The sequence below is a fragment of the Quercus lobata genome, chromosome 5 (assembly GCF_001633185.2).
Source record: "Quercus lobata isolate SW786 chromosome 5, ValleyOak3.0 Primary Assembly, whole genome shotgun sequence".
Lineage (NCBI taxonomy): Eukaryota > Viridiplantae > Streptophyta > Magnoliopsida > Fagales > Fagaceae > Quercus > Quercus lobata.
The window spans coordinates 45,596,751-45,740,929 of NC_044908.1; the positions used below are offsets into that span (position 1 = coordinate 45,596,751).

The window sequence follows — 144,179 nt, forward strand, 5'->3', positions numbered from 1 at the left end:
CCCCAGACTTTGGATTGTCCTTGCTAGTCTCAGCAGCATCCTTGGCAGGCTCTATTGAAGCGTCGTCCACAATGTTGATGTCTTCGGAGCTCATCTGAAACAGGGAACTCTCTACTACAGTGGGGATCTTGAAGGAGTCAAAATCTATTTCAAGATAGGCCTCCTTGGTGTCAGAGCGGAAGTCCTCATAGCTAGCAGCGTAATGATAGTCTAGATGATTAGTATAGTCGTCTGAATTCATGAAGGCTGCAATGGCTTCCTTTTGAGCATTCTTTAAAGAGGAAGTAAACCCTTGAACTTTCACCTCAAGGTGATTGATACAGCTCCTTCTCAATAGAGTTTGCCTTGAGCTTTTCCACCTCATTCTTTAGCTTCTTCTCAATCCCCTAAAGACGAGTGAGCTCCTTAGTTAGCCTAATCAGTTCCCCCTTCTTCGAAAGGACCTCATTACTCAGTTCTTTACTCTTTGCCTTAGCAACCTTAGCCTCGTCACAAAGCTCCTTGGCTTGGCTGGACGCAGTGTAGAACTTCGCCATGGCCTGAAGAATAGATGGACGAAGGAGAGTTAGAAAATTTTCCTTAAATTTCTTAGAAAATAAAATGGTGATGATGAAAAAACTACATACCTTGAAAAGATCATGGATGGTAGATCATTTAAAATCCCTCACTGACATGTCATAGCATGCGCTCACTTCTTTGTTAGTAATGAGTCCTTTGAACGTCTTCCAAGCATAATCCTCGTCTAACACCAACTTGGGAGGATGTTTGGTTTGGACTGAAGGATGAGTCCTGTGAGAAGCTTTGGTTACAGGGGGAGCAGGGTTCTCAAGCTAGACGGATGAAGGAGTGGTTTGGATAGGCACCAAGTTCACTGTCGGGTCGTCCAGGTCTACCGTCATGGTTGAAACTTTTGGAACCTTGAGAGGAGGAGTCTTGCCAGGCTTTTGCTTCTTTAAACCTCAGCGTCTTAGAAGATCACCAAGTTTAATACTTCTTGAAATACTTTTCCTCTTCCCAGCTTGGATGGCAGGCTTCTGATGGAAATAAGGATGTACACAACGGAAAATTAACGGATCTACTTCATTCGCAATTGATAACATGCACTATGTAAATTTCAGAATTCAAGAACAAGAGAGTGTACCTTGGTGTGGTGAATTTCAAATCAAAGATTGTAGGCATTTGGCAATAATTTTAATCTTCACTCCAATTCCACTAACGCCCGAGATGTGTGGTCTCTCAATTAGTTATATGAAATTTTCAAGAGAGAATTCAAGAGTGTCCAACACTCATATACAAACCATTTCACGTAATATGTTAGTTCCTAAAATTCTGTATGTTTCTCTCCTTATAACTGATTATCTAATTGGGCTAGCCTTTTGGGCCTTTCCAATTGGGCTCTAGTATGTGGCTTAGAGTGGGACCAAAAGGGACCAATAAGACACTAGCTCCAATGGGCCTTGGGCTTTTCTGTCAACTCTTGACAAGTCCAAAGTTATCATTAACTATATTTAATACCACTATATAAATATAGTTACACTTTAGGCCTTATCTATAAATTATATCCCAAGACTTTATTGTACATGTAAACCCCTTCATAAAATATTTGTGGTAATACAAAGTCATAAATGTAGATTGCCACTTTGTAGATTACTATATCTAAATCCTTGAGTACCTGGTTTAATCCTTTTAAGTTATTCATCATATATTTATGAAATCCAATTCTATAAATATATACTTTAGTAATTTCATACCAAAGTGGTTAGGCCTAACTCTTTGAATAACAAACCCATTAAACTTATCTCAAGGGAATATTTTGTATCTCCGTTAAGAGACTATAAATTCCATCTTGAGAATATATGTTCCATCAACACTAAATATGGTTGCCTAACATACTGAGGTTTTAACTGTTACTTTAGATTTCACTCCTGATATATCAGAGCAACCTACACTTCATGATTAAGTCCATTATTCTCTCAGGATTAAGAGTTCATGCAAATATAAGTCGTGAGATTTATTATTCATTTGACAGTCTTTAGGAGAATAATAAATCTCACAGCGGTCCAGTTCAATATGTCTTAACTCTTAAAACATATCAACATATCAACTAGAAGTCTCCACTTCCATAATCAAGACAAATCATCGTAGTTGATATGTTATAGTCTTCGCAGATGAAATGCGCAATTTCATCACTAACTACGAACTATAATTCTGAGTTTACAAAGAACTTGTGACGTATATCTTCTGTGATTAAATCACATAAATCACATACTATGCATCTCATGGACTATGTGATAATGTCCGAATATTCACGTTTCCATTATTTCAGATAATAATAAAACAACTTTATTAAACACAATATTAAGTCATACATAATGTTATACACAATGTCACACTTAATATCATACATAGCATTATACAATAGGATTCAAGGGCACTAATCCTAACAGCTTCTAGACAGCCAGTGGAGCTGCTTCGTCTTGAACCTGGACGTCCTCTTCACCCTCAGTGCCACTAGCAACACTTTTCCCTTTGTTTTGTTTCATAGTGGCTAACCCTGCGATGGAGAAGACATAGAGTTAATAACATATATAAAAAAAAAAATAATGATGAACGAATGGAAGATACTTACTTCGACGAGTGGTCTCTTCATGGGTAAGGTTCTCGTTAGTTGGCTTAGGACCAAGTCCCCAAATAGCAAGACGACGCAAGGTTACCAAACTATGAAAAGATCTATCAGGGTAAGCACGGGCTCTGTCAATACGATCCAAATGAAACTTGTCCAAACGTGGACGAGTAATGGCTGCACAAACACAAAATAGAGTCAGACGAGGAAAAGATCAAATAAAACAAACAAAGCAAAGGAAGAACATACCTTCAGGATGAAGATGACCTAGGGCACTAGTAAAAGGAGGGAAGGGGGCATTATTTACATCAATTGGGTCCCCAGCCCAATTTCTAGAAATAAAGAAAAATTCCTTCTTCCATAACCTATCAGAAGAACTATGACCCCTAATTAAACTAAATTGGGGACCCTTAGACAAAAACTGGTAAAAACTAGCAGATTGTGTAATTTCTGAGGATTTATAATAGTAAAGAAACTTGTCCATTATAATTGGATGGTTCCCCTCAAACACCTCACGCCATGACACTTGCATGGCTACTATCATCCTCCATCTATTAGGTTTGAGTTGGTTTGGTCCAATACCCAACCTATGGAAGAGGCCTCTATAGAAAGAATTGAGAGGAAACCTAAGGCCTACTAAGAGGTAAGAAGTATATACACCAAAACCTAAAAGAGGAGAAGACAACACCCTTCCCTCCTTTCAGGTAGACAAGGTTTAAACTCACTAGGAATTTGATACCTACCTACGAGAGTTGTCAACCTATTCACGTCCAGGGTAGACGCCACCTCAGGGGCACAATTATAAATTACATTCTCTTCCTCCTCTTTGTCTTGAGGAGGATTGGGTGACCTACTCCTTCTAGATGAGCTAGCCTCAGCCCTAGAAGCCGTCTTACGTTGCATTTCCTGGAATTCCTTTAAGAGAAAACTAGGAACCCCGGATGAATAATACTCGTCTTGGGAGCTATTATCATTACTACTACTATTACTCTCACTACTGCTCTCATAACTACCATCACTCCCAGGGACTCGTCCTAGTACTCATCAATTTCTATCTCAGTACTACCACTAGATGAAGACATGTTTAGAAGAAATGAACAGAATTTCCTAAAAAGATGAAAACCTAAGGAAGAAGGAAAGGAAGTATCTGACAAGAAACTAGAGACGAGGACGACTAGATGTAGCTCTTGGACGAGATGGCAGAAAGGAAATTATCAGAAAAGTGAAGGGTAGGAGAGAGAATGTATATATTTATAGGGCCTAAAGGTGGGTCAACGAAGTGACGCAGACCAACCAGAAGCTGACACGTGGCATTTTCCTTGAAAAATGAATCGACACAACAAGTCAACCAATGAGATTGCGACACATGACGTAATCTGAAATGACAAAATCCAACTAGGACAAGGACGACATGTGGCACAACAATTGACCATTAAAATATCGACACATGTCGAAAACAAACATTTCTACTACAGTATTCAGGACGACCCTTGGAAAAAGGGGGCAACTGATGGTGAGCCAAAAATTGAACTATCTAGCATAAGAAGGTCGTCCAAGGGGAAGAAGGTCATCCAGCATGGAAGCACCTGGAAGACCTCTCAACACTTAGAAATTTCTAGGATAAATTTATATTCAAAAACTTATAATTCGGACCACGTTCTACTATTCTGAAGTATGAGCAAAATCCTTGTTCATCACTATAACTTCCCACTAAGCTCCTAACTTCTAAAAACAGTTGTAGAAGATAAGACTGAACCTTCCAACTTCCATAGCAACTGTGGAAGTTAAGTCTGAACTTTAAGACCCATCCACATCAAATGAAGGTAAGTTTCCACCACTCCTAAAGTTGGGATTCTTGAGTTCAAAAGAGAAAACTAACTTAAGTATCAGAAGATTCTTGATCGGTTCACCCCAGTCGTCTTTGATCTTGTGTTTCTTTCTTTTCAGGCCATCTTGTGCATCATCAGTTACATTATCTTTAATTTTATATATAATCTACAAATATAAATGCCACCTGACATGGATATAGTATTGTGATTTGTAAATTTAGAATTAGATCCAATTTAAATACAGGAGCATTGATGGTGGTATTACTACCATAGTAAATTTGGTGTTCAAACTCATAACTAATCACATTAGTGAGATAATTGAAGAAAGTGAATTTTTTTATTTATTAATAATGCCAGAACATCCACTTAAATATAGGAATTATGGCGGCGCTATTACTACAGTTGCAAACCTGCTATCAAACTTGTTTGTTACCCATATCACCAAAATAATTGATGTAAATGCCACTTTTTGTTATATATTTTTTTTTATCATCGTGGTCTCCATTTGTATGATATAACTGTATCACTGTCTATATGTATTTTCCGAAACAAATTAAGATTCAATTGAGCTGCATGGACGGTGTTTAACACATAGCCCTAGAGTTTTACAGAAAACAAATAGGCACTTTTTTCTTTCTTATGATATTACTTCAAATTTAGTCGAACATTCTTTAAGTAGAAGTATGAGAATAGTGATAAGCTTATATTAATTTTTTTTTTCAAAAAGATTATATATATATATATATGTTTATATAAACATAATTAATTTTAAATAGGTTTGTGCTTAATGATATTTCATTTTTCAATTGGTGTAATCTTTTTTCATAATATGCTTAATTTATTAAAAAAATATTAATTATAACAAATCGTGTTTATTTTTCATATACCATTTTTAAAATCCTAAAGGGTTAGGAATTTAAAAATTAGGAACCATTTGTTTAAATATAATATTTAAATTTAAACATCATAAACATAAACATAAATATATACATATACATTCACATTTTTGCATAAAATTTTGGTTTAATTACTGTAGTGGGACAAATATTGGTCCTTATTATAATAGGATAAATGTTGGGCCTATTTTAAGAGTTGGCCAAATAGAGGAAACGAATCCAGCATTGGCTTGCCCATTCTGATAATAGACATAGGTCATCGAATCGTTGGTCAAGATCAATGACCTTCCACGCCCAATGGCGAGGCCATGTCCAAGGTGTGTTTGAGCTATCGAGGTAAATGCTAGAGAGGGTACACTTTTCCGAGGTAGCTTTCTGAAATTTCCTAATGATTCTGTAACAACCTTCACATTAATGAAGGTCACCTGCTAGGCACCATCACATTTAATGCAGAAGGACAAGCTTGAATGGTAAAAAAGGCCCTATAAGTCTCCGTTCATGATGAAAAACCAAGAAAGAAGAGCCCGATAAGATTAGAAGTTATCTAGGTGGACACTTGAATAGTAAGAAGAAACCCTAAAAGTCTCCATGCATGACAAAAAACCAAGTGTAATGGACATATTTTTATGTAATTGGCATATCTTTTGACAAAACGCACTTTACTTATATTTGGGTAAATCCAATTAGGTTTAAGATGATCATTACAAGTGGTTACATTGAAGACATGAAGATTACTCAAGAACCGCTCAAGAAAAGTGCAATCTACAGGTCTTGATACCTCCTCGATAGAGCTTGATCTGTCGAGATTCATTAAGTTCGACACATGTCTCGATCTATTGAGCTTATGGGATTCAAGTGGGGTTTGGATACACGTTGCGTTTACTGTGTTTTGTCTTCTTGCGTTTTCCCTTTTTTTTTTTCCTTTGCTACAGCATGCATTTTAGGGGGACAAATGGCTACTATTCATGAACAGTAGCCATATAGTTTTGACTTTCAGCCACTTTTCATCAGTTTGTGGGTCCCGTGCACTGTTCACGGGATCCACAAAATTCACTTTTCAGCAACTTTTTCATTAAAAATATGTCCCACGGCACTATTCACACATTTAAAAAATTATTTTGCTATAGTGTTTTCAGTTTTCAGTTTCAGCAAAATAAGTTCTATCCAAACGGACCTTCAGACTATAGCCAGCAACATTTTTATTCTAAAAGGCTATTTGTTTATGGGTTTATATGATCCTTATAGGATTAGGAAAACACAAGGTTTATGGGTTTGTATAATTCTTATTGGACTAGGAAAGCCCAAGGTTTGTGTAAACTTATTTGGAATAGGAAAGCCCATTAAGCTCATATTTAAAGGAGATGGAAAAAGAAAAACCTAACTCTAGAGAGCTTCATAAAGTTTTCTTTTTTTGAAACCCTAGCCTCCTCCTACATGATAGGCCATAAATTGAATGACCCCTTGTGATAGAAATTAATTAATTAATTAGCCAAGTTATTAATTAATCAATTTATCATGCAAACGTATGGTAGCACAAACAAATCACTAATAAACTAATTATGCAGCGGAAAATAAATAACACGGTGATTTGTTTACGAATGGGGAAAACCTAACAACAAAAACCCCACCGGGTGATTTTCAGGTCACCACTCCTGAAACTCCATTATTATCACAACAAGCGGTTACAAGTAAAGGAATCCCAAGTACCTTACCAACCTACAGTTGAACCCTTACCCCAATACCCTATTGGACTTGTTCTGTAGTGACAGTTCCCCTTTTCAATGAACGGCTCCCAAGTACGTGACTAACCAATTGCGCGGATCCCAGTACGTGACTTCAATCACCAACTAAGAAGATTGTTGGCTGCAAAGTTCTTCATTTCATCCACACGATGAAGATCAAGAAGATGCTTAGTTATAAAACTCTATGGTGCACATACACAACAACTTCTTCAAGAGAAAAAGATGAACTAGGGCAAAAACTTCGTCTCCGGTCACAATTTGCTTGAACAGAGTTTTCTTAATACTTGTGCAACTTATGAACTGTTTGACGGCCCCTTAAAAAATCCTTTTATATGTATAGTGTTAGGAGAAAAGAAGGCCCAAAGACACATTCACGGATCCCAAGAAAACAAATCAGAAATTCTGTTTTTGTAAACCTTGACAGATAGGACGTGTCGAGCAGCTGTCGAGCACACAGGGCTTGAACAGCTTTCTTAAGCTTGATAGATGCAGTTGTCGAGTTTTAATGAATTTGCATTATCAGCTTGTTTTCTTGGACAGACTTGAAGGTTTCAACACTTGATCTTGAAACATGGTTTCTTAAAGTATTTAAACATATCCTAAATCTACCCAATTACAAGTAACATTTGTTTTGTTATAGAATAAGCCAATTACATAAAATAGTGATATATGTTCCTAACAAGTGAATCACATATGTCCTAACACTACAGAAAAAAGAGTTCTTGCTACGTTTCTTGTACGCCTTTGGGTTCTGTAATCAAACAAAGTCTCTTGCACCAGCATTGAAGATCTTGTTGGTATTTCTATGTGAAACTACTACAAATCAACTACAACAACCAAAGGGTTACTGTGGAGTTAGTCACGTACTGGGATCCGTGCATCATTGGTTAGTCACTTATTGAGATTCGTGTATTGAATAGAAAGATTGCCATCACAATACAAGTCCAATTGAGTATTGAGGTAAATGTTCAACTGTAGATTTGTATTTTGGGAAAGGCCAATAAGTTTGGTAAGATTCTTTATACTTGTAACTACTTGTGATTGATAATAGTGAATTCTTAGGAGTGGCGATTTTAAAATCACCCGGTAAGTGATTGTTTTTCCCTTTTTTTTTTTTCTCTAGCCAGCACCAAAACATCGCCAGCTCTAGCAAGGTAACACTCTAATGTTAAATTTGTGAGGGACAATATTGACACTGATGCGTGAGTGTTTTTATTTTTTTATTTTTTTTATTTTTTTTTATTTTAGAAATATTAAAATAGCTACACTGAATGCTCTTATAGAATATAGACCACACAAAGCCAAACTTAATCTCATTGATCTTTTCGATGATCTTTCGCTTTTCCTCTACTTGCTCAGCCAACACTTTCTCCTCATTCTTTGTGGCCTAGAGAAATTTAGTGCTCTCGTTTCCTTTCCAAAACAGCAACCTCCCTCTCACTTGCTTATATTGCCGAAGTGGAGAATCAAACAGCTTTTTAATTAAACATAAATGTGCTATGACAGGGTTTACTACTATTAGAATCATCAATCGGCATACATATGATTCTTGTTAAACAATCAAACATGTGAACTTATTTTATAGGTCAAAATATGTGGAATAGGATCACATTATATAACACATAAGTAAGTATTGAATTAACTTTGATTCATTCAGCCAAAAAAAAAAAAAAAAGACTTTGATTTGATGTTGAATGGAAAGATAATAACATGTTGCATGACTCACATGATGACTATTTTTCGATCCTTATATATAACATGATTGCCTAATTTTAATTCCTCACTCCGTTCATTGAATTTTTATTTTCTTTAGTTGGTAAATAGTTAATATGGTAATAGGGTAGATAACTTGGGATTGCTTAACTCAGTCAAGACTAGTTCCTTTTCATATGAGGTTGCTTTGCTTTATCTTATTTTATTTTAGTTTTCATTATTTGAATTACTTTAATTTGATTGATTAATAAATTCTATAAAAACAATAACATAACAAAAAAATTTGAATTCTTGTAATTGTCATTTAATTTTCATAAATTTTAGAGTTAGGGTTTTCGTGAATTTAAGTTAGGATATTTGGAAATAAGGAAAGTCAAAAAATAATTAATTTGGAGAAGATTTAGTCTTCTTCTTTTTTTTTTTTTTTTTTTTTTTTTTTTTTTTTTTTTTTTTTTTTTTTTTTTGAGATAACTGATAGAATTTTATTGATAGTAAAAGTCACGTATACAACAAAGAAAACAAGGACCAAGCAAACTAAGCCTTTTTTCCCCAAAATATGACAAAACAAAAAGAACTCCCCAAACTCTCCTGTTTCCCGATAATACAAACAGAGAGTGATACGGTCACGCCGAAGCTATGTCAGACCAAAACTTGAGTAGCAGACATCCTTTGGTAATTCTCAAATGTCGCTGATGCTCCTTTCATAATTACCTTTGGGTGTGTTTGAATTTTCTCAGTGTATAGCTTATTTCTTGCACTCCAAATTGCCCACGACAGGGTCGCCCATATCTCCGTCTCTTCTCTTGACAGTTTCCTCCCCAACATCCGAAACAGATGGAAAAAATCTTGAAACTCATTACTGTACTTTTGCACCTTTCCCCTCACCATTGCCCATACATTTCTAGCAAAAGGACATTCCCACTACAAGTGGGCATATGTTTCTGGTTGTTGGCAACACAACGCACACCTCTGATCCACCTGTACCTTCCTTCGCCAAAGATTGTCCCGTGTAGGTAGTATATTCAAGCACGCCCTCCACATGAAAGATTTTACCTTTGGTGGTACATTCATTGCCCAAATCATCTTCCACCATTTTCCATCTTCTTGTGCTCATGAGTGCTCAATATCCATTTGCTGACGAAGTCGTAGAGCCACCTTGTACGCTGTTTTCACCGTGAATTCATTCTTGCTATTTTCCTTCCAAATAAGGCTGTCCTTGGAGCGGTTATGACAAAAAGGGATTGCCAGGATATCCAGTCTAGTCCTTAGTGCAAAGTTTTCCTCAATCTTCCTCCTATCCCACTGCCAGGTATCCCTGTCAATAAGATCAACCACCCTTAATGTGTGGTCCACATCCCCATTGAAGACGGGTCTGTGTGGCAGCTAGTTTGAAGATGAAACCAGATTCCGGCTTCCATCACCTACTCTGCACCTTAAGCCCCTTACAACACTTCTCTAGCTACAATTACGCTCCTCCAAACAAAGGATGGTTTATGACCCAATTTAGCCTCCAAGAATGAATAGTTTGGAAAATACCTTGCCTTATAGACTCTATATAGGGAGTGTGTGTGGTATAGCAAATGCCATGCTTGCTTAGCTAGCATAGCTAAGTTAAAAGCATGTATATCCCGGAACCCCATACCTCCCTTTTTTTTTTTTTTTTTTTTTTTTTTTTTTTTTTTTTTTTTTTTTTTTTCTTTTCTTTTGTACACAGCTTCTTCCAATTTATCCAATGTATTTTTCTTTCATCCTTTGTTTGGCTCCAATAATTTTTTGCTAAGGTTGAGTTAATTGAGTCCCCTACTGCCTTTGGAATTTTAAAAATACTCATAGAGTAGGTAGGAATGGCTTGGGCAATAGTCTTGATCAAAACCTCTCTCCCGACTTATAAGATGCAATTTTCCTTCCACCCCATAACCCTCTTGTTTATTCGTTCTTGCAGCTCTTTAAAAGTAGTTACCTTTGATTGTCCCCCCACCATTGGTAGCCCAAGGTACTTCTCACAGTCATTCATAATCCTTGCTCCCAACATATTCTTTATAGCATCCTTCACCTCCGGTTTGGTATTTCTACCAAAAAAATATAGATGTCTTCTATCTATCAATTGCTTGACCTGAGGCAGCCTCATATCTACCTAAAATGTCTAGGAGTCGCTGAAACTCCTCCACTGATGCTTCACAGAATAACAAGCAGTCATCTACAAAGAGAAAATGAGATACACGAACCCCACCTGTACAAGAAAACACTCCATGTAATTGGTTGGTTTCTGATGCCTTCCTCATCATTCCTGATAACCCTTCTGTACACAATAGGAATAAGTATGGTGAGAGTGGATCTCCTTGCTTTATACCCCTTGATGATTGAACAAAACCCTTTGGCCCCCCATTAATCAAAATTGAGTATGTGGTTGTACTCATTGTTTCCATGGCCAGTTTGACCCACCTTTCATCAAAGCACAACTTAATCATCATTTGTCAAAAAAAGTTCTACTCAACCTGGTCATATGCTTTACTGATGTCTAGCTTCACCGCCATCTGCCCCTTTTTTCCAGATCTTTTATTTTGCATCTTGTATAAGATCTCAAAAGCTACAGTTATATTATCAGTGATTTGCCTTCCAGGCACAAAGGCACTTTGATTATCATATATTATATTTGGCAAAATAAATTTTAGCCTATTCGCCATGACCTTTGAAACAATTCTAGATATTACATTTTCCAGACTTATAGGACGAAAATCAGCCATATACATAGGTTCGTTCTTTTTTGGGATTAGAACAATATGGGTATAATTCATACTACGCAAAAAGTGACCCGACTGTAAGAAAGACAACATTGCATTTGAAACATCACCCCCCACCAAATGCCAAAATTTTTGGAAAAAAAAGGGGGACATACTATCAGGTCCCCGGGACTTTGAAGGGTGCATTTGAAATACTGCTTGCTTTACCCTTCTGCTGTATGAGGTTGGAGCAATTGCTGGTTCATCACTGGTGTGACTACCCTGTCCACATCATCCACCACAGGTTCAATTGTGGACGGGTTTGATGTTTTGAATAGTTCCTGGAAATAATCTTTAGCCACTCTTGCTATACCCTATTCAGTTTCATGCCAATGCCCTCCTCCATCAAACACCTTCGAAATATTATTTTTTCTTCTCCTTTGGCTAGCTCTTTGGTGAAAGAACTTAGTGTTTTTGTCCCTAGCCTGCAACCATATGGATCTTGATTGTTGGCGCCAATGCAATTCCTCATTGTATAGCATGGAATTTATCTCCTCCACCCTTTGGATCTCATGCAAATTTTCGGCCCCATTGCGACTTGCAAGCTCTTGTAATAATTGATGTTTCTCCTTTATTATATTTTTGGAGTAACCAAATGTACTTCTCCCTTCGGCAATGCTTAATTTTCTCAAAAAGAACATGCATGGGGCTACCCGTGGCTTGCATATTTGTCCAAACTTGTTGGATTGTGTCTTCACATTATGGGTGGGTCACCCATTTCTCTTCAAATCACTTTGGGATCCTCCTAGGCCGCCTTGTGTTTCTCTCCACCTGGGTATTAAGCAAGATTGGCACATGGTCTGAGTATGAGGCAGTGAGGTGTGTTACCCTACTATGAGGAAAGAGTTCACGCCACTCCAATGTTGCACATTCTCGGTCAAGTCTTTCTTGCACAAACGCTTCTCCCTCTCATCCATTTTCCCATGTAAATATATTTCCTGTAAAACCCATATCAATTAAACCACAATACAACAATGTACTTCTGAAATTCTGCATAAGATGCTCTGGTCTATGTAGGTGGCCTTCTTTTTCCTCAGATGACAAAATCTCATTATAATCTCTGATACACAACCATGGTGATGAATTTCATGTACTTAGGCTCCGCTTGGGAGTTCATAAGGGAAGGGAATTGAATGATCATAAGAGAATGGAAAGGAATGGAATGGAATGTATTTAAGTAAGGGAAAAGAATGGAAAAGAATGGAATGGAATGAAATTAAATTAAGTAACCTTGATTAAATGTTTTAAAATAAAGGAATGGAAAGGAATGAAAATGAATAGAATGTAAGTAATCTTGTTTGGGAGTAACATGGAGGGAATGGAATGAAATCATTTTATGACAATATTACTATTAGACCCCTATTTTAAAATAAAGAATTGAATATACAAGGGGTATTTTAGGAGTTTTAGTAAAAAAATTATTAAATCTAATTTCATTTCCCTCCCATTCCTCCCAATTTCGGGAGGAATGAAAATTTGAGATTTTAAGGGAATAGAGAGGAATGAGTGTTCCCTTCTACCCATTCTATTCCCTCCTACTTAAACTTCCAAACAAGGGAAAGAGCTTTCCATTCCCTTCATTAAAACTCCCAAACAAGGGAAGGTAAGAATATTCTAAAATGATTCTTTTCATTCCTTTCCATTCCATTCCATTCCCTCCTCCCAAGCGGACCCTTAGGTGTTTTAATAAAGTTCACATTTCATGCCTGAGGTGTTCTTCTGGTTTCCCATAAAACCTCGTGATGCGCTATGAAGATGTTGCATTTGTGAGGATTAGTGCATCAATGTGATTCTATGTGTATGTTTGTATATGCAAGTCTACATCTGCCTTCCATAACATTGCCAAGCCACCCCTTCTACCTAGACATGGAACAACCAGCATAGAATCAAAGTGTAAGTCATTTTGAAAACGTCTCATTTCCTTAGCAGTTTGTTTTGTCTCCATAAGGAACAAAACTTTGGGAGCTTTTTCCCCCACCAAGTGAGAGAGGGCATTCACTGCATGTTGGTTCCCAAGCCCCGCCAGTTTCAGCTTATGATAATCATTGTTGAAAACTTGTTTGGAATGGCATCCTGCATTTGTTTCTTCTTATTTTTACTTGTCCCCGTGGTTTCTGTGTCTTGGTTATGGATTGAAAACTCCCTTTTTCCTTCCACTTTTGCTAAAGCCCTCTCTTCCCCTTTTCCTGTAACAACCTCCTTCCTCTCCCATCTTTTCCACGTTGTTGCGTTAGGTTTAGCTTTTGCCCTTTTTTTTCCTTTGTCCTCGTTAATGCATCACGTGCCTGGTTCATGGGATGAATTTCACGTGGTTTTGGATGTTGGCTGGTCCCCACTTTAATGATTGGCACACAGAATAATTGTTCCCCCAAAATCTTGAATTTTTTGTCATTAATTCCTTTTTGAATTGCCTCCCCTTCCTTATTTGTCTCCTTACCTATTGCCTCATCCGTTTGCAGAGTTTTAGCCACACTAGGGCAAGGAATGTGCCCCTCTGTAACGCCTCTCCCCCATTCATGCGATTTAATTATTTCCATATCAGTCCCTTGATTTTCGGGATTCCCAGACCTGCTACCCGAGTCTCCTGGTTGTGGCATTGATTGCGGCGTTTCCCTACTCTCATGGCGTGCTTTGTGCGCCTCCTTCCTCCCTGGTTGCTGGTTATTTCAGTTTCTTTGAAACTCTTCCAGCTTCCGAAATCCGGCCCTCAACGACTCCCCAATTGATTCTCTTGAACCTCTTCATCCCACGGCTTCTCAAAGTGTTTAGCTTCATGCCCGATCCTTCCACATTTAAAATAGAAGCTCACCATTCGTTCAAACCTAAAAGCCACCCACACGACATCTCCCTTTGGGCTCATAATTTGACTACCTCGCTGAAGCGGCTTGTCCAGAGGGATCTCGGCTCGAATTCGAAGGAATCGAGCTTGATCGGAGTTAGAACCTTTCCAGTCTACTTCCACTAACTTTCCCAGACCCTTACCAATCTCTTGCCCTACTTCCTCACTGAAAAGATCAAATGGCAGTCCCCACACCTGCACCCACAGAGGACAGTCAGTGAAAGTAACCTTGCTCGCCATCATTCCTCGCTGCCATCGCCTCAGTAATAGAAACGAGTTGTTGAAACTCCATGGCCCGTTGTTTAACACCCACTGCAATTGGCTTTTCATGGTAAACTTGAATTGGACAAGGCCTTCGCCAACATCAATAATCCTTAGGTCCGAACCAAACTTCCAAGTATTATGTAGTAGATTTTTTGCCGCTCTCTAGTTGATCGGTTTGGTAGTTAGGAACCTCCCAAAAAGACTAAGTGAACATTCTTCAATGAGTTTTTCCCTTTGGCTTGGCCCAAAAAGGCTAAGTGAACATTCCTCAATGAGTTTTTCCCTTTGGCTCGGTCTGACCTTGATGATTTCAACTTCCTCTGTTTTTAGTTTGATCCGTTGTAGTTGTTCAATGAATTCAGAATCCATATGGACCCTTCCACCGACACAGAAAATAATCTCGAAGAGAAACTACCCCGCGTACTATATCAAGCAGCGGAGTAAGGAAAAGCTCACCTTGCGTGAGAGAAAAAACAATTAGTAACCCTGAGAAGATTTTTTTATTTTTTTTTTTGAGAAACTGAGAAGATTTAGTCTTTAAAAATGAATAAAATATCACATTTCCATAAGTAAGCTAAGTCAAACGAAATTGGAATAGTTAATTTAGGACATATCTTAAGGGGCACTTAAAAATAAAATCTTTCATAAACAATGAGAATCAAATCATTTTAAAGTTATTTTCAAATTCAAAATTTGGAAAGATAATGGTTTTAAATAAATTAAATGCTAAAATATTTTTTTAATAAAAGATATAGTCAATTAGGTTTAAATTTCAAATTTGATTCTAATTCATTTTAAGTCAATTTAAGTTTTGAACTTCTCTCTCTCTCTCTGACTCTACGTAGTCTCTGACCGTAAAAGTTATGTACTCACCTTTCCTTGTGAGTTTTCAACCTCTCTAATTTGCTTTCTTCTCAGATTAGAATCTCATGAAGTAGCTGCTTCTGAACATCAGGCTCAATTTAACATTTTGTTCAGATAATTTGAAATCTTGGTTATCAAACCATTAATGTCTCATTGTGTCAATCTTTCTAAGAAAATCAAGTTCAATTCCTTCAACCGTTGCAAGGTCAATGTCTGATATCAAATGTAATGAAAAATTTGTAAAGTTGGACTCTTGGGGAAATTAGTGGTAACTAGACCGATTTCACCCTCCAAGAAAAGAGAATGAGAGAAACAAATAGTTTGAAAGGAAAGAAGAAATGTATATGACTAGTTTCTTATTGAGGTTCAATAATATTGTTACATATTTATACAGGTTGGTTTACATCGAGTTCCCTAGTTAGTTTACTCAAACTCGTGAAATTTATCGAGTGAGACAATTAGCTAACTCACTAGCCAACTAATTGTAACAAATTCTTAATAACCCTTTACAACACCCCTTACCCCTTCCAACAATTAGTAGTACACAATTAGAAGTAAATAATTTTACAACATTTGGACTCATTAAAAAAATTCATCTATAACCTACCTATCCCACTTTGTACATTCAACAAGGAGTTCTATCATCTATGACATTTCAATTTCTGAAGGTGGGGAGGTTCGAGTAATATTGTCAGGAATGTCGATAGTGTTCGTGTCTTCCCATCTTAAAGAAGTCCAACTATGTAAGTCTGGCGTAGATGAACTTGAAGCCCTCGGTGGAGTAATGATCTCTCCATTATAAAAGTATTTTGCAAGTCCAACTGCCTTGTTCCAAACTCTTATAGGGCTAGGAGTTGCATTCTCTTCGTTTGGCTCTTGATGATGTTGATAATTCTTTATTAATCGAATAAATGATAGGAGTAAACAAATAGTAGAAGTGGCAGCAGATATAAGGAAGAGACCCCAGAAGCTCTGGATGCTCAAAGGATCTGTATTACTGGATGTTTTGTCTGTTGAACACTCAGATGAGGGAATCAACCATTTTTTTTCTAGATCTGTTAGGCTACCATCTTCTGATAGTTTTAGTATGGCTTCTGAAAAATCCTTCGTTATTGGTGAGCCCTTCAGGAATACCTGGATGGAGGGTAATTAGAATTTATAAGTGATTCCTACTAGATAAAAAGATGATCCTCTTAATTTCACTTGAATTAAAGACGATCTATTTCATCGTTAAAATTTTAGTTTATGATAAAGTATAGATTGTTAGGTTAGATACAACTTTAAATTTATAATAATATTTAATCTAAAGCATGAAATTGATACAATTCAAATGGCGAGGATGCTAATACATTTGGAATGGAATTACTAAAACAAAAATCATAGCATGTATGGAAAATTTTATTAAATCAATATTTATTGAGGATTTATGTCTTTAGAAGTCAGAACCAATGTCTGAAAATAAATGAAGACTTCCTAGAAATGATGAAATAGTTTTAGCCACGAAAGCTTGTATAGAAACTCTCTACAAAATTGTTTCTTTCCATATTCAAATTGTCTGGAATTCAAATTTTCTGCAAAGATTTTATAAATACCTAAAATAATCTAAAAATGCATGAAAATTTTGAAATAAATTCTGTGATGGCCAGTGCTAATATGTAATATGCTTCTGTTTCTTTTTTGGAAAAATTCAGTATTGAGCTTTATTTGGAATGATCAACTTGAAGTTATGTGCAAACTGTAACACCTGCCTCACTTAAATTTAATTTTATTGCTTCTAAAGTGAAATTGATGAATTATTTAATTTATTGTGAAGGTAATATTATTTTATATTATGATATCTAAAAGAAAATAAATAAAAGATGTAACGTGAGAGTTATTTTGTGGATTATTCATATTAAACTTTTAGCCTCCTTATCAGTTAAGGAAAGGGATAAGAGATTTCCTATTTGGATTAGGAGTTTAAGTGTTATTGGAATTCTTTAGAGTTCTGGCCCTTCTAAACAACCTTAATATGAGTTTAGTGGGAATTAAAGTCTTGGGAAGCTTATTTTAAGTTTTTAGTGGGTTTTAAATTGGGGCCCAAGAGAAAATAGTTTTAACGTGCAAGTAAGTTAGGGTTTCCTGCTGAAAGAAAAAGAGAGAGAGAGACGACAAAATTTCAAGAAACAAATCCTGCATCCGTGTGGTCGTGTGGTCAGGTATAGCTCTCTCTCAAACCCTCCTGGAAATAACCTATGTTGCTAGAGTAGTTTAATGGTTTTGCTTTCAGGTCCCATATGAACTCTTGAATTAGGCGATAAGCTCTTGAGTGATAGTTGCTAGAGTTTACGCATGATAGAGGGGCTGGACTTTTGAATCTTGTAATCTATATCATGGTCAAGTTTCTAATCTTTTATCAATACATGCTATAGATTGCTATACGGGTAGACATTTTTATAGGTGCTATACATATATTTGGATCTTATAGAGTATTTCATGGTGGTGTTGAAATGTTGTATGAAATCTTAAAGAATATAAATCTGACACTTAAACGGTGGTATTGGTATTAACCTATTAGAACTTGACAAAAATCTTAATGAACCACCAGCATGCATATTCTCATTAGATGTTATCCTTACCGGTTGTAATTCCTCTATTAGCCTCAAGACATAATAGGCATAAGGAGAAGTAATATGTTATAGAGGATTGTGGAGATGTTTAAAGACTAGTAAATTATTAGGAAGTGTCCCTTACGTCCTTATGGTATACATCAAGGCGGATTAATTATATAATTATGTTATTCCTTTACTTTTAGGTGTGGAGGAAAAGCTCATTTGATTTTGAATCTAGACTATGAGAATTAGCAACTAGAGGTAAGTGGACTTCAGAACATGACATCTCTCAAGACGTATATATTCATATATATATATATATATATATATACATAATTGCAAAAGTAAAGTTTCCAAAAACTTATACCATTGTCCATGCTTTATACACATACTTGAATTTGATTATTTATTGTATATTATTATGAAACCGTACGTGTCAAGAATGTTTTCAAACAGTTAGTTAGACAGTCTTCAACCTTTGCTAACACAAGGTTAAGTGTTGGCCTTCGGCCGAAGTCGTGTTATTGTGGTGTGGTGCAGTGTTATTGTTTGCACTTTAGAGCCAGTGTTACCTCTTTGAGGTTAGTGTTATTGTTCCCTATGGGAATCATCCACCGAGTGTTTAGCAGCTTATGTTTTTGTCTGATTAATATTTAATATTTTCCATATCGAACTACTGTTTTATTGTCATAATATATTGTTTCTACCTATTTAATGTATGTTGGCTAACTAAAGTGATTATTATTTTATTTAATGATTACAGCTTTATAGTTAAATGTTTTATTCTTGACAGTTTTATAGAATATCTTATATTTCTGTTAAAACTATTTGTAAGTGTTTTGTAAAGACTATATTTTGTCAATGATACTAATGTTTTGTTATGAAAGACATCCTCATATTATGTAGTCTCTTATTGGGTTTCTAGCTCACCCCCCTTTCTCCACCCTTTCAGATTAGATCAGTGGAATATCTTTTGGTGGTAGATCATTGGAGACAAATTTGAAGACTTCTTTTGGAGCTATATTAGTGAGGGGCTGTTTTATTATATTTTCTTAGGATAGTGAGTTTGACATTTATGTAACTTTTTGAGATTGTATTTGGAGACTTTATTGTTAAAGTTTTAGTTTGATGGATTTTATAAGAAATACATGATGGTTTGAAGTATATTTGTGGAAATTTAATTACACTTTGTTCCATTTTATTAATGTTGATTATTCATAAGACAAGTTGTACGTGCATCTAAATCCTTGGTGTGGGTTTGGGGTGTTACACAAACTGAAAGGCCACAGTGAGTTTTTTTTTTTTTTTTTTTGTTTTTGTTTTGTGTGTGTGTGTGTGTGTGTGGAGGAAAGAGAGCATGTAGAAGGAGTAGTCATTACTTACAAAGCCAAAACTTCCAAATCTATAGGTCTGTGTGGAGGTAGTGAATCCCTTGCAATACTTGTCGATGAAAACTTTCTCATATGGAATTTCAAAAAAGGCTGCAGTTATGCTTTTGTTTCTGAATGCTCTTGATAAGCAGATTCGGTTGTAACTTGAACGATGTTCGTTAACTTAAGCACTTCCTGCAGGTAACTCATTACAAATGAATCACCATCACAACCAATTGGTGCATTGCTGCTCTTCAGCCACTCGATATACTAACTGGTTGCAGTCCTTGCACAGTGAGCATTGAAGACAGATTAGCAGTGTAGCTTGAGGTTAGGATCAACACAACAAAAAGCCAAACTACCACCACCACTCGAGTGAGGTTGCTATAAACTCTCTCCCCTGCAAATTAATAGATTCCATCATTAGAAATCTCATCTTGGCTGTGTTTAGTCTTTTCTCTGGGGGCTCCTATTGATTAGAAAGCAATTTCATTATAAGATGAACCTAATTGATCCTACAAGGGTTAATCCCTTTTTAATATTGGCATTATGTTGTCAGAAAAATCTTGCATCAAATGAAAGTTTCTAATTCACACACAAGTATATTTTCCAGTCATATATGACCTGCAATCTTTCAGATATTCTAGCATTCTAAACCTTGGACATAAACCTACCTCTTTATTTCCTTCTAACTACTAAGTGCTAGGTTTCTCAAAATTAACTAATTACACGTACAGAAATAAGAGAAGGATTTCTGCCATGGTAAATCAATTATATTACTTTACATCCTAGACAGCCATAAGTTATTATGGGTGGGTACAATGAGGCAGCCTTGAAGCTAATTAGAGTCCATAAACGGTGTTGGAGACTTGATCTTTACCTTGTGCTAACTGCCATGCGTCACAGAGTACTTATCATAATCCCAAATATTGGTGTCCATTAAAAAATAATAATAATAAAATAAAACAGATTATAGAAATTGGTACTTACTTTGAGCAAAGAACAAAGTGGAGAATGTGAACCAAAGTGTGGTACCAATTCAATGTGCCATTAAATTCTGGATTATATTGATGCTCCAAGAACCAAACTATAAGCATTGTGTACATTAAGACAACACCAGTCATTAACCACATTTTCCAGGTAAGAGGCTTCATGAACATCCATGCTGATCCTCAGTGGCGGCTCCAGGTATTTTGTTTAGGGGGGTCATTAAGAAACTTAGAGTGTGTTTGGATACTGCTTATTTTGTTGAAACTGAAAAATTATTGTTGAAAGTACTATAGATAAAAGTAAAAGTTAGTTGAAATAGTACAGTAAGGCCTATGAATAGTGCCAAAAAGTGTAGTGAGGTCCATGAATAATAGCAAAAATAAGCTGAATAGTGAAATAATTTTAATTTTTAATCCTAACCCAAACGCATACTTAAATTAAAAAAATTTTAATAAAAAGAGAACTTAAATATATCATGTTATCGACCCAAAAAAAATTTAAAAAAAAAATGAAGTTTTACAATTTTCTTCTACAAATTTTTAAATTTTTAATTGTTATATAATAGTTCATTATGAGTATTTATTGCCAATGTGGGTAGCTATGACTATTTTATTTTATTAAGTTTGTCTATCATTTTTATTTTTATGCAGTTGTTATTATCTATTAATTTGTCATTGTTTTTATAAAAATATTTTAAACTAAATGAATAAACTTAACTCATTGGCTCTGTATTATATTAATTATTGACGCACACAATCACACTCATTTATACATAAAATAATATACTACGTGTCTACTTAACCAATTAAATACTTGAACAATTACTAAATTTACAATTTTTCTTCTTGAATTTTTCTAACTTTATAACAAAAAATTATTATAACATGATAACAATACACACACATGTAATAAACCCTCCCTATTTTTTAATTATTAAATTATGTAAAGTTATATTATATTTATACTATATGCATAAATATCCACACACATCATTATTCACACAAATAACATTATAATAAAAAGTAATGCACGCAATTAATATTAGACACACTTACACACATATAATATAAATTTATAATAAAGAGTGACACTTACAGCTCAAAAACATGTACTCATTCTCCTAAAGTTGGAAATACTTGTAGTAAGGGTCTATAAATGTCACGCTTCGAACCCAAGTATAAAAATAAGCACGTGATAACTGTCGCACGCTTATAAAGTAAGCACTCTACAAGTGTGCAAGGCCTTCTTAGCAACTAGAATTTATTCTCAAAAATTAAATCAAATAAATCAAAAAATACCTCAACAATTTCTTTATGAAATAGATCTCCAATAATTTAATAGGAACAAAATCCAAACCTCATGTACATAATGCCAATTGGCCAAAAAATATAAAATTATTAGAAGACCATCCAATCCTAAAATCACTAAGCTTCTTTTCTTGCTCACAACACAATATCAAAACTCTCAAAACTTGCTATTCTTCACAATCTGAAACTGTAGGGGAAAAAGGGGGGGGGGGGTGAGTTGACATCTCAATAAGTAACCAAAATCCTAATAAGTTCTATCAAACAATAGATCTGTAAAGTAATATGATGTAATATGAGTCTTTAAAAGTTATGATATACTATGGGTTTTTCAAAAATAACTAAAGAAGTTTCATAATCTTAAAAAAAATACTTTGCAAATAGATCACATACTTTAATCTTACAATTATATCATAGATAGTTTAGAAAGTAGTCAGTTTTCCATATATCAAAAGCTAGAACTTACAATAGGTTCTAAAAATACATAAGCAGTTTTAACTACTCAAAATAGTTAAATATTCAAACGTAATTCATTTTCTTAACAATCTTTTAACTATGGTCACGCTATATCCCCGTGACTGCGCATCAAAATACCAATGAATAACCCCCATTGGTTTGGGTATCAGAGTACCAATGAATAACCCCCATTGGTTTGGGTATCAGAATACCAATGAATAATTCCCATTGGCTGGGTATCAGAGTACCAATGAATAACCCCCATTGGTTTGGGTATCAAAATCAATTCATAGTCAAATTGTCTAACAAAAATATATCTTATTCAAATACATATATATAATCATATATTCAATATTCAAATATATTTGTGATATTTCTATATTCTTACTTTAAATCAATATAGCAAAAAAACACAATTAAATAAAATAATACTTATATTCAATGCCCATATGTATTTGTGAAAATTCCTTATTCTTTACTTTGAATCAGAGTAGCTAAAAACAATTAAATAAGATACATCATATATTCAGTAATCAGATATATTGTGATAATTCTTTACTTGAAATCAGTAATACGATAGAAATAAAATTGTAACATCTGTAAAAAATTTCTAGTAGTTAAAATACGCACAATAAAACCAATTAGGATAAGGTTACTTACCTCCAAAAGCTATTCCAAAAGAAACTTTTCCTTAACAATTCCTCTAAAATCTTTAGATATCACCTCAATTGTGCAATCAAACCTTCTCTTCTGGAGTAATTTCGATAGTCTCCTCTCTCAAAATATCTCTTCATATACGTTGACATAATAAGCTTATATATAGCTAGGGTTTCAACCTTATTTTCTAAAAGCCCCTTAGAAAAATTAATTATAAAATTGACCCCATAAACAAATTTACTTAAATAACCTTACTCTTTTTTTTTTTCTTTTTTTTCCGGGTGTTACAATCTCCCCCACTTATAAGAATTCAGTCCTCTAAATTCATCATGAGCTGAACAAATTATCATGCTTCCACTGCGATACTCTAAAGCCACAATTGTATCGATCTATACAAATTTATCACCCATCACCGTAGTTCAAAACTATTTCACAACATATGCGTAAACTTTTCCTTCCCAAGATTTGTAAGATAAAAAAAAAATTCCAAAGCAAGTGGTGCCATGATGTTTCCACTGTATAATACAATACCACTATAAAATCTCTTACTCAATTACCCATAGTTTAAGAACAACCATATTACGAAAATTATAAGATTCTTTTAATATATACATATCTCTAGTCTAAATAACTCTCTAAGTTCCTTTCAATGTGAATAAAAGTTCCAAGGCCCATTCGTTTAGATTAACCCTAATAATTGATTTTCCATCGATTATTAATTTCAACAAAATTCCAAGGCCTAAGTAGTCTCCAAAAATTACAACAAGGGAAGTCCACAATTTTGAGATTCACCATAGACCATTGAATGCTAGCATCCGTTTAATTCTATACCTCAAAATTAAGTAGTGCATCCAAGGTTCCAATCATACCTAAGTTCAAAACTAATTTACAACATATGCGTGTATCACTATATCTTTTCTTCCTCAAGTTTTGTAAGAAAAAGAAATTCCAAAATCTCCATAAATAATCAATTGAGCATTGATATAAGGTTTTTCATAGAACCTCTATCTTAACCATAAATTATCTTCTCAAATAAGCAACATCTATTCACCTTTAATCTCCAAATGATACTTGGGCTGGAACTCATTGAAGAACTAGGTTCCTTATAATTACATGGCCTATTATGAAAACAAATCTCTAAGTATACATCGGCTAGAAGGGAATAATAGTCCATGAAGTATCTTAACCCCTTTTTTCTTTTTGCTTGCAAATAATAGTCCCAACAGTCTAGAACTTAAGAGTACACTACAATATATAATCACTAACCATCTGGCAATATAAAACAAAAGGTACAACAAATGACTAAAATTCAAATTGTAATAGTCTTTCAAAATAAACTCTCTTGCCATCCCAACTCCTTCAATATCCAATCAAAAATATGGTTCACTAGTCCAATTCAATACTACCACACACTTGTGTTCTATCCACTTCATTTTCTATTGGGCCAATCCATTAACTCTTCTTAGTTAAGTTTAAAGAATTACATTTCTAGCATCAAAACTTATTTCCCCAAGATATTAAACAATCCTCCAAGTCCACAGAAAGAAATTGCGGACCTCAAACTTCTAAGTAACATAATATGTCTCAAAAACATTTAGGGATGACCTCACACATAAATTAGGTTATGGTAATCCATGTAGGTCAACCCTAACAAAAACAATGATCCCAAAAAGTCGGTTCTTAACATTAGAATCTAAAGAAGTCACCGATATATTACTGAATTCTCTAAACACCCTCAGAATTTATATAATAACATATAATATAATGAGAACTACAATAACCACAAATTGATTTTCCTTCACACTACAAACTTTCCATTAATTTCCCTACTCCATATAAACTAAAATCAAGGAATCATAGCTCTAACATCAAACCTTAAGCCCTAAATAAAGTTCTGAAATTTCCAACTCCCTAAAAGCACTCCAAATTCTGAATAGGGCATATAGTAAACTATCATTCAACAATTAAACCTATGAGAATCTCCTACAGATCAAACTAACCATAAGTAGGTCGACTACATTAGGCAAGACTATCAAATGAATTTTCAAAAGATCGATCACAAAAGAGCAAGAAGATTTCCTTTGCATGTTCTTTTCTCACTCTCTTTTCCTTTTAATAAGAAGAAAAAGTTTTAATAACTAATCTGATCAATTAAAAAATTTTCAAGAATAAAATACACCCACTTAATACCTAGTATAAGACCATAGAAGTATACCAATTAAAATCCTCCCTTTTGTGTTTATAAGTTACGTATGCCTAACCACATAGACATAAATATCAAATCCTTCAAACATGACCTAACAAATCATCATATGATGGAACCTCATTTACTCTTCTCATCAAGTCATCAAAAGAACACTATCTATAACCTAATAACCTTCATAAACAATAACTAGAATTGTAATGCCTAGGGCGCAAATTTCATTCTAAATCAAAACCTAGCATAAAGTCTACAAGATCATAACCTAAGCTCTGATACCATTATAATTGTCACGCTCTGAACCCAAGTATAAAGATAAGCACGTGACAACTGCTGCACGCTTATAAAGTAAGCACTCTACAAGTGTGCAAGGCCTTCTTAGCAACTAGAATTTATTCTCAAAAATTAAATCAAATAAATCCAAAAATACCTCAACAATTTCTTTATGAAATAGATCTCCATTAATTTAATAGGAACAAAATCCAAACCTCATGTACATAATGCCAATTGGCCAAAAAATATAAAACTATTAGAAGACCATCCAATCCCAAAATCACTAAGCTTCTTTTCTTGCTCACAACACAATATCAAAACTCCCAAAACTTGCTATTCTTCACAATCTGAAACTGTAGGGGAAAAAGGGGGGTTGAGTTGACATCTCAATAAGTAACCAAAATCCTAATAAGTTCTATCAAGCAATAGATCTGTAAAGTAATATGATGTAATATGAGTCTTCAAAAGTTATGATATACTATGGGTTTTTCAAAAATAACTAAAGAAGTTTCATAATCTTAAAAAAAATACTTTGCAAATAGATCACATACTTTAATCTTACAATTATATCATAGATAGTTTAGAAAGTAGTCAGTTTTCCATATATCAAAAGCTATAACTTACAATAGGTTCTAAAAATATATAAGCAGTTTTAACTACTCAAAATAGTTAAATATTCAAACGTAATTCATTTTCTTAACAATCTTTCAACTATGGTCACGCTATATCCCCGTGACTGGGCATCAAAATACCAATGAATAACCCCCATTAGTTTGGGTATTAGAATACCAATGAATAATCCCCATTGGCTGGATATCAAAGTACCAATGAATAATCCTCATTGGTTTGGGTATCAGAGTACCAATGAATAACCCCCATTGGTTTGGGTATTAGAATCAATTCATAGTCAAATTGTCCATAATCATATATATGAAATCATAGTTTCTAATAAAAATATATCTTATTCAAATACATATATATATATATATATATATAATCATATATTCAATATTCAAATATATTTGTGATATTTCTATATTCTTACTTTAAATCAATATAGCAAAAAAACACAATTAAATAAAATAATTCTTATATTCAATGCCCATATGTATTTGTGAAAATTCCTTATTCTTTACTTTGAATCAGAATAGCTAAAAACAATTAAATAAGATACATCATATATTCAGTAATCAGATATATTGTGATAATTCTTTACTTGAAATCAATAATACTAGTCGCTAACCCGTGCGATGCACGGGAAAGTTGTTGATAATAATATGTCAATCAATTGACACAACTTCCCTAACATTAAAAAAAAAAAAAAAAAAAAAAAAAAAAAACAATATCAAGGTATAAATTATATACCAAAGTAATAAAATCTATCACATACAATGAGATATCGTGGTAACCAAATACTTGAGATCATAATTTAGAAAATATATAACTTGTATAAGTACACTCCAATACAATTAATTACAGATAAATTAAATTCCAAACAACACCAGCACTTAGGATATCAGCACAAAACAGCAAATTGTACAAAGTAAATATTCAATATATGGTGTATCATTAACAATAGTAATAAGAATCAAACACAGCTTACCTTGATTAGATCAACAATAGAGCATCACATTTCTTACCTATCTTCCTCCTTACGACTCTCCATGTATTATGGCTTCTAGAACTCATAAGAAATTTCATCAAACACCATGTGTACATGTAAAAGAAACAACACTTAATGAAAGTGAACATTACTAAAAATGTCCATACTCAACTTTAAAATAGTAGCATAATAGTCATAAATCAATCCAAAACTATAAATCAATCCAAGTACAAAGAACTTGGCCATTTCATTGTACTTGGATTCCAAGGCCAAGTTACAACCCACAGCTTGGTATTTGTTAATTAAGGGCAGGTAAAGAGGAGTATTATCCTCCTTATTTTTCTCCCTCAATGGTCCAGTAGAGTGATCTTGCAGCTGCTGGTAAGTCCATATGACCAAAAGTTTCACTATATGCAGATGGCCAGCATTTACTGCTTCATGAAGAGGAAGGTTGCCGCTGGAGTTCTTTTCTGTGACAAATTTTTGGCACAGTTGGATCCTGAGGATTGCTTGTACAAACTCTTCATCGTTTGAGCTTGCAGCAGCAAGATGAAGGATTGTATTCAATTCAGGGGTTTTGTCATAGAGAGGAGAAAGTTCCATATCATGCCTTCTTTTTTGGATTAAATCAATGTCCCTATCTGTTATAGCCTTGTACAAATCAGGATCCATGCTTGTTGCAATCATCAAAGTTCTGCCAGCTTTGTCTTCTGACTTGCTGAGAAATCCATCTCTCTCCACCTTAACTGTGCCTGAGTTCCCACGAATTCTCTGCATCTTAGAATTAGTAAATGCTGTATCCATCTGTGCTTGAATAACTCTGCCTGAGATCTTGGGAGCTCTCTGCATCGCAGCATTAATATATCCTGCTGTTGCATGAGCAGTTCGCAGTGCCTGCAATACTGTAATCAAGAGATGTTACCATTAATTTACAAAATAAGATAACCTAATCACGAAGTTTGCCCAGTATATGTATTGAGGCACAGTGAAAATGAAAAATTCACCATCAGTGGCAGTGTGAAAAGTTTATTGCCTGTCAATTAGAGAATTGTCATGGGGGAGGATAATGTTGCTTTTTTGGAGCAAAGCAATATTCTCACCTTTTTCATGCACGCACAAGCTGGAGCTACTCACACCATTTTCAGCTATCATTGAAGGGCTGTCATCAACTTTGACTGGCTTGTGGATACCTCGATTTCTCTGCAACGTGTAGCTGCTCACACTGTGTTCTTGAGCTATGTCCAATACACGATTAATGTTTGGAGCCGTACATAATAAAGGAAAGGTAAATACTTGACTGTCCATAGAAAAATGCAAGAAAAAAGAAAAATGCAAGCACCCGCAACAAAGTGAAATAAAATAGAATACCATAGAAAAATCTTAGTAGAAATAACATAAAGTAATTCACAATTGGCAAATCAACAAAGCAAATTAACAAAGGTATCTAAAAGGAACCTTCACAATTGATTGTGCTTCCATTGTTTTTTTCCTCCACACCCAAACAGATGCTCAATTTGGTTAAGTTTGTCTGATCGTGAAAATACTTTGGAAGCTTTATAACAATCAGCTACGAAATCAGAGAAAGAAATCAATTTAAAAAATAATAATAATAATTTAACAAATCCTTAGGAGTAAATTAATTGAAATCAACAATAATCAAACTGAAAGCAATTCAAACATTAACGAATTAGTAAAAATAAATAAAAGTTAAAACGTTTCACAGATATCTGATGCGATTCGTACTAACAGATTTAATCATAAAGAGAGAAAAGAATTACCTTCTTTGGAAGAGTCGGCAGTTTTAATCAAACTGAAAAGCAATTCAAACATTAACGAATTAGTAAAAATAAATAAAAGTTAAAACGTTTCACAGATATCTAATGCGATTTGTGCTAACGGATTTAATCGTAAAGAGAGAAAAGAATTACCTTCTTTGGAAGAGTCGGCAGTTTGGGCTAATACCTTAGAGGGAATTAATCTCGAAAAGAACATATTCGATACAAACAGATGCCTAGTAAACTAAAATTAAAACAAAATCAAAAAAGACAGCAACTATTTTATTTTGCTCGTGCTATACAGAATATTCAGGAATAATCGAGATACATAGAGCACAATTCGATTCAATCAATTTTTATATTTTAAATCAATAATTACTAATTAAGAATTATCACTCAGAGATGTTAATTCAATACTAATCATAACGCACAACACATACTTTAGTCTCGAATTTCTCTGATCAATTCAAAACCCTAATTAAGAGCGAATTGAATTGGGATTTGAATTCATACCTCACTCGCTCACTCACGAAGAGGAGTGTTTACCTTCGTAATCGGGGCTCTCGTCGAAGTTCTTGGAAGGGTACTTGGCGCTGACCATGCCGACCTCGAACACCAAGTCTTCGCCGGTGGATCGGATCCCGGTGGGAGAGTGATCTTGCAGTTGCGCCGAGCTCGACGGAGAAGTCGCCGGAGGTCTTGTTTATGGAGTAGCCATGGACTGAGGAGGGTAAGAGTCCGACTGGGAAGCCATAGTTGGTGAGCTCAGTGTGGGCCGCGGATAGGGATTGGGTCAGTTTCGGGTTCGGGTCGGAGATTTGGGCAGAGATGGGTATGAGGAGGATGAGAAGAGCGAGGGTGGTGGAGAAGAAGAAGAGGGATTTTGGGGTCATGGTGTTGAGTTTTGAGTTTGACTGACTGATGAGAAGAAGAACGCGGTGTTGTGTTTGTGCCTAGTAAAATTAACAGATGCCTAGTAAACTAAAATCTGGGATTAAACCCAGATTTTGAAATCCAGAGGATGAAACCCAGAGGTCTGCGTTAGGAAGGGGTGAAGTGGTTAGAGAGAAGAAGGTTTTGGATGAGTATACTTGAGGGCTGAAAGAGATAATCAAACGGTGGGGCCGACAAATATAGAACTGGAGAAGGGTGGCGCCGGAGAAGGTGGAGCTGTTGAGTCGTTGAGCTGCGATTTGCGTGTGGGGGAACGGCAAAGTGTGGTCTGCGTTTTGGAGGAAGGAGAAGGTAGAGCGTGTTAAAGGCTTAGGGTTCCTCTGATTTTGCGTTTAAGTATTTTTTTGGGTTTTAGAAAAGTTTTTTATTTTTTGGTTTATGATTTTTTTTTTTAAATGATGTGCTGATGTGGAAAAAAGTTTTTTATTTTTTGGTTTATGATTTTTTTTTTAAATGATGTGCTGACGTGGAAAATTGTGGGAGCTTCAAAAGCTTCGGTTTTATATATATATATAGATGATAGAAATAAAATTGTAACATCTGTAAACAATTTCCAGTAGTTAAAATATGCACAATAAAACCAATTAGGATAAGGTTACTTACCTCCAAAAGCTATTCGAAAAGAAACTTTTCCTTAACAATTCCTCTAAAATCTTTAGATATCACCTCAATTGTGCAGTCAAACCTTCTCTTCTGGAGTAATTTCGATAGTCTTCTCTCTCAAAATATCTCTTCATATACGTTGACATAATAAGCTTATATATAGCTAGGGTTTCAACCTTATTTTCTAAAAGCCCCTTAGAAAAATTAATTATAAAATTGACCCCATAAACAAATTTACTTAAATAACCTTACTCTTTTTTTTTTTCTTTTTTTTCCGGGTGTTACAATAAAATTTATGTTAAGGTGTGCAAAAATATTTTTTAGAATAAATTAAAATATTAAACTTACAAAAAAAAAATTAAAATATAGATATATTTTTTGGGAAGTCAGGGGGTTCATTTGAACCCCCTGAACAAAGGGTAGAGCCACCCCTGGACAACCCTGACTCGGCATATGGCTGAGTAAATTCCACATATTTTGTAAGGTTGGCTAAAATTGTCAAATCCCCAACAACAGCATCGAATGTCTTCCATTGTTTATGGTCCGTACAAAATAAGCATAGTTTTATCAGAAACGAGTTCATAACCGAGAAACTAAACAAAACAATAGACAAATGAAAAAAGTGCAGGTTATATTCAACTTATTTTAGTCATAGATTCACTGCTCTTCCAAGGGTTTTTTCTCTTTCATTCAAACTTAGACTAACTATCACCAAAGTCATTCTTGCAGTGTTTCTTGTTGTGTAAGTTAGAAATGATAAGTTTCAAAGTTATGAGAAACCATAAGAAGAAAATTCTGTACAAATTAATCTCCTCAATAGTCAAGACTCATTTTTCTTCCCATGATAGCATCGTAGAAATTTGACCTATAGAAAATTTGACTCGAAGGCTCTTTTCTTGGCAGGATCAAGACTGCAGAGAATTTACATATCTCTTTTTCTTCCTTTATAAGATAATTGAAGTTAAAAAAAAAAAAAAAGTTAGGACACATGATATACTATGATTGATAGAACATAAAGTGGAACACCTAGAGGGGGATAGAGGATTTCTATTCAAATTTGGTGGTCTATTGAATTGAATTTCATTTTACTAAATATTAATGTATCCAAAGGAACTTTTTGCTAGGTGAGTATAAAGAATGAGGAAATGTTTTGGGGAGTTCATAAATATAAGTGTAAACAAATTGAGAAATTATTGGGGGAGTTTGTTTGTTTTGTGTCATGCAAGTATGAAACACATGAAAATTAATGAAGAGATTCAAGAAACTGAATGGTAAATCTAGAGTTGTTACCTTGTTGTAGACACAATCAACCAGATCCTCATAGGTGCCATTTAGGGGTATGAATTTATAGGGTAGAGAATAAGGCAATTTTTTAAGCACCTCTTTGAAAACATCAATGCACCAACCATCAAATTTGGAATTATCTAGGTTCCCGCTGTAGTCAACCTTCACAAACTTCTGAAATGAAGTTCTACCTGGAACTCCAATTTTCAATGGATTTTCAATTTTCAATGAAGTTCTACCCGCTTCGAAATGTATTTGGTCACTTAAACCAGAGAAATTGCTTGACAATATATTTTCTAACATTATCTTTGGGCTAATTGAGTTATTAATCATTCTCTCTATGGCCTGTGAAATTGTCATAATGCTATCATATGCTCTTAGAGCATAAATTCCAGGTTCGTGATTATGTTCCTCAGGATACTTGGTTTCAAAGATTTTTGTGAACTGACCATAGAAATCTTTATAAGAATTACTACTATTAGAATAGTAGGTCTTGATTCCCAAAGCACCTTCCATATAGGAAATAACAGAGTTGTTAACAGAGTCCAGTACACTTGCAACACTCTCGGGAATTATCCAAGCTGACTCTCTCCCTACAAGTCCTACTTTCTTAGCTTCTCTGAACAAATGAGATACCATTGGTATTGATGACTGAAGAACGATAAAAACCCGAGATTGTGTTGTTAAATGTAGTTTCAAAAGCACATCAAGAACAAATCCCCCTGCATTAGGGGGAGAAGAAACCAGTGGAAGAACCAATTGGTACTCAATCTCTGAATCAACCTTCTGAAAAGCCTCAGATAGAAGACCTAATATCCCTGAGTCATTGCCATATGCATCATCTTCATATATTGCTATAACCCTTCTCCAGTTATAAGCCCGAACAATTTTTGAAATGCATTCAATTTGAGCAGAATCATTGTTAGCCATTTGAATCAAGAAAGGCCAACGTGTAGAATATGGCTTGAATTAGGAGTTTGACTCCTTGTTGGATTTGGATAAGGAATGAATTTTATTCCTTTTAGGTTACTGTTATTTGAAGTTATCAAGTTCTATTAGAAGTCTTGTCTATTACTTGATTTTGAATTCTTTTTGGAATAGGAGTGATTCTCCTTTTGTGTGTGGAAAAGAAGTCTAGTTCTTCTTGGATTTGGATATACTAGCCGACTTATGTCTCCTATATAAGCATAGTGCTGCTACAGAAAATTAGAGAGAAAAGAGATGAGAGGGTGTGAGAAAAAGAAGCTCTCTCTTGCTTTGGTTATTTGATATTTGTGGGTGGTAATTCGGAATATTGAGAGAGGTTTGTAACGGCTTGGTTTTGGTTTTGCGGTTTGGTGATTTGCTCTCTCTTGGTGCGTTGCAACTTTTGGATTTGATTTGTGGCTCTCTCTTTGGTTTGTGCGCAATTCGCATTTGGTATTTATGAACCTTTGGTTCTTTGGTTTTGTATTTGTGAGAGAGATCTATTTGGGTGTATTTGGGATTTGGGTTTGTGACAGTGCCTCTACACCAATTTGTATTATCCCAAATTTGATATAGTGAAATTTGTTCATCGTCACCCTTGGATGTAAGCTATTGCTGAACCACATAATTCTTGGTGTTTTGTATCTATTTTCTTTTGGATTAATTTTCTTTGTTCCTATTGTTAATTTGGAGATCTTTCACAAGCCTAAAACATTTTCACAATCAATCTTGGTAATTTGAGCTTCCGCTATTTTACATCAAACTGGTATTAGAGCCAAGGTTTGCTACCTAGGCATTTGGATTTGTTCTCTTTGGACATTTTGGTGATTGGTTCGTGAATATGATTATAGGGGAGAAAGATATCAGGTAATTCCTCTACAAAATATTTGGTAAATTCCTCTGGAAAAGCTTCGGCAGAGTCTTTTGCAAAACCTTTGGTGGTTAGGACGATGGTTTCTAATTCCAAATTTGAAGTAGAGAAATTTGATGAACGAATAACTTTGGCATGTGGCAATGCGAAGTTATGGATGTCTTGGTCCAACAAGAGTTGGATATTACTTTGGAAGACAAACCTGAAGGGATGCCAGACAAGGATTGGGAAAAGATTAATAGACAAGCTTGTGGCATTATTCGTTTGTGTTTGGCCAAGAATGTTAATTTTGGTGGTGACATGAGTTGGAAAAATACATGTTTGTATCGCATACAAAACATACGTAGCGGAAAATTAACAGATCTACTTCATTCACAATTGATAACATGTACTATATAAGTTTTAGAATTTAAGAACAAGAAAGCATACCTTGGTGTAGTGAAATTTAAAACAAAAGATTAGAAGTATTTGGAAACACTTTTAATCTTTACTCGAATTCCACTTAATGCCCAAGAAGTGTGGTCTCTCAATCAGTTTCCAAGAGAGAATGAGAGAGTGTCTTACACTCACATACAAACCATTTCATTTCTTATATAAACTCTTATTAGAATTCTCTTATGAAAACCTTAATGAAATTCTGTATGTTTCTCTCCTTATATATATAACTGATTATCTAATTGAGCTAGTCTTTTAGGTCATTCCAATTGGGTTTTAATATGTGGCAGAGTAGGACCAAAAGGAAACAAATAAGATTTTAGCTCCAATAGGCCTTGGACTTTTCTGTCAACTCTTGACAAGTCCAAAGTTACCATTAATTATATTCAAACCATTATATGAATATAATTGCACCCTAGGCCTTATTAATAAATTATATCCTAAGACTTTATTATACATGCAACCCCTTCATTAAAATATTCGTAGTAATGCAAAGTCAGGAATGTTGACTAACACTTTGAAGATTACTACATCTTAATCCTTGAGTACCCGATTGAATCCTTTAAGTTATTCATCATATATTTATGAAATCCAATTTCATAAATATATACTTTAGTAACTCCTTACTAAAGTGGTTGGGCCTAACATTCTGAATAACCAAACTCATTAAACTTATTTCAAGGGAATATTTTATATCTCTGTTAAGAGATTATGAATTCCATCTTAAGAATATATCTTCCATCAATATTAAATGTGACTGCCCAACATACTGAGGTTTTGATTGTGACTTATAGATCTCACTTCTGATATATCAAAGTAACTTACACCTTATGATCATGTCCATTATTCTCTCCGAATTTAGAGTTGAAGTAAATAGAAGTCGTGAGATTTATTATTCATTTGATAGTCATTAGGAGAATAATAAATCTCATAGTGGTCCAGTTCAGTATGTCTTAACTCTTAAAACATATCAACATATCAATATATCAACATATCAACTAGAAGTCTCCACTTCCATGATCAAGACAAATCATCTTAGTTGATATATTATAGTCTTCGCAGATGAAATGCCCAATTTCATCACCAACTACGAACTAAATTTCTGAGTTTACAAAGAACTTGTGATTTATATCTTTTGTGACTAAATCACATAAATACATACTATGCATCTTATGGACTAAGATAATGTCCAATTAGTTCATTTATAGATAGTCTCATACAATTTAACAATTTAATTATTTATGACGTGCAAATGAATTGGATTTTAGGGCATAAACCCCAACAATCTCCCACTTGCCCTTAAAGACAATTTACCATATATCTGACACTTATCTCCCTTTAAAGTAATTCATAGTCACTCTAAGTAGGCCTGTCCACGGGTCGGTTCGAGTCGGGTTTGTGCCCAACCCGGAACCGACCCGATCACTTCGGATCTCCTAAACCTGGACCTGTCGCCAACCCACCGAAGGTAGCGGATCGGGTGGTCAGATGTCATCGGTTTTCGGTCGAGTATCGGTCGGTTTCGAACTATGTGAATCATCGCTAGATTTTGCAGAAATCATCATCGAATTTTGCTAAAATCTCTGGTTTTTGCTGGATCTGACCGGATCTCAAAGATATCTTGGCGGATCTCAACGAGATTAGGCCGGATCTCAATGAGATCAAGCCGATTCTCAGTGTAAGTCGAAGAGATCGGGCGAGATCTTGACTGATCTTGACTAGATCAGTCCAGATCTCGACAAGATCTCACCAGATCTCGACAGATCAGACAAAATGAGGCCGGCTACCCACTCCAATCGGTGGAGAATTGAAATTCCAATGTGTTTTCCAGTCGGGTAGGTTGAAAATCGGTTTTTCATATTCAAACCCGTCAATCGACCCGCCAGTCTCGAGTTTTCTGGGCGAAGACCCACTGTCGATCGTTGCCAGTGTCGGGTCGAACGGTTTTTAGGCCGAGTAGGCCGGGTTGGGCGGGTTGGTCAGGTTCCGGGTTTGGTTGGACACCCTTAACTCTAAGGCAAGGTTTGGAAACAAGTTTCAGCCAGATTTATTGCATAAATTATCTTTTCTACTATTACTTCTCACGTACTCATATCTCTCTAATGAGATGATACTTACGCTTAATATGTATCTTCACCACCTAGGATGAACACATATCTTGAAGTCCAACTTCATGAATCACAATCAAACTACAAGTCAGTATTTGTACATCCAGTAACCATTAAAGCCTCACTTTGGTGGACAAGCCTATAATCCCCATTCTCGTAAGATATTTGAGTATATGCTTTACTCCCACTAAATCAAATGATCATTGATTCAATTGATATTCGCTTACCACGCCCACCGCAAAATAGATATTTAGCCTACTATTTAGCATAACATAAAGACTTCCTATAAATTTGGTATAAGGAACCATCTTAATATGCTCTTCCTTTTATATGTCTTAGGACTATAGTCCTATATAAAGGAACTTCAAACTTAAAAGGAAAGAATCCTTTCATGAAGTATTACATGCTATACTTGGCTAGAATCTAATCTATTTAAGCAGTATGAGATAGACCCAACATCCTAATTTATGAATTTTAACAAAGTTTAATTCTTAGGATGTCACTAGTCTTTCCCAAGTACTTTGTATCAAACTGGACTAGACAATAAAAACTCTGTTGATGACAATAACTCTACATTATCCTAAATGATTAGAATGCCATCAACATACATTAAGTGATTTATTATTCTATATAGCTTTACACACATAAGGTCTTTTAATACTTGATCAAAATCAAACAATTTGATTTCTTGATCAAAGACGAAATTTTATGATTCATATGCTTGCTTTAGTCCATAAATGGGATTTAAGCAACTTGCACACTAAACACTACTGGTTGTTTACTATGTACAAGTCTAGTTACATCATATAGATGTCTTCCTTAAAATTTCTACTAAAAGAAGCTTTCTTGATATCCATTGCCATATTTCATCCAAATGAAATATAATGGATAAGAGAATCTAGATAGAGTTAAATTTAACTATTGGTGAAAAAATCTTTTCATAGTCGAACCATTTCTTTTTGAATAAATCTTTTCGCCACTAGTCTTGACTTTGAAGGTTTGCACCTTCAAATCTATCAATCTCATTTTCTTGTAGACCTATTTGAGAACAATAGGCTTAATGCCACTAGGCACCTCTACAAGTTCTAGACTTTAAATAGAATCTAATTCTATTCACATAATCTTGATCCAGTAATCCATATTCATATCATCTATTGCCTTTACGTAGGACTGAGGATCAAATTCATATCCTTGTGGAAAAACTTCAAAAGTTTATCCCAAAAGTATGAATTTATTTGGTAATTAATAATCCTCCCATTATGATATTGTACCGGTGTACTAGCTATATATATAGAATAATGTCATGTGGGTATCTAATACAATCATCTCATTTCTTAATGTATTTTATAGTTGTCCTACAATAAATTTTGACATTTTTCTTCTAGAACAATTCTACGTTTAGCTTTAGGATTATTCACATAGTCATCATCAAGAAACTTTGTATTTGTACTTTACAAACATCTTGTCTTCTTTATGACTACCAAAATAAGCTTCCGCAATTCCTTTTGGATACCCAACATAAACACACATTTTTCTACCTTTTGATTTCAATTTGTCAGACTTTCTTTCTAGCACAAGTGCTGGATATCTCCAAAAATGGAAGTATCATATACTAGATTTCCTCCTTCATGTGTGCACTGACTTAAAGAAGTCATTGAAACTATATTCCTTTACAATAAAGGAGCCCTAGATCATATTATCCTCTAAATAGAATTCATAGACTAGGAATATAACAAAATAATGGTTCTAAAAGCCCATCTTTCACCAATCTTGAATACCATTTAGATTAATAAGATCTAGACATAAGTGCCAAAACATACAATACCAAAGGATGAGAACTTTCTCTTTAAAAAGTAAAACATGTAAATTTCCATCTGGAAAACAATCATGGACAATTCTTAGCTTTACCAAAAATGGAAACACTTTCCTTTTGGTCATACTTTTGAGTCTAATTTCCTTTTAGCTACTACTAGGGCAATTAGCTTGTCTAACTGTTTGGTGTTATAATTCCTCTTCTTACCACCCTTACCTTTCAGTCTAGGCTAAGAATTTGAATTAATTCATATTGAGTCTAGCCTTAGCTTTTAGGATGTCTTCCGTTGCGTAGAACTCACTCATCAATTCAGATAATATAAAACGAATTTACTTATTTTCAAAACAATCTGAATAAATCAAATGATTCTAACAAGAACTTATGGATCATATCCATACGAGATTAACATTTAATCTCTACATCCAAGAATTCCAATTCATTTTAAAAATAAAATATTTTCATAAAATGACATAGAATTGGAATTCCTTCAGCTTTTCTTAACACTCAATATGATTCATACCAAATATTTCATTTAGACTTAATATAAAGTCTAAGTCTTGTACTAACTCTTGCATCTCATGCTATACCACAATTGAGATAGAAGCCAATGAAACATTTTAGCATTTCAATGGAGACTATGATCATATCATAAGCTATCTTCCATCAATGCATCATGCATAGAAAATTATGACAATGCTAAATCGAAACATATTTATGTACTTCAGCTCCTTTAAGCACCATGTCCAAAATTATTTCTTAGTTAATGTGATTCAATTAAAATAGTAGTTAGAGAACAAAATTTATGACAACTTTATTTTGAGACCATGAACATAAATACCAAGACATTATCATTTTGCATCCATAAACAACAACCTAATCCCTTAATTAATATTCCTTGGAAGCAAGGTCATACCAATTACTATGATCAGGTGAGAATTATTCTCATTATAAATGCTATCATGGTAACTCTTACAAAACAAAAATAATTTGCCACTTTTACTTTAGCCTCTAAGTAATAATGACATAGCTCCTTTGGGAGGTTAACATTACACTTAGTCTAGTGTACACCATTATCTAGAACCATGTGTAGCCACACAACTCTATCCTTGTAAGGTTTAATCTTGTAGTACAATGATGCAAAACACCCTCTGCATGGAACACAAGGTTCGAGGCCAAGACGAGGTGCTTGCCCACACCACTATAAATTGGGAAGTTCAATCTTGTAGTACCATGAAATAAACACCCTTCGCATGGAACGCAAGGCTCAAGGCCAAGACAAGATGTTTACCCCACACCACTATGAATCGACAATGAAGGCTGTGAGATCCAACCCTTGTATCTCTCTCCCACTAGAAATTTTAAAACAAACGGATTGTCATGAAATCATTGTGATCTAATCACAATTTTAACCCTACACATCAGATGTGTTTAATTGTTTAAATTCGATGTGATGTAACTAAGTCACATCACAATAGCGTAACGAACATTCGTGCAATCACAAAGAAGTTTAACCTTGTAATCCATGAAGTAAATACCCTCCGCATGGAATGCAAGGCTCGAGGCCAAGACAAGGTATCTATTCACATTACAATAAACTTAACAAAAGGGTTATTTCAACACTCCCACTCATTATTTGGGTTTTTTTTATTTTTTATTTTTAAATAATTGTGATCCCATCACAACAAATAACCTTGCACTTGTTAAAGACTCTTATCTTATTAGAATCACTAACTAAAATGGAAATCCTAAACTATTTAGGATTCCTTAAACTCTAATGGATCAAAAATTAGTTATAAAACTCTATCCTTAATTTACTAAATAAAAATTTATAATCTTATTAGAAACTATGTACCTTTTAATTAAGCTTTAATCTCATTAAAAACCTCTAATTAAAATAAATTAAGGACTTTCAATCATACAACAATTCTAATCTCATTAGAATGTTTCTTAAAAGGCAAATCCCAAACTATTTAAGACTAAGAGTTCTATTTAACTAATATCTTTGATCTTATTAGGTCTTTTAGTTAGAAGCATGTGTAATCTCATCACACATAGCCTTACACTTCATCTATGTTTTACTACTTAGTGAAATTTAAAAAACAGTTCACTTCGATGGGTCGAATCTATTTCTTGATCGATTGAAATCTTCATAAAAAAATTTCCAAGTTTCTGGATGACTCGATTAGTGCCCAATTCCTATTCGATTGAACGAAAAGACAAATTCAATCGATCAAAAAGAATTCTCAATCAATCAAAATTTTAATAAATCTGGCTTAAACAATCTGCCTGACTCGATCGATTCTCGATTCTTGTTCGATTGATCGAAAAGGAACATTCGATCGATCGAAGGGAATCCTTGATCGGTCGAAAATCATGAAAACTGAATTTTTCAAAATTTCTAGTAACCTTTTTTGACGTTTTGTAAAGTTGTGATTTACAACTATTTTGTTTTGGCTTTAATTCCATGCCAAATTTGATTGTAATTATGTTCAATCTTTTGTACCCTGTATTTTATGTAGGATTTCATTGTAAGGGTTGTGTGTGAGAGAGAGTGTGAAGATTCAAGACAACATTGAAGACCAAAGAAGTTTTCGCAGGTAGCTCGCGAGTAGCCTTCCTGCAAAGTGAAGCATGTGCTCAGTAGGTGACTAGAATGCGAAGAGTCATGACAGATGGTGGTAGCTAGTTTTCACGAGTGTCTCGTAGGTAAAGCCTTCCCGTGAGATGCCCGCGAAACATTCTATTTTGCTATTTTGTCATATCTGATACACCCTATCTCTACCTACACTATATATACCCACATTACCCACATATTGAGAGGAGTGCTTTTCAGAGAGAAAACTCTAGCCATTAACCTTGAGAGTTAGAGATTGTCATACCCACAATCCTCTACACAATCCATTGTGGTTTTCCTCAACTTCTACCTTTCCATATCCAAATCCTTGAGCGGTTGATAGCCTAAACACTTACCACACCCATCTTGAGTGTAAAGTTAGGTTTTGGTGCTATTGGGAAGCATTGGAAGAAGCCATTTGTTTGGTGGATGCAATCGGGCTGAATTGCGTGATTCGGAGAGCTAGAGAAGACAAGGCTTGGCTAAGTCAGTTGGTAGTAGGAGTTTGCATTTACTCTATTCTGCACTTAGTTTAAGTTAGAGTAAAATCAACCGAGCTGTAAGTTTTAATTTGGGGGTCTAAACAACTCTTGTGTTTTCACACAATTTCAAGCTTTCAATTGGTATCAAAGCAGGTACACTTGCTGTGGTTTCATTACCTAAGTGTGATCCTAGACCCCTTGGCTTGCTATGGATTGTGCTATGGCAAAGGCCAACATGAAGCATATTTCATGTGTTTGTGATAATGACTCTATGATCATCTTTGGAGATTGTCCTAGCAATGAGCTTTTAGAGTTATTCAAATCAAAGAAACATGCTAGAATTTTTGTACACATGCGAAACCTTTAGAGCATAGAAATCATGATATTCATAATAGCTTGTGTGAGTCGAATTCCTTAATTGCTAAATATAAGAGAAGGAATAGACATTTGTGTGATAAACTTGATTCTTTGAAAAGAAAGCTTCACTCATCTATGAATGAAGTAAAGGAAGATGAGTCTTACTTTAATGGTCAAGAATGCCTATCTCATGCTTGTCTTTTCGTTCATACCACATTGAAAGTGTTTAATTCGTGCTTGTGGTATCTTGACAATGGATGTTCAAGGCACATGACAAGAGATAAATCACTATTCAAAACTCTTAAGGAGAAGGAAGATGGCTTTGTGACATTTGGAAATGGTAGTCACTACAAGTGTTGGGAAATTTAAACCCCGGTTGATAGAATTAACAAATTTTAAACCCAAGTTGTTAATTAGATTTATTGTGAATAAACATTGTTAAAACAAACTAACATCAATATCGTGCAGCAGAAAAGTAAATAGGACAAGATATGATAACCCAGGAAAACCAATGAAACAAACTAGTTTCACAGTAAAAAAACCTGGGGGGAAACCTTCCCGAAAAGCAATCCACTATAGTAAAGAGAAGTTTTAGATCTAGTACAAAACCTTTGTCCCTAAATTCTACAATCCCCGTAGATGAATGTTCGCGTAAAATAATCTGCAAGTGCACAAAATCATAACAAGTAGTCAAGTGTTTTAAGAAAACGAATGTCGAACCCACAGGGATTAACTATGTTATTGAATACCGAAATTCAATAAATTAATTACTATTTGGAAAATCGAAAATAAAAGGAAGTTCTACTATCTAAATTAAATTAAACTATTTAATAAAAATAAATCTACGAATAAAAAAAATTAACAAATTGTAAAAATCTAAAAGTGTAAAAAAAAATATGATAAGAATGGATCTAGAGCGATTGATTTCACCTAAAAAATCCCACACAATTTATTCTTCCTAATTATTAAATTCTAATAATCTCCAGTTGATGATTAAAAATTCCTCAACTATTCAATATCTTCTCTCGAATAATATCAAAAATATCTTCAACTAACAATTCCATATCTCTATGCAAATTTAATTAACTGGAGACTCATTACGAACTTTGAATTTTCAAAAAAATATCACACTAATCGTCGTAAAGCATCTCTACTTTCGCTCAATTAATGGTGTTTAATTCTAGAACTAAAATAATAAATCACCTCTTGGTCTCATTGTCATTCAATTGATCAATCAATAATTCGTAAAAAGAAATATTAAGCATTAAGAATAAGAATTAAACACTCAATCATGGAAATATTAAAAATAAAATAACTCAGAATATAAATTGTGTGTTCATTGCTAGACTACATCAACGCTCTAGAAAATAAAATTTAGTTCATAATCAAATTGAAAAGAAAGCGAATAAAAATTATCAGTTTCATCGGAATTGGTTGATCAGGCTCTCGCCTTTGTCCTCAATAAGACTCCAGAAAAAATTCTTCCATGCGGCACCCCCTCTTAAACAATTTAACCTAGAGGCTTATATATGAAAAATAGCTGCACACTATTCTTTGATCCTAATACAAGCAGCACAAGGATTTCCTATTTCAAGCCCCATACTAAGACTTCAGGTACATGTTTTGGTGAAGTAATACGGAGGCCCACAACAACAATTCAATTAGTGATTGATTTCCAAAGCCCACCACGTTGACTTGTTTTCTATTGTGACACACCTGTGCTTGATTGTAGCTTCTTTCCTAGCAAACTTCATCCATGTTGAATTGCATCTTGGGCTTCTTCTTGAATTCACGCCTGGGCTGGACGCTCTACTTCTTTGGGTTGAATCTTTACTTCATGGCAAGCTCTCTTCTCTTGAGTTGGCTTTATAATCGGCTTGGCCCACCTATCATTCAACTTGTGACTTGTTCAGCCTCTCAATCATGAATAGCAAGTTGAAGTACATTTCTTTTAGTTTGAAAGTTTAAGATGTAGATTAATCTGAAATCTTCTCATTCCTTCAAAGCACAAATGAATAGATAAATATAAATAAAAATCAAATCAAAAGAAATAAAGGAAAACTAACAATTTTAATAAATAAGAGGATAATAAAAATCATGTAAAAAATACACTTATCAATGAACTTACAAGAGAAACCTTCTATTGCTTTAGAACCTTTGAACTCTTCAATATATGAACGCCACCCTTTTTGTACGTGACTAACCAATGATTCACAGCTCCCAGTACATGACTAAGTCACCAACTTGAAGAAGATTGTTGGTTGCAAAGTTCTTCACTTCATCAATAATGAAGATCAAGAAGCACTTGGTTACAAAACCTTAAGGCGCAAAAGACGTAGTAACTTCTTTCAAAAAGAATAAGGCCTCGGTCACTTTTTGCATGTGTTCTCCTTGTATTCCCTTATGTGACAGCTTTTAAAATAAGCCTTAAATACGTCTAGGGTTGTGAGAAAAGAAACCCTACACAAATATTTCAGCATGGGCCGAAAATCAGATCTGAAAATCTGAATTTCGTAATTCTCGATAGATACCTCGATAGATAGTATCTGTCGAGAGCTGTTGAGACTCACTAAACCTCAATAGATATCTATCCATCGAGAGCTATCGGGAATCTGTCCAGCTTTAATGAACAACCCTTCTTCACTTGTTTCTTGGTCCAATCTTCATGGCTTTAATACTTGACTTGAACGACATGTTTCTTGAAGTATTAAACACATCCTACATCTACCCCATTACAGGTAAAATGCATTTTTTCAAAGGATTAGCCAATTACATAAAATATGTCCTTAACAACAAGTTCTTGGAAAGGGAACTGTTGATATTCGGGGACTTCCCTTATTGACTGATGTTTTTTACATCAAAGGATTAAAAGTGAACTTGTTGAGTATCACCCAAATATGCGATGAAGAATTCTTATTTCAATTCTCAAAGAGAGGTTGTCTAATCCTCAATGAAGAAGGTGTTCAATTATTGAAGGGACTTAGAACCATCGACAATTGCTATGGTGTTATTCCCAAACCAAGCATATCATGTCGAAGTGCTCAAGTGAATTTTTTGGAGTTATGGCACCAGCGGTTTGGGAATGCAAATTACAAACAAGTGGCAAAAGTCTCAAAGCTTGAAGCAGTGGTTAGTTTGCCAAAGTTTGGAAAAATTGAGAAGAATGTTTATGGTCCATGTCAATTAAGGAAACAAACAAAATCAACCTATCGTAAAGTAAATGTAGTTGCTACTTCTCATCCTTTGGAGTTACTTCATGTGGATCTAATGGGTTCAATTAGAACGGAAAGCATGGGTGGAAAACGTTACATCATGGTGGTGGTTGATGATTTCTCAAGGTATTCGTGGGTGGAATTTCTTAGAGAAAAGTTGGAGGCATGAGACAAGATGGAAATGTTATGTAAGAGGCTCCATAATGAAAAGGAAGTTCCCATAGTCAAAATTAGAAGTGATCATGGGAAGGAATTTGAAAATGCAAGAATTGAAGCATTTTGCAATGAGCACGGTATCAAAAAAGAATTCTTAGCTCCAAAGACTCCACAATAGAATGGGGTGGCTGAAAGAAAGAATTGAGTAATCCAAGAGATGGCGAGAGTGATGCTTCTCAACAAAAATATTCCACAAAAATTTTGGGCTAAAGCGGTAAACATGTCATGTCACATTAGGAATAGGATTTTCTTCCAAGTAGGAACAAAGAAGACATCTTATGAAATTTGGAGGGAAAAGAAGCCGAAGGTGAAATACTTCCAAGTATTTGGAAGCAAATGCTACATTCTTAATGGTAGGGAGAACCTTGGAAAATTTGATGCTAAGAGTGACGAAGGGATCTTCCTAGGATACTCCACAAATAGCCGAGCATACAGAGTGTACAATAAGCACACTAAGACAGTGATGGAATCGATAAATGTGGTCATAGATGACACCATCTTAGAAAAGGATGTTGATGAGGATGGTGAAGGACCAAGTCTTAAGAGGAATGAGGGTGATGACAACATGTCTCAAAGTGATGATGGTGAGAAAGAATCAGTGGAAAAAGAGTCTACACCTCCTACATCAAGAAGGGAGACTAGATCAACACAAGGATCTTCAAGCCCACTCACCCTTCTAGAAGTTCAACCTCCAATTTCTCATGATGGGGAAACCTCCACTTCCAAGAAACCGTCATCAAGAGTAACTCTCAATCATCCCTCAAGCAACATCATTGGTGATTTAGATTAGGGACTTTGTTTGAGAAAAGGACATGGCTATAATGTGAATCATATGACATACAATTGTTATCTCACTCAATTCGAACCCAAGAAAGTGGAAGAAGCCTTGAAAGACGAGAATTGGGTAGAATCCATGCACCAAAAGTTGCATCAATTTGTATGAAATGATGTATGGGAGTTGGTACCAAGGCCCAAGGATACACATGTAATCGGCACTAAGTGGATCTTCAAGAACAAGACTGATGAAAATGGTGAAGTTGTCCGAAACAAGTCTAGATTGGTGGCTCAAGGATATACTCAAGTTGAAGGCGTTGACTTTGATGAGTCATTTGCTCCAGTAGTAAGACTAGAACCAATTCGAATTCTTCTCTCCACGGTGTGTATCATGAAGTTCAAGTTATACCAAATAGATGTGAAGAGTGCCTTCTTGAACGGACTTTTGAACGAAGAAGTGTTCGTTAAGCAGCTAAAGGGATTTTAAGACCCACACTTTCTGGACCATGTGCTAAGACTGAAAAAGGCATTATATGGGTTAAAGCAAGCACCAAGAGCTTGGTATGATCGACACAACACATACCTTTTGGATCATGGTTTCAAGAGAGGTCAAGTCGATCGAACACTCTTCGTTAAAAGAGATGAGAAATCCCTCATTTGTTGTTCAAGTATACGTGGATGACAATCTTTGGAACCACAATCGATTAGCTTGCTCAAGAATTTTTAGAAGAGAAGAAAAAGGAGTTTGAGATGAGCATGGCGGGGGAGCTAAACTACTTCCTAGGGCTTCAAGTGAAACAACAAAAAGATGGGATATTTATATCTCAAGAGAAGTATGCCAAAAATCTTGTTAAGACTCCAAGAAACATACTTCCACTCCTATGAGTTCCTCAGTAAAACTAAGCCTTGATGCAGCCAGTGTGGAAGTAGATCCAACACTCTATCGAAGCATAATCGGTAGTCTTCTCTACCTTACTACGAGTGGACCAGATATCGCCTTTAGTGTAGGGGTATGTGCTTGATTTCAAGTAGCACCCAAAGAGTCCCACTTAACAGTAGTCAAACGAATTATTCGTTATATCAGTGGCACATCAGACTATGGAATTTGATATTCAAGAGACTCGAATGAGTGCTGAGCTAGATATTTGGATGCTAACTAGGCCAAGTACGTTGATGATAGGAAGAGCACCTTAGGTGGTTGTTTTTACCTTGGAAATAACTTGGTGTCGTGGATGAGCAAAAAGAAAAATTTAGTCTCTATATCAACAGCTGAAGTTGAATACATTGTAGTGGGAAGTTGCTGTGCACAACAATTATGGATGAAGAAGCTCCTACATGACTATGGAATCACCCAAGACACTATGTGTTTGTTCTGTGATAACACGAGTGCCATAAACCTATCGAAAAATCCAGTTCGACACACGAAATTGAAGCATATCAAGATTCGGTACCACTTCATTTTTGACTTGGTGGAGGAGAAGAGTGTGTGTCTAGAATTTATAAACACCGACAACCAGAAGGTAGACATATTTACTAAACCTCTTGATGGTCCTCGGTTTGAGTCTTTGCATAAGACCATTGGTGTCGGTATCATCCCTTGACTTCTATCTCTTGTTTGACCTTATTCTGTTCACTATTGCATACTTGCTATATAGGTCTCACTTGTTTAGTTATATCATATTTATTTTCAAGTTTGTTTTGTACTTGTTGTGAAAGTTCAAAAACGTGTACAAAAACACCTTTGAACGTTTAGACCCCCAAATAACAACTTAATCAATTCAAGCAATATGTCAAACAACTAGTGTGCGGAAACTTAACATATGCTATCAAACAAAATTGATTAAATACTACCTAAGCCATAACAGATTAATATCCACAGCAGATAAATAAAAAGGCAAAGATAGAGAGGAAGGAAGATGCAAACACAAAGACAACACGCGATGTGTTATCGAAGAGGAAACCGAAGCCCTCGGCGAAAAACCTCTCCGCCGCCCTCCAAGCGGTAACCAATCCACTCCGCCGCCCTCCAAGCGGTAATCAATCCACTAGAAAATATAGTTGGGATACAAGGACAGCAATAGACCCTCCAAGCCTAATCTACCCAGTGCACCTAAGCCCTCCAAGCTTCTTGCTCCAACGAGGTTACGCCGAACCTTTTTCTTTTCTAGCTTCCCGGATTCCGCTACTAGACCGTAGCATCAACCAATGAAGATTGGTTCCTTCCTAACTGCTTCCCAGAAATCCAAACAGCAGTCTCACAATGATGATGATGGTGAGAACCTGGTTTGGTATAAAGCCTCTCAAGGATTTGACAATGGAGAGGAAGAGAGTTGAGGAATTTGAAGAGTCTCTAAGGTATAGATTGTGTGTGAATCAATCTAGTTTTTCTCTAGGGTTTCTCTCTCAAAATTCTCTCTGGAAGCTCTCTTTCAATCGTGGGTAATAGGGGTATTTATACTGGAGTGGAGAGGAATGTGAAACGTCAGGTTTTTACAAAACAGGGGTGGCTCGCGGCTTGACCTCGCGGCTTGACTAAGTCGCGAGATCCAGTCGCGAGATAACCGTATGGCCAGTTGTCCTGTTTTGTCCTGTAGTGCTCCAGCTAGCATGACTGTTCATCTTCCAGCATGCTTGGCACGTGTGCAGCTTCTGGCGGCTTGCAGCCGCGAGTCACCCGCGAGTCACCCGCGACACTCTGTTTTCTTGCACACTCTTGAGCAAACTTCACTCTATCTCACTCACTACCCTTACATCAAACCCACCTAAATACAGGGTTACTAAATGCTGAATTACAAGCAAATTTGGCACGGAATAAAGCCAATTAGATGGTTGAATAAATTCAATCTTACAATCTCCCCCTTTAGCTATTCCGTGACAAAACCCTAAAACAGACTCTAGACTTAACATGTGAGTTGGGAACAGTTGAACAAAACTCACTCACACCTAACTCTAGAAGCTGTGAAACACTTGAATCATATGAATATAATACTCCTGAAACACAACAATACACCATGATCATTGTAAGCAGAAAATTATAAAATGCATATGAAACAGGCAATAAGTGATCAAGCAAAGATGGAGTTATGAAACAAACCATGGCTTGATCAACTAAGTGAACACCACAAGGTAGTGATCACAGTGCTCATTCACACTTGGAATGAACACAAGGACATACAAGTTAACAAGCACAAGGCAAGACACTTGTATGCTCAACACTCAACCAATGTATATCACACAAGTCATATGCATCTAGGAACAATCCTACAAGGGCACAAGAGTGACAGTACATAAACCAAAATGTATACCATTTAGATTAAAGTACTGATTTCAACATAGCATAAAGGCTGCACTAGGCAAGGTACATACCATAAAGCCTACAGACTATGCATAAAACATAAACCCTAAAAGCTTACATAAGCACATGGGTACAAAACACAAACATCCTGAATAACAGTTTACGGGTACAAAACACAAAACATCAACTTAAAGAGAAGAAGAATGTAAAGACACTCCCCCTTAGATAAAGACACTCTAAAGACACTCCCCCTTTGATCATGCCTATCTCTCCCCCTTTTTGTCATGGAATAGGCTAGTCATCCTCTTCCAGCTTTCTCTGAATTTGATCCAGTTGAGTTTGAAGAGAAGTAAACTTCATATCCCACCGAGTGTTTTGATGGTGAAGAGAAGCAGTGAGTCCAGACATCTTTGTATTCAACTCGTGGACAGAGGAGACAATGCTATCAAGTTTCTCATCCAGGGAGAGAGTGCCAAACTGAGAGTCATTGTGAGATGCAGAAGTTTCTGGTTTGGCTCTCTTCCGACTATGTCCAATGCTGGCATTGAATGTATGCATGTTGATTGGACTTGGTTTGGGCATAGGGGATTCATCAGCCATTGGATAAATTCCCTTGAGCTTCAAGATCCGGGAAATGAGACTGCAGAAAGGAACGCATATCCGAGACTCAGTTCGAAGAATCGTTTTGCGTAGAACATGAAAGACATGAGCACAGATGTCTATTTCCACATCAAAGATTAGATCATGAAGAAATAAAGCCCGTCCAAGGTTCATATACCCAGTGCTTGACAAAGGGTACAAATTGTGAAACATTACAATTGTAAGCACTCTCAGCTTTGGAGAGAGAGAGGAAACACTGATGGATTTGCCATTTGGCGAGAACTCCAAGTCTTGACCAAGACTTTCTTTAAGAAGCTCCTCATCAGGACAGAGATCATCGTAAACCGGCGAATGTCGGAAAATGGGTCTGTTGATGTGAAGAATTTCTGCCAGATATGCAGGAGATACAGAAAAGCTCTTTTTCCGAACCCAGCACTTAAGTTCATCTCCTTCCACAATAGCGTTGGCATAAAATTCTTTTACCAACTCTTCATACGCGTCATCCGGATCAGAGAGAAGGTAATTCCAATCCTTGTGAGCAAACCATTTCGGAATGTCAGTGTCATGAAGTGATGGCTGATCCAAAGCTCTTTCTAGTAGAGGTTTGGCATGAAGAAAGAAATTCTCATAAGTCTGATAGGCTGCATATGATCTGAACCTGTCGGGATCGAATCTCTTTGATGAAGAGCGAGTCCCTTTTGGTTGAGGAGAGAGATCATCAACATCTATTACCGGTTCCTTCCCTTTGGAACTACCTCCTTTTACAGCAGCCTTTTTGAATGGTGACATGACCAGTCTGCATTATGAACAGGGGAAACGACAGAACACAATCCAACAAACTTTATTAGCAGTGGGTTAGGGGAAATGTAGGGACAATGTAGAAACCCTAATAGCTGGATGAACATGGACAGAAAATAGTAATGAGGGACACAAATTGCTCAAATTGAACTACACAGAAGAAGGAGTCCAAAGAGAACCACATAATCAGCTGAAAAAGGACCCACATTCAACAACACAACAACAGGATACACACAGGATCATAGAGAAACACGACATTAACAGCAGATCAGACAAAATATTAGCTAACCCTAGCTAAGCACATGATGAAGAACAAAATCACCCAAAATAAACTAGCTCAAAAAACAGAAACACAAGCTACCAAAGGCTAAACATGGACAAAGAGTAATAGTTGAGCTAAAACCCATCACAAAATCACAATAAAATGTGAAAAATCCAGAGGGAAAACCATCACACCAAGTGAAATAGAGTTCAAGACAGAACAAACATACCTGTTAGTCGACGATTTTGAGCTGACAAGAGGCAAACAATGGAGATCGAAAATGGAGGCACGGTGAGAAAGGGTAAGAGCAAATGAGAAAGACAATGAACAGTCACAAAAAGATCGAGGGAAAAACAAAAAGTTTAAAAAAAACTGCCCCTGTATGTCTAAAACACGCGATTTTCGCGACTGAGACGAGTCGCCAAAAAGCCGCCAGATCGAGCCGCCAAAACACCCTAGGACGAAAATTTGAAAATTTTTCTAAGTGTTTTTCGCGACTGGAAGGTCTACCCGCGAGTAAGTCGCGAGCTGAGCCGCGAAAATCTCTGAGTGAACCTCGCGACTGGACCTTCCACTCGCGAACAAGTCGCCAAAAATGACCAGCGAAGATGCGACTGAGGCTCGCGACTTGACATACCCGCGACTGAGCCGCCAAAACAGGGCAAAACTGGAATTTTGAAAGTTTCAGATTTTTCAAACAAAATACTTTCCAAAATCACCTAAAACACTCAAAAATCTTTTTGTGCTTGAATAAACAAAGATTGAGCATGTGAAAACACATTTCATCAAGTACAATCACATAAATGAATATGGCATTTATTTGAACATAAACTTGTGTGTTGTGTGTGGATACCAACAATGAGATAGTCCGTCGTCTAATGTGAAGCTTCAATGATCAATTCAACCAAGGCATACACAATTAGCACTAGATCATGTGACCTATCTCAATTATAGAAGTATGTATATATGACCTCCCACAAAACTTGATAACATGATTTGGAGCTTTACATTTGACTCCACTTTCAAACATAATAATTGACCTTTTTGATCTTTTGAGTCAATCACCTCTCATTGTGAGAGTGATATAGGATATTTCACTTTAATGAATAAGCCTTTGGCTTTTTGAATGAACAATCACTTCAATATAAGGTCGCTTACCCTTTTTCCTAGTCAAATACTAGAGTGTGCGACAGGCTTTTGCAGCTCAATATCTCTTTTCATTTGGAGATTTACATTTGGAGAGCTCTTTTTAGCAAAACAAAAATAAAGAGTGGGAAGATATATAGACACAAGTCTATGCAAGTCTCAAGATCAACAGAACCATTCACTAATCATTCATGACAAGTTTGAAGATCTATTTACAACAATCACAAAGATTTCAAGATTTTTCCCACAGTGATATAAGTGCATAAAGACAAGCAATGCTCGAAAATGCACAAAGCCATTAGCACAAAGGTACAAGGCAAAACAAGTTTTGAGACAAAAGCTCAACAAAGTCAATCAAGCTTTTTGATTTTCTATTTTTTTTTTTATGTGATTTTTGGATTTTTGACATAAAATAAGAAAAATGATTTAACAATCAAAGGATTAATCAGAAGGACAAACAAACAATAAACATGTTGCACAAAAGGCTAACAAAGAAGTGTGTGCCACATCACAAGCAAACATATCAAATTATAAATATGTGAAGCACACAACACACAAGAGGATCAAGGAATTGTACCTACACCAATGGTCTTACGGAGTGATTCAAACCGTGGACCATCGAGAGGCTTGGTGAAGATGTCCGCCTTTTGATTGTCGGTGTGTATGAACTCAAGACACACAACTCTTTCCTCTACCAAATCCCGAATGAAATGATAGCGTATCTCTATGTGTTTAGACTTTGAATGCTGGACAGGATTCTTGGAGTGATTGATGGCACTGGTGTTGTCACAGAAGATACACATCGTTTCTTGAGGAATTCCATAGTCATGAAGTAATTTCTTCATCCAAAGAAGCTGAGTGCAGCAACTTCCAGCAGCGATGTATTCTGCTTCTGCAGTAGATAGAGACACTGAATTCTGCTTCTTGCTCATCCACGAGACAAGGTTGTTACCAAGATAAAAACAGCCGCCTGAAGTGCTTTTCCGATCGTCTACACTGCCAGCCCAATCAGCATCTGAATACCCAGCAAGACAATCATTTGAGTCTTTTGAATACCACAGACCATAGTTTGCAGTACCATTCACATATCGAATGATTCTCTTAGCAGCAGTCAGATGAGATTCTTTCGGATTAGCTTGGTACCTGGCAAATATGCCCACACTGAAGGCAATGTCCGGTCTACTGGCTGTAAGGTAGAGCAAACTTCCTATGATGCTCCTATACAATGTAGGACTTACTTCAACTCCCGACGAATCCACATTCAGTTTAGTGGAAGAGCTCATGGGGGTGGAGGCGTGTTTTTTGGAGTCTAGTCCAAACTTCTTGACAATGTTTCTGGCATACTTTTCTTGAGATACAAAAATACCCTCCTTCTGTTGTTTGACTTGAAGACCCAAGAAAAATGTGAGCTCCCCCACCATACTCATCTCAAACTCCTTCTTCATCTCTTCAGAAAATTCAGTAGCACGATCTTCGATGGTTGCCCCAAACACTATGTCATCAACATAGACTTATGCCACAAGGAGATAATCTTCATCATTTTTGACAAACAGAGTTCGATCTGCATACCCTCTCTTGAAACCTCTGTCTAGAAGATAATGTGTAAGACGATCGTACCAGGCTCTAGGCGCTTGTTTTAAGCCATAAAAGGCTTTCTTCAATCTTAGTACATGATCTGGAAAATGAGGATCTTCAAATCCTTTTGGTTGCTCAACAAATACTTCTTCATTTAGATATCCATTCAGGAACGTGCACTTTACATCCATTTGATAAAGTTTGAAATTCAAGGTGCACGCAATGGACATGAGGATACGAATGGATTCGAGTCTTGCCACCGGAGCAAAAGATTCATCAAAATCCACTCCTTCAACTTGAGTGTATCCTTGGGCTACTAACCGAGATTTGTTTTGAATTATTTCTCCATCTTCATCAGTTTTTTTTTTAAAAATCCATTTTGTGCCTATAACATGAACGTTCTCGGGCCGTGGAGCAAGTTCCCACACATCATTCCTCACAAACTGATTCAGCTCTTCATGCATTGACTCGACCCAATTCTCATCTTGAAGAGCCTCTTCAACCCTTTTTGGTTCAAATTGTGCAAGATAACAGTGATATGTTACATGATTGGCTAGCAGAACGTTTCCTTTCCTGAGGCGAAGACCGTCATCAAGAGATCCTATGATATTACTTTCCGGATGATTCTTGATAACTCTTGAAGATGGCCTTTTTGAAGTGAAAACTTCATCACTACGAGAGATAGGAGGATGGACTTCCGGAGGAGTAAGAGGGCTTGATGTTCTAGACATCGATCTCGTTTCCATTCTTGGGTTGATGGGAGTCGTTTCTACTTCTAGTATTGGTTCTTCTCCTTCTATATCCAAAGCTTCTACCTCAACATCGGCCTCTTTGGTGCTTGGCCCTTCTACATCATCAATCATTTCCACCTTAGGTAAGGCATCATCAATCTTGACATTTATGGACTCCATCACAGTTTTTGTTCTCTTGTTAAACACTCTATAGCATTTACTTCCAAACACCCGGAAATACTTCACTTCTCGCATCACTTCTCGCATCAAACTTCCCAAGATTCTCTCGATCATTTAGGATATAGCATTTACTTCCAAACACCCGGAAATACTTCACTTTTGGCTTCTTCCCATTCCATATCTCATAGGCAGTCTTCTTTGTACCAACTCGAAAGAAAATCCTATTGCCAATGTGACACGAGGTGTTGACAGCTTCTCCCCAAAATTTTTGAGGTATTTGCTTGTTAAGCAACATGACTCTTGCCATCTCCTGAATCACACGATTTTTTCTCTCTACCACTCCATTTTGTTGTGGAGTTTTGGGAGCTGAAAATTCTCTTTTAATTCCATTCTTCTCACAGAAGGACTCGAATCTTGCATTCTCAAATTCCCTCCCATGATCACTTCTAACTTTGGCTATCGGAATCCCTTTTTCGTTTTGTAGTTTCTTGCACAGAATCTCCAACCTCTCACAAGCCTCTGATTTTTCTCTAAGGAAATCAACCCAAGTGTATCTTGAGTAGTCGTCCACAACAACCATAATGTATCTCTTACCCCCTAGGCTTTCTGTTCTGGTAGGCCCCATAAGATCAACATGAAGTAACTCCAAGCACCGAGAGGTGGCTATCACATTCACCTTGTGATGACTTGCCTTAGTTTGCTTCCCCATTTGACACGCACCACAAACGGTCTTCTTCACTTTTCCAAACTTAGGAAGTCCCTCGACTGCTTCAAGTTTTGAAACTTTCGCTACTTGTTTGAAGTTGGCATGCCCAAATTTGTGATGCCACAACTCCAACGTATCCACACGAGCACTTCTACACGATATGGGTGCCGTGGGAACAATTCCATAGCAGTTATCAGTAGTCCGATTTCCTTCCAAAACCTGAATCCCTTCTTCATTGATGATCAAACACCCCTTCTTAGAGAATTGTACCAGAAAATCATCATCACAAATTTGAGTGATGCTCAGCAAATTCGCCTTCAGCCCTTTTATGTACAACACATCTTTCAAAAGCGGCAAACCAGGTATCTCAATGGTTCCTTTGCCTAGGACTTGAGCATGGCTTCCATCACCAAAGGTCACATAGTCACCAACCTTTTCTTTGAGTGTCTTGAACAGAGACTTATCCCCTATCATATGGCGAGAGCACCCACTGTCAAGATACCACAAACACGCATTAAACACCTTCAAAGAGGTATGCACAAATAGGTTCACATGTGATAGATATTCTTGACCTTCAAACACAAACTCATCATCAGTTTTTATGCTTCTTTCAGTTTGATTTTTCATTTTCAGATTCTCAATCATCTCACACAACATTCTGTTCTTTCTTTTATATTTCTTAATCAATGATTTTGATTCAGATATGCTACTGTGTAAGACATAATTCTGATTTTCTAGATATTCCAGCATGTGAACAAAAGCTCTAGCATGTTTCTTAGTTTTTAACAACTCTACAAACACATCAGTAAGACACCTTTCAGACATATGCATAGAGTCATTTTCACAAACACTTAAGCTACAATTCAGCATGGTATAAACCAAAACAATCAATCACAACACAGGGGTCTAGGATCACACTAAGGTAATAAAACCACAACAAGTGTACCTGCTCTGATACCAATTGAAAGTTCAAAAACGTGTACAAAAACACCTTTGAACGTTTAGACCCCCAAATAACAACTTAATCAATTCAAGCAATATGTCAAACAACTAGTGTGCGGAAACTTAACATATGCTATCAAACGAAATTGATTAAATACTACCTAAGCCATAACAGATTAATATCCACAGCAGATAAATAAAAAGGCAAAGATAGAGAGGAAGGAAGATGTAAACACAAAGACAACACGCGATGTGTTATCGAAGAGGAAACCAAAGCCCTCGGCGAAAAACCTCTCCGCCGCCCTCCAAGCGGTAATCAATCCACTAGAAAATATAGTTGGGATACAAGGACAGCAATAGACCCTCCAAGCCTAATCTACCCAGTGCACCTAAGCCCTCCAAGCTTCTTGCTCCAACGAGGTTACGCCGAACCTTTTTCTTTTCTAGCTTCCCGGATTCCGCTACTAGACCGTAGCATCAACCAATGAAGATTGGTTCCTTCCTAACTGCTTTCCAGAAATCCAAACAGCAGTCTCACAATGATGATGATGGTGAGAACCTGGTTTGGTATAAAGCCTCTCAAGGATTTGACAATGGAGAGGAAGAGAGTTGAGGAATTTGAAGAGTCTCTAAGGTATAGATTGTGTGTGAATCAATCTAGTTTTTCTCTAGGGTTTCTCTCTCAAAATTCTCTCTGGAAGCTCTCTTTCAATCGTGGGTAATAGGGGTATTTATACTGGAGTGGAGAGGAATGTGAAACGTCAGGTTTTTACAAAACAGGGGTGGCTCGCGGCTTGACCTCGCGGCTTGACTAAGTCGCGAGATCCAGTCGCGAGATAACCGTATGGCCAGTTGTCCTGTTTTTTCCTGTAGTGCTCCAGCTAGCATGACTGTTCATCTTCCAGCATGCTTGGCACGTGTGCAGCTTCTGGCGGCTTGCAACCGCGAGTCCCAGCCGCGACACTCTGTTTTCTTGCACACTCTTGAGCAAACTTCACTCTATCTCACTCACTACCCTTACATCAAACCCACCTAAATACAGGGTTACTAAATGCTGAATTACAAGCAAATTTGGCACGGAATAAAGCCAATTAGATGGTTGAATAAATTCAATCTTACATGTTGTTTTTTTTTTATCTTACTTTACATGTTCTGTTTTTGAGTGAGTTGAAAAATTCAAAAACCCATAAAAATTGAAAAATCTCTAAAAAGTTTGATCGCTTGTGTTGTGTATATCACATGTGAGTTTGGCCTTGTACCTTCGTACTAATGGCGTAGTGCATTTACGAGCTTAGCTTGTTATGTATGCACATCTATCTTTGTGGGAAAAATCTTGAAATCTATGTGTGACTTTTGTAAATTGATCTTCAAACTTGTCGTGAATGATTGATCAATAGTCTTGATGGTTTTGATACATGCATAGACTTGTGCTTATATATCTTCCCACACTTTTTATGTTTTTACTTTATAGCTCAACAAATGTCAAATCTCGAAAAGAGATAATGAGCTGTAAAAGTTGTTGCACATAGTAGTATTTGATTAGGAAAAAGGAAAAGCGACTTATATTGAAATGTATGGTGCCCAAAAAGCCAAAGGCTTACTCACAAAATGAAATATCAAAAATTTCAGGCATCGATCTCAAAATGAGATGTATTGTTCAAAAATGATCAAATGTTATGAATTGTAAAGAAGCCAAATAAAAAGCTTTAAAGATATGTAATCATTTTCTTGTAGGAGGTTATATATGCTCATTTCTATAATTGAGATAGACCACTTGACTTAGTACTAGTTATGTATGACTTGATTGAATTGATCACTGAATCTTCACTTTGGACTAATGACTATTCCACATTTGATACACACACACAACACACAAGACCTATGTTTAATGAATGCGTATCTCATTTGTGTGATTGTGCATATTCAAATGTGATGTGTATACTCAATTGTTTGTCAATCAAACCCAAAAAAGATTTTTGAGTATTTTATATGTTTTTGAAAGTGTTTTTATGCTTTCGTATTGTGAGTTTTTGTTCAAATTGCATTTTTCATGTTTTCCATAAAAATAAAAATAAAAATAAAAATATAAAAAACTTTTTCAGTGGCATTTTCGCGAGAAGGTCGCTACTAAGCTCTTCCCTTGAAAATGGGTTAGGTTAGAATATGAAAACATAAATTTCAGACAGAAACTTTCGCGACTGTCACGTGACTGTTTCACGAGTAAAGTCTACTCGCGAAAAGTTTTGTGCTTTAGAGGCATTTTTCGCGAGTAACTTTGCGAGCAGCTAACCCGCGAAAAATGCGTGTTTTTTGTTTTAAAGGGTTGATGTAGATAGTTTTTTAACTCATTTGTTTTCCCTCACTTCGCCTCTCTCAAGCCTCAAACAATCCAAAACTTATTTTCACTAAAAAACCCAACCAAATCTCAAGTGCAATCTTCTCAAAATCATCTCTAAGGTATGTTTATACAATCTTTTCTCTTTATTTCCTTAGATTATGCAAAAAATTCTAGGTTTTACTTGATTTGGGTTATTTAGAAAAAGGGTTGGGAAACTTTAAATTTTGTAAAAATTCTTTCAATTTCTTGATTAGACTTTGTCCCATTTGGTTTATTTGTTATGTGTTGGCCAATTGTGGTATTTTAACATGTATTTAGGCAAGATTCACTGATGTTCACGCCTTGCCCACATGTTAGTTTTATAAGTGCATTTCAAGTGTGAATGTTCAAATAGTGTGTAAAACACTTATGAACATTTAGAGCCCCAATTTACAAATTACCAACACAAGCTTAAAATCAAACAATGTATGTGCGGAATATGAAAATAAGCTAAAACAGAATTAGTAAAACAATCTAAACCGAAATTAATCACAACCACAACAGTAATTAAAAGGTAAAGATTAAGGGAAGAGAGATGCAAATACAAAGACAACACAACGATGTGTTATCGAAGAGGAAACCGAAGTCCTCGATGAAAAACCTTTCTGTCGCTCTCCAAGCGGTCAATAATCCACTAGAGAATAAAGTTGGGATACATGAATAGCAGAAGACCCTCTAAGCCTAATCTACCCAGTGCACCTAAGCCCTCCAAGCTTCTTGCTCTAATAGGGTTACGCCGAACCTTGTCTTCTCTAGCTTACCAAATCCCACAATCGCCTATTGCATTAACCAAAATGAATTGGTCCCTTCTAAACTGCTTCCCAAGCACCAAAACGCCTTTTCACAGATATGGGTATGGTGAGATAAGGATTTGGCTAATGTACCTCTCAAGGATATATCAATGGAAAGGGTGAGAGTAGAGGAATTTGGAGAATCAAAGGATTAAGATTGCAGATGAGTCAATCTTGTTTTTTTTTTTCAGGGTTTCTCCCTCAAAATTCTCTCTGGAAGCTCTCTACATTTCGTGGGTAGAAGGATATTTATAGTAGGGTGTATAAGGAATGCGACGAGTCAGTTACAACCAAACAAGGCATTCTGGCGACTCGAGCTCACAACTAGAACGAGCCGCAAGTTTGAGTTACGAGCTAACTGTCTGGCCAGACTGGAGGTTTTGTCCTATAGTGCAATAACTGGCATGACCCTTCAGCTCCCCCTGTATGCTTCACATGTGTGGCTCCCTTGGCAACTCGTCAGTCACGAGATCCAGTCGCGAGGCTCTTCTTGAGTGCACACTCTTGAGCTTTTCTTCACACTCTTTTACATACTACACTTACATGATTCCCATCTAAATACAGGGTTTCTAAATGCTGAATTACAAGCAAATTTGGCACGAAATAAAGCCAACAAAATGATTGAATAAATTCAACCTTACAAAGTGTATGATAAAATGCCCAAATGGTATTTTGATAGTGTTTTGGACTCAAATGAGTACCTAATTTTGGGGATTACCATGATTATACATGTTTATTATGTTTTTATCATTGGATGTGTGTTTTACACACTTTGACTCAAATGTGCTTAGTCATGCACACGCATCACATATGCACACCACATGCACACTTGATGCACACACTTGTTCACTTGTCATGTTTTGCATATCATTTATGCTATATGGTGTTACATGTTTAGCACTTTTGACATGATTGTGTGACATTTTTTTTGTACTTTTTAGGACTTTGTGCTTATTTTATGGACTAACTTGGTTCTAATCAAGTTTGTGTTCTTGTCTTTGTGTTTTTGCACTTGTCTTTTTGTACTTTGTGTCTATTTTTGCAGATGTCTCCTACTAAGCACTCTGCCACCAAGAAATCCTCAAAGCGCACGGACTCAGAGAATTTCTGAACCATTGAAGCAGACATGGCCTACAATGACTTTTACAAAAAGGAAACAATCATCATGGAAAGGGTTGTAAGAATGGAGACCCTTGAAAACACTGTCATTCCTAAGATGTTCAAGGAGAGAGCTTGGACAAAGTTGCTAAATCCTAGTGGAAATGTCTATGCTGAACTCATAAGGGAATTCTTTACTAATGCCACTATGGAAGGAGATCACATCTGTATGTTTTTAGACCCCTTAAAACACAAGTTTTTTAACCTAGTTGTTTAGCCAAGTGATTATTTAGATAAATTATTTAGATCTAGGTTAACACAAGTAAATCAAATCATGTAAATAATGCGGAAAAGTAAAGAACACAACGATATGATAACCCAGGAAAACCAAACCGGTAAAAAACCTGGGGAGGATTTAACCTAGCTATACTTAAGGTAAAACAGATACACTATGAAAGAATTGAAGTTTTGCAATAAGACTTAGACCACTAACATCCTATTGCTACCACATATAGAAAACTTACTACCATGACCACGTGACAGCTCTGAGTTCACGGACTACTTCTTTCCTTGATCCATAGCAACCATAAGTACTCCCAATTGTGTTTTCTTTAAGCTCTTGAAAAAACAATTAAAGAGATCACCAAGTTCTTGACATCAATCTTGATCTTGATAACCCTGTATATGAAGGTAAACGCATCTAGATCTCACAAGAGATTCACACACACAGCATAACAACAACTTCTAAAACGTGGCTAGGGTTTTTTCCTTTTATACTTGAAGCAATACATAAAACCCTACATGTCATATGAGCTTGGGCTGAGTTAGAAATTCTGTAGAAAAAAAAAAATTACATGAGTTTTGATCGATCGAGTCTAAATTTTGATCGATCGGGTCTTGCAGAAATTGAATAGTAATTTTCAGCAATTACTCGATTCCAACTTTATACATAACCACACTTTGAGCAGCCTAAATCTAGACTAAATGTTTTGATCATAATTTGCCAACATATATAAATTGATATTCTAATACATTAGTTCCTAAAGTCTTAGAACCTAAAAAACTCTCCCTTTGGCAATCCGTGACAAAACACATAACAAAATTGAAATACTCAAAGTTACAAAATAGCCCAATAAACATCAATCATCCCCAAAAAAAATTAAACCTAACTACTATCTATCAGTTGCTAATGTAGACAGTAGCACGACTGAATAAACCTGTATATTCCTGAAACACTCAACAAACACATAAACGCATGTGTGGAAAATACAAGTAAAACAAAATAAATTCTCGATTTCACAAAACAAAAAAAATAAAAGACATATATCATGAATAACCTCATAATATAAATCAATAGCCAATGTAGCACATGTGAAACAAGAAACAATAATAGAAATAAAAACATAAAACAAAGTATCTCCCCCTAACATATACAACCCATAGGGAAAAAAAAAAAATACATCATAAGCCAAAAAAAATAAATACATCATAAAGCACCTAGATACAATCTAAATCTCCAAAAACTCAAAATCTCCCCCTATCTCCATCAATATGTACTCCCCCTTTTTGTGAGAAATTTCCAAAGGGAAATCAAGGCTCATTATCAAAAGGAGGTGGTGGAGTAGACCTCCGAATGCTCGCCAAATTTGCACGAAATGCTTGAAGCTCCATGAGCACATCCAACAAAAGCTATCCATGCACCGCCTGAACGGTCATGACAGTATCTAACATACTTCGAATGGATGAATCACCCGAAGTAGAAGGTGGAGGATCAACTGCGGCAGTGGGATCGACAAACTCCTTAACTGTGGGGTCACCTGAAGAAGGAGGATGAGATACAGCACCTGTGAGAGTCGTGTATCTAAAAAGGGAACTATCTCTACAGAATAAGTCCAATTGGGTATTGGGGTAAGGGTTCAACTGTAGGTTGGTAAGGTACTTGGGATTCCTTTACTTGTAACCGCTTGTTGTGATAATAGTGGAGTTTCGGGAGTGGTGACCTGAAAATCACCCCGTAGGGTTTTTGCCGTTACGTTTTCCCCATTCATAAACAAATTACCATGTTATTTGTTTTTCGTTGCATTATTAGTTTATTGGTGATTTGTTTGTGCTACCATGTGTTTGCATGATAAATTGATTAATTAATAACTTGGCTAATTAATTAATTAATTTCTATCACTAGGGGTCATTCAGTTTGTGGCCTATCAAAGACTCTACACGAGGGCGTTTAGAGCTAGCATTCATATGAGCTGCTCTTTGCCTAAGAAAGGTGGCAGCTATGGGAGCTATAATATTTACAAGCTCAGACACGGGAAAATCCTCTAAACCTAGATGTAACAAAATCCTATGTATAAAAACAGGGAAGAAAAGACCATGTGCTGTAGAACTACTCCTATGAACCTCAACCAAGGAACGAATGAAAAGAGTAGGAAAACTTGTAAAAGCATCAGTCACAAAGGCATACAAAAATGCACATCTTTCAATAGGAATGGTGTGCAAGTGAGAGATGGGCCAGATAGAATGACAAGAAATCTGGAAAAACAAATAATGAATCTCAGTAAGCTCATGGGAGGTAATACAAGGATTAGTACCTTATTAAATGGAAGTACCAGTAAGATATGACATAATGTCATCAAGAGGAAGGGTCTTATCATAAGGGTAGACTGGCTGTCGTACCAAAGGTACCCCAAGAGCAGAGGCCACTACTAAAGGAGTAATGGTATACTCTTCACCCCTTATCCAACTCATCACATAGTGAGTGTTGGAATCATCAATGTAGACAGAGAGGTTCGAGTAGAACTCTCTAATCAAGGCAGCTGAAGGAGGATGAGAAATATCCAAAGAAGATAACCAACCCTTACACTCAAAGTTCCTCCTAATCTTTGGATCTAACTCATCTAAAATGACATTTCTCTTAGCCCAAATAGAGCTAAATTTGTTCAGCTTCTCAAAGGTTTCTTGGTTTTTCTCAAACCGAAACCTCTCACAATCGAAGGCTGGGGTAGAGGTGGAGGTTTTTTTCTTATTGGCTCTAGTCTTCTTAACTAGATGCTAAGGGTTGAAAAGGATAGACAGAAATAGAAACCAAAGAAAACCAAGGACAGACTGCATTAGAGAGAGTTAGAGCACAAAAATCTCAATAAATAACAATCTATATGATGAATGTAATGAGTGAACATATGATGCATGCTCTAATGCACTAAAATTTGTTCAATTTACTTTAAAAACCAACAATTGACTTGAACATAGAGTTTTAGAACAAAATCCCCAAATTTTGAAAAACCCAATTTCAAAAATTTAACCAAATTGAGTAATTAATCATCACACTAGATAGAAATCATCATATAATAACATAATCAATCAATTTCACAAGTCAATTTTACCAAATTAAGCCCAATTGAACAAAATCCCCAATTTCATGTAGTTTCAAGCCCTAGAATTTCAAATTTTTTTCCAAAACACAATTTTAATCAAATTAAAGCATGGGAATCATGTTAGAATCATCTAGAGACAAAAACCCATGAAACAAATGTGAGAGAAAACAACCCAAAAATAAAAAAATAAAAAAAAAATCCTAAAAAGATTGAGTTCAACAATTTCAACTAAAAAGCATAAATAATGCATGAAAATTGTGAATAAAATGAAAAAAGAAGTGTAAAAAGGTCTTACTGGCACTTGAAGACAAAAACCTTTAGAAAATTTTGGAAGAAAACAACAAAATTTGATGAGATTGGATTGGTCAAGCAAGAGAAGTCAAAAAACTGTTGAAAAGGTTTGGAAAGTGTGAAGAACACGTGAGAGAAAAACGTTTTTAAAAACTCACTGACCGATTTTTGATTGGTCAAAAATTAGATTCGATCAATCGAAAAGCACTTTCGATCAATCCAGCACCAATCGAGCATCGATTGAGCCAGGCAGATTGTAACCAAAGTTTTTTTCACATTTTTGACCGATCGAAAATCTAGAAGAATCAATTTTTTGATAAACATAGCATTTTAATGCAGAAACTTCTCAAAGCACATTGTTTTATGAAAAAAATTCATGAGTATGAGATGAAAAGTTTTTCAAAAACACTTAAATTCAACCCAGATCTTCTAAAAACAAGATTTTCAATCAATTTATCCTTAAAGTTCAATCATTAAACACATTTTGCATTAAAATCAAGGAACTTTTAGTGTTGGATGGCCACAGCAAGATCACACACAATATCATGTACTAAGTTTAGCAAAGAATAACTTGTATAGTGTGTGCAACTAGCAATAACTTGAGATACATGTGAGGTGATAAGTAAATAGTGATTAATTACAATTTCTACAAAATTCATCACATAAGTTTGAAAGTGACTATCACCTAAAGAGTTACATCATATAACTCTTACATTTCCTATAAAACAAGCTTGCAATAATGTAAGTTTATTGTTTTACCTCATAATGTACACATCAATTTTATTTCAATTTGAATTTATTATATCCCAATAATGTACACACCAATTTTATTATTATAAGTCGAGGCTACACCTTCTATTCTTTTTGTCCATGTGTTACACTTTCTTGAACACAAAATCATATGATATGCACTAAGTTGTTCATGATTGGCTAGTAAACAATGGTGAGATGGTTATTTATGCATTTCTCTTAGGATTTTTTAGTCCTTACAATCAAAAGCATGTGACTTCAAAATTAAGATCATGTGATTAAAAACTATAAACAATTCCCACACAACATGCACAACAAAGCTAAAACTAGTAAAGTACAGTAAAATAAGCTCATCCAAGCTAAACAAGGTGCATAGACATATTATGTAAAGATAATATGGCTAGCCTTGATAACAAATCCAAGAAAAATAATGCAAAACATATTTTTCCTTCCTTTTCCTTTTTTTTTTTTTTAAAAAAAAAATTTTATTGTATTATTAATTTTTTAATTTTTGAAAAATATAACAAAAAAAACCTATCATGAAATGCATGAATGTTATGCAATGCAAATCCTAAAAACAAAGAAAATAGAATAACAAATAAGAATGGTCACAAAGAGTAGAGAGATGAAGCACAAGGACCATGTTAGAAAGACTTAATTAGATTAAGCCTTTTGCATCCAAAACTTTTTAGATGCAACTCTTGTATTGGAGTTATTATTTATATTAGAATGATGAGTAACTCCAAGATTGGTATAAAGGTTTAATTCCTTTACCAACTCACCAATAAGTACCATAGGATCTTGTGTTTGAGGCACAGATACTTTTGGCTTATTTGCTCACTTAGCAGCTTGCAACTTGAAACAATTGGATGAATGTGTCCAGTCTTTCCACAAAAATGACAAACCCATACAGGTTTATCATGTAAATTATCCTTAGGAAGAGTAGGATTCTTAGGCTTAGACACTTTAAGATTAACCCTAATCTTCCTAGGAGGTGTAACTTCTACTGGTTTGACAATCTCACTCATGGGGGGCTCAGAAGAAGAAACAAAGTTTGTGGAATGAGTTTTAGGCATAGAGATGCTATCTTCAAAACCTAGACCAGTTTTGTCTAAGGGAGTCTTCTGAATACTCAACGTGTGTTCAAGTTTAGAATTAGCAGACCTATTTGCTTGTTCTCTAGTAGCAAATAATTTAAGTTCCAAGTTCTTAACTTTATCAAGTAACAATATGTTTTCAGTCTTCACCTTATTTAGCAATTCATTAGCATCAAACAGTCTCAAGAGCAAATTTTTCTTATCAAGTTCAAGAGAAGCAATTTTCTTTAAACCTAAATCAGCATTCATAGCATCCTTTGCAACATCCTTGCAAAACTTATTATAGGCTTCTTGCAAATCAGCATTCTCAGAGAGTTCCCCATCAGAAGGGTTCTCTTCAACCACAACACTTTCATTAACTATAGCAGTAGCTGTGAAAGCAATGAAGTTTCCATCTTCATCACTACCAGACTCATGAGCAGAAACTTCATCATCACTAAAGGTTACAGCCATAGCGTTACCTTTTGATCTCAAGAATGTGGGACATTCTGATTTCACATGACCATACCCTTGACAACCAAAATATTGTTGACTCATGGAATTATTGGAGGATTGACCTACTTTCTCTTTACGTTTATTAGTATTGTTTACTTTATTGGGTTCATTCCTCTTAAAATTCCTAGGTTCAACATTGTTTTTTCCTCTTGCCCTTCTGTTATTGTTCCTAAGAAAGTTTCTAAAGTTCTTGGTAAGATAGGTAATCTCTGTAGACAAGAGTTCATCATCAAATCCATTCCCATCAATATCATCAACTAACTTAAGAGCCATTGATTTAGATTTGTTTGTCTTGGGTAGGTCTAACTCATAGGATTGGAGGGATCTTACAAGTTCATCAACAAGGATGGAGTCCACATCCTTGCTTTTAGAAATGACAGTTACTTTGGGTCTAAAGTCTTCAGTTAGAGATCTAAGAATCTTCCTAACAATCTTAGGTTGATCATATATTTCACCCAAATTATAAGTAGAATTAACAATATCATTAAGCTTAGCATAGAATTCATCAAAACTTTCATCATCAAACATCCTAATGCTTTCAAATCTAGTTGTTAACTGCTGCAACTTATTATCTTAACTGCCTTTATGCCCTCATGCACAGTTTGGAGAATATTCCATGCAGGATGAGCAACCTCAATATTAGAGATCCTCTTGAATTCCTCTATAAAAACAGCATTACAAATAACATTCATGACTTTGCTATTAAAAGCGGCTGCTTCTTTCTAAGAAGTTTACAACTCGCTCATAAGAGTAGTTGGCTTCTCCCATCCGTATTCAACGAAATTCCAAACTTTCTCCTCAATAGATTTCAGGAATGCTTTCAGCCTTACTTTCCAATAGGCGTAGTTGTTCCTATCAAAGTGAGGTGGGATCACAAGCGAGTGATTGTGTTCCATGACAACAGGGGTCAAGGATCAACTTTTAGATAAAAGGATTTAAATACTAGAGCTAACCTACTCTGATACCACTTGTACGTTTTTAGACCCCTTAAAATACAAGTTGTTTAACCTAGTTGTTTAGCCAAGTGATTACTTAGATAAATTATTCAAATCTAGGTTAACACAAGTAAATCATGTCATATGAATAGTGCAGAAAAGTAAAGAACACAATGATATGATAACCCAAGAAAACCAAACCGGTAAAAAACCTGGGGATGATTTAACCTAACTATCCTTAAGGTAAAATAGATCCACTATGAAAGAATTGAAGTTTTACAACAAGACTTAGACCACTAACATCTTATTGCTACCACATGTAGAAAACTTACTACTACGACCATGTGACAGCTCCGAGTCCACTGACTACTTCTCTCCTTAATCCACAGCAACCACAAGTACTCCTACTTGTGTTTTCTTTAAGCTCTTGAAACAGCAACCGAAGAGATCACCAATTTCTTGACATTAATCTTGATCTTGATAACCCTAAGTGTATATGAAGGTAATCACCTCTAGTTCTCACAAGAGATTCACACACATAGCATATCAACAACCTCTAAAACGTGGCTAGGATTTTTTCTTTTATACTTAAAGCAATACCTAAAACCCTACATGTCATATAGGCTTGGGTTGTGTTGGAAATTCTGCAGAAAAAACAATCTGCATGAGCTTTGGTCGATCGAGTCTAATTTTTGATCGATCGAGCCTTGCAAAAATTGAATAGTAATTTCCTGCAATTACTCAATTCCAACTTTACACATAACCACACTTTGAGCAACCTAAATCTAGACTAAATGTTTTGATCATGATTTGCCAACATATACAAATTGAAGTTTTAATACATTAGTTCCTAAAGTCTTAGAACCTAACAACATCAACTGTTGGCTGCGACAAAAAGAATTCATTATCACAAAGGATTCCATTCAAGAGTTTTTAGAAGTTCATCCACCATCTCAACCAATCTCCATACAATATGATGATAGATTGGACTCTCTTGAGCCAATGGCAGAACTCCTCGGTGGCTCTCTCAAGGAGAAGTCAACGAATGCCATTCTTTTCAATGCGGAGATGAGGACATTGGCTTATGTTATGACCCACAACCTCTACCCGGTGACGAACTTGACAACATTGTCTAGACCAAGAACTATTTTTCCGTATGATTTCTATACACATAAGGAGATCGACATATGCGGTCACATATACTACCTCCTGACCAAGAGTATCACCAAGAGGAACTCAAGAACAATCATGCCATTCCCTAGTCTCATCATGGCACTTATAGCAAAGACAAGGCTGAAGATTCCAAGTGGTCTTACCATCATGCAAAGGGACTATCCCATTGGTGCTCATATAGTGACCCGAAGCAAAGCCCACATCATCAGATCAAGAATTGGCCTTTCTCAAATCCCAAGGGATGATGTTAAGGAAGAGATTGATAGGTTCACCTCAGGCCTGGAGGGTTCTGCATAACCATCTTCCCAAGCACAAGCACAGGGACCTGATCGTCTTGATTGTCTCATTGCCAGGGTTGAGCAGATGTATGGTATGCTAGAATCCCATGTGCAACACACCACGGATCAGTTTACCTATGTCGAAGGCCAGATTATTGTGCTATCATCTTAGATTGAAGACATGATGATGGAGTAGAGGTAACAACAAGAGGCATTCGACTCAGAATCTGAGCTATTCTAGCTCATTTGGCCATTCTGGTAAAAAGGGGGAGAAAGTTTTGAGGGGGAGTTACACAGTTTGAGGGGGAGCATATCATAGATATTGGTTCATTTTGGTGGTTTGTTTTACTTTTTTTTCATCTTTATACTTTTTATAACTCTTGAATATTTACATTACTTTCTTTTAAAGCTTTTAAAGTACTCTAGTCAAACTTTCAGTTTATATTCAGTACTCTATTTTAATATCCTTGCTTTGTAGTATTTTTTAAGTACTTTTAGATTTTGTTGCATTATCTTTAGTACTACACACTTATTCCCTTGTTGGATTTTATATCCTTGATGCAAATACTTCTTGTATTTCACATTGGTTGTGTGTGGGACATGCAATTGATTTTTGCATTGCTCTTAATTGCATTGCATGTCTGGATGATCATTTACTAGCAAAATGTTCATTGTAGTCATTCTTTTATGACTGCTCTTGTTTGATCAAGATATGCTTTAGTGTTTATATATCGTTTATTACCTTGATTGCAATTTACTTGCTTATATACGTACCGTGTATTCAACTTGTCATAAGTTTAATGAAAGTTTTGTTTGTGTGCGAGTGTTTTAGGTTATAGGTGTATACGTGCAAGTGCTTCACTACTTCTAGATTAGGTGTGAGTGAGTTTTACCACTATTCCCAAACTCACGTTTAAGTCTAGAGTCTATTTCAGGGGTTTTGTCACAAAATAGCCAGAGAGGGAGATTGTAAAGTTGTGATTTACAACTATTTTGTGTTGCCTTTAATTTCGTGCCAAATTTGATTGTAATTATGTTCAATCTTTTGTACCCTATATTTTATGTGAGATTTCATTGTAAGGGTTGTGTGTGAGAGAGAGTGTGAAGACTCAAGGCAACATTGAATACCAAAGAAGTTTTCACGGGTAGCTCACGAGTAGCCTTCTCGCGAAGTGAAGCATGTGCTCAGCACATAATTGGAATGCGAAGATTCATGACAGATGGTGACAGTTGGTTTTTGCAAGTGTCTCGTGGGTAAGGCCTTCCCGCGAGATACCCACGAAACATTCTGTTTTGCTATTTTGTCATATCTGATACACCCTATCTCTACCCACATTATATATACCCACATTACCCACATATTGAGAGGAGTGCTTTTCAGATAGAAAACCCTAGATATTACCCTTGAGAGTTAGAGATTGTCATACCCACAATCCTCTACACAATCCATTGTGGTTTTCCTCAACTCCTACATTTCCATATCCAAATCCTTGAGAGGTTGATAGCCCAAACACTTACCACTCCCATCCTGGGTGTAAAGTGAGGTTTTGGTGCTGCTGGGAAGCATTGGAAGAAGAAATTTTTTTGGTGGATGCAATCGGGATGAATTGTGTGATCTGGAGAGTTAGAGAAGAAAAAGCTTGATTAAGTCAGTTGGTAGCAGGAGCTTGAAGGGCTCAAGTACATGGGGTAGACTAGGGTTAGAGGGTCTTTCGTTATTCATGTACTCCAACTTATCCTCTAGTGAATCGATTTACTGCTTGGAAGGCGGTAGAGAGGTTTGTCGTCGAGTTCTTCGGCTTCCTCTTCGATAACACATCGGTGTGTTATCTTGTGTTTGCATTCTTCTTCCCTACTTTTTTAGCTTTCATTTTACTACTAAGTTTTGATGAATATGGCTTAGAGTAGTTTTACTGTTTGTTCGCTTGCATTTACTCTATTCTGCACTTAGTGTAAGTTAGAGTAAAATCAACAAAGCCGTAAGTTTTAATTTGGGGGTTTAAACAGCTCTTGTGTTTTCACTCAACTTCGTGCTTTCACGTTTCACTTGAACAAAACATAGTTTCTTGATCACATCAGAAAGAGATTGAGATCAAAACTAAATTCAATTGATGTTATAGCCTTAAAGTTCAATCTAACATAATTAAAATCAAACTTAAACCATATCATAACATCAATATAAATTTTCGTCAAACAATAATTTCAATAACCATGTAGAAAATTAAGTGTAGAATTTTCTAACATTATGAAATTACTATCTTTAATTCCAAAACTCACAAAACATGTTATACAAATTCAAAATTGAAGACTACGCTCTGATACCAATTGTTGGAAAAATACATGTTTGTACCGCATACAAAACATACGCAATTGATAGCATGTACTATATAAGTTTTAGAATTTAAGAACAAGAAAGTGTAACTTGTTGTAGTGAAATTCAAAACAAAAGATTAGAAGTACTCGGGAACACTTTTAATCTTCACTCCAATTCCACTTAATGCCCAAGAAGTGTGGTCTCTCAATTAGTTTCCAAGAGAGAATGAGAGAGTGTCTTACACTCACATACAAACCATTTCATTCCTTATATAAACTCTCATTAGAATTCTGTTATTAAAACCTTAATGAAATTTTGTATGTTTCTCTCCTTATATATAACTGATTATCTAATTGGGCTAGCCTTTTGGGTTATTCCAATTGGGCTTTAGTATGTAGCTTGAAGTGGGACCAAAAGGGAACAAAGAAGACTCTAGCTCCAATGGGCCTTGGGCTTTTCTGTCAACTCTTGACAAGTCCAAAGTTACCATTAATTATATTCAATACCAGTATATGAATATAATTGCATTCTAGGCCTTATTAATAAATTATATCCTAAGACTTTATTATACATGCAACCCCTTCATTAAAATATTTATAGTAATATAAAGTCATGAATGTTGACTGCCACTTTGAAGATTATTACATCTTAATCCTTGAGTACCCAGTTTAATCCTTTAAGTTATTCATCATATATATATGAAATTCAATTTCATAAATATATACTTTAGTAACTCCTTACTAAAGTGGTTAGGCTCAATACTCTGAATAACCAAACCCATTAAACTTATCTCAAGGGAATATTTTATATCTCCGTTAAGAGATTATGAATTCCATCTTGAGAATATATGTTCCATCAACATTAAATGCGGTTGCCCAACATACTGAGGTTTTGATCATGACTTATAGATCTCACTCCTGATATAACAGAGCAACCCACACCTCTTGATTAGGTCCATTATTCTCTCAAGATTTAGAGTTGATGTATATAGAAGTCGTAAGATTTATTATTCATTTAACAGTTGTTCGGAGAATAATAAATATCATAGTGGTTCAGTTCAATATATCTTAACTCTTAAAACATATCAACATATCAACTAGAAGTCTCCACTTCCATTATTAAGACAAATCATCTTACTTGATATGTTATAGTTTTCGTAGATGAAATGCCTAATTTCATCACCGTCGACGAACTAAAATTCTGAATTTACAAAGAACTTATGATTTATATCTTTTTTGACTAAATCACATAAATCACATACTGTGCATCTCATGGACTAAGATAATGTCTCATTAGTTCATTCATAGATAGTCTCATATAATTAAATAATTTAATTATTTATGACATGCCAATGAATTGGATTTTAGGGCATAAACCCCAACAACATGGTGATTAAACCTTTGCACAAGTTCAAGTGTTGCTTGGACTTGTATGGTATTTGCAATTTGAATTAGCCCGTAGGGGCTTTGGTGGTGGTGATGGAGGAGTTTCGTTTGTGTTGATATGCACTTTGTTTTGGACTCTTATTTGGATTTGGCACCATCTTTGGGTGCATTTGGCATCCATTGGCGTATTTGGAAGTAATTTTGGATAATTTGCACTTGGTTTGTTGAAAACCCTAATTTATTGTGCACTTTGAATTTGTGATTTAGGAGATGTCTTGTCAAGGTGGAGACTTGTTAAGGATTTATATTTGGTGGTTTGTAAATTTCGTTTGTGAGGCTTGATGGAATTCAAGCCAAGGTGGAGATTTGTAGAATATGGCTTGAATTAGGAGTTCCACTCCTTGTTGGATTTGGAAAAGGAATGAATTTTATTCCTTTTGGGTTACCGTTATTTGAAGTTATTAAGCTCTATTAGAAGTCTTGTCTACTACTTGATTTGGAATTCTTTTTGGAATAAGAGTGATTCTCCTTTTGTGCGTGGAAAAAAAGTCTAGTCCTTCTTGGATTTGGATATACTAGCCGACTAAAGTCTCCTATATAAACATAGTGCTACTACAAAAAATTAGAGAGAAAAGAGATGAGAGGGTGTGAGAAAAAGAGGCTCTCTCTTGGTTTGGTTATTTGATATTTGTGGGTTGCAATTTGGAATACTGAGATAGGTTTGTAACTGCTTGGTTTTGGTTCTACGGTTTGGTGATTTGCTCTCTATTGGTGCGTTGCAACTTTTGGATTTGATTTATGGCTCTCTCTTCGGTTTGTACACAATTCGCATTTGGTATTTGGTATTCGTATTTGGTATTTGTGGACCTTTGGTTCTTTGGTTTAGTATTTGTGAGAGAACTATTTGGGTGTATTTGGGATCTAGGTTTGTGAGAGTGCCTCTACACCAATTTGTATTATCCCAAATTTGATATAGTGAAATTTGCTCGTCAGTGGATGTAGGCTATTGCCGAACCATGTAATTCTTGGTGTTTTGTGTCTACTTTATTTTGGATTAATTTTCTTTGTTCCTATTGTTAGTTTGGAGATCTTTCACAAATCTAAAATATTTTCACAATCAATCTTGGTAATTTGAGCTTCCACTATTTTACAACACAATGATGTTGTAGAATTGCTAAGGTTATAGCAGGAACTGCAAATGAAAGAACCAGAACATTATCTTTGTTTTCAATAGTAGTTACTAATGTTGCTTCCTCCCACTTGTTCATGCCAACAATCACTTGCACTTTCTTTTCTTTAATAAGCTTATCAGTTGAACCAAAAAAAAAAAAAAAAAAAAAAAAGTCAAGAAAAATATAATTCTATCAAATCAAGAATCTATCATAATCATCCTAATAAGATAACTAACCAGCAACAACAACTTGAAGGGGGTCTTTCCTGGGGTGTTGGAAATAGAGAGACAGCTTGTGACTCTTTGAATGATTGTTGTTGAAGTTTTCAGCAGCAATTTCCATAGCTATTTTCTCTTCTTTCCCAATTCAGGAACTGAAATCAATGATGGCACCAATATTTGTAACTTTGTTAGTCGTATTAGCAGCTTCACCTCCATAAGAGAGTGAGAGAAGAAAGGAGATTAGTATGAGAAAGAGGAGCCAAAACTTTATCACTGTTTTATCGGTAATGAAAGGGAAAGCCATTCTGAGAATTTGATAATTACGTTCACCCAAAAAGGAAATAAAAGTGTATGTTTTTATACCCTTTAAAATCACAATTGGATTATCCTAGTTAATTAGCCAAGTTATTACTTAGTCCAAATTCCAAATCTAGGTTATCACAATCAAACAATCATATCATACAAAGCAGCAGAAATATAAATAACACAATGATATGATGACCCAGGAAACCACACCGATAAAAACCTAGGGAGAATTTAACCTAGCTATCCTCAAGATAAAGCTGAATCCACTATGAAAGAATTGAAGTTTTACAATAGCGACTTAGACCACTAACATCCTATTGCTACCCACCAGTAGAAACTTACTGACACGACCACGTGCAAGCTCCGAGACCACGGACTCCTTCTTTCTTGGATTCTCCAGCAAATACAAGCACACCCGCTTGTGTTTCTTTAAGCTCCTATGGCAGCAACTGAATGATCATCAAGTTCTTGAATGAAGCTCCTCTTGATAATCCTAAGCTTGTGTAAAGGAAAGCTCCTTACAAATCTCACAAGAGATTTACACAAACCGCATTATGAGCAACCTCTAAAACGTGGTTAGGGTTTACCTTATATACCTAGGGCAAAAACATAAAACCCTAAAATGTTTTAATGAGCTAGGGCAGAGTTGGAATTCTATAGAAAAAACGCATCTGACCTGATTTTCAATTGATTGAGCCTAAGATTCGATCGATCGAACAAGGCTGAGAAGCAATATCAATTTCTGCATCATCTTGTTCCAACTTTACATAAATGATACAACTTTGAGCAAGTCTAAACAAGACTAAACAACTTGTTTTGATCATGGTTTGCCAACAATACAAATTAGAGTTCTAAATACATTAGTTCCTAAGTCTTTAGAACCTAACAAACTCCCCATTTGGCAATCCGTGACAAAACACAACTAAAAGCTCAAAGTTTACAAAGAAAAGCCCTTTACAAAAAAAAAAAATCCTCAAAACAAACAAATCCAATCCTAACTACTATTCATCAATTGCAAGTGTAAATAGTAGCTCAATTGAATCAATCCTGTATATTTTCTAAAACACTTAAACAAAACACATAAATGCATGTGTGGAAAATAAACAAAAAAACAGGAAAACAACAAATATGCAAACTAACTCTCCCCCTATGTTAGATACATCAAAACATACTTGTATTTGCCACATATACTTGTATTTTCCACTATCATAAACAATCTCAACTCCCCCTAAACAAAAAAAATAGGATTCCCACATAACAACTATTTCTCCCCCTTTTTTGTCACGTATTGACAAAGACAACTCAATAAAAAGTAAACATAGATAAGAGAAAATAGAGAATCAAGGGAACATAAAACAATTCAACTCTATAGAAAATAGAGACAACTCCCCCTGTGAAGAGCAACAACTCCCCCTAAGAATAACAAAGGTTAAAAAAAAAACTTTTCTCCCCCTATAAAAATAGGAAAAACAAAACATGTTTTGGGAAAAACAGTTTTAGGGAAAATTTAGGAGGGGGGAGGGGAGGGAAACACACAAACCAAACTTAAAAACTAAGTTGAGGATACATATGAAGAAAAATATTCTCTCTTTCAATAAATGCAAACTTGACACTATGTGACCCATAAACAGTTGCATAAGTAGAGAAAATATTTGCACATTGATTATCCATCATATCTCTTGAGAAAAATATTTTTTGCAGTTCACACATAAAAATAGCATATACTAAAAAGTACATAGCTCAAAAAAATAATCAATCAATTTTTAAATCAAGTTAAGTATCCAATTTAGCAAAGTGTATGCATGTTATGTGTAAAAACAATGAGAAATATAACTGCAAAACTACAAGATGGATACAAAAAAAATCAATGCAATGCATGTGAATCCTAAACATAAATGATGCATGAAAAAAAATTTGGTCAAATACTTAAAAACTGAAATTTTTTAGTTTCGATCAATCGAGCATCGATCAAATGCCAATTGAGTCAGCCAGATTCAAACCAAAAATTTTTATCACAATTTAGATCAATCGAGAAATAGCTTCGATCGATCGAAAATCTAGAAAAGTGAAAATTTGAAAAACAGGGCAAGTTAATGCAAAAACTCCTCAAAGCACATTGTATTATGAAAACAATGCATGAGTATGAGATGAAAATGTTTTCAAAAACACTTGAATTCAACCTAGATCTTCCAAAAACAAAATTTTCAATCAATTTGTCCTCAAAGCTCAAACATTAAGCACATTTTGCATTAACATCAAGGAACTTTTAATCTTGGATGGCCACAATAAGATTACACACAATATAATGTACCATGTTTAGCAAATAGTAACTTGTGTAGTATGTGTAACTAGCAAAAGCTTGAAAAACATGTGAGGTGATATGTGAATAGCAATTAATCACAATTTCTACAAAATTCATCAAATAGAATTTGAAAGAGACTATCACCTAAAGAGTTACATCATATAACTTCCACATCTCCTAGAAAACAAGCTTGCAATCATGTAAGTTTCTTGATTTGCCTCATAATATACACACCAATTTTATTTGAGCAGAAACTTATTAAAATAGCTAGGATAATGTACACACCAATTTTATTTGAATGATTTAACATTAAGTCCAATAATGTACACACCAATTTTAAGCAATTTAACTGAGGCTACACCTTATTTTCTTTTTATGCATGTGCTACACTTTATCGAGCACAAAATCTTACGATATACACTAAGGTGTTCATGATTGACTAGTAAACAGTGGTGAGATGGTTATTTATGCTTTTCTCAAAAAGTTCAAGTTCGACAATCAAAGGCATGTGACTTCAAGATCAACAACTAGTGATCAAAAATTATAAACATCTCCCACACAACACGTACTACAAAGCTCAAACTAGTAAAGTGCAATAAAAGAAGCTCATCCAAGCTAAACAAGGTACATAAACATGTTATGTAAAGATAATATGACTAATCCTTGATTATAAATCCATGATGTGAAATACAAAACACAAAAATCTTTTTGGAAAAAAAATTATGACCAAAAACAAAAAGTACACATTATGCTAAATGAACAATACAAACGCAGTGCATAACAGTACTTAACTGAGCTATAGAGAGTACACAAACAAGAAATATCAATTTCTTAATTAACCCTTGAGTACATGTACAAACTAGTACATACTTACACAAAATAAAAAATAGCTTAGCACATATATAACACATTCTATTCAAGTTTCTCCACGATGTCAAGCATGTTCTAAATCAAGAGAAAGATATCATAATTCATGTAATCCTCAAGAAAAATAAAACAACCAAAAATAGAAACAAAACATGTCCACAAATAATTGAAAGAATTAAATCAGGGACAAGTCAGCAACACTCACCTTAGAGAATCTTTTCTCACCCATCTAACACGAGTCTTCACGAGTCTTCGGCTTTGTAGATAAAAATCCATGTGAAGCAGAGTATATTTGAGGGACTACACCAATCTTCTGAGAAAGACTGAAATCCTACAAGTTCCTTTTACAAGCCAACAAGCTTAAATTTTTGAAAATAATATGAAACAATTTATATGGACTTATGGTAGGGGAAATATCATCACATATCCTAGATTGAAACACTGAATGCTTAAATTTCAATTTATGATAATTAGGACAAATGTGACCACGGACACCACAAAAGTGGCAAACATGAACAAATTTAGGAACATCAATATTCCTAGTGGGGTTTCCGGTCACAGGTTTGGTTCTTGCCTCAACAAAGAACAATTTGGTCTAATATGACCAACAACACCACAAAGGTGACAAGTAGGCACATAAACAGATTTATTGAGTTCTCTAATAGTAGGTTTAGGCATAGGTTTAGAAACTTTAGCATCTACATCATAACTTTTACCTTTGTCTAACCTAGCAAAATAAGCTTTTTCTTTATTATTCCTCTTAAAAGGAGGGCTATAAACTTTCTCAGTTTTAGGCTTAAGAGAAACAAAAACACTTCTGTTATCAACAGCAGGCTTGGTACTAGTCAAATTTTCAATTTTAACTTTAAATTCAACTAACTCTTGTCCCAAGCTTTTCATCTTCTCATATTGAGAGGAAATTTGATTTCTCAAAAATTCATTCTTTTTATTAGATTCATCTAATCTAACAATCAATTCCTCTTTTTCAAGATTAGCCAATTTTAACTCTTCCTTGAATTTCTTAGCAATTTTCATAGATTTCAATAATTCCTTACAAAGAGTTTCACAGATATCAATAAAATCAACAGAAACATGAGCAGAAACATGATCAGGAAGACACTTCAAATTATCCATGAAAATAGGGGTCAAGGATCAGCTCTTAGATCAAAAGATCTAAAACAAAAGAGCTACCTGCTCTGATACTACTTGTATGTTTTTAGACCCTTTAAAACCATAATTGGATTAACCTAGTTACTTAGTTTGGATTAACCTAGTTAATTAGCCAAGTTATTACTTAGTCCAAATTCCGAATCTAGGTTATCACAATCAAACAATCATATCATGCAAAGTAGCGGAAATATAAACAACACAATGATATGATGACCCAGGAAACCACACCGGTAAAAACCTAGGGAGGATTTAACCTAACTATCCTCAAGGTAAACTTGAATCCAATATGAAAGAATCAAAGTTTTACAATAGCGACTTATACCACTAACATATTATTGCTACCCACCAGTAGAAACTTACTGACACGACCACGTGCAAGCTCCGAGACCACAGACTCCTTCTTTCTTGGATTCTCTAGCAAATACAAGCGTACTCGCTTATGTTTCTTTAAGCTCCTATGGCAGCAAGTGAATGATCATTAAGTTCTTGAATGAATCTCCTCTTGATAATCCTAAACTTGTGTAAAGGAAAACTCCTCACAAATCTCACAAGAGATTTACACAAACCGCAATATGAGAAACCTTAAAAATGTGGCTAGGGTTTGCCTTATATACCTAGGGCAAAAACATAAAACCCTATAACATTTTAATGAGCTAGGGCTGAGTTGGAATTCTGCAAAAAAAATGCATTTGACCTGATTTTCAATTGATCAAGCCTAAGTTTCGATCGATCGAACCAGGCCAAGAAGCAATATTAATTTCTGCATCATCTTGTTCTAACTTTATATAAATGATACAACTTTGAGCAAGTCTAAACAAGACTAAACAACTTGTTTTAATCATAGTTTGCCAACAATACAAATTAGAGTTCTAAATACATTAGTTCCTAAGTCTTTAGAACCTAATAAAAAGAACACAGAAACAAAAGTCTCTCTTAAATCTTAATGACCACAACTATTATACATAGTGGCGGCTCTAGGAATTTTTCCTAAGGTGTTCCTTAAGAAGCATAAATTACACAATCTAATAAAAAGAGAAATTCATATATTGACACCAACAACAATCAAAAAACACGTAAATACATAAAGTTTACAATTGCCTTCTACAAGTTTTCATATTTTGAAATCGTTGCATGATAGTCTCATTATCAATACTACAAGCTACATCTCTTTCATACACAATCAAGCAATCATTCATCCACCGATCTCCCATTTGATTGCATAGTTCATTCTTTATATATTTCATTGTTGAAAAAAAATTTTCTATTGTTGCAGTGGCGACAAGAAAGGTCAAAACTAACTTCACAAGCAAATAAGCTAATGGATAAGTCTCATGCTTCCCTATGTTCACTAACTTTTTAGCAAGTTCATTAACTTCTTGAATCTCTAAAACAAGTCAGTGTTGCGCATATCATAAATGTAATTCTAAAGTTGAGAGTCAAGTGCTAAGATATCTGTCCCAAGAAAATCAGATGGATAGAACTTTGCTAGACATATTAACTTTTCCTTATCAAAAACCACAAATGAATCACTTGTGTTAGGACATATGTGATTTGATGTTAGGAACATATGTCAATATTTTATGTAATTGGCTAATCCCATGACAAAATGCACTTTACTTGTATTGAGGTAGATCTAGGATGAGTTTAATACTTCAAGGAACAAGGTTTTAAGTTCAAGTGTTGAAGCCATGCAAGTCTGTCCAAGAAACAAGTGAGAAAGTGCTGGATTTTAAATCTCGACAGCTAGTATCTATCGAGGTTTAAAAGCTGTTTCAGCTCGTGGCTCGACAACTAGCCCGATAGATGGCTATTTATCGAGGTTTATGAAATTCAATTTTTCAAAGCTGATTTCACTCCAATCCGTGAGTATGTGTTTAGGTTTTCTTTTCTCATAACCTTAAACATATATAAGGATTATTTTGAGGGCCGTCGAAGGTTACACAAGTTGCACGAGTGTGAAACAAAGTCTTATTAATGCAAATTGTGACCGGAGACAGAATTTTCCCTAGTTCATCTTTCTTTTGAAGAAGCTACTATGTTTGTACACCGTAGGGTTTTGTGACCAAGAAAATTCTTGATCTTCATTATGTGATGAACTGAAGTACTTTGCAGCTAACATCTTTCTCAAGTTAGTGATTAAGTCACGTACTAGGATCCGTGCATCTATTGGTTAGTCACGTACTGGGAGCCGTGCATTTAAAAAGAGAGATTGTCACTACAGAACAAGTTCAATTGGGTATTGGGATAAGGGTTCAATTGTAGGTTGGTGTAAGATACTGGGATTCTTTTACTTATAACTGCTTATTTTGATAATAGTGGATACTTGAGAGTGGTGACCTTAAAATCACCCAATAGGATTTTTGCAGTGTAGGTTTTCCCCATTCAAAAACAAATCACTGTGTCAATTTAATTTCCACTGCATTTAGGTTAATTGGTGATTTTTTTGTGCTGCCATGCATATTATATGTTAATCTGATTAATTAATCAACTTGGCTAATTAATTGGTTAATCTATCACGATGGGTCAATACATTCTTGGCCTATCAAGTGGTATCAGAGCAGGCACACTCTGAATAGGTGTTAATCTTTGCTGTGTGATCCATTGACCCTTGTTTGTCATGGATAGAGGATAGTCTCTTATTATACCTATTTTATATGATGACACTAACTATGCATACTGAAAAGTACGCATGAGAGCTTTCTTGTAGTCATTAGATGAAAAAGTGTGGCAAGCTGTGGAGATAGGTTGGACCAAGCCTACGGAAGTGTTGGTCAACTGGGATGATGCCAAGATCAAGGCGGCAAACTTCAACAGTAGGGCATTGAATGCTTTATTCAGTGCAGCCACTAATGAGGAATTCAAGAAGATTTCCTCTACTGAAATTGCTACGGAAGCATGGACCATTCTCTAGACAACCTATGAAGGAATTAAGGCTATCAAGGATTCAAAGCTTTAGAGGCTTACTACGAGTTTTGAAGAGATTAAGATGGAGAATGATGAGTCATTCGATGAGTTCTATGCCAAGTTCAAGGACATAGTGAACTTAGCCTTTAATCTTGGGGAAACCATTCCTGAACCCAAGATTGTCAGAAAGGTTCTTAGATCTCTACCCGAGAGATTTAGGAATCAAAGGATATTGACAAAATTCCTATGACAGAGTTAGTTGGCAATCTGTAGACCTATGAGTTGGCTTTGATAAGGATCGGGAAATCAAGCAAGAGCAAAAGCATGGCATTAAAGGCCAAGAGCAGTATCACGAATGAGTCTTCAGACGATGAAGATTCTAAGATGAAATCTTATATCACAAGGTAGTTCAAGAAGTTTATGAAGAATGCCAACCCGAAAGGATTTGACAAGGATTGAAAGTAATCCAGTTCTTCGCAGTTCAGGAACCAAGACAAAGGGAAGAAAGATGCTAGGGATAGCGGTCAGTACACTGTTCCCTCAAGACCAAAATGCTTTGGGTGTCAAGGTTTTTGATCACATGAAACAAGAGTGCTCTACGTATCTTAAGACTATTGGGAAGAGCAAGGCACTTGCTGCTACATTGAGCAACACTGAGCCCGAGGATGATTCTAATAATAAGGATGATGGAATGCTAAATGCCTTCACTGCCACCGTAAATCCTACTGAAGGGATTGTTGAAGATGTGGATGAAGAAGAGGAATTGGTAGAGTTTAAGTTTGAAAAGATGGATGAACAAGATGACATCCACACAGCCTATGCAAAGTTATACAAGGTCTCAGAAAAGCATGAGAAGTTGTATAGTGAAAGTTCAAATAGTGTATAAAACACCAATGAACGTTTAGATCCCCAAATACAAAATAACCTATACAAGCTTATAATCAAACATTATATGTGCGGAATATGAAATATAAGCTTTATCCAAATTGGTAACACACTCTAAACCATAATTGATAACCAACATAACAGTAGTTATAATGTAAAAAGAAAGGAAAGAGTGATACAAACATAAAGATAACACGACGATGTGTTATTGAAGAGGAAACCAAAGTACTCAGCGAAAAACCTCTTTGCCGCCCTCCAAGCGGTCAATAATCCACTAGAGAATGAAGTTGGGATACATGAATAGCAAAAGACCCTCCAAGCCTAATCTACCCAGTGCACCTATGCCCTCTAAGCTTCTTGCTCCAACAGGGTTACGTTGAACCTTGTCCTCTCTAGCTTACCAGATCCCACAATCAGTCCATTGCATCAACCAAGTAAATTGGTCCCTCTCTGAACTACTTCCTAAGCACCAAAACACCTCCTCACTAATATGGGTATGGTGAGATAAGGATTTGACAAATGTAGCTCTCAAGGATATCTCAATGGAAAGGGTGAGAGTAGAGGAATTTGGAGAATCAAATGAAACAGATTGTGGATGAGTCAATCTTGTTTCCTCTAGGATTTCTCTCTCAAAATTCTCTCTAGAAGCTCTCTACATTTCATGGGTATAAGGGTATTTATAGTAGAGTGTATGAGAAATGCGAAAAGTCAATTTTCATCCAAACAAGGCAATCTTGCGACTCAACCTCACGACTGGAATGAGTCGTGAGTCTGAGTTGCGAGCTAACTGCCTGGCCAGATTGGAATTTTTGTCCTATAGTGCTCTAGCTGTCGTGACCCTTCAGATCCCCTACATGCTTCACACGTGTGCCATTTTGGTGACTCGCTAGTCGTGAGTCAGTCACGAGATCCATTCACGAGACTCCTTTGATTGCACATATCTTGAGTTTTCTTCGCACACATCTTGAGTTTTCTTCACACTCTCTCACACACAACCCTTACATAAATCCCACCTAAATATAGGGTATCTAATTGCTAAATTACAAGAAAATTTGGCACAGAATAAAGCCAACACATGATTAAATAAATTCAACAATACATATAGATTGGCCACCAAGAATCTTAGTGAAGTAGAGCTTGAATGAGAAGAAATCTCCACAAAGTTTGATGAAGCAAATCAGGCCATTGAAGCACTGAGATTTGAGAATAATTTCTTAGCTGAAAAGACCAAGAAGCTTGAGGTAGAACTGTTACAAGTCATAACCTAGTTGGAAAGGACTTCAAGTGCAAAGCTTGATGAGATGCTCAGTCTTCAGAAATCTGCTTCCGATCGAACTGGTTTGGGGTATGATTTCTCTTCTCCTAGTATTGCTTCTACTAGTACTACTGTTTTTGTTTTTCCTGCTGATAATATTGAATCTGAGAACAATGATGTTAAAAATAATTAGCTAGTGAGAAAATAGACAAGGGTAAATCTATCTTAGGAGCACCCCTTAAGCTTAATAAGAAAGAGATTAAGAACCCTAGGGTTAAGAAGGGAAATACTCAAAAGCCCAAACAAAAAAAACATCATTTCTGTCATCACTGTGGCGCTGCGGGACATACTCGACCTAATTGCTATAAGTGGTTGGCCACTCAACTGAGCAACATCATGATTGCATCAAGAAACCAGAATCAGGTTCCATCCTCCTTTGCTCCTCTTGGAGACCTTCTCAAAGCCCTTATGTTCCTTTTGAACTTGAACGATTTTAATTCTTCACCCTCACCGCCAGATCGAGGGCTTGCTAAATGAAAAGGTTCTTTCAAGGTGTGGAAGGAAAAGGGCACCAAATGATTCTGTCACTTTTTCTCTTTGTCCCCGTCTTATTTTTATTTGTGCATTACTTGTGTGTTTTCCTTTACTATTTTGAGTCAATCTATTTTTACGCATTGATTTGTTTAACTTGTTTTTGTTTGTTTTCTTTTCAGTTTTGGTTTATTTTTTTTTTCATATAAAAATTTTAAAAAAAATTGAAAAATTAGAAAAAATACAAAAACAGTGTATGTTTGTGTACATTGGTACTTGGGTATCTTAGATGGCCATTGAAACAAAGTTTTCTAGACTTTGTATTTTTATAGTTTTGATGAACATCTTTATGCACAACTAAACAAGTGATCTTTATGGCTCGTGTTTATGATGAGTAAGGTTAAGTAATCTCTTGTACTTAACACTCATATCACTCATTTTGACGGAAAGGACTAGAAAATCCTAAGAGAAAGGCATAAATAACTATCTCACCACTATTGCCTGCCAATCATGAAATGACATTTGTATGCTTCGGCATAGCAAAAGTGGCATGTCAAATGCTTAACATCAATGGGTATTTCTTTTCTATCTCTTATATGCCCATGCATAATTTGCTTAAAAGAAAAATATGCTAAGAAAAATAAAAGCAAAAAGATAAAAATGCTTTATATATGATTGCAAGCGTGTATTCTAGGAGATGTGGGAGTTATAAGATGTACCTCGAAGATGATAGTCCCCATCAAACAGTTATGATTGTGTGTGAGTTACAGTGATTTTCTCATATTTCAAATCGTCATAACATGTTGATACTTATGCAATCTTGCGATGTTTTTCACACATAACGCGCAATATTCTTTGCTACTTTTGATACACGTGCAGGTACAATATGATTTGGCCATCACAAGGAATACATGTGTAAATGTGTGCTCACTAAAATGTCTTAACTTTTTTTTGAAATATAAAATTGGTAAGACTTGTTTAGTGTGTATGTGTGTGTGTTTTGGATCTATGTGCTTAACATTTTTCTTGATTGAGAAATGATTTTAAGAGCTTAAAATGTTATTTGGATCTTTGGTTGAGTAGCATGCTTGATTGCATTCATATCTGTGTTTTTCTCTTCTTCGAAAAACTGTTTTTAAGCAATCTCAATAGCTTTTCGATACCTCTCGACAGCTATGCTATCTATCGAGAACTTTCAGCTGCTTTTTATCGTATTCTCGATAGCTCTTGATAACTACCTTGATCCATCGAGAAATCTTTTGGATGCTCAATAGCTACCTCGATCCATCGAGCTTCATTGCTGAGGAAACCTTTGGACAGCTCCTCAATAGCTAAAAGGCGCATTTTTAATTCTCGATAGCTCTCGATCCATCGAGAATTAAGTTTTCCTATTTATATGGTCAACACGATTTCAGTTTCATTTTCTCTCGATCTCTCTCGATCCATTCTGCCTCTTCACCTCCCAAAATACCTCTAAATCACTCTAAACCTCTTCCCCAAATGTTCTTCGGTCTCAATATCATTTCTTTTCTCTGGTAAGACTCTTTCTCATTCATTTCTTCATACATTTCATCTTTTGTGACCTAACTTCTGGGATTTGTTGAAAATTTTGGGTTTTTTCAAAATTAAAGAGGTTTTTCCAAAATTTTGGGATGGGTTTTGTATAATTGATTTTAAAACATCATGCGTTGCATCACATGTGCATTATAACAATGTTTCATGCATTTAGATGTGTGTTTACCTTGTCGCAATGATTGTGTGTTATTAGGTTTGGATTGGGCTGAGCCCATGATGTTTTTAAGTTTGCATGTCACATGTTCATGCATTTCCATGCATATGTACCTTCAGGTTTCTATATTCTTATATATATTATCTTGTTGGTGCTTTTTTGATTGTCTCTCTCTCTCCCTCTTTCTCTCTTTCATGTGTTAGTTGCTTCATGGCACCCAAACGCAAATCCACTCCATCCTAGAACCCTCTTCGTTTTGGGGCATCTTCTTCCTCTGACCCCACTCCATCTCACATTCAATTCTGTGATGAGAAGGCTCGTAAGGACTTCTCAAAGAACTTTTCTAGATGAGGCATTCATTTGGAACACCAAGTCATCCTATCGTATTTTTCTGATATTGACCTACCCACTATCATCTACAGTAGGGGTTAGGAGTCACTGTGTGGCATCTCGGTCACTTGCCCTTCCGTGATCATATAGGAGTTTTACTCCAATATGCACAAATTTGATTCTTCAGTTTTCTACTCGTGTTTAAGGTACATGCATTATGGTCACTTCAGAAATTGTATCTGAGGTGCTCTATGTCCCGAGGGTAGTGCATCCTGACTACCCCGGTTGTGATCTTTTGAGGACTGTGTCCAAAGACGAGCTTACGTCTCTGTTCTGTGAGACTCCGTCTTCTTGGGGTGATTGTCAGAACACCCATTGCTTGACCTTTGCTAAAGGTCTGAGATTCTTTAACATGGTGATGACATTTATCCTTCATCCTTTGTCACATTATAACACTATCACAGAGCCTCGTGCTCGCTTTTTTTTTATCCCTCATTGAGGATTTTTCTATTGACTTCCCTTCTCACTTGTTCTTTTCCTTTATAGATGTCTTTAGGGATACGATGACCCATGATAAGCTCATCTTTCCTTTAGCTATCACAAGGATTCTTCGCCATTTTTTTGTCTCCTTTCTTCCGTCCGATCACTTCTTCGTCATGGGTGCCATTGACGCAGCTACTGTTAGACAGAGTGATGCTTAGCTTCGCTCGAGGTGGACGCGGACCGAGACAGCAACTCCTGCAGCTCCATCCACCTTCGCTCCTTCGTCTTTTGCGGGTGGAGTGACACTTAAGGCCATCATGGCATAGCTTGTGGGCATGGATGCTTGCCTTGACACTCTCAGTGATGAGCTGTGTCAGGTGAACACCCATGTTGGTCGTATCGCACAATGACAGGCTGTCATGGGTGGTTTCACTGTGGCTTCCTCTCTTTCTCCCGAGGCATCTAAGGATGATGATGATGACTCCGACGACAATGATGCTGATGAGGATGATGGTGCTAGCTTACCCAGTGATGATGAGATGTCTACTTGATATACTTAACATTTGTCACTCGTGACAAAAATGGGGAGTAGTTTTGAGATGAGAGTAGTTATACTCATAGGGGGAGGGTTAGTATAGGAGATTTTTGTTAGGGGGAGGGTTAGTATAGGAGATTTTTGTTAGGGGGAGTGTCCATATTCTTTGAGGGATGTAATGAGGATTATTATGTATTTTTCTTGTCTTTATTTTACATTTACCTCATGTATATTAGTCTTGTGACCAGTTGACATACATTGTACTTATCATTGGATATATATACATGTTGATGTATGTTATTCACCTATCTTTCCATGTGTTGTTTCTTTTCTTTCTTTATATACATGTTTCTTATATAATGTATGCAATCTTATATTTTTGTTTCACACTAAGATACCTTGATGATTTTTGTTTAAAGTATTTCAGAAATACAAGTTGTCAAAGTCTACTTGCCATAAACTCTCTTCTTGCAAAATTTTTCAAGAGTTTGTATTAGGATAGATTTTATTGTATTCAACAAGTAAGTATGAATTGAGTGATTTATGACTTCTCTAATATGTTCAATTGTTTGTTGTGGTTTTGTCATGGATTGCCAAAGGGGGAGATTGTTAGGACATATGTGATTTGATGTTAGGAACATATGTCAATATTTTATGTAATTGGCTAATCCTTTGACAAAACACACTTGTATTTGGATTGATCTAGGATGAGTTTAATGCTTCAAAGAACAAGGTTTCAAGTTCAAGTGTTAAAGTCATGCAAGTCTGTCTAAGAAACAAGTGAGAAAGTGCTGGATTTTAAATCTCGACAGCTAGCATCTATCGAGGTTTAAAAGCTGTTTTAGCCCGTGGCTCGACAGCTAGCTCGATAGATGGCTATCTATCGAGATTTATGAAATTCAGTTTTTCAGAGCTGATTTCACTCCTAACCGTGAGTATGTGTTTAGGCTTTCTTTTCTTATAACCCTAAACATATATAAGGATTAATTTGAGGGTCGTCAAAAGTTACACAAGTTGCACAAGTGTGAAGCAAAATCTTGTTCATGCAAACTGTGACCGGAGACAAAATTTGCCCTAATTCATCTTTTTTTTGAAGAAACTACTGTGTTTATACACCATAGGGTTTTGTGACCAAGGAGCTTCTTGAACTTCATCGTGTGATGAACTGATGAACTTTGCAGCCAACATCTTTCTCAAGTTGGTGATTAAGTCATGTATTGGGATCCGCCCATTTATTCATTAGTCACGTACTAGGAGTTGTACATTGAAAAGGAGAGATTGTCACTATAGAACAAGTCTAATTGGGTATTGGGATAAGGGTTCAACTGTAGGTTGGTGTAAGGTACTGGAATTCATTTACTTGTAATCACTTGTTTTGATAATGGCAGATTCTCGGGAGTTGTGACCTTAAAATCACCAGGTGGGGTTTTTGCCTTATAGGTTTTCACCATTCGAAAACAAATCATTGTGTCGATTTAATTTCTGCTGCATTTAGGTTAATTGGTGATTTTTTTTTGTTCTGCCACACATATTGTATGTTAATCTGATTAATTAATCAATTTGGCTAATTAATTGATTAATCTATCACGGGGGGTCAATACATTCTTGGCTTATCACCTTGGATTCAAGCAAGCCATATAAAGTAGCAAATTCATATTCGCCTCTAAAAAATGGTTGTTAAGCTCTTGAAGTTGCATATCTATGACTGTGTAGAATAGCTCAACATGATAATGATGTAAATTTGTATTTTGTTGGGTGTTGCATCGTGGCCTCCCATTAACTACAAATATTTCATCCATGTTCAAGATAGGAATATCATGTGTGGTACAAAATGAAGACACTTCAATCAATAAAAATATCCATTCATCATCTCTCATCACTTGCAATCATTGCTTAGACACTTTAACAAGATCCATAGCAATTACTATATCTTAATTTTTCTTTTTCTTTTTTGTAATGCTATTGACAACTCTTTGTGATCACTAAAATGTTTTTCATCAAGTGTAAAGTAAAGACAAATTCAAAAGATAGAATTGACCTCATAATAGATCGAGCTTCAACTTTTTGATCAGAGAGGCCATCTTCTTCAATAATCTCAAGTAAATCAACAACAGCAAAGAAAATCAAAATTAAGTTGAGAATAGTCCCATAATATGATCCCTAATGTGTATCACTAGGACGTTTAAAATTTGTCTCTTAATTCAAACATTGCCCATTTCTACATACACCATTCTTTAAATCTTCTTTAATTTTGGCAAATTGTGCATCTTGAAGAGCATCTCATCTCTTATAAGAGCCTCCAACAACAGTTACTAAATTACTAACCACATAAAAAAATTCAGCAATGTTAATGTGATTTTTAGCAACGGCAACAAGTGTCAATTGAAGTTGATGAGCAAAACAATGGACATAAAATGCTGACTTATTCTCTTTCAAAATTAAAATTTTGAGACCAATGATAACACCTTACATATTACTAGCCCCGTTATAACCTTGCCCACGTAGTTTTGATAAACTTAAATTATGTTCACAAAGTAAACATTCAATAGCATATTTGAGTGACAAAGTGGTGGTACTTGCTACAAGTATAATACCAAGGAATCGCTCTATAATAATTCCTTTTTTGTTTACATAACGAAGAACGAGGTCCATTTGCTCTTTCACTGAGATATCACGTGACTCATCCATTAATACTGAAAAGAACCCATTGTCAAGATCCTTGATGATGGCTTTGGATGTTTCACGTGCAATTGCATTCACAGTGTCTTTTTGAATATCATGGGTAAGTTTGCAATTTTTCGGAGCTTTTTGCAACACTTCATTGATAGATTCATTGTGATCCCCCAAAAATTGTAAAAGCTTAAGGAAATTTCCTTTATCAGTTGAACCTTGAGATTCATCATGACCACGAAAAGCTAATCTTCGGCATAAAAGGAATCTTATGCAATCAACTATTGCATTTAATTGAACCAGATATTCAATTTTATCTTGATTTGATTGCTTAACCAAAACACTTTGAATGTGCTGCTTTTCCTTCATTAGATCTTCACTCTTCTTGATAGCTTGGTTATAAGCACTATTAACTCTTCCAACTTGGGAATTTAACTTCTCTTTCTGATTCCAAAGTTTGAATCCCTTCATTACAAAAGTCTCATCTCTTCCTTGCTTACCAACATCTTGCCCAAATAGGTAGCAATATAAACAAAATACTGCAACCTTGTCTATACTATATTCCAACCACTTTCTATTTACATAACATTTGGATCTAAATCGACGGGGCTTTCCAGAAAAATATGATAGAGGGTAATCATCAGGGTTTTGGAAAACAGGTTGACAAGGGCCTTTTTGTAAATAATATCTTCTTATTTCATCATGATTACTAGGATGATAAGCTGATATCTTTTCTCGTAGCCCAGGATCTGAAGGAAGATTTTCTAAGTTAAAGTCAACATGAATTCACTTAGAAGATGAAGATAAATCTTGCACAGGAGATGAATCTTGGGTACGTGGTTTTCTTATCAAATATTTGTCCATAATTCTAGCAAAAGAATAAACAATAAACTATAAGTTCATTTGAAATATTAATAAATTATAGTTCCAAAGAACCAGAAAAACACCCAGAATACCAGAATTTGCAAAAAAATAACATAGCCAAAAATATAGTGAAAACCCAGAAAAACAAACAGAACCAAAATTCCACTGCTTTAATTGTACTCAGAGCATCTCCAGTAGAATCTCCAAATTTTTGTACTATTTGGAGAATGAACAGTGACATTTACCTTTTAGCTATCCACTTTTTCAAATAAACTTCCAACAAATTCTCTATCCCATTTTCTATCTCATTTAAATATTATTTCTTCATTCATTATTTATTCTTTTTTAATAACTACACATCTTCCAACATTTTTTTATTCAACACCTAATTATTATAATAGGAAAAAAGCATTTGAAGAATGAACAGTAGCTCATCAAGTCTAATGAGCTACTGTTCATGAGCCAAAAAAAAAAAAAAAATCTATGTATAGAGAGTCCATTGGAGAGCTTTTTTTGGATTTCACTCTTTATTATAGAGAGAACTTTGGGTTTACATAGACCATTGGAGATGCTCTCAGAAACCCAAGAAAGCAGATTCAGATTCAGAGAAAAGCATAATAAAAAAAGGGGTAAATTTTTTTCTCATTCTTCAAAATAAAATCTGTTTACATGCTCATAGTTCATACATTATGGCTATGCTATATATACACTTCTCTGTACTTTTTACACAATCTCACACACTCAGAAGTAGAAAATTGCACAAAGACTCAATAATAACACTTCAACCCCATAACACAAATATCCAACACGACATTCACGCGCCAACACATAACCCTTATTTATCCTCCCTCGATTTATATAATCTTTAGAATTTCCAATCCTTGAATCCATTACCCACGCGCCATCTAGAGGCACCAGATCGAAGAGAGGGAGTGCGAGCCTTGGGGTTTGAAATTTTCGAATAGGGAGAGATAGGGGGGTTTGTACTAGGATGATTGAAGAGGAAACCACCACCTTTTGTGGTGGTGGCATTTAGAGTGGAGGAGCTTGACACATTTGGGTTTGGGTTTGAGCAAAATTGAAGTGGGTTGGTTAGAGAAAGAAAAGAAAGCACCACCATCGGTGGGGCAGTGGCGGTGGCTATGAGCGTAGGAGGCAGCACTCGAACCTTTTGGCCATGGAGTTTTGGAAGAGAGAGAGAGAGAGAGAGAGAGAGAGAGAGAGAGAGAGAGAGAGAGAGGAGTTTGAGAACGTTCAAGAAGGGTTGGAGAACCGCTTTGATAAGGAAGTAGTGGGTCGGGTTAGTCTAACCTGGTTGGCTAAGAGTATTTGAAAAGTTAAAAGCCATACGATAAGCCTAACCCAAAGTAAAAAGAAAAAAAATTCACGCCCAAATAACAAGCCCAGTCCACCAAATATGTGACTTAAGCCCATCAATCGCCAAACTTCCAAAATTTCACAGAGGCCCTTCAAGTCATAAAAATGTATATTTGGTCCCAAACTTTATCAAAATAAAAATATTTTCTTTAAACTTAATAAAATTGTTAAATGACACTATTTTTCACATTTTATTGAATTTAAGCTCTTGAGTTTCTTGTTGTTTCTTTGTCTTTTTGCATGAAAAAAATGCTTGGACAAGGCTTGCAATACTATGCAATACTATGGAATGAGGTAAGCCCCGTTAAATTTGTCGTGTAATTTGCTTTCCTAGTAAATGCAATGCAGTCGTGTGCTTAGTTATGCTTTCTAGTCTTGTTTTCCAAGAATAAATTGTTCACTTGTTCATGCATTTAGCATATGGTTGCATGCTCATGCATTTTCCATGTCATCTCCTTGGATAAATTTATGTGTTTATATAATCACTTGCTCATGCATTTTCCCATGTCATTCTCTAGGGTAGATTATACAAGGTTCACATGGTCAATAATGAACCAAAAATGCCAAATTCTTTAGTTATCCTTTAAATGTTGAATCTTTGGATTAATTTCAAACTTGATTGTAGCCTAAGACTACAATTTTACTCTATATCTTTTAATTTTATTTTTTGATAACAATTTATAGCTTTCTATTGGAAGTGAATTTTGACAAATCTATCATTGGATTACATTTTCTTCTTATACCCTTTATACTTGCAAAATTTTCAAAAGATTAAAAATCAATAATTATGTTATCAATCAATTGTTAAAATTGTAAGTTTTTGTAGTATAAAATTATGCATAAAAAAATAAGTTTATGATCATGTAATAAATAATATCTGATTAGCACAAAATTTGATATGTGTTAAAAGTGTAAAAAATATGTAATTCAATGATTAAATTTTCAAAATATATAACAATATTAACTTTTTTCAAAGGAATTTGTAGTCTTATACTACAACCAAAGTTTGTAGCCAAGTTTTGTTCATTACATATTAATATTGGTATGATGAATGATATAATTTTTTTTAAAAAAAAGATAAAAGAAAAAGAGAATAATCTAAATTAATGAATCTATAGAATTTTAATAAAATTCCAAAAAAAAAAAAAAAGATAAGCTTTATTATTAAAAATAAATAAATAAAACTAAAGTCTGGTTCTTTTGTAAATAAACTAGCATGTAGGGACATTTGCAAACTAGGAAGCTTCTTTTTCAACTCACTTTTCACCCCTTCACCCTGCCACGTGATTTTAGATCTCTGCACCCCTTTATTTGATTTTATTCTATTTTCAAATTTTTCAAAGAATCTAAACATTCTACATATAAAATTTAAACAATTTTTTTTTTTTATTGAATTTACACAATTTTGTATAATCAACATATCCATTTTTCACTGAATGTACAAAATTCTGGTACATTAACGCACTTAAATTTCTATTAAAATCCAGACAATCTCTATATCAAATGTACACAATTTTTCATTAAATTTACACAATTCTGTACATTCAACATATCTATTTTTTACTGAATGTACACAATTCTAAATGATAAATGCACTCAAATTTTTCTAAGAAACTAGACAATCGTTACAACAAATGCACACAGATTTTTTGTTGAATTTACACAATTATGTACACTTAACTCATCCATTTTACATTGAATGTACACAATTTTGTTACATTGGCGCATTCAAAGTTTTCTACAAATCTACACAATTTGTGCATCCAATGTACACAATCTATAATAGAATTTATACAATTTTATACATTTAACTTATCTATTTTTCACTGAATGTACAAAATTCTGTTACATTAACGCACTCAAATTTCTATTAGAATCCAGACAATCTCTACATTAAATGTACACAATTTTTCATTGAATTTATACAATTCTGTACATTCAATGTATCCATTTTTCATTGAATGTACACATTTCTGTACGATGAATGCATTCAAATTTTTCTAAGAATCCAGACAATCAATACATCAAATGCACACAGTTTTTTTTGTTGAATTTACACAATTATATACACTTAGTGCATCCATTTTACATTGAATGTACACAATTTCATTACATTGATGCACTCAAAGTTTTCTACAGATCCACATAATTTGTACATCAAATGTACACAATCTATAATATAATTTATACAATTCTATACATTTAACTTATCAATTTTTCCCTTAATGTACACAATTCTATGTGATCAACACACTCAAATTTTTCTAAGAATCTAGACAATTTGTACATCAAATGTACACAATTTTTTGTTATATTCACTCAATTCTGTACATTCAATGAAATTCTCGTATTCATGCTGCCCTAACTCCAAACTCGATGTTTGTTAACTAAGCGGGACATTATGCATTCTTCATTGAATGTAAAGAATTCAATTACATCAATGCACTCAAATTTTTCAATGAATCCATACAATCTTTACATGAAATATATACAATTTTTCGTTAAATTTACACAATTCTATATATTAAATGTATCCATTTTTCACTGAATGTACACAATTTTGTATCATGAATGCACTCAAAATTTTCTAAGAATCTGGACAATATTTATATCAAGTGTCCGTTTGACATGATTAATTTTCCCAACTTATTTTATTATTAAGCTTATTTTTGCTACTATTTAGCTTATTTTTGCTACTATTTATGGGTCTCATTGCACTTTTTGGTACTTTGCATGGATCCCACTATACTATTTCAACTAACTTTTACATTTATCTATAGTACTTTCAACAAAAAGTTTTTAGTTTCAGTAAAATAAGTGGATTCCTAACAGATCCTAAATGTATACAATTTTTTGTTGAATTTACATGATATTGTGCATTCAGTGTATCCATTTTTCACTAAATGTACAAAAATCTTTACGATGAAGAAACCCAAATTTTTCCAAGAATCCAAAGAATTCTGTATGAAGAAGGAACTCAAATTTTAATAAGAATCTAGACAATTTGTACATCACATGTACATGCACAACTTTTCATTGAATTTACTCAATTCTATACATTCAATGTATTCAATTTTAATTGAATCTACACAATTCTATTACATTAATGCACTCAAAATTTTCTATGAATTTAGAAAATTTGTACATCAAATATACACAATTTTTTGTTGAATTTACACAATTATGTACATTCAACGCATCCATTTTTCACAGAATGCACTCAAATTTTTCTAAGAACCCAGAAAATCTGTACATCAAATGTACACAATTTTTTTTGTGAAATTTACACAATTTTGTATATTCAACGCATCCATTTTTCACTGAATGTACACAATTTTATTACATCAACACACCTAAAATTTTCTACGAATCTAGACAATTTGTACATCAAATGTACTCAATCTATAATAGAATTTATACAATTCTATACATTCAACTTATCCATTTTTCCTGGAATGTACACAATTCTGTGTGATCAATGCACTCAAATTTCTCTAAGAATCTAGACAATTTGTACATCAAATGTACACAATTTTTGTTGAATCTACAGAATTTTGCATTTAGCGAGGCATATCCATTTTTCGCTAGATGTATACAATTTTGTATGAAGAATTCATTCATTTTATTCTAATAATCCATGAAAATTGTACATCAAATGTACAAATTTTTTTTGTTCAATTTACTCAATTATATATATATTTAAAGTATCCATTTTCACTGAATGTATACTGTACTGTATACAACTAGAGGCCCATGCCCAAGCCTGAGCAGCCTATGAACAGTATCAGCACTTGGGCCCAATATCCCTTGTGGCCAGTATTGAACGGCCCATGGACGCTTGCCCATCATTCAGGACTTCAATGGATAATAACACAGTTGAACCTCGGTACGCTATTGCTCGGTTGAACTTTGGCACACAAGTAGCGCATTAGGGAACATCAATGCCGAGAATTATTTAGCGTCTAACTCTAGTTCCAACATCTGAGCTCCTGTTTCCAAGGTGGGGGCCACCCTTTTCAGGAGTAATCAAAACAGGTCCCTCCCACACGAGTGGCATCAAAAACTAATCATTATTCACCCACTATGAAGTGGCTATAAATAACAGAAAGGAAAGAGAAAAAGGGGTTGGACAATTAAGGGTAAGGATTGGAGAAGAAAGAGAAACTGAGTGAAGAAATCTACTGTCGGTGTGCTTGGCAAAGGAGATAATCAATCTTGGTGGGCTTCGATTTACTAGAAGGAATTACCTATTGTAGGAAATCCATAAACCCACAATACTAAATAAATTGTGAGCCCAATAGCTCGGTTGGCCCATCAGACGGAATTTGGGCACACATAATTGGCACTGTCAGTGAGAATCTCCTACGAAGCCATAATTCCAACAGAAGTTAGTTGAGGAAGCATGTCTAAGCATCATTCGGGAAGCTATGCTAGTAGAGGCATAAGAGGAACGAAGACTGAAGGCATGAGTGGGGTGAGGAATGCTTTGACTCAAGAGAAGGATCGTTGCAAACATATCGGTCAGTGTCCGGGGCATTTGAGCAACAATATCATGACCGACAAGATCAAGAGCTGGAGCGCTTGTGCAGACAAGTTAGGGATTTGGAATTGGAGGTACGGGGTAGGTGTCGAAGAAGAAATTGAGGAGAATCCCCCGAGGCGACCATGAGTGTTGGAGACAGTCATGGAGAAGCATTTCATCGATCTAGCTCCTATCAGTCAAGGGAAAGATCACGGGATTTTGATGATAGGGATTCGGTTTCCCTTGAATGGCATTGGCACCAGAGTGCAGCATTGGATGCCATGAGTCATGCGTTACGTAGGGCAGCTCGGTCACCTTTCTTAGATGAGATCGAACTTGCGCAAATGCCGAGGAGATTCAATAGGCCACCGTTTATTTTGTATGATGGAAAGGCAAATCATGTTGAGCATGTTAGTGATTATATTCAAATGATGTCTCTTTACAACCAAAATGACGCGCTCATGTGTAAAGTATTTCCTTCTAGTCTCAGGCCTATTGCTTTAAGATGGTTTAACGGATTAAGGAAGGGATCAATTCACAATTTCGGGGAATTGATTCAAGAGTTTGGTGCTCAATTTATGACATGCAACTGGGTGCCACAACCAGTGGACGCATTGCTCTCTATGAAGATGGGAGTAGGGGAAACTCTTCGGAGTTATGCTAATAGGCATTGGGAGTTGTATAATGAGATCGGTGGGGGTAATGAGAAGGTGGCCGCTAGTACTTTCAAGCTGGGTTTGTCGTAGGATTCAGAGCTATGGGAGTCGTTGACGTTGAGACCCCTCAAGAATATGCGACAGCTTATGAGGGGTATTGAAGAATTTAAAAGGTTGGAAGATGATCAGCAACAAAGTATAGGAAAAGTGCCAGCCACATCGCAATATTCAAAGGAGTCTCGGATAGGGGGCCTCCAGCCAAGACTCAAGAGGGAGTTGAGAATTCAGGAGCCTAACGCTTGAACTAGGGAAATCAGTGTGGCACTCAAACCATGCACAAGATTCTAGAATGAATAAAAAATGAGCCTTACTTCTGATGGCTGAGCAAAATGGGGGGAGACCCGGCAAGAAGAAACCAAAGTCTATACTGCACTTACCATCGAGACAAGGGGCATACTACTGAACAATGCAAGGTGTTTAAGGATCATTTAGAACAACTAGTTAAATCTGGACATCTGAAAGAGTTTGTTGTGGACCCCGGGAATGGAGCTTCCAAACAAGCTTCAAGGTCACGGGGGAACACCCTTCCACCCTTGCTGGGTGTGATTGAGGTTATTCATGCAGCACTAATGGGTACCAGTGTGAGTCAGCGTAGGGGAGTGTTAACTATGGTGTTAGTAAAAAATGATGGGGAAGATGCTCGGTCCGGAAAGAAGATGAAATTTACCCGAGAACCAATTGCTTTTGGTGATGATGATCTAGAAGGAACAACCCAGCCGCATGATGATGCGCTCGTGGTTACTGCACGAATAAATGGATTTATAGTTAAAAGAGTGTTGGTAGACCAGGGAAGTGGGGCTGAGGTAATGCATCCCAATCTCTTTAAAGGATTGGGATTGAGGGCAGAAGATCTCTTTATATATGATACCCCTCTAGTGGGATTTGATGGCAGAATGGTCATTCCGAATGGGAAGATTTCATTTCCAGTGAATATGGAGGGGAAAGAGGTGATGGTGAATTTCATTGTGGTCATTTCATTTTTTCCGTACATGACGATACTCGGCAGACCATTTTGCATGTCAAGGTGAAGTTTCATACCAATCATGGTGTCATCGTGGTAAGGGGGAATCAGCAGGTAGCGAGGTAGTGTCTAGTGGTGGCTATGAACAGGGAGTTCAAGTAAAAGGAGTCTACCGAAAATGATCACTTGTAGCAATTACTGGAGCCCCTTGAAGCCAAGGGAGCTGACAACTCTGAGGATGTGATGAAAGTAAGTATGCTTCCTTCTGAGGTCAGGATTTTCTATATAGGAACTAGTTTGAAGCATGAAGATAGGGTGAATGTGTTGTTGTTGTTATTAGTACAAAATATGATGTTTTTGCATAGAGTCCCTATGACGTTCCCGGGGTGGATCCTGAATTCATTACCCACAAGCTTAATGTGGATCCGACATTTCCCTCGAAGAAGTAGAAGCTGAGGAGATCTGCCAGGCAACGTGTGGAGGCGGTAAAGCAGGGGGTTAAGAGGTTGAAGTTGGTCGGGGCGATTAAAGAAGTTTACTTCCCAGAGTGGTTATCCAATACTGTGGTGGTAAAGAAGAAGAATGGCAAATGGAGGGTATGTGTAGATTTTACTAACCTTAACTGAGCATGTCCAAAGGACCCATTTCTCGTACTGAAGATTGATTAGTTAGTAGATGCAACTTGTGGACATGTCAAGATGAGTTTCTTGGATGCTTTTCAGGGCTATCATTAGATTGCCTTGGCTGCTAAAGATTACGAGAAAATTTCATTTATATCTTCAGAAGCAAATTATCACTATATGGTAATGACTTTCGGCCTAAAGAATCTCGGAGCCACTTATCAAGGGATGATGACTAAGATGTTTAGAGAGAAGATAGGAGGTACGGTGGAAGTATATATCGATGACATGGTAGTGAAAATCAAGGAGGATTAGAAGCATATGGGTGATTTAAAGGAGATATTTGAAATAATTAGGTGACATAAGCTACGCCTTAACACCAAAAAGTGTGTTTTCGGTGTAAGGGCTAGTAAGTTTCTTGGGTACATGATTACTCATCAGGGAATAGAAATGAACCTTGATCACATAAGTGCTATAGAGCTGCTCAGGCCACTGAGCAACTCGAAGGAGGTACAAGTGTTGACTAGGATGTTAGCTGCTTTAAACCGGTTTGTCTCAAAATTCGCTGATCAGTGTCGTACTTTCTACCAGTTGCTTAAAAAATGGAGAGGTTTTTGGTGGACTAAAGAGTGTGAGGAGGCCTTTCAGGACTTAAAGAAATATCTAGCAAGTGCGCCAGTGTTGTCTTCCTTGGAGGTTGACAAAGACTTGTATATGTATCTAGCAGTATCTAAGCATGCAGTAAGCTTGGTATTGTTGAAAGATCAGGGGGGAATTCAAAGACCGGTCTATTACCTTAGTAAAACCTTGGTTAATGCGGAAACAAGTTATTTTCCCTTGGAGAATTTGGCATTAGCACTAGTGCATGCAACCAGAAAGCTGCCCCATTATTTTTAAGCTCACACTATTTTTGTGTTGACCGAATACCCGTTGCAATCCTTGTTGAAGAGATTTGATTTCACGGGTCGGATAGCCAAATGGGGAACTAGACTCGGCTTATTCGATATTCATTATAGGCCTAAAAGTTTGGTTAAAGGCCAGGTGTTGGCCGACTTTGTTGCAGAGTTTACCCCTCAGGGTAATTAGGAAGTAGTTTGTAAAGTGGAAGCCTAGCCCTAGAGGGTATTTGTGGATGGCACGTCCAGTGCAATGGGAGCAGGGGCTGGTATCATCCTTATATCGCTAGAAGGGGTGAAAGTAGAACATTCGTTTAGGCTTGGATTTAGGGCATCAAACAATGAGGCTGAATATGAGGCTCTACTTGCGAAGAGAGCCACACTTAGCCTTGGAGTGACTCACTAGGAGTTGTATTCGGACTCTTGGCTAGTAGTTAGTCAAGTTAAGGGTAGTTTTGAAGCCAAAGATGTTTGGATGATTGATTATTTGAAGATCGTAAAGCAAATGGTGAGTAAGCTCAAAAGGTGCGGTTAGTTTAAATTTTCTGAGGGCAGAACATGCATGCAGACTCCTTAGCAACTTTAGCATCATCTTTAACTGATAAGGTACCTCAGTTAATTAAGGTGGAGGTGGTGAAGGAGCCCAGTATCAGCCCAAAAGTGAATGTCTCGGCCATTACGATATCTGAGCCATGTTGGATAGACCCAATTGTTGAATTTCTAGCTAAGAATCGTTTACCAAGCAAAAGCAAAGAAGCTAATAAGGTGCGTAGAATTTCTGCTTGGTTTTGGCTATTCGAAGACCATAGATTATACTGAAGATCTTTTGGGGGACCTTACCTATTGTGCCTCCATCTTGCTAAAGTTAATGACCTTTTAACCGAGCTTCATGAAGGGGTCTGTGGCAACCATGTTGGAGGGAGGTTGTTGACCCACCGAGCAATGACAAAGGATTTTGGTGGTCCAAAATGCAAAGAGATGCTGCTGACTATGTCAAAAAGTGCAAGCAGTGTCAAAAGCACACCCCATTGATACATCAGCTAGTAGCAAGTCTAAATCCCATTAGTAATCCATGGCCTTTCAAGCAGTGGGGGCTAGACATCATTGGTCAATTTCCCCAAGCTACAAGGAATAAAAGATTCGCCCTGGTGACTGTTGATTATTTTATGAAATGGGTTGAAGCCGAAGCACTAGCCAATATTTGAGTTTGGATGTTAAAAAGTTCATTTCGAAGAACATAGTCACGAGGTTCGGGGTACTAGAATCTTTAGTGTCAGATAATGGATTGCAGTTTGATAGTAGAGCCTTTTGTAAGTATTGCAGCGACCTCGGCATAAAGAACAGGTACTCAACCCCGGCATACCCTCAGGGCTATGGCCAAGCCGAAGCTACTAACAAAAGGAAGGTGGGCCGAGGAATTGCAGAACGTGTTGTGGGCATACAGGATAACACCGCAGAGATCAACAGGTGAAACTCCTTATTCCTTGGCATACGGAGTAGAAGCAGTTATACTAGTAAAAATAAGCTTGTGTAGCATGAGGACTTTGGATTTCTCCTCGATCATGAATGAAGAATCAATGGTAAGGCAATTCGACTCATTAAAGGAGTGTCGAGAAGAAGCGATGATCCGTTTGGCAAACTACCAGTAGAAGTTGGCTTAACATTACAAATAAAGATGTGAATTTAAAAGATTATCATGCTTTAATTTAAAAGATATTGCAAAGGTGGAGATGGAGTATAAGTATGAGGACTTAGCTAAAGCCCTTGAAAACTTTGGAAAGAGTTATTATATCTTTCTTCTCTTTTTGTTTGTTTATCTAATTCTTTGATTGAATTGGAAATAAATAGTTAAGTTCTTTTGCAATCTAACATTTTAATATATTTAGATTTTTATCATTTTGGGTGTGTTATTGATAATTGATATATGAGCTGATTTGTTTGGTCTGTTGTCCGCTCATCCAGTAACACCCTTGATTATTTGGTGTAAGGTTGAATTTATTCAACCATCTAATTGGCTTTATTCCGTGCCAAATTTACTTGTAATTCAGCAATTAGTAACCCTGTATTTAGGTGGGTTTGATGTAAGGGTAGTGAGTGAGATAGAGTGAAGATTGCTCAAGAGTGTGCAAGAAAACAGAGACTCACGTTTGGGCCTCGCAGGTGACTCGCGGCTGCAAGCCGCCAGACGCAGCACACATGCCAAGTATGCTGGAAGGTGAACAGTCATGCAAGCTGGAGCACTACAGGATAAAATAGGACAACTGGCCATACGGTTATCTCATGACTAGATCTCGCAACTTAGTCAAGCTGCGAGGTCAAGCCGCGAGCCACCCCTGTTTTGTAAAACCTGACGTTTCACATTCCTCTCCCACTCCAGTATAAATACCCTTTTTACCCATGATTGTAAGAGAGCTTCCAGAGAGAATTTTGAGAGAGAAACCCTAAAGAAAAACAAGATTGATTCACCCACAATCTATACATTAGAGTCTCTTCAAATTCCTCAACTCTCTTCCTCTCCATTGTCAAATTCTTGAGAGGCATTATACCAAACCTGATTCTTACCATTATCATTACTGTGAGAGAGCTGTTTGGATTTCTGGGAAGCAATTAGGAAGGAACCAATCTTCATTGGTTGATGCTACGGTCTAGTAGCGGAATCCGGGAAGCTAGAAAAGAAAAAGGTTCGGCACAACCTCATTGGAGCAAGAAGTTTGGAGGGCTTAGGTGCACTAGGTAGATTAGGCTTGGAGGGTCTATTGCTGTCCATGTATCCTAACTGTATTTTCTAGTGGATTGTTTACCGCTTGGAAGGCGGCGGAGAGGTTTTATGCCGAGGGCTTCGGTTTCCTCTTCAATAACACATCGCGTGTTGTCTTTGTGTTTGCATCTTCCTTCCTCTCTATCTTTGCCTTTTTATTATCTGCTGTGGATTGTATTTTGTTTTGGCTTAGATAGTTTTTACCAATTCCATATTATAGCTTATGTTAAGTTTCCGCACACTAGTTGTTTGACATATTGCTTGAATTGGTTAAGTTGTAATTTGGGGGTCTAAACGTTCAAGGGTGTTTATATACGTTTTTGAACTTTCAATTGGTATCAGAGCGGGTACACTTGTTATGGTTTTATTACTTAAGTGTTATCCTAGACCCCTGTGTTGTGGTAGTTGTTATGGAAAATACCATGCTGAATTGTAGCTTAAGTATTTGTGAAAATGACTCTATGCATATGTCTGATGGGTGTTTTACTAATGATCTCGTAGAGTTGTTAGAAACTAAGAAACATGCTAGAGTATTTGTTCACATGCTAGAATATCTTGAAAATCAGAATCATGTCTTATACAGTAGCATATCTGAATCTAAATCATTGATTAAGAAATATAAAAGAAAGAATAGAATGTTGTGTGAGATGATTGAGAGTCTGAAAATGAAAAGTCAATCTGAAAGAAGCATGAAAACTGATGATGAGTTTGTGTTTGAAGGTTAAGAATGTTTGTCACATGTGAACCTATTTGTGCATACCTCATTGAAGGTGTTTAATGCATGTTTGTGGTATCTTGATAGTGGGTGTTCTCGCCATATGATAGGGGATAAGTCACTGTTTAAGACACTCAAAGAAAAGGTTGGTGACTATGTGACCTTTGGTGATGGAAGTCATGCTTAAGTCCTAGGCAAAGGAACCATTGAGATACCTGGTTCGTCGCTGTTGAAAGATGTGCTGTACATAAGAGGGCTGAAGGCGAATCTGCTGAGCATCACTCAAATTTGTGATGATGATTTCCTAGTACAATTCTCTAAGAAGGGATGCTTGATCATCAATGAAGAGGGAATTCAGGTTTTGGAGGGAAATCGGACTACAGATAACTGTTATGGAATAGTTCCTACGGCACCCATATCGTGTAGAAGTGCTCGTGTGGATATATTGGAGCTGTGGCATCACAGATTTGGGCATGCCAACTTCAAACAAATAGCAAAAGTCTCCAAAGTTGAAGCAGTCGAGGGACTTCCTAAGTTTGGAAAAGTGAAGAAGACCGTTTGTGGTGCATGTCAAATGGGGAAGCAAACTAAGGCAAGTCATCACAAGGTGAATGTGATTGCCACTTCTCAGTGCTTGGAGTTACTTCATGTTGATCTAATGGGGCCTACCAGAACTGAAAGCCTAGGGGGGAAGAGATACATTATAGTCATTGTGATTACTACTCAAGATACACTTGGGTTGAATTCCTTAGAGAAAAATCAGAAGCATGTGAGAGGTTGGAGATTCTGTGTAAGAAACTACAAAACGAAAAAAGGGTTCCCATTGCCAAAATTAGAAGTGATCATGGGAGGGAATTTGAGAATGCAAGATTCGAGTCCTTCTGTGAGAAGAATGGAATCAAAAGAGAATTTTCAGTCCCCAAAACTCCACAACAAAATGGAGTGGTAGAGAGAAAAAATCGTGTGATTCAGGAGATGGCAAGAGTCATGTTGCTTAACAAGCAAATACCTCAGAAATTTTGGTGAGAAGCTGTCAACACCTCGTGTCACATTGGCAATAGGATTTTTTTCCGTGTTGGTACAAAGAAGACCGCCTATGAGATATGGAATGGGAAGAAGCCTAGAGTGAAGTATTTCCGGGTGTTTGGAAGTAAATGCTATATCCTAAATGATCGGGAGAATCTTGGGAAGTTTGATGCGAGAAGTGATGAGGGTATTTTTCTTGGGTACTCTACTACGAGTCGAGCGTATAGAGTGTTTAACAAGAGAACAAAGACTGTGATGGAGTCCATAAATGTCAAGATTGATGATGCCTTATCTAAGGTGGAGATGATTGATGATGTAGAAAGGCCAAGCACCAAAGAGCCCGATGTTGAGGTAGAAGCTTTGGATATAGAAGGTGAAGAACCTATACCAGACGTAGAATCGACTCCCATCAACCCAAGAATGGAAACGAGATCAATGTCTAGAACATCAAGTCCTCTTACTCCTCGGGAAGTTCATCCTCCTATCTCTCAAAGTGATGAAGTCTCCACATCAAAAAGGCCATGTTCAAGAGTTATTAAGAACCATCCGGAAAGCAACATCATAGGATCTCTTGATGAAGGTCTTCGCCTTAGAAAAGGAAACATTCTGTTAGCCAATCATGTAACATATCACTGCTATCTTGCACAGTTTGAACCAAAAAGGGTTGAAGAGGCTCTTCAAGATGAGAATTAGGTTGAGTCAATGCATGAAGAGCTGAATCAGTTTGTGAGGAATGATGTGTGGGAACTTGCTCCAAGGCCTGAGAACGTTCATGTTATAGGCACAAAATGTATTTTTAAAAACAAAACTGATGAAGATGGAGAGATAATTTGAAACAAATCTCGATTAGTAGCTCAAGGATACACTCAAGTAGAAGGAGTAGATTTTGATGAATCTTTTGCTCCTGTGGCAAGACTCGAATCCATTCGAATCCTCATGTCCATTGCATGCACTTTGAATTTCAAACTCTATCAAATGGATGTAAAGTGCGCATTTTTGAATGGATATCTAAATGAAGAAGTGTTTGTTGAGCAACCAAAAGGATTTGAGGATCCTCATTTTCCAGATTATGTATTAAGATTGAAGAAAACCCTTTATGGCTTAAAACAAGCGCCTAGAGCCTGGTACGATCGTCTTACACATTACCCTCTAGATAGAGGTTTCAAAAGAGGGTATGCCGACCGAACTCTATTTGTCAAAAATGATGAAGATTATCTCCTTGTGGCACAAGTCTATGTTGATGACATAGTGTTTGGGGCAACCATCGAAACTGAATTTTCTGAGGAGATGAAGAAGGAGTTTGAGATGAGCATGGTGGGGGAACTCACATTTTTCTTGGGTCTTCAAGTCAAACAACAGAAGGAGGGTATATTTGTATCTCAAGAGAAGTATGCTAGAAACATTGTCAAAAAGTTTGGACTAGACTCCAAAAAACATGCCTCCACTCCCATGAGCTCATTTACTAAACTGAATGTTGATTCGTCTGGAGTCAAAGTAAGTCCTACATTATATAGGAGCATCATAGGGAGTTTGCTCTATCTTACAGCCAGTAGACCGGACATTACTTTCAGTGTTGGCGTTTGTGCCAAGTACCAAGCTAATCCGAAGGAATCTCACCTGACTGCTGCAAAGCAAATCATTCGATATGTGAATGGTAGTTCAAACTATGATCTGTGGTATTCAAAAGACTCAAATGCTTGTCTTGCTGGGTATTCAGATGCTGACTGGGCTGGCAGTGTAGACGATCGAAAAAGTACTTCAGGCGGCTGTTTCTACCTTGGTAACAATCTCGTCTCGTGGATGAGCAAGAAGCAGAATTCTGTGTCTCTATCTACTGCTGAAGCGTAATACATCGCTGCTGGAAGTTGCTGCACTCAGCTTCTTTGGATGAAGAAATTACTTCATGACTATGAAATTCCTCAAAAAACGATGTGTGTCTTCTGTAACAACACCAGTGCCATCAATCTTTCCAAGAATCCTGTCCAGCATTCAAAATCTAAACACATAGAGATACATTACCATTTCATTCGGGATCTGGTAGAGGAAAGAGTTGTGTGTCTTGAGTTCATACACACCGACAATCAAAAGGCGGATATCTTCACCAAGCCTCTCGATGGTCCACGGTTTGGATCACTCCGTAAGACCATTGGTGTTGGTACAATTCCTTGACTCTCTTGTGTGTTGTGTGCTTCACATATTTATAATATGATAAGTTTGTTTGTGTTGGGGCACACACTTCTTTGTTAGCTCTTTGTGCAACATGTTTATTGTTTGTTTGTCTATTTGTGAATACTGTTGCTTCTTTCTATGTTTGTTCAATCTTTTTCTTCTTTTATGTCAAAAATCCAAAAATCACATAAAAATTAGAAAATCAAAAAGTTTGATTGACATTGTTGAGTTTTTGTCTCAAAACTTGTTTTGCCTTGTACCTTTGTGCTAATGACTTTGTGCATTTTCGAGCATTGTTTGTTTCTTTGCACTCATATCTCTGTGGGAGAAATCTTGAAATCTATGTGATTGTTGTAAATAGATTTTCAAACTTGTCATGAATGATTAGTGAATGGTTTTGTTGATCTTGAGAGATGCATAGACTTGTGTCTATATATCTTCCCACTCTTTATTTTTGTTTTGCTAAAAAGAGCTCACCAAATGTAAATCTCCAAATGAAAAGAGATATTAAGCTGCAAAAGCCTGTCGCACATTCTAGTATTCGACTAGGAAAAAGGGTAAGCGACCTTATATTAAAGTGAATGTTTATTCAAAAAGCCAAAGGCTTGTTCTTTAAAGTGAAATGTCATATATCACTCTCACAATGAGAGATGATTGTCTCAAAAGATCAAAATGATCAAATGTTATGTTTGAAAGTGGAGTCAAATGTTAAGCTCCAAGTTATGTTTTCAAGTTGTGTGGGAGGTCATATATACATATTTCTATAATTGAGATGGGTCACATGATCTAGTGCTAATTGTGTATGCCTTGGTTGAATTGATCATTGAAGCTTCACATTAGACTAAGGACTATCTCATTGTTGATATCCACACACAACACACAAGTTTATGTTCAAAAAATGCCATATTCATTTGTATGATTGTACTTGATGAAATGTGTTTTCACATGCTCAATCTTTGTTAATTCAAGCACAAAAAGATTTTTGAGTGTTTTAGGTGTTTTTGAAAAGTATTTTGTTTGAAAAATCTAAAAATTTCGAAAATCCAGTTTTGCCCTGTTTTGGCGGCTCAGTCGCGGGTATGTCAAGTCGCGAGCCTCAGTCGCGTCTTCGTGGGTCATTTTTGGCGACTTGTTCGCGAGTGGAAGGTCCAGTCACGAGGTTTACTCAGAGATTTTCGTGGCTCAGTTCGCGACTCACTCGTGGGTAGACCTTCGAGTCACGAAAAACACTTTGAAAAAATTTTCAAAATTTTGTCCATGAGTGTTTTGGCGGCTTGATCTGGCGACTTTTTGGCGACTCATTTTAGTCGCGAAAAACGCGTGTTTTGGAAATATAGGGGCAATTTTTAAACTTTTTTGTTTTCCCTCGATCTTTTTGTGACTGTTCATTGTCTTTCTCATCTGCTCTTACCCATTCACACCGTGCCTCCATTTTCGATCTCCATTTTTGCCTCTTTTCAGCTCAAAATCATCGAGTAACAGGTATGGTTTTTCTGTCTTGAACTTTATTCTACTTGTTGTTATGGTTTTCCCTCTGGATTATTCGCATTTGATTGTGATTTTGAGATGGGTTTTTAGCTCAACTATTACTCTTTGTCCATGCTTAGCTTATGGAAGCTTTTGTTTCTGTTTTGAGCTATTTTAAATTGTTGGTTTTGTTCTTCATCATGTGCTTAGCTAGGGTTTGCTATTTTTTGGTTTATCATCTTGTCTGATCTGCTGTTGATGTGTTGTTTCAAAATGATCCTGTGTTGAATGTGGGTTCTTTTTCAGCTGATTGTGTGGTTTTATTTTGACCTCCTCTATTGTGTACTTCAATTTGGGCCATTTGTGTCCCTCATTGCTATTTTCTGGACATTTTCATCTAGCTGTTAGGGTTTCTTCATTATCCCTATATTACCACTAACCCACTGCTAATAAAGTCTGTTGGATTGTGTTTTGTCATTTCCTTGTTCATAATACAAACTAGACATGTCACCATTCAAGAAAGCAGCTGTGAAAGGAGGTAGTTCCAAAGGGAAGGAACCCGTAATTGATGTTGATGATTACCCACCTCAAACAAAAGAGACTCGCTCTTCATCAAAGAGATTTGATCCCAACAAGTTCAGATCCTATGCAGCCTATCAGTCTCATGAGAATTATTTTCAAAATGTTACACCATTACTAGAAAGGACTGTGGATCAGTCCTCACTTCATGACACTGACATTCCGAAATGGTTTGCTCACAAGGACTGGAATTACCTTCTCTCTGATCTGGATGACGCGTATGAAGATTTGGTAAAAGAATTTTATGCCAACGCAATTGTGGAAGAAGATGAACTTAAGTGCTGGGTTCAGAAAAAGAGCTTTTCTGTCTCTCCTGCATATTTAGCAGAAATCCTTCACATCAACAGACCAATATTCCGACATTCACCGGTTTATGATGATCTCTGTCCTGATGAGGAGCTTCTCAAAGAAAGTCTTGGTCAAGACTTAGAGTTCTCACCCAATGGAAAATCCATCAGTTTTTCCTCTCTTTCTCCAAAACTGAGAGTGCTTACAATTGTGATGTTTCACAATTTGTACCCTTTATCAAGCACTGGGTATATGAACCTCGGACGTGCTTTGTTTCTTCATGATCTAATATCTGATGTGGAAATAGACATCTGTGCTTATATCTTTCATGTTCTGCGCAAAACGGTTCTTTGAACTGAGTCTCGGATATGCATTCCTTTCTGCAGTCTCATTTCACAGATCTTGAAGCTCAAGGGAATTTATCTAACGGCAGATGAATCTCCTATCTCAAAACCAAGTCCAATCAACATGCGTACATTCAATGCATGCATTGGACATAGTCGGAAGAGAGCCAAACTAGAAACTTCTGCATCTCACAGTGGCTCTCATTTCAGCACTCTCTCCCTTGATGAGAAACTTGATCGCATTATGTCCTCTGTCTATGAGTTGAATACAAAGATGTCTGGACTCACAGCTTCTCTACACCATCACAGCACTCGATGGGATATGAAGTTTACCTCTCTTCAAACTCAATTGGATCAAATTCAGAGAAAGCTAGAAGAGGATGAATAGCCTGTTCCATGACAAAAAGGGGGAGTGTCTTTACATTCTTCTTCAGTTTAAGTTGATATATTGTGTTTTGTAAACTGTTATATGGTGGTTTGTACCCATGTGCTTTTGTAAGCTTTTAGGGTTAATGTTTTATGCATAGTTTGTACCTTGCTTAATGCAGCCTTTATACTATGTTGAAATCAGTATTTTAATCTAAATGTCTTGCATTTTGATTTATGTACTGTCACTCTTGTGCCCTTGTAGGATTGTTCCTAGATGCATATACCTTATGTACTATGCATTGGTTGAGTGTTGAACATACAAGTGTCTTGCCTTGGGCTTGTTAACTTGTATGTCCTTGTGTTCATTCCAAGTGTGAATGAGCACTGTGATCACTACCTTGTGGTGTTCACTTGGTTGATCAAGGCATGGTTTGTTTCTTAACTCCATCTTTGCTTGATCACATATTGCCTGTTTCATATGCATTAATGATTTTCTGCTTACAATGATCATGGTGTATTGTTGTGTTTCAGGAGTATTATGTTCATATGTTTCAAGTGCTTCACAGCTTCTAGAGTTAGGTGTGAGTGAGTTTTGTTTAACTGTTCCCAACTCACATGTTAAGTCTAAAGTCTGTTTTAGGGTTTTGTCACGGAATAGCCAAAGAGGGAGATTGTAAGGTTGAATTTGTTCAACCATCTAATTGGCTTTATTCCGTGCCAAATTTGCTTGTAATTCAGCAATTAGTAACCCTGTATTTAGGTGGATTTGATGTAAGGATAGTGAGTGAGATAGAGTGAAGATTGCTCAAGAGTGTGCAAGAAAACAGAGACTTTTGGTTGGGCCTCGCGGGTGACTCGCGGCTGCAAGCCGCCAGATGCAACACACGTGCCAAGCATACTGGAAGGTGAACAGTCATGCAAGCTAGAGCACTATAGGACAAAATAGGACAACTGGCCATACGGTTATCTCGCGACTGGATCTCGCGGCTTAGTCAAGCCGCGAGGTCAAGCCGCGAGCCACCCCTGTTTTGTAAAACCTAACGTTTCACATTCCTCTCCCACTCCAGTATAAATACCCCTTTTACCCACGATTGTAAGAGAGCTTCCAGAGAGAATTTTGAGAGAGAAACCCTAAAGAAAAACAAGATTGATTCACCCACAATCTATACATTAGAGTCTCTTCAAATTCCTCAACTCTCTTCCTCTCCATTGTCAAATCCTTGAGAGGTATTATACCAAACCTGATTCTCACCATTATCATTACTGTGAAAGAGCTGTTTGGATTTCTGGGAAGCAGTTAGGAAGGAACCAATCTTCATTGGTTGATGCTACGGTCTAGTAGCGGAATCCGGGAAGCTAGAAAAGAAAAAGGTTCGGCGCAACCTCGTTGAAGCAAGAAGCTTGGAGGGCTTAGGTGCACTGGGTAGATTAGGCTTGGAGGGTCTATTGCTGTCCATGTATCCTAACTGTATTTTCTAGTGAATTGTTTACCGCTTGGAGGGCGGCGGAGAGGTTTTACGCCGAGGGCTTCGGTTTCCTCTTCGATAACACATCGTGTGTTGTCTTTGTGTTTGCATCTTCCTTCCTCTCTATCTTTGCCTTTTTATTATCTGCTGTGGATTGTATTTTGTTTCGGCTTAGATAGTTTTTACCAAGTCCATATTATAGCTTATGTTAAGTTTCCGCACACTAGTTGTTTGACATATTGCTTGAATTGGTTAAGTTGTAATTTGGGGGTCTAAACGTTCAAGGGTGTTTATACATGTTTTTGAACTTTCATTTGGGTTATTGGTTTTGATTGAGGTTGATAGAAGGGCAAAATCGAAGACTCATCTTCTACTTCCCTCTACTTCTCTAGTTTCATCAATAGACTCAATCTCTATTTCATGCAATTCAGCTTCAACAAAATTTAGTGGTGGTTCATGCTTAACAATTCTTCTATTGATGTAAGTAGTGAAGATCAAAACCTTATAGAAACGAATTAATTTGAGACACATATAATTAAATGATATAATAGTTCTCAACTCTCTATATTACTTTGAGCATTTAGATCAATGAAAATTTCGTATCTTTGTTGTGTATTGAGGTAGCACCATGAAAGGTTAATTAGCAAATACAAGATTCTCTTTCCATGAAACATGTTTCTGCAACTTAGTTAGCCTAATTTGTTTATTGATCAATTTAAATGCTTTTCTTTCTTCCTTTTTTTGTTGTTTATTTATTATAGATTGTATGCAAAGATGATCCATAATCCATTGATTCAGTATCAGTTACCTAAGATTGTCAGATTTACAAGAACTATGATTGCATATTAAAAGTTTGTTGCTTAGAACTATTTGATCATTTTGTGCAAAAGCACTTTAGCCATCATATGCTTTTGTGATTCAAAATGCTTTAAAACAATTGGTCTCTAGATGATATAGAGGCATTTACCCCACTTGGTATATACCATTGGATACAAGTTTCTGTATTGGTTAACATCTTTAGGATGTTCACTGTAATAATAATAATAATAAAATAATTAAAAAAAAAACATTTTGTGTAACAGGTCACCATCTTTGCATTGTATCATTAGGACCCAAATATGGAAAGATGCTTCTTATGGATTCTATCTTTTAATGCCTCAATCCAGCCTTAACAATTGCAGATTTTCTTGCACATAGTGACCCATTTATGCTACCAGTAATTGGAAAGAGGAAGCTGATGAAGAAGATCCTTTACTGGTGGTTCTTGCAGGTTGATTATTAAGCTGATCCTTACTAATCCTTTTTATGGCATATGAAGGTTTTTTTAATGGTTAACCTTAATTCTATTACTGATTTTAAACCTATGCACATATTCTTTATGCAGTGACCACATAGCTTTTCTTAAACTTGGTAAGGATGAAAATATGCAAAGCATAATGGAAAGGAAAGAGCGTTCTATTGGGAAAGCTTTTTAATTATATCCAATTAACTTGCAGAAGATGGAGGATATGAGAATGCAATATGTAGATCTATTATCAAGCATTGAATTTGTAGATTTTCAATATTTCTATTTTCAAGTGTAAGTATTCCTAATCCCTTTCTCAGTTTTATTTTTATTTTTTATTATAACACTTTATAACGCCATTTTATTCAAGAGAAATCTAATTGAGTTTGTGGTTGGTGCAACTTTTCTTCTTTATTTCCTGCTTAATTTAACCATTTGAATAATTGTATAATATATCTATCCAAATTAGGATTTACTCTTTATGATATGTGCATAGGTTTACAACCAAAACATATGTGATTACGAGAAGTTCTGCACAATCCTTTGTGCTGAACACTACCCAAATGTAGTGCAGTGCAAAAGAAGAGGAAAGAGAACATCATTTTACACTATTCAAGTTGGGAAAGTTGACATTCAACATGCATCCTGCAATGGAACAGTTTATCTCTTTCCTCTATCATAGATTGTTTTATTAAAAAGATGAAAACAACCTGTTTGTTATGCAAACAAATGTGCAAGATAACATAGATTATATTGGTGATAAATAGTAGATTTAATTGCAATTGAGCATTGTGCAAAATCATCACCATAGCATTTTTTTATAGCCAAGTTATAATAGCAAAATAATTTTTTTTTTTTTTTTATTTAACTATCCTATGCATCGCACGGGTTAGTGACTAGTTATTATTATTGTTATTAGATTGAGTATTAGAACAACACAATCACAAATAAGAGCAAATTTATAACCAAATAATTATGACCATAACACCAAACAAATATAAACTATATGAGAAGAACTTAGGCTTTAGATTCTATTTAGGAAGATAGGCAAAATAGTAAATAACAAAATTATATAATATATATTTTAAATATTTTTTAGATATATTAAACATAGATGGGTTGGGTCGGTTGGTGGATTTGTAAATCTAATAACCTGAATCCAAATTGACCCATTGTAAAAAAAAAAGAAAAGAAAAAATAGTGACCCAACCCAACCCGGTGGGTTGATTGGGTTAGGTCGATTTTGGCAGGTCAGCTGCACACCCATATATTTAAGAATAAAATTTAGCTATAAAATTGGTTATAGCCGGTCTATATTCCCTAAATATATATATATATATATATATTTGTCATAGCCTACAATTTTATTCAATATCATTAACATTATTACATATTTCAAAAATGTAATTGTTGCATTGCATATTCTCTACGCTCATAATACACATGTCAAATTTTGTACCAATTGAATATTATTTATTTTATGATCTATGTTATCATATTATATTAAACTACAAAAACATGTTATTTAAACAATTTATTGATGACATAACTATTAATATTTTATTTTCTAGAAATTTTGCAATCATGGAAAATACAAAAAAAAGCAATGTAAATATTAAAAAAAAACCCTTAAAAATAGCAAAATGTAAAAGCTTGCCAACTCAACTGTTGTAAAAAATGTTGTTATATATATATATATATACTCTGTGTGTAGCATTGTTTTTTTTTTTTTTTTTTTTTTTTAAATTAAGTGTTATATTCATAACATTTTTACAAAAAATCGTAGGTGCTAAGTTGTTACTGTTTCTAATTTGAACCCACTACTAAAATTACTTTTTTGCCTACCAATAACCTCTAATAACAACTTGCCATTTAAGATTTATTATGAATATGTTATAGATGTAGTGTAGATATTATATTTTGTCCGACCTCGGTAAGCATGTCAAAATGCCGATTTAAGCGCCCTAAAAAGCAAAAACCGTGTTTCCAAAACGAAGAAAATAGGGAAATACACAAAGGAACCATGTTTATAGGGATATACACAAAGGAATCATGTTTATCTTGATTGGATGATGGAACAAACCATTCAAGATTTTAAAATTTCAAACTTGTCATTTTTGGCAAAGTTTGACCAACGTTGACTAAACTCTAACTAAGATTGGTCAAAAGTTGGATTTTTTATCCGACCGTTTGATTGAGGTAAAATTTAATTATGTTAAAGATTGTAAAATTCCCTTCAAAACGACAGTTTACGGGCCAAAATCGTAGATAAAACGAATAAAATATCAAGAAAAATACCAAAACCCTAAATAAATGTATTATTTTCAAGTCAAGGTCTGTTTTGGGGTGTTTTCATGCAAACAATTGTACCAATCTAGCTACAACTGGTGCGATATATTTGAACCAGATCAAAACATGATGGGTTAGCTACCTTCCATAAAAAGGGCTCGAAGACATCTTCTCTGGATTGGGAGAAATGAATTTTGTTAAGAATAGTGTATTAAATTTTCTATATTGTGTCACTTCATTCCAAACGCAATATCTCAGTAACTCCAAATCATATGAGGTCAAAGCTTATGAAAACTAGACATCTAGACCTTTCTAAGGACACTAGTTTGAAAAAAAAAAATCTAAACTCCCAAAGAACTCCAAAAAGGAGCCCAAAAACAAGGTTCAAAAGATAAAATTCCCTAGCCAAAGTTAACTCAAATTCCAAACTTCATAGTTTTGTGTTGAGATCAAACAATAAGACTATGATAATTTGGGCTTAAATCTCTCTTGGTTAAAGTTCTATTTTGCAGGAAACAATCCTGTGTGTTTTTTTTTTTTTTTTTTTTTTTGAGAGAGAGTTTCAACCTATGGCATCCATTTCTGATGATAACTTTTTATCATCAGACCAAAACACCAATAAGTTTTTGGTGTAAGCGGGGATTGAATCTCAAACCTCTTATTCAACCATCCTGTGTTTATATATATACATGCTACCTTTTACAGTTATTAAACATTAAGTGGCATGTTGATTGTATTGTGAGCAAACAAATTACTGGCCTGTGTTTTACTATTTGTTTGAAGTGTTTATTTTGGCAGTTTTGTCACAGACTGGCTCGACAAATCCAAATCCAACTAGGCCTATTCTGCAGGATAAATTAGACCCAAATCCAACTAGGCCCACTCTCCAGAACGAACCAGGCCCAATCCCTCTTAACCCATCAGCCTTCATCCAAGTAGTGTTCATAAATTCTCTAACACGTGTATTTTGACCAAAAAGGCCCTACACTTTTTCTTTCAGCAGTCTTTTAGAGCTGGTTGAACTCCTTATTCATGCCCAAAATTAAAGGAGGATATTGCCCTGAACGCCCTTCCATCCTTACGGCACCCCAAAGTCGTTGGGTAATGAACTTTTGATTTGCCTTTGTGAAAATGTCCAAATAACACCTTTTTGCATACTATTTGACAATCTACTACTGTTTCAAAAATATTTAACAATCTATCACTTTTTAAGTACTCTAGGTTAACGAAATCGAGTTTTTAATAGTACTCAAGTTCTAAGAACTCTAGTTCCTATTGAGTTTGCCAACATGGCAGCGGTTGAGCTAGAATTTTGCACATTAAAAATGCCACCTTGAACTCGATGTCCCTAAGCTCGAGTTCTGTGTTGACCAAACTCGAGTTTAGAAGACTCGAGTACCGTGTTATTTTACATACATAGTACCCGAGCTTAGTAAACTTGAGTCTAACTCAGGTACCATGTTCTTTTACTACACCATACTCAAGTTCTATGAACTCAAGTTTGGATCGGGTATCTTATTATTTTACTAAATTGTACTCAAGTTTTGTGAACTCAAGAACCTTCTTAGGTTTTTAATATAGACTAGATTCAAATTTTAGATTTTTTACTTGACGACATTAAACGTTACTAGTTTAGCTAACTCTAACGGTATAACCACGCCATCCCACATTTTAAAGTTTAAAGCTCTCGGAGGGGGAAAAAAAAAACCTGATAAATGATCTAGATTCAAATTTGAAATTTAAACCTAATTGACGACATCTTTTATTAAAAAATATTTTAGCCTTTAATTTAGTTAAAACCATTATCTTTCCAAAATTTGAATTTGAAAATAACTTCAAAATGATTTGATTCTCATTGTTTATGAAAATTTTATTTTTAAGTGCCCCTTAAGGCATGTCCTAAATTAACTATTCAAATTTCGTTTGACTTAGGTCACTTGTGGAAATGTGATATTTCTTTCAATTTGGCCTTAAAGGCTAAATCTTCTCCAAATTAATTATTTTCCGACCTTCCTTATTCCCAAATATCCTAACTTAAAGTCAAGAAAACCCTAACTCTAAAACAAATGAAAATTAAATGGCAATTACGTGAATTCAAAATTTTTTGTTATGTTATTGGTTTTATAGAATTTATTAATCAATCTAATTAAAGTAATTCAAAGACTCTCAAAAAAAAAAAAATTAAAGTAATTCAAATAATGCAAAATAAAATAAAATAAGATAAAGCAAAGCAACCCCATATGCAAAGGAACTAGTCTTAACTTAGTTAAGCAATCACAAGCAATCTACCCTATCACCTTATTAACTATTTATCAACTAAAGAAAATAAAAATTCGAAGAACGGAATGAGGAATTAAAATTAGGCAATCTTGTTATATATAAGAATTGAAAAATAGTCATCATGTGAGTCATGCATTTATTTCCATCCAAACCTATCAAGCATTCAACATCGAATCAAAGTTAATTCAATACTTACTTATGAATTTGAACCATGCATTCTAATGCTTATAATCATAATTATTTAAATAAGTTAAGTGGGTTACCATTTACTAGTAGAATAGGTTAGGGTATAAAGTAAAAAAAAAAAAAAAAAAAAATCTTGCTTTCTCTCCTGTTCTTTCAACTCGTTGCAAGATGGATTTGAGCAAAACTTATGATAGATTGAGTTGGAATTTTATTGAAGCCACACTTCAAAAAATGGGTTTTAGCCAACAATGGATTCAATTGGTGACGTAATGTGTCAGCATAATGACATACAACATTTTAGTCAATGAAGCTCCTACAGAAAAATTCAAACCCAATTGTGGTATAAGACAAGGTGACCCATTATCACCATACATACTCATTGTCGGCACAAATATTCTTTCATGCATGTTGCAGGATTTAGAAGCTAAAGGCATGCTAAAGGGAGTGGAGAAAAATAAAGGAGGGCTACCTATTTCACACCACATGTTTGCGGATAACATTATCATCTTCTTCAAGATATCCAATCAAAATATAGACAAGCTAAGCCAAACTCTTCAAAACTTTTGTGAAATGTCAAGCTTTTTTTTTTTCAAGAGAGTGTTCAGCAACCATTTAAACTCTTCAAAGCTTTTGTCAAAAACCGAACAAATGAACAAAAAAAAAAAAAAAAAAACCAAAAAAAAAAAAAATTTATACATATCTATACAATATAAATAATGGAAGTTTTGCAATAACTTTTACAAAACTATTTTTGCACCACATCTTTAGCACACTTTATTATTTTTTTATTTTTTGCAATTTTTTACTTTGTTCAACTTTCATCTTCTTCAACTATTGTCTCCCTAATTCAATCTTTCATCTCCTCAAATCATTATTTTTTAAAATTTTCATTTGATGACTTCTATAGATTTTTAAATTTATATCTTCTTAAATTTTACAGTTTCATTTTGTTCAACCTTTCATTTACTTCCACTATTCCTTTTCCATCTTAATTTTTATGTAAATTTCTTATTATTTCATTCTCACCCCTCTCCTCTATTCCTTCAAAGTTTTCAACAACAAAAGAGGACAATACTCTCTCTCTCTCTCTCTCTCTCTCCAATTTTGTTTCTCTTTTGGTCGATTTTTTTATTATTTCAACCACTTATTTTTTCTACTAATAGTTCTTTTGTTATTGTTGATTTAATTGTCACGTCACATATGTTTCTCTTTTTGATAAATTTGTATAGAATTTTATGCATATTTGGGTATTTTGGTATTCTAATTATTGGTCACAAGTTCCTTTATTTTTATTTTTTTTATCCCAGTGGTTTGATTTGATTTGGGTTAATAATTAGTTTTTTTGAAAGTTAGAATTTGGTTTTTATAATGTCGGGTGATTTTTATAAAACATGAAAAGATAAATTATGTAACAATATATTGCAAACATATGTAAAAAGAAGCAAGTAATGATCAAACTTACAGCAGGAAGGTAAGAATTGCATCTTTAAGCAAAAGTTTTTCTTCTAATTTAAGATTGTGGCCTTCATCATGAGCAACTATATTTTTCTGCTTCAACATATAAATAAACTTATAAGATAACCATTGGCAAAGAAAATTGAATTTCTACTAAAGAGCCTGGTAACACTCTTATATCTCGAACTCTAATGGAATAACCCCTCTTACAACAACATCATGGGTGGGGAGTGGGAACTGAGGCCAAAGGAAAACAACCGATAAGTACAAAAATGCTTCCAAATAGTTATGCCAAATAAAAAATATAATTATTTACTGAGCTCAATAGGTTGTGCCCCCCATAAGAAAAAACACATGCAGAATTTTGGATGCCCATATGCACTTGTGGCCATCATCCCCATCCGGACTTGATAGTTCATGCCAATCAGACGACCTAATGCATAACATCCAAGAAAGCCATTTGCAAATTTAACAAGGTCAACCACATTTTCCATTAAAAAATATCTTGGCTTTAAATGTTACACCAAGTTCATATAAATAATTAGTTGTTTATTTTTGTCATAATCTAATGGATTTTCTTTATTCCTAAATTGATTAAAACCACTTATGCCTTGACAAAGAGGTCCATCACATATCACATCAACATCACCATTGTGGGACTCTTTGAGGACACCAATCTTTGTACCATTCACACCAATTTAAATGTTTATAACTAAACAATTAAATCAATAAGAATCAAAAACCAAAAAAATGAAAAAAAAAAAAAAAAGCCAAAAAAAAAATTATTTATACATATCTGTACAATATAAATAATTGAAATTTTGCAATAAATTTTACAAAAATATTTTTGCACGACATCTTTAGCACCCTTTATTATTATTTTTTTGTTTTTTGTAATTTTTTACTTTGTTCAACTTTTCATCTATTTCAACTATTGTCTTCTTAATTCAATCTTTCATCTCCTCAAAACATTGTTTTTTAAAACTTTCATTTGTTACTGCTACAGATTATTAAATTTATAACTTCTTAAATTTTACAATTTCACTTTGTTCAACCTTTCATCTCCTTCTACTATTCCTCTTCCAATTTAATTTTTACATAAATTTCTTATTATTTCATTCCCACCTCCTCCTCTCTCTTTGACTCTCACTCTCTCCAATTTTGTTTCTCTTTTAGTCAATTTTTTATTGTTTCAACCACTTAGTTTTTTCCACTAATAGTTCTTTTTGTTATTGTTGATTTAATTGTCATATCACATTTGTTTCTCTTTCTGATAAATTTGTATAGATTTTTATGCATATTTAAGTATTTTGGTATTCCAATTCTTCATCACAAATTCTTTTTCTTTATCCTAGTGGTTTGATTTGATTTGGACTAATAATTAGTCATTTTGCAAGTTAGAATTTGATTTTTATAATGTAGGGTGATTTTTATAAAACATGAAAAGAGAAATTATATAACAATAGATTGCAAACATATGTAAAAAGAAGCAAGTAATGATAAAACGTACAATAGGAAGGTTAGAAATTGCATCTTTAAGCAAAAGCTTTTCTTCCAATTTAAGATTATGGCCTTCATCATGAGCAACTGTATTTTTCTGCATCAGTACGTAAATAAACTTATAAGAAAACCATCGGTAAAGAAAATAGAATTTCTACTATAAATCCAAGTAACCCTCTTATAACTCGAACTCTAATGAAATAACCCCCCTTACAACAACATCATAGGTGGGGAGTGGGAACTAAGGCAAATTCTGCCAAAGGAAAACAACTGATTATCACAAAAATGCTTTAGGATAGTTATACAAAATAAAATATATATAATTATTTTCGGACCTTAGAAGGCTGCCCCCAATAAGAAAACATGCATGTAGAATTTTGGAAGCCCATATGCACTTGTAGCCATCATCCCCATCCGGGCTTGATGGTTCATGCAAATGAGATGACCCAATGCATAACATCCAAGAAAGCCATTTGCAAATTTAACAAAGTCAATCACATTTTCAATTAAAACATATCTTAGCTTTAAATGTTACACAAAGTTCATATAAACAATTAGTTGTTTAATTTTGTCATTAGTTCATATAAATAATTAGTTGTTTAATTTTGTCATCATCCAATGGATTTTCTTTATTCCTAAACCAATCAAAACCACTTATGCCTTGACAAGGAGGTCCACCACATATCACATCAGCATCACCATTGTGGGACTCTTTGAGGGCACCATTCTCTGTACCATTCACACCAATTTAAAATTTTATAATTAAACAATTAAATCAATTAAAAATTGAAAACCAAAAAAGTCAAGAAAAAAATATTTATACATATCTATACTATAGAAATAATGGAAGTTTTGTAATCAATTTTACAAAACTATTTTTGCACCACATCTTTAGCAGCCTCTATTATTTTTTGTTTTTCGCAATTAAAGTAATTATTCAATATTTTATAGTCAGGTTATACTAATTAAATTCATCGCGACATCAAAAAAGAGAGCACCACGTGAAGAAGGGGAGAAATTATTAGGTTCACCGAAAGGACTGATGAAGTGGTCCTCCCAACCAATGAAATAATGCCACTTATGCAAATGTGTGAGTTAGATTTCTAATCAGCATAAGAATTGAAAATAAAAACCCATTACGTGATGTCACATTTGCATAAATGACAGCGTTTTATTGGTGAGAAGGATCAGGAGGTCCACTCTAGTAATTATGGATCTAATAATTTCTCTATGAAGGGAGTGATGGGATGCACTCCATGAGTACTTAATAATTTAAAAATTACTAAAATTACTACAATTTTTGTACATGAGCTTTACAAATTGAGTTAGGCTTGGGTCCGGTGCATGCATTGGACCTGTTGGGAGATGACATGTGGCCAAAAAGGGGCATGTGTTACCATCGTAACTAGCCCAATGTTTTGCCATTAGAAGTTGATGTGAAAATGAATGTTGTTAGGTTCTAAAGACTTAGGAATTAATGTATTTAGAACTCTAATGTGTAATGTTGGCAAACCATGATCAAAACAGTTGTTAGTCTTGTTTAGACTTGCTCAAAGTGTGTGCGTTGTATGTAAAGTTGGAATCGAGTGGCTGTAGAAGTATTAGTGACTTTCGGCCTGGCTCGATCGATCAAAGAACATGCTCGATTGATCGAATCTCAAGCAGAATGTTTTTTCTATAGAATTTCCAACTCAACCCAAGCCCATTAAGGATTAGGGTTTCAAATCTAATTCTCTTAGTATATAAAGAAAACCCTAGCCACATTTTTAGAGGAGTTCCAATTGCTCATATTGCTGTTTGTGTAAATCTCTTGTGAGATCTGTGAGGAGCTTTCCTTTACACAAGCTTAGGATTATCAAGAGGGAGATTCATTTGAGGGCTTGATGATCATTCAGTTGCGGCCATAAGAACTTAAAAAAACACAAGCGGGGGTGCTTGTACATGCTGGAGAATCCAAGAAAGAAGGAGTCCCTGGTCTCGGAGCTTGCACATGGTCATGTCAGTAAGTTTCTACTGGTGGGTAGCAATAGGATGTTAGCAGTCTAAGTCTTGTTGTACAACTTCAATTCTTTTATAGTGGATTCAGGTTTACCTTGAGGATAACTAAGTTAAATCCTCCCCAAGTTTTTACCGGTTTAGTTTTTTGGGTGATCATACCATTGTGTTATTTATCTTTCCGCTGCTTTGCATGATATGATTGTTTGATTGTGATAACCTAGACCTGAAATTTGGACTAAGTAACAACTTAGCTAATTAACTAGGTTAATCCAATTGTGTTTTTAAGGGGTCTAAAAAACTATCAAATGTGATTGGTGAATTTCAAAAAAAAAGTAAATGAATGTCAAAATTAGATTGGTGACACATTAGTTTGTAAAACAATATTATAAAATTTTTAGGGTTTCTTAGCAGTAATAATTTCCCCTTTTTGTTTGTTTGTTAAGAGTGTAGAGAAAAGAAAAGAAATCAAAGCTATGAATTCTGGATTTCTCTTTACATAGAATCAAACGGAGGATTAGAGTTTTGATTTTAATGGGTGTCTGAAATTGCAAATGCAAAAATATTCGATTGTCTGATCTGTTATTTAAATATGGGTGTTGTCTAAGACTAGTTCTTGTGGATTGGAATGACTAGTAATCTTATAGCTAAAGTTATACATTGAAACATTATGAGGTTATGAAGTTAATAATAATGAATAATTTATGAGCCTGACTTGGTTATTGATTGTGTTATGATATGAGTATTTTCTGCATTTCTTGACATGGTAAACTGTGTAGTTTTCCTTGTGCATTGTGCCCATTTGATGTTATTTGTTGACTGAAGAGATCATGCTGTTTGTTGAATTTCTTTTTTACTACTTATGACCTTTCATATAATTTTCAAATTTTGCTTTTGACCCTTGTCATTTGTATATCGACTATTGGGTGATGAGAAAAGTAGAGAGATCTTCAAAGAGTTGTACTAGTTCAGTGGACATAAACTATCAGCTTTTGTAGAATGCTATTTTGGTTTTCCAACTTTATTCATTTGAGTTGGTCCAATCCGTACATTTAGTTGTGTATTTCTTTTTGCAGGCAGCTTTCACTACAGCAGAAGCTGAATTACCTCCTACACATCCAATCAGACTGGGTTTGGCCTTGAATTTCTCTGTATTTCATTATGAAATTATGAACTCCCCTGAAAGGTATGCGCATGATATCCTTTCCTTTTTTGTTATTTATTTATTGATAAATACCTTTGTTATTGTTTAGATAGAGAGAGAAAGAGGAAGATGATTTACTTGTCCTTGCATGTTAATTTTTATCCCAGGGCTTGTTACCTGGCAAAGCAAGCTTTTGATGAAGCTATCTCAGAGTTGGATACTTTGAACGAGGAATCTTACAAAGATAGCACTTTAATTATGCAGCTCTTGAGGGATAACCTCACATGTGGACTTCTGACATCCCAGAGAATGAAGGTAACTTGTAGATCTTTATAGGATAAATCAATCTTGCCTAGAATTTTACTCTTGATGAAACTTTAGTGACAACCATTAAATTATTTCAGTTAACATCTGCTTGGGTAAATGAATCAGTCTATATACATTAATGTGACAAAGAGGCTGGGTTTTGTCTATCATTTTCAAGTTTCCATGACTTGTATATTTATGTTAAACAGATCTACCATTTTTTTTAGTTGAACAGCAGTGACATTGTTGGGAGGTAATGTATGTCTTGGAGTCAAATTGAATATGAGATCCCAAGAAGGTGCATAAATTAATGTTTTGAAAACGGGAGAAATTAAAGTAGCCTTTTAGATTCAGATTCGAAAAACACGCATTTGTTATTACAGGTCCTATAAAATTAATCAAAGAGGATCTTTTTAAGGAAAGTAATAATTGGATTATAGTTTAGAGAAAGGACCAGAGAGGAGGTTTTTTTTTGGGGGGGGAGGGGGGTGGGGCGGCAGTGGGGACGGTAGCAGTCTTACAAGCCATGATAATTTCTTTGATGTCTTTTTAGAGCAGATTGAGGTGGATTCTTTGCTGCCAATCTGTGTTTGAAACATGTGCATTGTGTTAGGTAAAAAATGTCAAGTTTTGACCCTTTAATCTATTATAATAGTTTTCGTCTCTATCATATCGTTAATTTCAGCTTTTACAGGACAATATAAGTACAATATCCCAAATTTTATTATATGCTTGGAAAACATGACATATCAGTATGGTTATTCTGTTTTATTAGTGGATTATGTACCAAAGCCACTTAATATAATTTATTTTGCACGGACATAACTATGCTGAATATGAGACTGTGTTCCCATGTAAAGATTTGAAAGTTTTTTTTTTTTGGTTTCCCACAGTGTTTCCTCAAGGCTTTCAACCAGAGACTAATCACTGTTCGTGCCAGGTGAGCCCACGAAGGGATAAAGCACTGGCCAAGGAAATTATTTTCAAAGTGCAGGTAGCAGGACTCGAACTAGGGAGCACACCTAGTCGAGCCAAGTACAAGCACTTTGAGACCAAAAGCTCAACCAACTTGGCCAACCTCCTTGGTTAAAGATTTGAAAGTTTACCACCTTATGGATGTCACAAAGCTTTTCTTGAAGATGATCATGTAAATTTTTTCCCCTCCTTTTGAGAGGTTTATATGTTTTGCTTTCCCAACTTATTGAGTCCATTTTAGGAAGTCTACCACAATACTTCTTGTTGTATTTGTTGGTGTGACATGTTGAATACCATTTCTAAAGAGTATACCTTTCAAGGTGGGTTGGGATTATGCTTAATTGGTCTCATCTAGAGGTAATTAGCCCCCCTCCCCCTCTTTTTGGAGGCAGATTTCTAGACTTGAATCCGCAATCCATCACTTTTAGTGGAAGACACTTTGGATTAGGCTTATTTTGTCATGGAGAGCTGGTCACTTATGTTTGAAAAATGATTAGGCACTACAAAAAAAATGTACTATTGCAACGAGCCAAAACTGCCGCAAAAGCCCAGAAAATGCCACTAAAGGTCCATTTGACCTTTTGTAGCGGGTGCTATTGCGGCGGTTTTACTCGTCAGTGTTGCGGTGCCGCAATAGGTCTATTGCGGGAGTAACAAAAAAAGCCACTATAAATGCACCTTTTAGTGGCCTTTTTGGTTTTTTATGGCAGGCAGAAAACCGCTGCCATATGAGGTTAGAATTCATGTCAATTGACTTTTAGCAGTGGGTTATGCCTGCCGCTATTGTTGTCCACCTTTAGCGGCGGGCAAAAGGCGCTACTATAGGGAATCAATTAAAACAAACTAATTTCACTTTTAGTAGTGGGGAGAAACGTTGCTATATGTGTAAACCTTCTAGCGGCGGATAGAAATTGCCGCTATAGGGCTTCATTTAAATCATAATATATGCATCTTTAGCGGCACTTTTTGACCGCCGCTATAGGTTCTTTTTTTTTTTTTTTTTTTCAACGGGTTTTAAAACCACTATTTTTTTTTTTTACAGATATGTTACGAAGAACCTGTAATAGTTTTAGCTCTACTAACACAATACCACAAATGTCTCCAAACTAACGTAATGTTAACATAGAAATATATTATCAAATACATATAACATTGTCTATAAACATTGTCAAAGTTCCAAAGTATTTAAACAAATCCTTCAACACTTTTGCAAGAAGATGCCCTTGGTATACTTTTGCAAGAAGAACCAGTAGTCCCAACTCCACGCCTGCTGGTAATAGTATACTTAATAGTGGTCACTCATTTTGGCTTAACATTGGGAGGTATGGTTGGAGGTGGTGGGGCCAAAGGTGGTGGTCTACCAGCTTCCTCAGAACCACCTGATTTCTCCATCTAGACTAGGGTCCTACTGGCCAAATTTGTAAGAAAATAATAATCAGGAAAAAGAATGCAAATATGTTATGCCAATATAAGAATTTGAGTAAATGGTCAAAATTCCCTTAATTGTAGATGCCAAAAGCTGCCTCCAGTTAGAAGCTAGAGCACAAAAGCAAAACAAGAAAATAGCACCTAAAGAAGAATCATTAAGAAAGCTATTTTATGCTAAATTATGTGTTATTCTGGCTAGGGTTTTTGAAGTACTTTTCTGGATTGTGCCAAATCTGATTTTGGCTCCTGTGAACAATGAAACTACATACAAAATCCAAATCACAACACTAGAATAAAGCAAGCTAAGAAGTTCACTTAACATTTAAAGTCAAACAAACCATTGCAAAAAAATCAAGAAAATACTTAAAACATCAATAACAAGAAAATTCCATGTTCTTTCAAACAATCAGTCTTATACAATAATTAGCTAAAGAAAAGACCATGATAAAGAAGAAATGAAAAGGCATAAGTTTTCAGTTCAGTATAACACAGATTTATTCACTCTACTTAATATTAACCATATCTTTTCCTTTTTCCAAGGCCGGTTAACCATAACAAACAACACAACAATCAAGTGAAAAATAATATTCATATTCATATTTAGAGCCACCAAGGGCCATTGGTAGAAAGCATATGATCCCTTATCTGATGGCATTGTAAAATCAAAACCCCACATACACATGAAACAATTTCTATAGATTTCTTTTTTCTTTTTCAACACTGATAAGTTCTTAATGTGGAGGGCTATCATTTTCATTTTTAAACACCATAGTTTAGTTCCTCTGAGATTATCACTGTAATCAATCACAAGGCAAAGAATATTTCAATTGAATGAAAAAACTAAGCTGCTATAGCCTAAACAACAAATACTTGCATCATACTTGAAAGATTATCAAGTGACTAAACAATTTCAACAAAGAGAACCATACATGAAAACCAATTAAAGAGACAAAAAATTAAGCAAAGCTCCACTTCAACTATAAATATTTCTAGAAATAAAAAAACTACGAATGAATTTTAAATCTACTCTAATCAGAAAGCTAAAAGAGGTTATTTTGAAAACAATGAAATATATAGTTTCATTGATGCAGATCATATTGTGATAGATTTGTTGGAGTTTTATAGATTCAAATAATTTCAAACAATTTTAAGGAGAAGAAACTAACCAGAGAGAGGTTTTGAAACTCTAAGACTCATCATCATTGGACTCATAAACATCATCGCTAAGCTCTTCATTATCGATAAAGTCTTGTTCAAGCAATTCATCCTCACTGATCAACGGTGTATCATAAATGGTTCCTTCTTCATTAACTCGAGTCCAAGCATGGTTGTCATTTGCATCATCACATGCATCATCAGTGGTTATATTGTAAGGGACATTCTCAAGATAGGTACCCATTCATCATCATATGTGAAGCATTAATACCAACATCAAACACCTCCCTAGGTTTTGTTTTGACCAACATCACCCACTCTTTATGTCTCACGTCTTCCACGTAAAACACTTGTGAAGCTTGAGATGCAAATACATAAGGCTCGTCAATCAATCGACCACTCGTGTGTATCAATCGTGAAAAATTGACAAGGGGAAATCCAAACTCATCTTTTTTGCATCCTCTCCCACTAATAACGTCAACCCATTGACATTTGAATAGTACATATCGATACTTGTCAGAGTAGTTCAACTTAATAATATCAATTAGTACACCATAATAAGTAGCACTACTTTCAGTAACAACACAAACTTCACTGTTTTGAGTTTTCCTAGTTGCCTCAAAGTCTTTGGTGTGAAAATTCACACCATTTATAACATAACACTTGAATTATGTTGCTTCATTATTTGGATATCAAGCAAGCCATATGAATTTATTAGAGAGTTTCCTTTTCTTAAATGCATCCATTAACATCACCTAATATAGACAATGACGTTTATTATAAGTATGCTATCTAAAGTGTTACAACTAAGTTTTATATATAGACATTGAAATCACCTATTATAAACAATAAAGTTTTATGTATATGCTTTACTTACATAGTTCCTAAACTAGCTGTAGAATTTCTCCATGTGCTGCTTTTGAATAACATCATCAGTTATATGAAAAGGGAAATCAACCTTGGTCTCCGCTATGTGTACATTATGTAGACAAACGTGTTAGTTTTAAGTTAGAATATTGTACTTGAATGCCATGAAAGGATACGCAATGACATATTACTTACTCGCGAAATGGGGTGATTTTTTCACAATTGAATAGTACATAACGATGTGCTTGGATCCATGAATTTGAATCTAGTGTAATGCTCACCATTTCGCTCATGGATTCCTCAACATTCCTTACAGGCCGATTTCAACAGATTTAAAATAGCGTAAGCAGAATGCTAAGCATTCCTCTGCTATATACCCTTATGCAATGGAGCCTTCTGAATAAGTTTTATTATGCACATAAGACTTAAGTCTTGACAAGTACTTTGGAACTTATCTCCCTAAAGAAACAAGATAAGTCAATTAAAGGCCTACTCACTTCAGGGGCCAAAGATCCGTGTATTGCTATTAGAAAAAGTTGTTGCATTAAGATGTGATTATCATGGCTCTTCATCCCACTAATCTTGTGTTCTTTAAGTTTAATACGACGTGAGATGTTTGAAGAATATCCATTTGGCACTTTTACATCCTTCAAAACTTGTAGAAAACCATCCTTTTCACTAGCATTCATATGGTAGCAGGCATGTGGCATACGTGTCTAATCATTCCCAACCTTTTCCAAGTGAAGTTCATTTCTTATACTCATATCCTTTAAGTCTTGACGTGTCTTCAAGTTATCCTTTGTCTTGTCGTCCAAGTTCAATAATGTGCTGATTATATTATTAACTACATTCTTTTCAATATGCATCACGTCAAGATTGTGATGCAACATATGGTTCTCCCAATAAGGTAAAGTGAAAAATATACTTCTCTTCTTCCACGCAGTTAAGACTTCCTCCCCTCTTTTTCTTTTATTGGGCAAATTAACTGTTTTCTTCCCAAACACATGATCGACTATAGAATCCATTTGTAACATGATTTCTCTTTCGGATACCGTAATAAGAGCTGATCTCGTATCAACATGCCCATCAAATGATTGTTTTTGTTTACGGAATTTATGATCACTATCCAAGAATTGCCTATGTCCAATGTAACTAAATTTCTTTCCATATCTTAACCAACGAGACTGACTATCATTGTTACAAGAGGGACATGCAAGAGCACCTTTGGTACTCCAACCTGAGATATCACTATATACAGGAAAATCATTTATGGTCCACAATAATGTAGCATGCATTTGGAATGATTTTTTGGAAGACACATCAAACGTTTTTACTCTAACATCCCATAATTCCTTCAGTTTTTCTACTAGGGGTTGTAAGTACATATCTATATCGTTCCCGGGTGAGGTTGGATCGGGAATCAATAATGATAGTATGAAAGAAGACCTTTTCATGCACATCCATGGAGGGAGATTGTCACGCCCTAAACCCAAAAGGGTTCAAAGTGTGAGGGAAGGACCATTAAGAGCGAGAACATAGGAGATTTTTTTTTTCTTCTTTTCCTCTCCTCGACACATGACAAGAATAAATAACCATACTAAAATCTTCATATTACAAGTCACAACTCTATGACACATTTACAAATAATAACTCAAGTCATATACCTCCAAATAATGCATGAATATATTTCAAAGCTCCAAATGGATAACACAAAACAACAATCCCTTCTAGAATACACAACCTCAACATTGAAGTTAGGCCTACAAAGCCTAAGGTTAACAAATCTCAAGTACCCAACCTACAATAGAATTAATTATGATCTCGTTAAACTTTGCAAGATTGAGTCACCAACTAATTATAGCATAAATCTCTTAATTAGCATAATGCTTCAATTACCACCAATAAAACAAGCTCCATGCCCGAGGTGTAAGGTTGAATTTAATCAACCATCTTATTGGCTTTATTCTGTGCCAAATTTGCTTGTATTTCAGCATTTAGAAACCCTGTATTTAGGTGGGCTTGTTGTAACGGTAGTGAGTGAGATAGAGTGAAGTTTGCTCAAGAGTGTGCAAGAAAACAGAGACTCATGGCTGGCCTCGCGGGTGACTCGCGGCTGTAAGCCGCCAGACGCAGTACATGTGCCAAGCATGTCAGAAGATGAACAGTCATGCCAACTGGAGCACTACAGGACAAAACAGGACAACTGGTCATACGGTTATCTCACGACTGGATCTCGCAACTCAGTCAAGTTACGAGACCAAGCCGCGAGCCAGCCTTGTTTTGAAAAACCTGACGTTTCAAATTCTCTTCTCACCTTAGTATAAATACCCCTTATACCCACAAATAAAAGAGAGCTTCCAGAGAAAATTTTGAGAGAGAAACCCTAGAGTAAAACAAGATTGATTCATCTACAATCTTTACATAAGTGTCTCTTCAAATTCCTCAACTCTCTTCTTCTCCATTGCCAAACCCTTAAGAGGCCTTTTACCAAAACCTTGTTCTCACCATATCCATTATTGTGAGAGGGCTGTTTGGTTTTCTGGGAAGCAGTTAGGAAGGAACCAATCTTCATTGGTTGATGCTACGGTCTAGTAGTGGAATCCGGGAAGCTAGAAAAGAAAAAGGTTCGGCGCAACCTCATTGGAGCAAAAAGCTTGGAGGGCTTAGGTGCACTAGGTAGATTAGGCTTGGAGGGTCTATTGCTGTCCATGTATCCCAACTACATTTTCTAGTGGATTGTTTACTGGTTGGAGGGCGGCGGAGAAGTTTTACGTCGAGGGCTTCGGTTTCCTCTTCGATACCACATCGCGTGTTGTCCTTGTGTTTGCATCTTCCTTCCCTTTATGTTTGCCTTTTATTTTCTACTGTGAATGTGTTTTTATTGGCTTAGATTGTTTACCAATTCTGTGTTATGCTTTAGTTCATGTTCCGCACATTAATTGTTTGATATAAAGCTTGAATTGGTAATTTGTTAATTGGGGGTCTAAACGTTCAAGGGTGTTTTTACACTATTTGAACTTTCAATTGGTATCAGAGCGGGTACACGTTTATTAGTTTCATTACCATTATGTGATCCTTAACTCCCTATTGAGATGGATCGGTCTCAATCCCTAAATGCATCTCCATTTTTTGATGGTAGTAATTATGCTTTTTGGAAGGTTCGCATGAGAGCATTTCTGTGCTCCATTGATGAATCTATTTGGGATGCTGTTGAGAGTGGTTGGACCAGACCTGAGGCAGCCAAATCCACATGGGATAAGACAGCACTCGCTGCATCTAATACTAACAGTAAAGCTCTAAATGCTATTTTCTGTGGTGTGTCTCCAGATGAATTTCACAGGATCTCCCACATTACCGTTGCCAAAGAAGCATGGGAGATATTGGAAACTACCTATGAAGGCACGAAGAAAGTGAAAGACACCAAGTTGCAAATGCTGACCACTCGGTTTGAGGAGCTCAAAATGAGTGAGGATGAGTCCTTTGACTCTTTCTATGGGAATATGAATGAGGTGGTTGTCAGCAAGTTCAATTTGGGGGAGAAAACGGAGGATTCTAAAATTGTAAGGAAGATCCTTCGATCATTGCCGGAAAGTGTTCGTGCTAAAGTGACAGCGATTGAAGAGAGCAAGGACCTTGATGACATCAAAGTCTAGGAGCTGGTTGGTTCTCTTTAGACTTATGAGTTGTCGCTGCCCAATCAACGGAAGAGTAAGTCTCTTGCTCTTAAGACCATTAATGAGAAGGTAGAAGTCCATGACTCATCAGAAGAAGATGTGGTTGATAAAGATGTTGCATACCTTGTAAAAAATTTCCGAAAATTCTTGAAATTCAAGAATAATAGAAAATTTGGTGATAAAGGAAAATTCCAAAGTTCAGGAAGGGAGAGAAGAGAATTCAAAAAGAAAGATGGAAAAGAGTCCCAATCTACACAAGGTGTCACTTGTTTTGAATGCAACGAGCATGGACACTTCAAGAAAGAATGTCCGAATTATATGAAATTGAAAGGCAAGGTGTATGCCATGACATTAAGTGACTCGGATTCATCCGACTCAGAATCTGAAGAAAGCTGTGATGGAAAGGGGAACTATTCAGCTTTTATAACTATTGCCCATGTTGAGTTTTCAGACAAGTTGAATCTGCTTGTACGAGACCCTGGAGAGAGGTTGGTATTTTGAGTTTTAGGAAAGGACTTTTTGGTAATATGGGATTAATGGCGATTTCTGGTCCTGTTCTTCGTCCTAACAAGCCTCCATCCCCTCCACCGATTTTTCCTCCACCTCCTTTTATTCCAGAATATCAAACAAGGTTGGCCTACTCTCCGACTACAGATTAAAAACACTTGTTCACTCTGGATAATACTCCTCCGTCCAAATGGCATGATGAGATCTTCAGCATGTATTCTTGGTGTATTGCTGAACTTCAAGCTCTAAATGCCACTATTGCCCAGACCATTGCTAAATTTGTAGCAAGGATTACAAGAAGATTAAGAGAATGGTGGATCAATCTAGGAGAATATAGACAAAGGCAGGCAGCCCAATGCAAAACGCTAGAAGACTTTTTCACCATTGTCCATAACGAATTTCTGGGCTCAGTGACTCATTATACAGAGGTGGCTCGAGAAGAATTCCTCTTGATGAAATGTTGCTCATTTGAAAGGAAAGATTTGGAGAAACATTTTGACAGGATGTCAAGGAGATACTACTCTTTTAATGGTATGGATGATGTTAATGCCAAGCATACTTTTCTTAACTCCCTTCCAGAACCATTAGGAGATGAAACTCTCCGCATGATGAATCTTCAAAAAATAACGTTGCAACAATCCTCCTTGGGAGAAATCTATCAGCATATGCTAATTGCCTTAGAAAAGCTCTGCAACCAAAGAAAATTCCTTTCCGAAATTGACAAAGTCCATAACAAGCTAAAAGACAATTGCAGAAGGAAAGACTTGCAAATCAAATGCTATGAGAAAAATTGTGCCTGTTCACAGAAAAAGAGAAATCATTTCAAGAAATACTTTGGAAAGAAGAGATATTATGCAGGGAAAAAGAAAAAATCTTTTGGGAAGAAGAAATGGAAGTTTCTCAGAAGGAAGCAGTTTAAAGGAAAGACTTCAAAAGTCTGCTTTGTATGCAGAAGACCAGGATATTTTGCAAAAAATTGCCCGAAAAAGGAAAAGGCAGCAAAGCTTCTTTAACAAGCCCAAATCCATACTGAAGATATTCCTTTCTCTGATGTAGAGTCACTCTTTTCATTGGATGATGATTAATCCCCTCAGGCATTGGCAGTCCTGGCCTATTCCACTTTAGAAGAAGACTCAGAGCCAGATTATGAATATGATTCAGAACAAGAAATCCAAGCCATTTTTACATCCCAACCAATTATAGCTCCCCTGACCAACCCAACACCTATAGCTCAAGTACACCTTCTCCTTGATACCTACTCTAGACCTATTCCGGTGATAGCTTTATTTGATACAGGAGCAGCAGCAACAATCCTTCATCCCAAAATTATACCTGAAGAATGTTGGCTACCCCATCACCAAATGTTTAGAGCAGCAAATGGAGAAACATTTCTTATAACCCTAAAAAGTAAGCCTATCCTCATCTGAATCTTCCCAACCCTAACCATTAAACACCAAGTTCTTGGATCTCCCCTTACAGGCAGAGACCTTCTTATAGGATTTGATCTCCTTTATCAGATACCAAGTCTCAGATGGTCTTCAAAGGGACCCATGCATAAACAACATCTTCTCACTTGGACCCAAGTACCCCATCTATTTGCAATTGACCCCTTTGATTCTCTAAAATTCCAGATTATCAAAGACTGTTGTGCAAACAGCCATTCCGAATTCCTCCTTAAAAATCCAAATCCCTTGTGGAAAAACCCAAAATTTTTCATATACCTCCCATTCAAGAAAAATGAAGATGTCAACCCCACCAGAGCCAACCACAGAGGAATGAACCCAGAACACTTAGCTTTGGCCACTCAAAAACTATCCACTCTCCTATCTGAAGACCTCATTGAACCCACAACTTCTCCCTGGGCATGTGAAGCCTTTTATGTTAATAAGCATGCCGAGCAAGTTCGTGGTAAACTCAGATTGGTAATCAATTACCAGGATCTCAATCACTTTCTTGCAGATGACAAATTTCCTTTGCCAAACAAGAGTGCTCTTTTCCAGCATCTTTCAAATGCAAAAGTGTTTTCAAAGTTTGATCTCAAAGCAGGATTTTGGCAATTAGGCATCCATCCAGAAGAAAGATATAAGACGGCTTTTTGCATTCCAAATCACCACTATCAATGGACTGTGATGCCTTTTGGTCTCAAAAATGCTCCCTCTCAATTCCAAAAAGCAATGGTAATGTTATTCCAGTCACTCTTGACCAATGCACTAATTTATGTGGATGATATCCTTTTGTTCTCAAAAGATGAAGAATCCCATGCCAAGTTGCTCACTGAATTTTACAGTTTAGCAAAATCTCAAGGAATAATGCTTTCAGAAAAGAAAATGGTCATAGGGCAATCTTCTATAGACTTTTTGGGAGTAAACATTTCAGATGGGAAATATACTTTGCAGCCTCACATAGCTATCTCTTTGAATGAATTCCCAGACAAGCTCACAGGTGCCAAGCAGATACAACAGTTTCTTGGAATTGTAAATTACATGTCAGATTTCATTCCAAAAGTCTCCAGATACAGGAATTGTTTGGCCCAGTTGCTAAAGAAATCTCCTCCTGAATGGAACTCTACTCACACTGAAGTGGTTCAACAATTAAAAAAGTTATCCGAAAAGCTTCCTCCCCTACAGATTCCAAGACCAGGCAAACGAGTATTGCAGACAGATGCAAGTGATGAATATTGGGCAACAGCTCTTTTTGAAGAAATTGATGGTAAAAGGAGTATTTGTGGCTATAAAAGTGGTGCATTCAAGCCTTCAGAACTTCATTATCATTCTACTTTCAAAGAAATTCTTGCAGTCAAACATGGAATTGAAAAATTCCAGTTCCACCTTCTTGGATATCATCTTTTAGTAGAAATGGACATGTCTTCCTTTCCCAAGATGCTCCAGTTCAAGAGAAAAATGCTCCCACATCCCCAGTTACTCAGATGGTCAAATTGGTTTTCACAATGGTCCTTCCAAGTCAAGCATATCAAAGGAAAAGATAACCTCCTTACTGATTATCTCTCAAGAAAACCTCCAGCCATTAACACCACAATCCTCTCTCCACCCTTATGTGTATATCCTGTTACAGATCCATCCTCATCCACAAGCCTTTCTCCCATAATCCCTAATGATATCCTTAGCATGATTGAAGACCTTCCCCCAGAAATAAAAGACTAGATAAAGACCTTGACTCTTAAAGCTAGAACCCAAAGAATCATTAAAACCCTCCATGATTACCTCAAAAGGTGCCAACCTCATTTTCTAGCCATTTTCCCTAACATAAACCAGCCATGGAAAACACCTTTTGCCTTTTGGATAACAAATTGGACGGTTGCACATTACCTTTACATGTGGTATTTACTCAATGAATATCACTTGTGCCTCCATTTTGAGCCAGAATTTTATGCATATATTTTCCCACGAGAAAACAGGTATTTTCATAAATTCTGGTTTGAAATTTTGAAGAATGATGCTCATGAGGGACAGTGGACAAGGTAGCCTACCACAGAACATCCAAGATTTGGAAGCAAGATTACTTCAGCATGCGTGATTGTAAAGCTTAATTCCAAAAATGACATCCGTACAGAAGGAATTTTTCACCTGGCAGAAATCCATTGGGTAATCAATCTAGATGGCACTCCACATACACATCGAGACCCATCTTGGGTATCCTGTTACCATGCTCTCACAATGACAGAATCCCTAAACAAAGGAATCTTCCCTAAAATAGTACCCATAGACCCAGAAGTGTGTAGACAGCAATGGCCACATGATGATCACTGGGAAATGCCCAATCCTCTCATTGGATTTGATGACCCCTATTATCATAACCATGATCCAGATGTCAATACTGATGAAGATGAAGAATGGTTCCAAGGAAGAGATGGATGGGACTAATTATCTCTAACACTTAAAAAAATAAATAAATAAAAAAATCCAGAATCATCTTTAGACGTGGCATCCTTATCCACAACAGTAGCATTCCTGCTCCCTCCTCAGAAGCTTATCCAAGTACAGATCACTCTTCCATCCAAAATGGACACTTGTTCATCAGCTCCAGCTTCAATCCAGTTACTTTTGAAACCTATCCTGGCATGCACAATTATATCAAGCCCCTACCATTTTGCCACTTGTAAACCAGATATTTTGGCCCCTACTATCTACTGAGACAAATATAGTACATTATCTCTAAGCTTTGTATTCTATAAATAGCACTTTTGTAATTCTGTAGAGGCAAGAGTGAAAAAAGAAAGAAATCCTTTAGAAGCCTTGTAAGATCACCAGTCTTTGTAAGATGTTCTCCACAGTCTTCAATGTCTAATGTAAAAAGAAGATTATGGAATAAGGAAGCAGGAAAATTATGGAAGTTGAGTAATAATATAAACTACCAAGGAGATGAAAAAAAGAACATGAAAATATGGGATTGAGCACAACACAAGATACAACAAACTGGAAGATATTATTAGATTTAACAACTTTTTTACATTAGACATTGAAGACTCTGGAGAACATCTTACAAAGACTGGTGATCTTACAAGGCTTCTAAAGGATTTCGTTCTTTTTTCACTCTTGCCTCTACAGAATTACAAAAGTGCTATTTATAGAATACAAAGCTTAGAGATAATGTACTATATTTGTCTCAGTAGATAGTAGAGTCCAAAATAGCTGGTTTACAAGTGGCAAAATGGTAGGGGCCTGATATAATTGTGCATGCCAGGATAGGTTTCAAAAGTAGCTGGATTGAAGCTGGAGCTGATGAACAAGTGTCCATTTTGGATGGAAGAGTGATCTGTACTTGGATAAGCTTCTGAGGAGGGAGCAGGAATGCTCCTGTTATGGATAAGGATGCCACGTCTAAAGATGATTCTGGATTTTTTTATTTATTTATTTATTTTTTTTTAAGTGTTAGAGATAACTAGTCCCATCCATCTCTTCCTTGGAACCATTCTTTATCTTCATCAGTATTGACATCTGGATCATGGTTATGATAATAGGGGTCATCAAATCCAATGAGAGGATTGGGCATTTCCCAGTGATCATCATGTGGCCATTGCTGTCTACACACTTCTGGGTCCATGGGTACTATTTCAGGGAAGATTCCTTTGTTTAGGGATTCTGTCATTGTGAGAGCATGGTAATAGGATACCCAAGATGGGTCTCGATGTGTATGTGGAGTGCCATCTGGATTGATTACCCAATGGATTTCTGCCGGGTGAAAAATTCCTTCTCTACGGATGTCATTTTTGGAATTAAGCTTTACAATCACGCATGCTGAAGTAATCTTGCTTCCAAATCTTGGATGTTCTGTGGTAGGATACCTTGTCCACTGTCCCTCATGAGCATCATTCTTCAAAATTTCAAACCAGAATTTATGAAAATACCTGTTTTCTCATGGGAAAATATATGCAAAAAATTCTGGCTCAAAATGGAGGCACAAGTGATATTCATTGAGTAAATACCACATGTAAAGGTAATGTGCAACCGTCCAATTTGTTATCCAAAAGGCAAAAGGTGTTTTCCATGGCTGGTTTATGTCAGGGAAAATGGCTAGAAAATGAGGTTGGCACCTTTTGAGGTAATCGTGGAGGGCTTTAATGATTCTTTGGGTTCTAGCTTTAAGAGTCAAGGTCTTTATCTGGTCTTTTATTTCTGGGGGAAGGTCTTCAATCATGCTAAGGATATCATTAGGGATTATGGGAGAAATGCTTATGGATGAGGATGGATCTGTAACAGGATATACACATAAGGGTGGAGAGAGGATTGTGGTGTTAATGACTAGAGGTTTTCTTGAGAGATAATTAGTAAGGAGGTTATCTTTTCCTTTGATATGCTTGACTTGGAAGGACCATTGTGAAATCCAATTTGACCATCTGAGTAACTGGGGATGTGGGAGCATTTTTCTCTTGAACTGGAGCATCTTGGGAAAGGAAGACATGTCCATTTCTACTAAAAAATGATGTCCAAGAAGGTGGAACTGGAATTTTTCAATTCCATGTTTAACTGCAAGAATTTCTTTGAAAGTAGAATGATAATGAAGTTCTGAAGGCTTGAATGCACCACTTTTATAGCCACAAATACTCCTTTTACCATCAATTTCTTCAAAAAGAGCTGCTGCCAAATATTCATCACTTGCATCTGTCTGCAATACTCGTTTGCCTGGTCCTGGAATCTGTAGGGGAGGAAGCTTTTCGGATAACTTTTTTAATTGTTGAACCGCTTCAGTGTGAGTAGAGTTCCATTCAGGAGGAGATTTCTTTAGCAACTGGGCCAAACAATTCCTGTATCTAGAGACTTTTGGAATGAAATCTGACATGTAATTTACAATTCCAAGAAACTGTTGTATTTGCTTGGCACCTGTGAGCTTGTCTGGGAATTCATTCAAAGAGACAGCTATGTGAGGCTGCAAAGTATATTTCCCATCTGAAATGTTTACTCCCAAAAAGTCTATAGAAGACTGCTCTATGACCATTTTCTTTTCTGAAAGCATTATTCCTTGAGATTTTGCTAAACTGTAAAATTCAGTGAGCAACTTGGCATGGGATTCTTCATCTTTTGAGAACAAAAGGATATCATCCACATAAATTAGTGCATTGGTCAAGAGTGGCTGGAATAACATTACCATTGCTTTTTGGAATTGAGAGGGAGCATTTTTGAGACCAAAAGGCATCACAGTCCATTGATAGTGGTGATTTGGAATGCAAAAAGCCATCTTATATCTTTCTTCTGGATGGATGCCTAATTGCCAAAATCCTGCTTTGAGATCAAACTTTGAAAACACTTTTGCATTTGAAAGATGCTGGAAAAGAGCACTCTTGTTTGGCAAAGGAAATTTGTCATCTGCAAGAAAGTGATTGAGATCCTGGTAATTGATTACCAATCTGAGTTTACCACGAACTTGCTCGGCATGCTTATTGACATAAAAGGCTTCACATACCCAGGGAGAAGTTGTGGGTTCAATGAGGCCTTCAGGTAGGAGAGTGGATAGTTTTTGAGTGGCCAAAGCTAAGTGTTCTGGGTTCATTCCTCTGTGGCTGGCTCTGGTGGGGTTGACATCTTCATTTTTCTTGAATGGGAGGTATATGAAAAATTTTGGGTTTTTCAACAAGGGATTTGGATTTTTAAGGAGGAATTCGGAATGGCTGTTTGCACAACAGTCTTTGATAATCTGGAATTTTAGAGAATTAAAGGGGTCAATTACAAATAGATGGGGTACTTGGGTCCAAGTGAGAAGATGTTGTTTATGCATGAGTCCCTTTGAAGACCATCTGAGACTTGGTATCTGATGAAGGAGATCAAATCCTATAAGAAGGTCTCTGCCTGTAAGGGGAGATCCAAGAACTTGGTGTTTAATGGTTAGGGTTGGGAAGATTCTGATGAGGATAGGCTTACTTTTTAGGGTTATAAGAAATGTTTCTCCACTTGCTGCTCTAAACATTTGGTGATGGGGTAGCCAACATTCTTCAGGTATAATTTTGGGATGAAGGATTGTTGCTGCTGCTCCTGTATCAAATAAAGCTATCACCGGAATAGGTCTAGAGTAGGTATCAAGGAGAAGGTGTACTTGAGCTATGGGTGTTGGGTTGGTCAGGGGAGCTATAATTGGCTGGGATGTGAAAATGGCTTGGATTTCTTGTTCTGAATCATATTCATAATCTGGCTCTGAGTCTTCTTCTGAAGTGGAATAGGCCAGGACTGCCAACGCCTGAGGGGAGTAATCATCATCCAGTGAAAAGAGTGACTCTACATCAGAGAAAGGAATATCTTTAGTATGGATTTGGGCTTGTTCAAGAAGCTTTGTTGCCTTTTCCTTTTTCGGGTAATTTTTTGCAAAATGTCCTGGTCTTCTGCATACAAAGCAGACTTTTGAAGTCTTTCCTTTAAACTGCTTCCTTCTGAGAAACTTCCATTTCTTCTTCCCAAAAGATTTTTTCTTTTTCCCTGCATAATATCTCTTCTTTCCAAAGTATTTCTTGAAATGATTTCTCTTTTTCTGTGAACAGGCACAATTTTTCTCATAGCATTTGATCTGCAAGTCTTTCCTTCTGCAATTGTCTTTTAGCTTGTTATGGACTTTGTCAATTTCGGAAAGGAATTTTCTTTGGTTGCAGAGCTTTTCTAAGGCAATTAGCACATGCTGATAGATTTCTCCCAAGGAGGATTGTTGCAACATTATTTTTTGAAGATTCATCATGCGGAGAGTTTCATCTCCTAATGGTTCTGGAAGGGAGTTGAGAAAAGTATGCTTGGCATTAACATCATTCATACCATTAAAAGAGTAGTATCTCCTTGACATCCTGTCAAAATGTTTCTCCAAATCTTTCCTTTCAAATGAGCAACATTTCATCAAGAGGAATTCTTCTCGAGCCACCTCTGTATAATGAGTCACTGAGCCCAGAAATTCGTTATGGACAATGGTGAAAAAGTCTTCTAGCATTTTGCATTGGGTTGCCTGCCTTTGTCTATATTCTCCTAGATTGATCCACCATTCTCTTAATCTTCCTGTAATCCTTGCTACAAATTTAGCAATGGTCTGGGCAATAGTGGCATTTAGAGCTTAAAGTTCAGCAATACACCGAGAATACATGCTGAAGATCTCATCATGCCATTTGGACGGAGGATTATTATCCAGAGTGAACAAGTGTTTTGAATCTGTAGTCGGAGAGTAGGCCAACCTTGTTTGATATTTTGGAATAAAAGGAGGTGGAGGAAAAATCGGTGGAGGGGATGCAGGCTTGTTAGGACGAAGAACATCATCTTCTTCTTCTTTTGGTTCCTTATTCGTCATAAACACCTCTTCCAGGCCAAGGTCAGATAAATCTAGGTCAGCATCTTCAATTATTGGAAGCACTAAAGGTTTTGTTGAATCATTAAGAGTAAGGGTTCTTAGGAATGATGAAATAGGATTTGGGGGATCAGGGTCTACAGCCAACATATTTATGTCTGGGGGTCTAGAAGAAGCACCAACAGTTGGATCTGGAGGTTGGTATGTCTGTTCTTTATCTCTTTTCTTAGAAAGGTTATTTTGAGGGCTAGCTTGTTGGTCTGGTTGGAATGGTGCTGTATTTGTGATATTGGGAAAGATTCCACTTGTTCTGAAAGGATTATGGATAGGATGTATCATGGCTAATGGTTGTGGGTTTTGAAAAGGGGAGGCTAGTAAAAATGGTGAGGTCAGAGGCAAGGCTAGGTCTTTATATAATAGTTGCCGAGGTTGGTAGGTTGTATGGACCTGCATTGGGAGAGTTTGGGTGGCTTCTTTCTGTGAGTTCTCCATGGATTGGAGTTGTGTCAGCAATTGTTTTTTTTTCCTTATCTTTTTGTCCAATGAGTGGGAAGGAAACAGACAGGTCTTTAACTGTGGAGGCAATAAATGCTAATTCTTGTTCCACTTCCTTGATTTTCTTCTTCAAATCTTCAATAAGAGAATTAGAGGATGAGAAGGTATGAGTAACTGACTCAGCCATCCTTTGCTGATTATCTAAGATTCTTGAAAGAACCTTGTTTTGTGCTACAACATTCTCCGCTTGCCAGTTCAAAGCTGCTTCTGCCGAAGAGACCTGTTTTTTGGTGCCATCTGGATTAGTTCCAACAGGATTTTTAATCTTCCAGACATGTTTGGTATTGGCTTGGGGGTGGTCAAAGCTTTCTAGTGGAGAAAAGTTCTAAAAGTAGGAAGGTGAAGCCTGGTCAAACATATAACAGGGAGAAAGTTCTTGGTTTTGGGTTTGTCCAGTAGGGAGAGGTTGGTATTTTGAGTTTTGGGAAAGGACTTTTTGGTAATATGGGATTAATGGAGATTTTTGGTCTTGTTCATGATTTTCTTTACTTGGAGGGGGAGAGAGAGATTTTTGTCTTCTGGTTCTGGGATAAAGAACATAATAATCAAATTTTCTCGAGGGTTCTCCTAGAAGGTCAACTTCTAGATCTCCTGCTTCATATCTTCCTTTAAGCTTTTGCTGAGAAGATTTTTTCTTTCTCCTGGGATAATCTTCTTCAAAAATTTCTTCCTCTTGACAATCAGCGCAATCACAAATATCCCACCATATGTGTCCAGTGGGTGATTTCCCTTCATAGCAAGGCTTTCCATCTTCCCGAAATGCTTTGATTTGGAGACCATCTTCTCTGACATAAGATACTGGTTGAAGCATAGCAATTTGGGTTGGGAAGACCGTTACATCCTTCTTTTCTAATGGTTCTGTCAGAAATTTCGTCTCTACTTCACCATTTACTTTTCTTATGAAGAGAGGGTCTTTTGACTGGATCGGTTTGGTTGCCTGATGAAGCATCTCATATTTTGTGATCCACAATTCTGGGAAAAGAGAAGCCATTTGATCCTTAGTAAGTTGTCTTGGGACAAACGTACACATGGGTGTCATTCCTGGATCAACAACGCATCATTGGATTGGGCTATGTCCGAAACCGCCATATTAAAAGCATGATTCTGCAGCCGATAGGCCAACTGGTAGTGAAGTGTGGTAGCAAACGTATCCTGCACTTGAGAGGCTCCTGTAATTTAGACTTGAACTTTAAGAGCATCACAAAGATGAGGGCCTTTTAAAGACATATTGAAGTTTGGAAAGAGAGTAACAAAGATTGTTCCCGCATTTAGAGTGGTTTGGACCGTTCCTATGACAGCATTTTGATATTCCAGAAATCTGGAATCAAGAAGTGAGATTTTTGAGACTACAGGGAGTCCCTTTCTTCCATGGAAAGTTAAAGCCAGTCTAACTGCTCCGAAATGAAGGTGTGTATAGCCTTGTTTTTGCCATGGGATCACAAATTCTTTGGGAAGGGCTAGGGTGATGAAATTTTCTGTTTCACTTGCTGGAATATTATACTGATCAAACTTAGAGGCTTGGACGTACTCCTTTACAGTAGAAGACCAAGTGGGACCTAACAATTTTTTTATGGATTTTTCGAAAGAGACTTGGGGTTTATCAGACACAGTATAAGGATTTACAATAGGAAAATCAGTAATTGGGATTTTACTATCCTTAGGTACATGGGAAATTTCATACAAGTAATCTAACCTATTTGCAGTAGATTTTCGTAAAGAAAGATCAAAAATAGATTTAGTGGTATCAGTTACTTCTAAGGATGGACTTGCCATGATAGTTCCTAATAGAAAGAACTATTTACCAAAAATCTATCAAGACTTAAAACACCAACTTCAGGCTTAGACGTCCACAAGGAGACTTATGGTAAATAAAATTCTTTTAAGGACTTTTGAGGACAAACTCCTTAGTGTTCTACTTGATTATCAAATCCAGTGTTCTGATGTGGTTAATACAGAGGATCCACAAAGAATCATTGGGAATTGCTGAAGAATCCGATGCTGAAGAAGATGAAAGCACAACCAATCTTTAAGAGAATTATAACTCACTCCTTGAAAAGTTGGGTAAGTACACAAGGGTGGCTAAGGCTGCTGTGAGAAAAATGAAGAAGGCAGAGGAGGACTATAAAAGTCTCCTAATATGATATAGGGAGGCCAAATGTGAGATAGAGACACTGAATGGTGAGCTATCAGAAGCTTACACAAAAGTGAGATTTCTTGAGCAAGTGGTTGTGCAAGCAAATGCTAAAATAGAGAGGGTCACCACCAAGAAGTTAGATGATGTTATTTCATCTCAAAAGAGTTTTTTAGACAAATCTGGGTTGGGATATACTGGAGGAAGTAGCTCATCTGGAAATGTCACTAAAGAAGTGAAGTTTGTAAAGGCTAAAGATCCAGTTGAAGTTGACCCTACTGCTGAGAAGCCCAAGATGGAGGAAAAGAAGAATGTGGAGAACCAACGGTTGTTGAATCCCCACAATCAATATGTGGGCAGATCTGAATCTCGTGCCAAGTCTCGTCCACGACCACAAAGAGGTCCTAGATCATCTTATGTGTATCATCATTGCGGACTTCAAGGGCATACTCGACCAAATTGCCAAAAGCTGAGAGCAAAGAATAGTGCAACTCCTCAAAGGTCACGAGGACCTAGAAATGATAGAAGAAATTGGGCAGGTGAACAATCTAGAGATCAAAATGGTGATCCCAAAATGATGAATGTGATGAAGATGATTGGTGCCTTCATCAATTGCTTGGAAAGCTTCTCACGAAGGTTTGAAAGCCCTAACTCCCGTACCTAATCCTATAAGGAAATCACCCCAAACGCAAGTGACGTGTGGGTGAAAAAGGGTACTCATGCATAAGCATTACAACATGTCCATGCATCAATACTTCCTATGTTTTGCGATGATGTTTGTTTGTTTGTTTGCTTGCTGTTGTTGCTGATGGTTGTTTGCTTGTCTACTTGTGCATACTTTTGTTTTTGTTTTGTTTTTGATCAATCTTTTTCTTCTTATGTGTCAAAATTCCAAAAATCACATAAAAATTAGAAAATCAAAAAGTTTGATTGACATTGTTGAGTTTTTGTCTCAAAACGTGTTTTGCCTTGTATTTTTGTACTAATGGCTTTGTGCATTTTCAAGCATAGCTTGTTCCTTTGCACCCTTAGCTCTGTGGGAGAAATCTTAAAATCTATGTGATTGTTGTAAATAGATCTTCAAACTTGTCATGAATGATGAGTGAATCGTTATGATGATCTTGAGACATGCA

At 35.9% G+C, this 144,179-nt stretch overlaps 2 pseudogenes; both read right to left on the reverse strand.

The window, feature by feature from the left end:
* Positions 1-16,134: 16,134 nt before the first annotated feature.
* LOC115990558 lies at positions 16,135-73,604 on the reverse strand (annotated as a pseudogene).
* Positions 28,990-29,975, reverse strand: LOC115989423 (annotated as a pseudogene).
* Positions 73,605-144,179: the final 70,575 nt, after the last annotated feature.